Source organism: Ranitomeya imitator, chromosome 6 (assembly GCF_032444005.1).
Source record: "Ranitomeya imitator isolate aRanImi1 chromosome 6, aRanImi1.pri, whole genome shotgun sequence".
Lineage (NCBI taxonomy): Eukaryota > Metazoa > Chordata > Amphibia > Anura > Dendrobatidae > Ranitomeya > Ranitomeya imitator.
In genome coordinates this window covers 119,731,893-119,860,436 of record NC_091287.1, presented here as the reverse complement: position 1 = coordinate 119,860,436, position 128,544 = coordinate 119,731,893, and the positions used below count along the sequence as shown (strand labels likewise).

The 128,544-nt window shown below is 43.2% G+C and overlaps 1 protein-coding gene across 1 annotated transcript; it reads right to left on the bottom strand.

Annotated features, from left to right (window-relative positions):
* Positions 1–10,210: 10,210 nt before the first annotated feature.
* Positions 10,211–84,055, bottom strand: CMTM7 (CKLF like MARVEL transmembrane domain containing 7). Its single transcript, XM_069730027.1, has 5 exons — positions 83,794–84,055; positions 40,104–40,277; positions 24,473–24,571; positions 13,627–13,708; positions 10,211–12,404 (listed from the first exon to the last, which is right to left on the bottom strand). Exons 1-5 carry the CDS (start codon positions 83,920–83,922, stop codon positions 12,391–12,393), a joined length of 498 nt encoding a protein of 165 aa, XP_069586128.1. The 5' UTR covers positions 83,923–84,055; the 3' UTR covers positions 10,211–12,390.
* Positions 84,056–128,544: the final 44,489 nt, after the last annotated feature.

Sequence of the window (128,544 nt, the reverse complement as noted above, 5' to 3'; positions counted from 1 at the left end):
CTGTCTATTCGTAGTACCAGAAATAAACGTTTCAGTCCTGAGGACCTTCATCAGTTACTACAAAAATCAATGATATAATATAAAAAATATGATACAGTGCAGTAAATAATATAATACGGATGCAGACAGCACACATGCCGTCACTCTCACTGACCAGCGGTGGACACTGCGTCATCCGTATAGCGCTCTCCATCACCAACATTGCTGCTAGAGCCTCGGCTCTCCATATACACTTTGTTTGGAGCGACCAGGTCACGATGTGTACATATGTAACACCGTATGTTTTCTACAGTCCGGATCTCCCCGTATCCGACCAGATGGAGTTACAACTCTGAATACAGAGATATTAGCGCCCACTTTCTGCTCCATTCACCACTGTTACTTATACTACACCATATGCCACCGACTTGCTATTACGTTTCAGATAACTTCTTTGGACTTCCCGCAGTTCATCACCCACCATCTTACGTTAGTACAGTACGATAACAAACTTCTTACCCCACTTCAATTAGATGTCTTGTGGCTCTATCTGCATATATGAAATATAACATTGTATGCCTATATGACCATTTCTCAATTTGTATATACTTTATTTGTTCTTATTTCTGTCATTAGGCTTGCATTATTGTGCTTGCATCTGTATTATATCATTGATTTTTGTAGTAACTGATGAAGGTCCTCAGGACCGAAACATTTATTTCTGGTACTACAAATAAAAAGAAGTACATCACATTATCCTAAGTTGAGTGATATGCGCTATATACACAGATGCGGCTCTATAAGAACCTTGCCGGTGGCACCGTGGTTTAAGATATGGCACAGATGGCTGTACCTCATCCCTATATATTGATAGTGAAATAATCGTGCACATCTTACTATCCAGTCACCTTAAACATGCAGTAAACTAAGCTTTTGCTGTCAAACATGTTCACATGTCCTAGTGTTCATAGAATAGCAGTATTTTCTTGTCCCTTGTTCAGATTTTTATTAAAATTATAAATATATCAAGAAAATGTATTGTCCATATTTTTTTCACTCTGATACATTCATTAATTATACTTGGATGCCTCTGAATCTTTTCCTTCTGCACCATTGCCTTACCCAGTGTTCTGGTCCAAAGATAACTGGATGCAATATTCAAGATGAGGCATTGAAGTAGCTTATGAAGGTGATGGTATATAACAAAATGGCTTATCTACTGTACCTAACCAGTGTCAGGTCCTGAAGGTTAGCAGACTTCTCTAGCGTAATTCTCCACCCCACCACCACCCATGAAGAAATGTTTATAATGGTTTCTTGTGTTCTTCGTTTTAGGACCTCCTGGTGATCTCCGTTCAGTACATTTGAACCTCAAGGTCACAGTTGTAAAATCCATATTTATGGTCATGTGATTAAGGACATGGTCTTATGTCCTGTTAACATATTTATACACAATAAGAACATTGCACAACTATAAAATAACCGTAAGTGTAGTTTTTTTTATTTACTCCCATTGGGTGTATAAAATTCAGCCCCTCACCATGCAGTTTGCCTTACATCGGCAAGCACAATGCCATGCGTCAGATGGTGTGGTGTAAGGCTTCTTTCACACTAGCGTCGGAATCTCCCCGTCGCAATGCGTCGGGGAGAGATTCCGACGCTAGCGTTTAACGCATTGCACAATGGAGGCAGCGGATGCATTTCTCCGGCGCATCCGCTACCCCGTTGTAAGGTGCGGGGAGGTGGGGGCGGAGTTCCTGCCGCGCATGCGCGGTCGGAAAAAGCGGTCCGTCAGGAGCAAAAAATGTTACATGTAGCATTTTTTGCTCCCGACGGTCTGCCAAAGCACGACGCATCCGTTGCTCGACGGATGCGATGTGTGGCAATCCGTCGCAAATGTGTCGTCAATGCAAGTCTATGGGGAAAAAACGCATCCTGCAAGCACTTTTGCAGGATGCATTTTTTCTGCAAAACGACGCATTGTGACGGATTGCAGAAAACGCTAGTGTGAAAGTAGCCTAAGACACGCAGCGACTGAGTTCTGGAATAATGGAAGAGTGTTCTGTGGTGTGTACGTCTTTATCTGTCAGTCTGATGGATGAGTCTGGGTTTGATGGATGCCAGGAGGCCATTAGTTTCCTGACTATTTTCCATCTGGGAAGTTTGGTTGAGGAGATGATAATGCTATGTGATTCTTTTTCAGGGGTTGGCTTAGGACCCTGAATTCCAGTGAAGGGAAATCTTATATCTTTGACTAAGAACTTGCAGGCGGGTAGTTGCTAACTACCTGCCTGTTCTGCCCAGGCCGATTCTTGCTGGCTCAGATTGAGTCCTGACAGCCATTCTGTGGCTTCCGGTGTCATCAGGTGCAAGGTCTTCTCTCCGTGCTGTCGACAGGGTGTAACTGCTGATGTCACCCTGATAGGCAGTTTGTATGTTCTCCCCTGTGTTTGCGTGGGTTTCCTCCGGGTACTCCAGTTTCCTCCCACATTCCAAAGACATACTGATAGGGAATTTAGATTGTGAGCCCCAACGGGGACAGTGATGATTGAAAATCACAGATGTGATTGTCCTCAATATTCGTGAGCTCTGTATAACCCACCCCTTCGCTGATTGGCAGCTTTCTGTGTACACTGTGCATAGGCAGCAAGCCAACAATCAGTGGTGTAGGCGGAGTTATACAAAGCTCCACATTCGGAGATCTGCAGCAGATGAGTGATTTTTTTTTTTTTAAATTGCAGCAGGCATCCCAAAAAGTAACACATCCCTGGAATCAGGGTCTTGACCCTACATCATGTGGTTCTAAGATGGGTTAGCAAAAACCTGGTGACAGATTCCCTTTAAAATCTAAATCTATCACATCAGTAGCAACATCAGGTTTAGATCTTTCCTCCTCATAAAGGTTAATCATGTTAGTAAGACAAAATATTTTTCATCCATTCCCACAGATTTTATTGGAACATTTCTTAGTACTTTTCCACCCCATCCCTTATTATAATTCTATACATTCAGCAGGAGTCAGGCATACGGATTTCTTGTGTGTCTCATGTTGCCAATACATTTGTAAGTGTCAAAGAACATTAAATTAGATGTATTTTATTGAAAGTGTGAAATGAGAATTAGAAATTCTTCGGCTGCAAGGAGCAGCTTTATCCAGAGGAGGGTTGTTTTTCTTGCTTATTCTACTCCCTATAATGATGGCTGGCATGCGATAAAGAATATGTGCAGATCAAACAAAGGCGCCTCTGTGCCAGCAATTCAAAGGACTCGCTATTAGGTGTCTTACAGTCAGAGAATCCGAACAGCCAGCAGGGAGGAAAAAAATACATTTCAAGTAAAAGAAAGTAGTGGTAAAAAAGGCTATACATAGTATAATGGGAGTTAAAGGCGCCCCACAAGTTTATAAAATTCAGCCACACAGAGTAGCACTTGACATAGGACACCACTCTATGGCTCAGTTCACACTTTCCCGTAATTCTATTATTTTTTTACTATATCAAAAAATATAAAGTTTCCATTAAAGGTCCAATTGGATGTTTGTGCACTACTACAAATAATAAAAAAAAAATAAACCGGATTAGCCCCATTGTTAATTTTTAATAAAAGCCTATGTATTCCATTATCATGCAAGGATTAATCAAAAATGTAACCTGTATGGAAAATTCTACATTAGTAAAATAATGTTGGCTTGTCTGTCTTTCATATGATCGACACTAGCCAAAGGGCCATAACATGCATGTACTATTACCAGAACTTCGAACCAAGGGGGAATCACTGGGACTATGGAGAGTCATTCCTCACACCTCGGCCTGGTGAGCCTGAGCTTCAAAGCTTGGGCAGATAGTCCTTTGTGGTCAGGCTGGTTATTTCCCACTTACTAAAGGGAGGAGGTTTGAAGAAACAAGGTATGGACAGCACACAAATCAGTGATTAGCAATGTATCCTTGCAGCGCTGGGGTCCTGGGTTCAAATCTCTCAAACATCTGCAATGAGTTTGTATGTTCTCCCCATATCTGTGTGGGTTTTCTCCAAGTTCTCCGGTTTCCTCCCACACTCCAAAGACATGATGATAGACTTTAGATTGAGAGCCCTAACGGTGACAATGATTATAATGTCTTTAAAGCGCTGCGAAATTAATAACGCTATATAAGCGAGCATAATAAAATGTAATCTGCAATGTGCTCACCTCATTAGCCTACGGTCCAGTCTCAGACCTGTGATTTCCAGAATACAATATAGGGCGTCCTGGAAACAAGCTCAGGACCAGGCCTATAAAATATGGGCTAAACCATGGACAGGTTTTCCCATGTAGGAGTCAGTCTGAGCTGGATGTGATCCATAATCCCTTTTTCCTCCCTTCAAGGAAATAGAAGAATACCTGAACAGCGACATCTGTGGATTTATTTCTCCATTTTTATTTTATAACAGTTGTGTTTATTTATGTGTCACTACATTTTTCTCAATTTCTACCTATTTTTGTCAGCACGGTATTTTTATATTAAAGCTTAAAACTTCAATAAGTTTGGTCCTTGTATGGTCTAAAGCAAGGGTGGGAAACCTTTTTTCTGCCATGAGCCATTTGTAATATTTAGACCATCACTCGGGGATCGTACAAAAGTATCAACTTGAAATTTATCCAGCTACAGTATATTTGGTCTAACATTTAATTAACTCATCCATAATGTGACGGCTGGAACCGCTTCTCTTTGGTGCGACTGTGATGTTAGGTGGTGTCCATAATGTTGCTACTCGCAACTGCTTTTCCAGACTTGCGTCGGTCTGGAGCACAGTCAACTCTTTCTAATAAATTTTGAAAAGAACTTTCAGTAGTAAACACAGATTCATATTACTATATATATATGTCTCCTCACAGGGGGAAATTACTGTTCACTAGTGATGAGCAAGCGTATCTCGGGCGTGCTCGAAAAATATTTTGAACAAAAAACAGGCAGTCCCCACATGTGTTGCGGCTGTCTAAAAGCCGCAAATCATGTAGCCACGGAGACACAAACATATGCGAGCATGCCCGAGATACTTGGATAACAATGTCCGAGCATGCTTACTCATCACTACTGTTCGCAGTTATAGAACACAAGCAGTGGGGGTCAGTACACTACATAGGAGACACCGAAACTGATCAATACACATCGCATAGGAGACACTGAGGAACATACATCACAGGAGACGGTGCATTTACAACACAGGAGACACTAGGGGCATCTACATTGCAGGAGGGGCTGGGGACACATACATCAGAGGAGATGCTGGAGGCACATAAATCATATGAGACGCCAGTACACAGGAGATGCCGAGGCACATACATTACAGGAGGGGCAGGGGGCATAAACATCGCAGGAGCTGTCATGGCACATACATTACAGGAGGGGCTGGAGGCACAGACATGACAGGAAACGATGGGGGCACATCATCACATGAGACAGCGAGGCACATACATCACAGGAGGGGCTGGAGGCACATACATCCCAGGAGATGCTGGGGGGCATATATACATTACAGGAAGGACTGGGGGTATATACGGTAGTCATTGCCAAAAGTATTTGCACCCTTGAAAATGTATTCATTGTAAAAGTATTTATCCCTGAAAATTATTGCAGTTATACACGTTTCTTTCCTTTGTGTGTATTGGAACAACACAAAAAAATTGAAAAAAGTCAAATTAGGCATCATTTAACACAAAACCCCCCAAAATTGTTGACACCTTCCAAAATTGTGGGTAAACAACTTTGTTTCAAGCATGTGACGTTCGCTCAAACTCAACTGTTACAAGTAACAGGTGTCAGAATTATGAAAATCACACCCGAAACCAAAGAAAAAGAGAAGGTAACTCAGTCTTTGTAAAGTGTATCTGTGTGTGCCACACTAAACATTGAGAACAGAAAGAGGATAAGAGAACTGTCTGAGGACTTGAGAACAAAAATTGTTTAAAAATATCAGCAATCTCAAGGTCACAAGTCCATCTCCAGAGATCTTGATGTTCTTTTGTCCACAGTGCGCAACATAAGAAGTTTAACTACAGTGCCATGGGTTGTAATCTCCCTGGATGTGGATGGCAGAGCAAAATTGATGAAAGGTTGCAAAGCAGGATAGTCCATATGGTGGCTAAGCAGCCCCATTCAAGTTCCAAAAGAAATGCAAGCTGTTGTGCAGGTTCAGGGTGCATCAGTATCAGAGAAAATTATATGTCAACATTTTAATCAAATTAAACTGATAGGAGACCCAGGAGGACACCACTGCTGACAAAGACATAAAAAGTTAGACTGCTGTTTTACAAAATGTATGCAAGCCAAAATCATTCTGTGAGGGTATGTGCACACGTCAGGATTTCTTGCAGAAATTTTCCTGACAAAAACCGGACATTTCTGCCAGAAATCCGCATGCATTTTTACCGCGTTTTTGGTGCGTTTTTTGTGCTTTTTTCCCAAATGCATAGAATTGCGGGAAAAATGCAGAAAATTCTCAAAAATAATGAACATGCTCATTTTTTTACTGCAATGCGTTTTTTTCGCGGAAAAAAACGCATCCATGTGCACAAAACATGCAGAATGCATTCTAAATGATAGAATGCATAATGTATGCGTTTTTAATGAGTTTAGCGTGAAAAAAAGCGAAAAAACCTGCACGTGCGCACATAGCCTGAAGATAGAGCTTTTTGGTAAAGCACATCATTCTACTTTTCATTTTTCCATCAATGATGTGCCGCTATCCTCTCTATTTTTCCTGTTTGGCTGTGCTCACCAGCCTTGCGAGCACCCACCTGCTTTCTGATTTGGCTCTACCCATTTGGTGCTGCATGTGGATCCTGTTGAAGCTCCCAGACCTCCTTCACCTGCACATCATTCTACTGTTTACAGAAAACAGAATGAGGCCTACAAAGAAAAGAACACAGTACTTATAGTAAAATATGGTGGAGGTTCAAAAATGTATTGGGGTTGTTTTCCTGCCTCTGGTTCCCTTAACTGTATGCAAGGCATCATGAAATCTGAAGATTACCAAATGAATTTGGGTGGCAGTGTACTGCCTAGTGTCAGAAAGCTGGGTTTGCGTCCTAGGTCATGGGTCTTCCCACAAGACAATGACCCCAAACAAAAATAAACAAGCACCCAGAAATGGATGGAAACAAACACTGAACACTTGTGGAAAGATCTTAAAAGTTCTGCTGGGGGAAGGCACCCTTCATATATGAGAGACTTGGAGAAGTTTGCATTAGAGTGGTCCAAAATTCCAGTTGGGAGGTGCAAATAACCTTGTTGATGGTTATTGGCAGTTATTTATTCTAAAGGGTGTGCAGCCAAATATTTAAAAAATACACGTAGGTAGTTGATAAGAGGCAACTACGTGCTTGTGTTACCTGGTGTTGGTCACTGACCGATCCTTCCAGAGATTCTGCTACTCCCTGTCAGCAGAGCAATGGTTTCTCTTCCTGTTGATGGGGGGGACTACTGGTGTCATGGTGATTGACATCTGGCTTCCTCCAATTAGGCAGCGGAAAGACGGTTGTCAATCAGCATGACGCCAGTAGTCCCGCCCTGTCAACAGGAAGAGAAACAGCTGCTCTATTGACAGGGAGTTGCTGAATCTCTGGCAGGATCCGTCATTAACCCAGTTTTTTGTGTTGTTCCAATACACACAAAATAAATATGTGTCTAACAAAACATGTGCAATTGCAATAATTAATTTTCTTGAAGAAATACTTCATTTTATGGAATAATTTCAAGAGTTCCAACACCAAAACTGTATATAAAGGAGGCTGACACTTCTGCTATCCTCGGTGGGACTGGAGTGCAGAGCAAGGTGACTCCGCCCACAAAGTATGTCCTGATGCCGGGCAATCCTTTATCCCATGTGCCTCAGTAGTGAATGCTATATGCGTGTGTACACAATGTCAGGAGCAATTAACCCCTTCATGGCCTTGGGATTTTCCGTTTTTCCGTGTTCGTTTTTCGCTCCCCTCCTTCCCAGAGCCATAACTTTTTTTTATTTTTCCGTCAATATGGCCATGTGAGGGCTTATTTTTTGCGAAACAAGTTGTACTTTTGAATGACATCATTGGTTTTAGCATGTCGTGTATTAGAAAACGGGGAAAAAATTCCAAGTGCGGTGAAATTGCAAAAAAAAAAGTGCAATCCCACACTTGTTTTTTGTTTGGCTTTTTTGCTAGGTTCACTAAATGCTAAACCTGACCTGCCATTATGATTCTCCAGGTTATTACGAGTTCATAGAGACCAAACATGTCTAGGTTCTCTTTTATCTAAGTGGTGAAAAAAAATTCAAAACTTTGTGAAAAAAATAAAAATAAATTGTGCCATTTTCCGATACCCGTAGCGTCTCCATTTTTCATGATCTGGGGTCGGGTGAGGGCTTATTATTTGCGTGCCGAGCTGGGGTTTTTAATGATACCATTTTGGTGCAGATACGTTCTTTTGATTCACCCTTTCCTTACCCGCTGGCTGCATGCTGGCTGCAATATTGGATTGAAGTTCATTCTCTGTCCTCCATAGTACACGCCTGCGCAACGCAAGATTGCCTTGTGCAGGCATGTACTACAGAGGACAGAGAATGAACTTTAATCCAATATTGCAGCCAGCGGGTAAGGAAAGGGTGAATCAAACACCCGAAAACTCCGCGCCTATGGCTGAAGATTGTTCCCTCCAAATTCAGGTGATAGAGTCCCTTTAAAAGGGAATTTGTTGCAGGTTTTCGTGTAAAAAAAAAAACAGGTTTTTATGTAATCTGACAGCAGGATGAGGTAGAGATGCTCCTGCTCTTCTGCGAGCGTAATCTGTCAGTCTCCGAGCCTCTCACATGAGAGAATCACAGCACAGCTGCAGAAGAGGCGGAGAAAGTAATTTCTCCATCTCCGCTGCTGGCGTTTATTGCACAGCACTCGGATGATATTGTGTCACTCGCACCCATAGACTTATATGGGTACAGTGAGCCGTGTATCACCGAATCTTGGTGCTAATCGCAGCATGCTACGATTGTTCTCGCATGCCAATTCAGTATGAGAAAATCGCAGATGTGAGCTGCCCCATAGAGTGACACTGGGCCGTGTGCTATGGGATGTTTTATCACATAGCACTTGGCCATATTGTGCGGTAGTGTGACGCCGGCCTAATACTTCTCTCAACCTGGACCTCGCATCCACAGTACCTCAGGCTTACAGGAAAGTACCTCGGCTCTCTTGCCACCGCTGACAACTAAGGATCGTGTCTAGACATCTTTCTTCTGATCCCTAACGGACGTTGTCTGGCAGTTGGACACTTCTTGAACCACGCAGGGCACTATGTCCCATACGGCTGCACAGATTGCGCCGCAGTTCCGACAGCGACCACAGGGATGGCACTGTCTGGCCTCCATGATCTCCAGCACCATCCAACCCCTGGGGTGCAGGGCTGCTTCTCCTGGGCTCGGTAGTTCTCCTGCAGGGGCTGCTTCCCACCAGACTTCACAATAGCCCTTAAACTAATTACATGTGTGTGTAAAAATGGCTGAAGAGCTGGCTCTTCACATCATCAGAGTTCACAGACATTTGTGAGGCCTGACCTTGAAGGGAGCCACAAATAGACCTTAATTCCAGTGATGTATTGCTTAGGCCAGGGTCACACTTGCACGAGTCTCTCACATCAATACCCGGTACTGCCGCTGGCAAGTTTCTTGCATTGCACTCGCAAGTGTGACCCCGGCCTTAGTTTACTTGGTGCAGCAGTTGCGATCGTTTTCTCTGGGGCAGATCTAGCAGAGCTTGGAATGTTGAGCAGTGTGTAACCACTCACACCGCTGATTGCTTCTTTCTGCAATCGGTCAAAGCTACCACTTTTTTTTTTTTTCAGCATTGCGGCAGTAAAATAAAAACAAAAAACAACTGTTTACTGATTGGATTAATTAATTTTGTACTTTGATAGGTTAGACATTATTGATGCAGTGATGCCAAGCATATATATTTTTTAAGTATCTCTGGGGACAAAAGGTAGGTGATTTTATATATATTTAAACTTTTTAGTGTATTTGTTAGTTTTCTCAGGGAACTTGAACCTGCAATAGTCTGATCGCTTATGCTCTTTAAAGCAATACTGCATATATAGTTGTTTTATGTACTGTGTTTCTCCAAAAATAAGACCGGGTCTTTATTATTTTTTGCACTGAAAGATGGGTTAGGGCTTATCTTCAGTAGATGTCTTTTTTCCATGAATAACAATCCAAATTTATTCTTGAAGAAAAAAAAAACATTTATTCAAATATAATCATGTCATCCAATATACTGCACGTACACATGTATATAGACACAGATACACACACACACACGTAAATATTCACACATCGTATGTACCAGCCTGTCTCCTCTTCAGTTGGGACCATGATGTCACTAAAGGTCCTTAAACAGTTTTAACCTCAGAATAGAAATGCTGGTGGCCCCTATGAGTGGGGGCCCCGAGGAATTGCCCAGTTTAGCTCCCCCTTACGCCTAATACTGGTCCTCTTTAGTTTCTCTAAACTCCTGCTTTTAAAAGAAACTCCTGCTTTTAAAGGACCTTTGGTGAAATCATGGTTAACTCATCTTAGAAAATCTGGGAGACTTTAAGAGATTGGGGGGTGGGGTGGAACTGGGTTAATGACCAGTTTGCTCACCAGTGCTGACTGTAACTGGGGCTTATTTTTGGAGTAAGGCTTATATTTCAAGCGTATTCTAAAAATCATGTAAATCATCTTTTGTGGAAACACAGTAGTTCAAATCATGGCCTCCTTTGAAGCTCAGCCAGAGGCTATTACAGGCTAATTACAGCTGAAAGTAGCTTTGGATAAGTCTTTCCACTGGGATTTGTGCCCATTCCTCAAATAACAGGTTCCTCCACTCCTGCTTTAGGACAAGAGTACTGTCAGACCTGAATGTATCGGTAGCACGTATCGGTCTGCAGGACTGTGCTGCTCAACCCAAACTTTCGCACATATCCACCTTGAAGCGAATACAGAAAAGTTTAGGAAGAAGATTAGTTCCATCATCAGCGTATGTCATCCACTGACACAGTAATATTCAAACATAACCTTGATATATGAGGTGTGGTGGTAGCCGGCAATCTTTCGTCAATCATTCTCCGAGGGCCCTGCTACAGTTTTTCTTAAAGGAGTAGATTCTCATAGAAAGGACATATCCGATGCAATTCTTTTTAACAGATTTTCCAAAGCACCAAACACTGTGAAATGTGAAAACCGCAGCTTACATGCACAGCATAATTTTACAATTTTTTTTTTAATCCAGCTCCAAAGTTCAGGTCCCCATTTGTTTCGATGGGGTTCAGGGTCAGTTTCAAGTTCAGGTACCCAATCTTTGTACTAAAGGTTGGCCGGGTATCAGAACTCGAACTTCTATGGGTCCACTCATCTCTAGTCTGGAAAAATCTATACAAAGAGTCCTGGAAAATATTTCACAAACAAACATTTCTGACTTCACAGAATTTAAATAGTACATAGAAAACTATTTCACATTCAGAAAAAAAGTAGTTTTTACTTTTTTTTCCCAAAATGTTAGGCTTTATAAAATAATACAAAATACAAAAAAAAAAACATGATGCCATTATTGGAATATATTTACATGCAAGAATATCACTTTGCTTAAAATTCTCATGGCCCATAAAGAGCAGTTGTACATATTTTATCTGGGGAGGAAACAAAAGTCGCAGGAATGAAGTGACCATGTCTGAGCCATCGGACACACTGCAATGGTTCCATGTAACAGCATATTCTCCATTCAGTCTGTATCAGCTCGGTAATACTGCTGGATAACCCGCTACAGCTAGAACCATAATGGCAATGTATCTGCTTGCTGAACAATATGGCAGACTGGAATTTACACACAAAGACACCAGCAATTTAACTTATTATTGATCGCTACAAAATGTCTCAATTCACAATGTAATTCAGCTACAAAATCTGTTCTGTAAAGATCATTTGAGAGTATTTTCCCCATCCTGCGGTAAAACTACAACCCTCACCATGCTCTCATAGCTGGTATCAGGTGAAAGCCAAAGATTGGGGATCACTGCTACATAATAAGTATAGAAATATCACGGTTATAACATTGGTTTTCAATAAATAATTTTCATTCATTAAATTACCAATGATATCAGTATGATTGTATCAATCTCCTTTCTGGAGCGGCTTTAAAGCATAAAATGGCAGCAAACACCCAGCTCATCGTCCATTCCATTACTGCTACAATGCTACAAATTAGCTGCCAGAGAGAGGAGTGAATATTCCACAGCTGCGCATCCATTATGGCCAGACGTTCACTGCGGAAATGACTTCACCCCAGGTGGAAATGTGCTCAGACATAAGCACTTGGGCGGCATTCTTCCTTTCTCACATCAGCTCTGGAATCCTCTGCTGAGCAGGCAGTCATAATGTGGCCCCTAGAAAAAAAAAGCATGTCAGGCATTAATAGCTGTAAGACCAATAGATATGTACTACAACTAGACTAATATGCAATAAATATATATATATATATATATATATATATATATATATATATATATATATACACACACACACATTATATATATACACATATACACACACACATATATATTGCTCAGCTCAAACGCAAGGGACGTTCTTACACTCAGTACACGCAAAGATGAGGCCTCCCTTTCTTTGAGCTGGACATTACATTTATATATCTTTCCATTTCGTGGGTACCCATAGTTGGGAGCAGTTTCTGCTCGGCCCTTATTCACATTGACCACTTTGACACATGGTAAGGTTTTAATACTAGAGCTTAGGACTGTCCCGATTGAGTACACCTTGTCGCAGTGGGATGGCTTTTGCGCTTTTTTTTTTTGTCAAAAACTGACGTTTACCAATTACCCAATGTAATTTATATGCCTCATGGCTTTTTACTCACAGTAGGGTATACAGGTGCATCTCACAAAATTAGAATATCATCAAAAAGTTAATTTATTTAAGTTCTTCAATACAAAAAGTGAAACTCATTATATAGAGTCATTACAAACCGAGTGATCCATTTCAAGTGTTTATTTACGTCAATGTTGATTATTATGGCTTACAGCCAATGAAAACCCAAAAGTCATTATCTCAGTAAATTAGAATACTTTCTAACACCAGCTTGAAAAATGATTGTAAAATCCGAAATGTTGGCCTACTGAAATGTATGTTCAGTAAATGCACTCATTACTTGGTTGAGGCTCCTTTGGCATCGATTACTGCATCAATGCGGCGTGGCATGGAGGCGATCAGCCTGCGGCACTGCTGAGGTGTTATGGAAGCCCAGGTTGCTTTGATAGTAGCAATCAGGTCTGCATTGTTGGGTCTGGTGTCTCATCTTCCTCTTGACAATACCCCATAGATTCTCTATGGGGTTAAGGTCAGGTGACTGATGGCCAATCAAGCACAGGGATACTGTTATTTTTAAACCAGGTATTGGTATTTTTGTCAGTAGTGAGTGCATTTACTAAACATACCTTTCAGTAGGCCAACATTTCGGATGTTAAAGTCATTTTTTTTAAGCTGGTGTTATAAAGTATTCTAATTTATAAAGGATTCCCAGAACTATATAACAACATACTATAAGGACAGGTACCCCAATTTCTCCCACTAACACTAACATGAACTTACCACTGGATTGAGTAACAAATGACACTTTGTATGATAGCACCATTCCGACAATACAGAGGAATGAGGCGATGAATCCAAAGATCTGAAAGAGAAAAAGAATCACTATACAAATATATTACTTTTTACTCCCTTATTTAGCACCATTAATTCCAGCGCTTTACAGACATCAACGTCACTGTCCCCATTGGGGCTCACCATCTAAATTCCCTATCTGTATGTCTTTAGAGTCTGGGAGGAAACCCACGCAAACATGGGGAGAACATATAAACTCCTTGTAGATGTTATCCTTGGTGGGATTTGAGCCCAGGACCCCAGTGCTGCAAAGAAACAGTGCTACCCACTGAGCCATCGTGTATAAGCGGTATATACTTTATGGAGCGGTGGGGTGTTTATACTCTAAGTATTTTGGCCATCGCGTGCGCCGATCAGAGAACTTTGAACTCACAGACCGACACAAACTGTATGGGAAACAAACAATCAGTAATAGGACTGTTCAGCATCGATACATGTTGGTAGTAAATCCCATTTATATGGGGAGTTATGATGCAGATCAATCATTTATGGCCCACACAAACGATCCAATCAGCTGTTGAAGGAGCATTTTCCAACTACCAGGTTTTCAGCAATCTGCAGATACCCAACGCAGGACTAAATTAATCATCTCGGACTGTAGACTTGTCACATCCAACAGAAGGAATATAATCATCAAGTTCTATAAAAAGTTCCAATTTGTTACTCATGTTACTAAGTCAATGTACTAGTATGTAGGAAATTACAAAAGTCAGTGATGGGGAACGGCAACTGTAAATGCTGTTACTCTGTCAGTCTCTCCCACAGACAGGATGTGATTGCTTTTAGTATTCTGGTACAGGAAAATGTACACAGCAAGTATCGGTCATACAGTGGCTTGCGAAAGTATTCACCTTCTTGACATTTTTTGTGTTTTGCTACATCAACCTGGAATTTTTTTTTATAGGTTTGCATCAGCTCATATAAAGAACATGCCTACAACTGTGATCATTTGGTTTTCATTTTATTGCCACGCAAACAAATAGGACAAAATAACTGAAAACTTCAGTGTGTATAACTATTCACCCCCTAAAGTCAGTACTTTGTAGAGCCGCCTTTTGCGGCAATTACATCTGCAAGTCGCTTTGGAGAAGTCTCTAGGAGCTTTTCACTTTTATTTCAAGTTAGGTGATTTCCTCTGGTGAACAGCAATCTTCAAGTCCGACCACAGATTCTTAATTGGATTAAGGTCTGGGCTATGACTAGGCCATTCCAAAACATTTAAAGAAGTTGTCCACTACTATAAAGTTTTTTTTTTTTTCATAAATCTTGCTATTATGTGCCACTGAAAACATCTACTGTATTTATTTTAGCAATATTAGCTGTTATCATGCTGTAGCAGCACATCTTCTGTGCTGGATTCAGCTCTCATGAGGTTAATCGACAACTTCCTTATTGTGCCCTAATACTACAAGTTCCATGATGCTTTGCACTGCCACTAAGCCCGAACCTAGCACACCCACTCCAAAAACACACCCAAACCCCTCCCTTCTCTCTCTTCAAAAAGATTTGTGGTGTCATTTCTGTCCAACTCCTCTTTTACATTTGTCCAACCCACACTCCATTACACATAGATAGATAGATAGATAGATAGATAGATAGATAGATAGATAGATAGATAGATAGATAGATAGATAGATAGATAGATATGGGATAGATAATAGATAGATAGATGTGGGATAGATAGATAGATAGATAGATAGATAGATAGATAGATAGATAGATAGATAGATAGATATTAGATAAATAGATAGATATGAGATAGATATGAGATAGATAGAAATATAGATAGATAGATAGATAGATAGATATGGGATAGATAGATAGATAGATATGGGATAGATAGATAGATAGATAGATAGTGGATAGATAGATAGATATTAGATAAATAGATAGATAGATATGAGATAGATAGAAATATAGATAGATAGATAGAGATAGATAGATATGGGATAGAAAGATAGATCGATAGATAGATAGATAGATAGTAGATAGATAGATAGATATGGGATAGATAGATAGATAGTAGATAGATAGATAGATAGATAATAGATATGGGATAGATAGATAGATAGTAGATAGATAGATAGATAGATAATAGATATGGGATAGATAGATAGATAGATAGATAGATAGATAGATATGGGATAGATAGATACATACAGATATATCTATATATCTATTTCCATAGATATGTCCATATCCATGTTTCTAAACCCCTTCACCCCTGGAGCTTTTTTCGTTTATCGCTCCCCTTCTTTCCAGAGCCATAATGTTTCCGTCAATATGGCCATGTGAGGACTTATCTTTTGCGGGACAAGCTCTACTTTTGAACGGTATCATTGGTTTTACCATGTCGTGTAACAGAAAATGTGAAAAAAATTCAAAGTATGATGAAATTGCAAAAAAAGTGCAATCCCACACTTGTTTGCTTGCCTTTTTGCTAGATTCACTAAATGCTAAGGCTGTGTGCACACGTTGCAGATTTGATTGCAGATCCGCAGCGTTTTTTGCCGTACGGAATTGCATTAAATCCACAGTGTAGTGCACAACCAATGCAAGTCTATGGGAGCCGCAGACTTGTTGTGCACATGCTGCGGAAAAGGCCGCACCGAAACGCAGTTTTTTTTTTCTCCGCAGCATGTCACTTCTTTTGTGCCGAACTGCAGCGTTTCTGCACACTTACACCGGGATCACACTACAGCGAGATACGGCCGTGTCTCACAGGTTAAAACCAAACTCTGGCACTGGCACTCTGGAGCGGAGCATGCGGCCGCATAGCAATACACGGAGCCGCACGCTCCGCTCCAGAGTACCGGTGCCAGAGCTTGTATTTAACCTGCGAGACTCGGCCATATCTCGCTGTAGTGTGACTCCGGCCTTAGACTTTCATTGAGATGTAACAAATATCTGCAGTTTTGCTGCGGATGTGGGCCCGAGAAACGCTGCAGTTCAGGAGGGAGGAAGTGTGTGGGCGGTGACCAGGGCCGGACTGGCCATCGGGCACTTCTGGCAAATGTCAGAAGGGCCGGTGCCAGTAGTGGGCCGCTGCACTCTTTCCCCCCTACTCCCGCCAGTGCCACCGCCGCATTCAACTATACCGGCGTCTGTGACGCCAGTATAGTTCAATGCAATGATGGAGGAGAGAGCGTCCGCTGACACTCCCTCTCCCATCATTCCCCGCTCTGCCTCTGACACTGCAGGTGCGCGATGACGTCATATCATCACACACCTGCTGTGTCCCGGGCAGACTGCCGACGAGACAGGAGACAGGAGCAGCGCGGGCAAGAGGAAAGGTGAGGAGAGTGTGGAGCCATTATCGGGGGGATGAGATGTGGGTTGTGCTGTATATACCACTGTGTGGGCTGTGCTGTGTATGTACCACTGTGTGGGCTGTGCTGTGTATATACCACTGTGTGGGCTGTGCTGTGTATATACCACTGTGTGGGCTGTGCTGTGTATATACCACTGTGTGGGCTGTGCTGTGTATACTACTCTGTGGGCTGTGCTGTAAATACTACTACGTGTGTTGTGCTGTATATACTACGACCAGGGCTGTGCTGTATACTACTACACGGGCTGTGCTGTATACTACTACGCGGGCTGTGCTATATTATGTGGGCTGTGCTATATACTATGCAAGTTGTGCTATATTATATGCGGGCTTTGATATATACTATGGGAGGTATATTATATTCTATGGGGGAGGCCGTGTTATATACTATGTGGCTGTGTTATATACTATTGCGGGAGTATATTCTATTCTATGGGGGAGGCTGTCTTATATACTATGGGGGGTATATTATATTCTATGGGGGAGGCTGTCTGATATACTATGGGGGGCTGCATTATATTCTATGGGGGCTACATTATACTCTGGGGTGGCTGCATTATACTCAGCAAATTCAGATGTAAGGCTACTTTCACACTTGCGTCGGTACGGGGCCGTCGCAAACCTTCGGCCAGACGTACCGACGGACGTTATGCTAACTTTAGCACAACGTGGGCAGCGGATGCAGTTTTACAACGCATCCGCTGCCCATTGTGATGAGCGTGGAGGAGGGGGTGGAGTTCCAGCCACGCATGCGCGGTCGGAAATGGCAGACACGTCGCACAAAAAAAGTTACATTGAACTTTTTTTTGTGCGTTGTGTCCGCCAAAACACAACGGATACGTTGCTAATACAAGTCTATGGGTACAAAACGCATCCTGCGAGCACATTTGCAGGATCCGTTTTTTTTCGCCGGATCTTTTTTTCCCTGCCGGATCTTTTTTTTTCCGCCGGATCCGTTTTTTACCACCTGATGGTTTTTTTCCGCCAGATCCGTTTTTTTCTCATAGAGTTGTATTAGCGCCGGAGTGCATCTGATGGCCACACGTTTCATCCGTTTTTTGCTAGATCAGTCGCTGTGCATTTTTTCAACGTACCGAAAAACCGTTCCTCTGTATGTGTTTTCCGTCCGGTGGAAACAGCTTTTTTGACGGATCCTGCAAAAACGGAATAAACGTGTGGCCACCAGGCGCAATCCGGCGCGAATACAACTCTATGAGAAAAAACAGATCTGGCGGAAAAAAAAACATCCGGTGGAATAAAATGGATCCGGTGGAAAAAAACGGATCCGGTTGAAAAAAACGGATCTGGCGGAAAAAACGCTCCGGTGCAAATAAACGGATCCTGCAAATGTGCTCGCAGGATGCGTTTTACCCATATACTTGTATTAGCGACGGATCGTGACGGATGGCCAGACATCGCCTCCCTCGTGCTACGGATCCGTCGTGTTTTGGCGGACCGTCGGCACAAAAAAACGTTCAATTGAAAAAAATTTTGGCCGGCTCGCCCGCCATTTTCTACCGCGTATTTGCGGCAGAAACTCCGCCCCCTTCTCCCCGCACTTCAGAATGGGCAGCGGATGCGTTGAAAAACTGCATCCGCTGCCCACGTCGTGCACAAATTTCACAACGTGCGTCGGTACGTCGGCCCGACGCATAGCGATGGACCCGTACTGACGCAAGAGTGAAAGAGGCCTTAATGAGCGATGAATTTAAAAAGAAAAAAAAAAAAGCGGAAAAAAACCGACGTGGGCTCCCACGCAATTTTCTGCGCCAGAGGGGGAAAGCCGACGGCCGGGGCCAATATCTGTAGCCTGCTATGAATATCAGCCCGCAGCTGTCTGTGTAGCCTTTTCTGGCTATTAAAAGAGGGGGACCCCCCCCCCCCCCAAAAAAAAAAAAAATGACGTGGGGTCCCCCTATATTTTATAGCCAGAAAGGCTACGCAGACAGCTGCAGGCTGATATTCATAGTCTAGAGAGGGGCCATGGATATTGCCCCCCCCCCCCCCCCGGCTACAAATACCAGGTAGCAGCCGCCCCAGAAATGTAAGATGCGCCAATTCTGACACTTAGCCCCTCTCTTCCCACTCCAGAGTAGCGGTGGGATATGGGGTAATAAGGGGTTAATGTCACCTTGCTATTGTAAGGTGACATTAAGCCGGGTTAATAACGGAGAGGCGTCAATAAGACGCCTATCCATTACTAATCCAATAGTAAGAAAGGGTTAATAAAACACACATTTGGAAAAAAGTATTTTAATATTCTTCATTTAACCATACTTACCATACTTCAGCGCCTGCAAAAAAAAGTAAAATAATAAACCGTATACTACCTTTCCGCCGTAGTCCAATTAATAACGAGTGTCCCACGACAATCTCCCCTATAGAACAGTGACATCGGGTGATGTCACTGCTCTATAGGACCCTCAGTGACACACTGACAGGAGACAATGGCGCCTGCAGTGCATCACTGAGGTTACTCTAGTTCACTGGTCTCACTTTATGGCAATTGCTGCGTGGGAAAATGTCTCACCCAGCAATGCCAATAGTGAGACTAGGGACTATTTTCTCACAGGGGCGTAGGAATACCTTGTGAGGAATACATGATGGAAGGATACCTTCCATCATTGTGTTCCTGGAGCCCCTGGAGAGTGGTCGCATCAACTGATGCTCCTGCTCTCCACGGGAGATCGTCGTGGGACACTCGTTTTAATTGGATTTCTGCGGACAGGGAGTATATTGTTTGTTTATTATTTTAATATTTTTTACAGGTGACAATGGCTTCGGGGAACAAAGTGACAAGTGATGGTGAGTATGTACTCTATGTTATATGTACTGTATGTCTGTAGTATGTATGTATGTACTGTATGTCGCATGTCGTTGCATGGTGCATGTCGTCGCATGGTGCATGTCGCATGTCGCCGCATGGTGCATGTAGCATGGTGCATGTCGTCGCATGGTGCATGTCATCGCATGGTGCATGTCGTCGCATGGTGCATGTCGTCACATGTAGCATGTCGTCGCATGGTGCATGCAGCATGTCGCCGCATGGTGCATGTCACATGGTGCATGTCGCATGGTGCATGTCGTCGCATGCAGCATGTCGTCGCATGGTGCATGTTGCATGTCGTCGCATGGTGCATGTCGTCGCATGGTGCATGTCGTCGCATGTTGTCGCATGGTGCATGCAGCATGTCGCCGCATGGTGCATGTCGCCGCATGGTGCATGTCGCCGCATGGTGCATGTCGTGGCATGTAGCATGTCGCATGTCGCCGCATGGTGCATGTCGCCGCATGGTGCAAGTCGTCGCATGCAGCATGTTGTCGCATGGTGCATGTCGTCGCATGGTGCATGCAGCATGTCGCCGCGTGGTGCACGTCACATGGTGCATGTTGTCGCATGGTGCATGCATGTTGTCGCATGGTGCATGCATGTCGCCGCATGGTGCATGCATGTCGTCGCATGGTGCATGTCGTCGCATGGTGTGTGTTGTATGTATGTACTGTGTATGTTTTTTTTTTTTACATTCAACACATTAGCCGGATGATGGGACTACTACTGTCCCATCATTGGCTAATGTGTCACTTACTGTCAGTGTAGCAGGCAGAGCCCGGCACACACACACACAGCGCCGGCACACACACACACATATGCCGGCGGGCAGACTTCCGCACACGCCGGCGGGCAGGCACCCGCACAAGCCGGCGGGCAGAGCCCCGCACACGCCGGCGGGCAGACTTCCGCACACGCCGGCGGGCAGAGCCCCGCACAGGCCGGCGGGCAGAGCCCCGCACACGCCGGCGGGCAGAGCCCCGCACACGCCGGCGGGCAGAGCCCCGCACAGGCCGGCGGGCAGAGCCCCGCACAGGCCGGCGGGCAGAGCCCCGCACAGGCCGGCGGGCAGGCACCCGCACACGCCGGCGGGCAGACACCGGCGCCGGTCCACAAAAACACCGGTGCCGGCGGGCAGATCCCCGGCGACCGCAGGCAGCCCCCAGCCCCGCCCACAGCCCAGTCACTCTTGCTGAGTGACTGCTGACTGTGGGGCTGGTCACGCCTGCTGCTGACGTCACGTCAATTTCTAGAGTCTGGAAATTGACGTGACGTCGGCGGAAATGAGCGGCGGCTGCAGTCTGGGGGTCACGTGACCCGGACTCAGCAGGCAAAATAGCGCCGCTCACAGGCGAAAACGACAACGCAAGGTAATTTCCCAATTCATTAGGGGCCCCGAGGGGATACATTGGGGGGTTAATTGAAAGTAGTGGACAACCCCTTTAAGGTACCGTCACACTCAGCAACGAGAACGACAACGATCTGTAACGTTGCAGCTTCCTGGATAGCGATCTCGTTGTGTTTGACACGCAGCAGCGATCTGGATCCCGCTGTTATATCGCTGGTCGTAGCTAGAAGTCCAGAACTTTATTTGGTCGTTAGATCGGCGTGTATCATCATGTTTGACATCAAAAGCAACGACGCCAGCAACGTTTTTAGATGGAGCGAGAACGATAAGTGAGTTGCTGTTACGTCACTGGATCACTCCTGCATCGTTCTGGAGTTGCTGTGTTTGACGTCTCTACAGCGACCTAACAGCGACGCTCCAGAGATCTATTTTAGGTCGGATCGTTGTCTATATCGCTGCAGCGTCATTTAGTGTAATGGTACCTTTACACGTTTCCCCTTAAACCACTTGAGTGTTGCTTTAGCAGAATGTTTTGGGTCATTGTCTTGTTGGAAGGTGAACCTCCAACCCAGTCTCAAATCACTGACAGACAAACGGGGTTTCCTCAAGAATATCCCTGTGTTTTGCACCATCAATCATCCCCTCGACTCGGACCATTTTCCTTGAACATGCTACTGAAAAGCACGGCGTTCATGGGGTGATGAGCTGTGTTCATTTGGTGCCAGACATAGTGTTTACCTTGGCGACCCAAAATTTAAATTTTGTTCTAATCTGACCACAGCACCTTCCTCCATACATTTGGGGAGTCTTCCCCACGTGTCTTTTGGCAAACTCAAAATGAGCCTTACAATTTTTGAGTGTAAAGGCATTTTTTTGCCCACTCTTGGATAAAGGCCACCTATGCAGAGTAAGGCGTATTGTGGTTGTATAGACTGATACTCCAGTCCCTGCTTGGGAACTCTGCAGCTCCGTCAGAGGTATTTTTTGTTTCTGTGCTGCCTGTCCTTGCCCAGGCTGAGAGTTTTGGTGGATGGCCCTCTCTTGGCACCCTCTCTGAGGGAGGCTGCATTGTATTCTATGAGGGTGGCTGCATTATACTATATGGGGGCTGCATTATACTGTATCAACGACAATGGGGAATGCATTATACTATATGAAGAACTATGGGGTGTGCATTGTACTATATGGAGGACTATGGGGCACATTATACTATATGAAAGACTATGGTGCACGTTATACTATATGGAGGACTATGGGGCATATACTATATGGAAGACTATGTGGTGTGCAATATACTATATGGAGGACTATGGAGCACATTATACAATATGGAGGACTATGGGGTGCATTATATTATGTGGAGGACTATGGCGTGCATTATACTATGTGTAGGCCTATGGGGTGCTGTTGTGAATTCTGTGGCAGAGCTCCCTCCTGTGGTCACAAGTGGTACTTCGGCTGATTCTCTCTGTGAGCTTCCGTTGGTGGAGGAAAGTGGTACTGCGGCTTCTGAGTTTCCTTCCTCAGGTGATGTGGTGAAGTCGTTAGGTGCTGCTCTATTTAACTCCACCTAGTGCTTTGATCCTGGCCTCCAGTCTATGTTCTAGTATTGGACCTGTTTCCTCCTGGATCGTTCCTGTGGCCTGCTGCTCTGCATAGCTAAGTTCCGCTTTGCTATTTTGTTTGCTGTTTTTTCTGTCCAGCTTGTCTATTTGTTTTTTCCTGCTGGCTGGAAGCTCTGGGACGCAGAGCGTGTACCTCCGTGCCGTTAGTTCGGTACGGAGGGTCTTTTTGCCCCATTTGCGTGGTTTTTGTAGGGTTTTGTGTTGACTGCAAAGTTACCTTTCCTATCCTCGCTCTGTTCAGAAAGTCGGGCCTCACTTTGCTAAATCTATTTCATCTCTACGTTTGTCTTTTCATCTTAACTCACAGTCATTATATGTGGGGGCTGTCTTTTCCTTTGGGGTATTTCTCTGAGGCAAGGTAGGCTTATTTTCTATCTTCAGGTTAGCTAGTTTCTCAGGCTGTGCCGAGTTGCATAGGGAGCGTTAGGCGCAATCCATGGCTGCCTCTAGTGTTGTTGGAGAGGATTAGGGATTGCGGTCAGCAGAGTTTCCACATCTCAGAGCTCGTTCTATGTTTTTGGGTTATTGTCAGGTCACTGTACGTGTGTTCTGACCTCTATGTCCATTGTGGTACTGAATTACCTTTCACAACAGGGTGCATTATACTATGTGGAGGACTATGGGATGCATTATATAATGTGAAGGACTATGGGGTGCATTATACTATGTGGAGGACTATGGGATGCATTATATAATGTGGAGGACTATGGGATGCATTATATAATGTTAAGGACTATGGGGTACATAATACTATGTGGTTGACTATGGGGAGTGCATTATACTAAACAAGCAAAATGCTGCCTATTCATTGAGTGATTGGATTGTTTATGCCAGAACAAAAATCATTGGTCTGAGCAGCACATCGCCTCGTGAAAACGGCAGATGTACTGCTGATAACAGGATACTGTATGGGGACAGATTGATCTACAATTGATTGTTCTGCCCCATCATTGTTTCTCAGCTGGTGAAAAAAAAAGCATTGAATGACTTCATTATTGTCGAACATGTTTGTTTTGTGGCCTGATCTCGGTGCATGTAAATGCAACAGAAATGTTTGTGTGTATGTGTGTGATGGCGCAATATGTTAGCATTTGGGGCCCCATTTTACATTTTTGCCAGGTGCTCCACTTTGTCTAAAACCGGCCCTGTTCCTTGCTCTTCGCGGTCTTGTCTACTTAGTGGTATCTCTTGCTTAATGGTGTTGCAGGGTCTCTCGCCTTTCAGAAAAGGTGTGTATATACTGACAGACCATGACACTTAGGTCACAAGGTTAGTTGGTTGCACGAGTAAATTTTAGGGGACTTCATACAAACAGGGGTGAACACACATACACATGACAATTTTACATTTATTTGACCCCATAAATTTAATTTATGCCTATATGTTTCTCACTTTATGAAGTTAAACTATTTAGTGCTTGTGAATCACACACAAATCGGATTACAAAAATATTTAAACACAGGTTGTAATGTAACAAAATAAGTAAAAATCCAAAGGGGTGTATACTTTCACAAGCCACTGTACTCTATGTAGTCAATAGTTTGATATCATTTTTTTAAATCTCTCCATACACTATATTTGAGGTTGATCTTCATAGGCAAATACTGTGCAGAAACAAGTAATTCAATGTATTATCTTACCGAACCCGCTACTAATCCACCAATGCCGTAACTTTTCACAGCAGCCACAATGGAGCCAACGAGGAGTAAGAAGGTACATATGGCGTAATGTAACAATTCCTATAATGAAAGCAAATACAACAAGTGAATTGATGATAATTTATAGATTTCCTTTACAATATTACAACTCTTAAAAAATACCCATGTTGTTGACATTATTAATAAAAAGAAACAATGCACACGTTGCGGATTTGGCTTCGGATCCGCCGCGGATTTGACGCTGTGGATTCACAGCAGTTTTCCATGCGTTGTACAGTACCATGTAAACCTATGGAAAACCAAATCCGTAGTGCACATGCTGCAGAAAATTCCATAATTCGAATCCACAGGTGTAAAAACGCAGATGAAATCCGCACAAAATCCGGGTGTTTTACCTGCGGATTTTTCAGAATCTGGGAGGAAAAATCCGCAATGGAATCCGCAACGTGTGCACATACCCTAAATGGTAATTTGAAGTAAAATGTGTATAGATGTGCCCATGTAACGATTATTCACCTGACATGGCTATATAAAGAGAATCCATTACCAGATTTTGCTGCCCCTTCTGAGATCAACAAAAAGTTGGGCAGAAAACCTGGCTCCAGGGCTTCTTACTGTAGTTTTGATAGAACACTTAGGCCATGTTCACACAGTGCGTTTTTTACCGCGGAAACGCAGCGGTTTTGCCGCTGTGGTTCCGCGGCTGTTTTCCATGCAGGGTACAGTACACTGTACCCTATGGAAAACCGGACCCACTGTGCACATGGTCCTGAATTGAAAAAAAAAAACCGCACTGATTAGCTGCGGTAAAAAAGAAGTACCATGTCACTTCTTTTTGTAAAACAGCAGCGGTTCTGCACCCATAGACCTCCATTGTGAGGTGAAAGCCGCAGTAAAACCCGCAGATGAAAAAAATATCTGCGGGTTTTACTGCGGTTTGTGGTGCAGAACCGCTGCAGTGTGGCTGCCCCCCCGTGTCCCAATCCCACCCCCCCATGCTCCGATGCCACCCCCCCGTGCTCCGACGCCCCCCCCCGTGCCCCCATCTCCCCCCATCTCCTCCCCTTATACTTACCCGGTCCCGTTGTCCGTCCGGCCGTCTTCTCCCTGGGCGCCGCCATCTTGCAAAATGGCGGGCGCATGCGCAGTGCGCCCGCCGAATCTGCCGGCTGGCAGATTCGTTCCAAAGTGCATTTTGATCACTGAGATATAACCTATCTCAGTGATCAAAATAAAAAAAATAGTAAATGACCCCCCCCTTTGTCACCCCCATAGGTAGGGACAATAAAAAAATAAAGAATTTTTTTTTTATTTTTTTCCACTAAGGTTAGAATAGGGTTAGGGTTAGGGTTAGGGGTAGGGTTAGGGGTAGGGTTAGGGGTAGGGTTAGGGTATTTTCAGCCATTTTAACCCTAAAAAATTCCTAGAAAACACACAGACTCTGGCTAGAAAACTGCATCAAAAAACGCATCAAAAAAGGACCAAAAAAGGACCAAAAAAAGGACCTGCGTTTTCTGCCAAGAGCTGCAGTTTTTTAAAAAACAGTCCTGAAAAAAAAAGGATGGAAATCAGGAACGTGTGAACATACCCTTATAGTAATGGGCGAAAGTGTTCAAACCATTGAAAAATTGTTACATAATGTATTTCTCACAGAAAATTATTGCAGTAACACATGTTTTGTTATACACAGGTTTTGTGTATAGGAACCACATAAAAAAAGAGAAACAAAGGCAACTTGGACATCATTTTGCACAAAACCCCTAAAATAGGTCGGACAAAACTGTTGGCACCCTCAACTTAATATTTGGTTGCACACCCTTTAGAATAAATATCGGCAATCAATCGCTTCCTATAACCATCAACAAGCTTCTTACACCTCTCAACTGGAATTTTGGACCACTCTTCTTTTGCAAACTGATCCAGTTGTCTCCTATTTGATGGGTGCCTTCTAGTGATGAGAGAATAGCATTGGTGCTCGGGTGATCTCCGAGTATTTGTTAGTGCTCGGAGATTTAGTTTTCTTCGCCTCAGCTGCATGATTTACAGCTGCTGGACAGCCTGAATACATGTGGGAGTTCCCTAACAAACAGGCATTCCTCACATGTACAAAATTATACAAAAAGTTGTCCTTACGTAACACAAAATGGCACTTCAACTTAACTAAAACCACTTAATGCCTACTTGTAATTAAACAACCGCTCCAAGTTACAAAATACACAGGATTATTCAAAATAATTGTCTGAAGTGAATGATCAATATATAACCTAAAAAGGGTTTCACGGTAATGCAATGACAAAGCCAGTAGAGGTGATAGGGTATTATAATGATTTATATAGTAACAGTGCAAATGGCATCCCCTAATTATTATACCCAAAATCACCTTATAACCAGACACAATCAATTTATCCAGATTCTATGTGATCCAAAATAAACATACATATTACCTGAGCTATGGAGCCATAATAATGACCAGTGATGGCAGAGAGTGTGGATGATCCAGCAATTTCCCACCTCGCCCTGATGTGCGTTTCGCTCCCAAGCTTCTTCCGGGGGGTGTCAGATTGGGGTAGGGAGGTCCCTTTTGTGATGAGCAATAACCAATGATAATCCCGGGATTGACCGTGCCTCCTCTGTTGCCCAATGCAAGAACGCTTCGGCGCCTGCGGCCAGGCTCACCCTCTACATGGTATAATTCCTCACATGTATTCAGCCAGTCTAGCAGCCGTAACTAAATCTCCGAGCATATCCAAATACTTGGAGATCACCTGAGCATGCTCGGGGAGACCCGAGCAACGAATATACTCGCTCATTACTAGTGTTTTCTCCTGACAACAATCTAAAAATCTCTCCACAGGTGTTAAATGGGATTTAGATCTGAACACATTGCTGGCCACTTCAGAACTCTGCTGCATTTTCATCCATTTCTGGGTGTTTCTTGAAGTATGTTTGGGGTCATTGTCCTGCTGGCAGACCCATGACCTAGGACGATGTAATGTCCACACGGTGTAAGGAATTTAAGAGAGAGTAGGCTTTAACTGTATTTTATTCTTCTCTTTTCCTCCAGCACACACCATAACAACAGCATAAGATTTCCTCCTCAGGCCAGAACTGAAACTGAAACTAAACTCAACTCCCGCCCTCGCTTTCTTAAAGAGACAGATCTAATTCTTATACATTACATCATCCCCTATATTATATATATATATATATATATATATATATATATATATATATATATATATATATATATATATATATGTATATATATACTCAAAAAAAGGTAAAGCAGCACAAAATAATTGAAAAAAAGTGGACTTTAATGCCTGAACGGCGGCACATCGAGTATGTTCCCGAGTAGAGAAGACTATTCTTATACATATGACCGTGTATGGAGCAGTTTAATTTTGTACATAATTTTTTTTCCCCATATATATTTTATATATTATATATTCTTTATTTTTTATGTTTTTCATATTCTGTACAGTAATTCCTGAGTAATGCAGAGTTCGGGGTTACTAGGATCGCTACTGTATTTTTTATATTGCCATTGCAATAGTTATGTGGTTCCGTCCTCCGTGTGGGCAAAGCCGCCCCTAGCTAACATGGCGCCATGGTCCTCGGAAGGCTCTGAGCAGCTGCAGGGCAGAGCATTGTGGGTCCCTGACTGTGATGTCACGGACATGTGCAGTAGGCACTTGGGAACGCCGTGATCATGGCTGCCATTACTGAGCTGTGTATGTAAGTGTACTTGGATTACAATATCGTTAGTAAGGACACCTGATTTGTTTTTAATAACAATTGGCCATTAAGCTATTTTTAATTATTTTCACACAGTATGTTATTCATAATACCCGTCAATAGCTGTGGTTTGATGGGCTGAGTAACTTGCACAATTGCACTGTTACACTGATGATGCACAATAACACTGTTTAATACTATTGACTTTATTATATTTAATGATTTTCTAATGAGATATGTATGTGTTGGATATAAAATGTGGTCTCACTCTTGTATTCATTGCTTGACAAAGGATAACACATCCGAAACGTTGCCACGCCATTCAGGCATTAAAGTCCACTTTTTTTCAATTATTTTGTGCTGCTTTTCCTTTTTTTGAGTTTATTACTTTTTGACCATTGGATTGCTGGTCGGGAGAGCTCTGCATGCCTTGTAAGGTAGTAATTTGATGCTGTTCCAATTTTTTCACTATATATATATATATATATATATATATATATATATATATATATATATATATATATATATATATATATATATATATATATATATATATATATATATATATATATATATATATGTGTATATATATATATATTTATTAACAACCTAAAACAAATATTGACAATGTAACAACACGAAAATGTCCAAGCAAAACCATATGTCTGTATTGTCTTATTCCCCTTTTTTTCTCTTTGCCACGACAGCACCCACTTGAGAGGGGATCCGCCCCTAGGAACAGGAAACCCTATGGAGAGAATAAAAGGGGCGGTCCCCCTCGCTCCCACAGTTGGTTTCCTGTTCCTACGGGAGACCTGGAGAGAAGAGGATGCCCAGCCTGGATGCCGCTTGCGCAGTTTACCTGTGTAGGGACGGCAAGGGCTCCAGAGCTGGAAGCAGCGTCGGGGGTTCTATGGTAGCTTCCCCCCTCTGCTGGCAGGTACCGTGAGGCCAGGATCGGGGAGTCGCCTGGCTCACGGAGGTACATCCAGCTGACCTGCAGGGCTGGACCGCTGGGGTAAGAGATCCTGTGACGCCATCTTCGGTGGTGTACAGGCAGCGTGTGGCCCAGTGTTTGTCCCCCGGAAGTATTACTACAACTTCCGGGGTGATGCAGGAGGAGGACGGCACCTGCGCGATCGCTGGATGTAGGCGCAGGCGCGCACAGCAGAGCCGCAACCCGGATGTACTGGTCACTTCCGGGTGAGGCAGGAAGAAGATGGCGGCCCCCATTACAAAAGGACGCCGGCGCTGATACCCGGCGTCCACCATGGCATCTCCCCAGGACACAGCGTTGCCTTCACCCGAAGTCACCGCTATTACACCTGGAAGCCGGACTAGCAGCAGCCGCAGATCATCTTCCAAGAGCGCCAGAGAAAAGAGATCGGACCGGTCGGCTCCTCCATCTGTGCCTCCGTCTCCTCCTCTTCAGCTGGTATTCTGACAACAGCTTCAGGGGTGAGTGTTTGTCTACCCTATTTAAGCTGATTATACTCCCCTCTTTTATCTAATTCCCTAGGTTAAAAGAACAGGGAAATCTATACATAAGCAATGTGCCTTATGCTCTCAGCCGCTCCCGGATACTTATTTAAAAAAGCTGTGCCAGTCATGCATCGAATCCACCTTACGTGAGGAGTCTTCAGTAAGGTTGGAAGATATACGTAGCATGATCAGAGAAGAATTACGAGCCTTTCGAAGCTCGGATGTGGAGGATAAGGATTTGGACGGTTCCCAAGAGGTTATATCCTCAGAGGGTGAGCAGGATACATGCTTTCCTACAGACAGTATTGACAATCTAGTCAAATCAGTACGTAACACCATGGGTATGGAAGATACTAAAACCCTTAAGACACCACAGGACGTGATGTTTGCTGGCTTGTCCGAGAGAAAGAGACCTTCTTTTCCTGTTATTCCAGCGATAAAGGATTTAGTCAGAAAGGAGTGGGAAAGCCAGGGGCAAAGAGGGTTGCCGTCTTCCTCAAAACGTCACTATCCCTTTAATGACGAGGATTTTTCCAAATGGTCGAAAGCCCCGAAAGTAGATGCGGCAGTGGCATCCACTTCTAGGAAATCTTTACTGCCCGTAGAAGATTCAGGATCTTTGCAAGACCCGCTTGACCGGAAAGCTGATTCCCTTTTAAAAAGAGCATGGAAATCCTGTACAGGAGCTTTCAGACCGGCTATTTCGGCCACATGCACTGCTAGGTCCATGCTGGTCTGGTTGAATGATCTAGAAGAAGGTTTGAAAGGTGGCCTTTCCCGCAATAAACTCATGTCCTCTATTCCGTTAATTAGAGGAGCTACTGGCTTTTTAGCTGATTCTTCAGCTGATTCCATCCGATTAGCAGCCAAAATCGGCAGGTCTGACCAACACGGCTCGCCTCGCCTTGTGGCTAAAAGGATGGAAAGGAGATCCCCAGACGAAGTCTAAGTTATGTGGGTTGCCATGCCAGGGTGAGTACCTATTTGGTACTCAGTTGGATGAGATTATCACCAAAGCGGGTGAGAGGAAGAAAAGGGTTCCCCAATAACACTTATCTTCCATCTTATAGGAGAGCGTTCCGAAAGCCCATGTTCAACAGAAGACGGGACTATAAAAACCAGGACCGTTGGGCTAATAAAGACTTTAAGCAAAAAGGAGCCTTTTTCGGAAAACGCCCTTTCAAACCTGAGGATAAACCCTGTTAGGACAGATCTACCCGTTGGTGGTAGATTGTCCTTCTTCTCTACGCAATGGCTGGCAATAACTTCTAATTCATGGGCAACTAGCCTTATAACTACGGGTCTAAAATTAAGATTTTCCCAAGTCCCACCGGACTCATTTTTTCTGACTTCCTTAGGGTCACAATCACAACAAGAGGCCTTGGAACAGGAAATAACTCTCCTGTCCAAAGGAGTATTGGTGGAAGTCCCTTTTCATCAAAAAAGAAGGGAGTTTTATTCCCCTTTAATTTTTATTTCAAAACCAGACGGATCATATAGAACAATAATTAACCTTAAGAGACTAAACGTCTTCTTAGAGAACCAAACTTTTAAAATGGAATCTATTCGGTCAACTATTAAGCTTCTGTTTCCCCATTGCTTCATGGCAGTCCTTGACCTTAAGGATGCATATTATCTTCCAATCTTCAGTGAGCATCAACAATATCAACGGGTGGCAGTTATGATCAAAGGTCAAATTCGGCATTATCAATACACAGCAATGCCCTTTGGACTATCAATAGCCCCTAGAGTTTTCACAAAACTAATCTCAGAGGTAATGTCATATTTGAGGTTAAAACACACCCTCATAATACAATATTTAGATGACCTATTGATAGTCGGGAATTCCCTTTCTCAATGTCATCAGCGTTTATCTGATTCAATTTCGTCCCTACAGGGGTTAGGGTGGTTGGTAAATTGGGAAAAATCTAGATTGTCCCCCACAACTAATCAAAAATTTTTAGGAATTATTCTAGACTCTACAAATCAAATGTGCTTTCTTCCCGAGTCGAAACAAATAGTAATCATAAACAAGGTACAATCGGTGATTAACAACCCCCTAATTTCCCTAAGAGAAGGTATGTCCCTTCTTGGTTCCTTCACATCTTGTATTCCAGCTGTTCCGTGGGCCCAATTCCATAGCAGGAAATTACAGTATACAATACTTCGTGAGGAAGAAAAATTACAGGGCCGATTAGATAGTCATATTTCTTTACCAACAGACGTGATACAATCTCTCACTTGGTGGTTAAATCCGGATCATTTTTCCAGTGGGGTTCCCTGGGTGGTTAAACCTTCAAAAACTATCTTCACTGATGCCAGTCCTAGTGGTTGGGGAGCACACTTAGGAGATCAAATAGTGCAAGGTCTGTGGTCTCTTAGAGAATCAGATGATTCTTCTAATAAAAAAGAGCTGAAGGCTATCTATAATGCCTTATCTAAATTTCTTCCGCAGCTACACGGAACGCATACAAGAATTCTTTCAGACAACATGACAGCAGTAGCATATATAAACCACCAAGGAGGAACAAGATCAAAAGCACTCATGTCTATAGCCAACGACATTCTAGCCATAGCAGAGGAGCACCTTCTATCCCTATCGGCGCTACATGTGAGAGGAATCGACAATTCGAGAGCAGATTTCCTCAGTCGCCACACTCTCCACCAAGGAGAATGGGTTCTAAGTCGTCGTATCTTTTGCATGATGGTAAAAAATGGGGCACTCCCGAGATAGATCTGTTTGCAACAAAACAGGCAAGTCAAAAAGTTCGCATCATTGTTCCGATCCGACAATCTAGATATCTTCGACGCCCTACAAGTGCCATGGGTATTCAAGAAGGCATATGCCTTTCCCCCGCTGATCCTACTTCCGACAGTAATCAGGAAGATAAGGGAGGACAGAGCAAACGTGATCTTAATCGCTCCCTTCTGGCCCAAGAGGCCATGGTTTTCCTGGCTGAGAGCCATGTCGATCTCAGACCCATGGATCCTCCCGGAGGATCGGGATCTTCTTTTCCAGGGCCCCTTCAACCACCCTCATGTGAAGGGTCTACGGTTAACAGCCTAGAACTTGAGGCAGCTGCTAAAGATGAGAGGGTTCTCAAACAAAGTGATTGACACTCTGCTGCTAAGAAGAAAAAAGTCCACTACCTCCATCTATGCAAGAGTGTGGAAAAAATTTCTAAACCTCTACCCAACGGCCCTGTCAAACGAAATTCATATTCCTATGATTCTAGAATTTCTTCAAAAAGTGCGCGATTTAGGCCTGGCGGTCAGTACCTTAAAAGTACACATTTCTGCGCTGGGGGCTTTATATGGTCACGATATTGCAGGTAATAAGTGGGTAGCCAGGTTTGTTGCAGCATGCCAGAGGTCAGAGACAGTTCGAATTCCCCATGTACCACCTTGGGATGTTAATTTAGTACTTGAAGCTCTAACAGACCACCCTTTTGAGCCACTACATTCAGCTCACATAAAACATGTCTCCCTCAAGACAGCTCTTTTTGTCGCCTTACTATCAGCGAGAAGAGTAAGTGACATACAGGCGCTATCGATAGATCCTCCCTTTATGTCAATATTCCCAGATAGAGTTGTCCTAAAGACAGACCCTTCATACTTACCCATAGTATGCACTAAATTTCACAGGTCACAAGAAATTTTCCTTCCCTCCTTCTATGATAACCCTACAAGTCAGGAAGAACAAAAATACCACACATTAGATGTGAGGAGAGCCATATTAGCCTATTTAGATAGGACTAGTGCCTGGAGGAAGAGCAGGGCTCTCTTTGTTTCCTTCCAGGGTCATAGGAAAGGAGCTGGAATCACGAAGGGTACTCTATCTCGGTGGATTAGTGATGCAATATGTCTGGCCTATTCATCCAAAGGGGAGAATCCGCCTGAGACCGTAAAGACACATTCCACCCGGGCGATTGCATCATCCTGGGCTGAAAGAGCGGAGGTTCCGATAGAACTGATAAGTAAGGCCGCAACCTGGTCTTCTCCTACTACCATCTATAATCACTATAGATTGGACTTATCTTCTTCATCTGACTTGTCCTTTGGTAGATCAGTTCTTAACACGGTAATCCCTCCCAAATGACTATCTCTGAAAGTCTCTCAAGTGGGTGCTGTCGTGGCGAAGAGAAAACACCGGATTATGTACCGGTAATGCTCTTTTACAGAGCCACGACAGCACCCCTTCACTTCCCACCGTTATAGGTTTATTTTGTTTAGGAGCACGGTTAAGGGTGTTCGGTTCTTGTAGTTAGCCATACTTAAGTTAACTAATATTAAATGATAATATTGAATGTCCTACTAAAATCTGGTGGGCGGTTCCTCGCAATCTCTGTAATCCAATTGTGGGAGCGAGGGGGACTGCCCCTTTTATTCTCTCCATAGGGTTTCCTGTTCCTAGGGGCGGATCCCCTCTCAAGTGGGTGCTGTCGTGGCTCTATAAAAGAGTATTACCGGTACGTAATCTGGTGTTTTTAAACTATATCTCTTCAATAAGTCTCGATGGAGCCCTTCTTTCCCGTGTAGGGTAATGTCTGGGTTCATTGGGGGTGTCCAGTGCTGACGGATCAGTCACCTCTTGTTGGTCCTCTCCACCGTCGGGTATCAAATCTTCCACTGGTGGGAGTTCATTACCATTATTCTGCGGTATGATTTTAAAATGTGAGGAATTTCGAGTGATGGAGTGTCCGTCTCGCTCAGCCGTGACCATACTGCCTTTTCTCTCAGTAACATTATATTTTGCAGGACTATATACAGCTGAGGTTTTGTTGGTTGATTTTTGACGCACAACAACCATATCACCTCCTTTGATGGCACATGGCTGTGCCCGTCGCCTTCTGTCTGCATAATGTTTCATGGCTTGCTTGTTAAAGAAATCCGTTGATCGCACTGAAGAGTCATTTGGTAAGGGATGACTGGTCACATCAGGGATCCGTGTACGAAGAGTTCTGCTGAACATTAGATGAGATGGCGCAGCATTAGTGGTGGAATGTGGCGTTTTGCGGTAATTGCGCAGGAATTTGTATAGTGACTGTTTCAGTGGGGTGTGCTCCAGGCTAGCTGCCTTGATTCGTTTCCCCATGGTGCGCATGAAACGTTCTACGATTCCATTAGCTTGCGGCCAGCAAGGTGTGATTTTTCTGTGGCTGAACCCCAAGTATTCAGAAAACTGTGCAAACACATGTCCATTGAATGGAGGTCCATTATCTGTTTTGACCACTCTTGGAATGCCATATGCAGAGAATATGTCGTCCAGTTCTGGTATGACACTATTAGCAGACGTTGAAGAGATGAATGAAATGACAGGGTATCTAGAATATTCATCAATTGTTACTAGAATGTATTGGCCATTTGGTAATGGTCCATATTTGTCGACTGCCACTTCCTCCCATACAGCAGTGGGTAACGGAGACATTTGTAATGGCTCTAGAGTTAATGATGGAGTAATTAATTGACAAGTGGAGCAATGTCCAATCTTCTCTTCCACCAATTTATCCATATTTGGGAACCACACTTTTTCTCTGAGTAACTTTTTTGTGCCAACAATTCCTAGATGACCTTCGTGTGCTATCTGTATGACGAGGTTGCGCAAGGCCTTAGGTACAACCAGTTTGGTACCACGAAGGATGAGTTGATCTTGAGTGACTGATAATTCCTCACGTACATTTGAAAATAGTTTTAACTCTTTCAGATCAATCCCATCTTCATGAAATTTTTCTTTTGAATTTCATGCCCCCTTCTATTTTGGATAATTTGTATTAAGGCACAGAGTGTCTTGTCACTTGTTGTCGTATTCACAAACTGATCAACAGAAAGTGCTTTTGGCACGGCGTGAGCTGCAACAAAGTGGATGTATTCTTCAATGGAGGAATGCACAGGTAAATCATCATTCGTGGGATGTCTTGAGAGATAATCAGCTGGATTGCTGTATTTTCCAGGTTTGTGAACAATTTTGTAATTATAGTCCTGTAGACGTAGACCCCATCGTTCAATCCGTGCAGGCATTTTAGCTCGGGGATTTCCAAAAATTGTAAGGAGAGCTTGATGATCAGTGACAATAGTGAAGGGAGCGCCATAGAGAAATAAGTGAAAGTGTTCACATCCCCAGACGACTGCCAAGCTTTCTTTTTCAGGTTGTGAATACTTTCTTTCAGTGCTTGTTAAGCTTTTACTTGCATAAGAAATGATGTGGGGACTTTGATTGTCATCCTTGTATTGTGCTAAAATTGCACCCAGTCCCACGGGACTAGCATCCACAATCAGTTCGGTTCGAAGAGCTGGATCAAAATAGGCCATGGTGGTTGTTGAGCAGAGTTCGTTTTTGATTGTTTCAAAAGAGGCCTGACAGTCTTGGGACCATTGGAAAACGCAATTTTGTTTCGTAAGTTCCCTTAATGGAGTGCTGATTGTCGAAAAATTTCGAATATATCTAGCACAGTAACTTGCCATTCCAAGAAAAGAGCGCACTTCACTGGCATCCTGTGGAATTGAAGCTGCTCTGATGGATTCCACTTTCTTGGGATCAGGTTGTACTCCTTCCGCCGAGAAAATGTGACCATAGAACTCCAATGAATTTTTATCAAATTCGCATTTTTCTTTGTTTAAAGTGAGTCCAGCAGAGAGCAGACATTCAAAGATAGCATATAGAGCACGATTATGTTCAGCTTGAGTTTTCCCAAAAACCAGTATGTTATCACTGTAATTAAAGGCATTTGGAATATGTTGAATGACGCTCCTTATCGTATCTTGAAAAATTTCTGCTGCTGAGCAGACCCCAAACGTCAATCTTTTGTATCTTCTGAGACCCACATGGGTGGAAAATGTTGTTAAGTATCTGGATTCTGGACTCAATTCTAATTGATGATAGCCCTTTTTGAGGTCGAGCTTTGAAAAAACAGTTGCTCCATTTAATAAATGAATAATGTCATCAATTGTGGGTGAGATGTGTCTTTCCCTTTGAATAGCAGTGTTGGGCAGGCGCATGTCAACACACAGTCTTACCTGCTCTGGAGTCTTTGGTTTTGGAACTACCACAAGTGGAGAGACCCACGGAGTGGGACCAGAAACAGTTTCAATGACATCATCATCCATGAGTAATTGGAGTTCCTTTTCTACCTTCTTTCTCAGGTGAAATGGAATATGCCTGTGAGCCTGGGCTACTGGACGAACACTGTCATCCACATGAAGATGCACTTGAGAGTCCTTTAATTTTCCTAATCCACTAAATAGGGAGGGAAAACTATTCACCATGGCTTGTACATCCAGGTCCGCAGGGTCGGTTATGGTATGAACAATCTGGATGAGTCCTAGCTTCAAGGCAGTGTGATAGCTGAGAAGACAGCCTCCTGATCCTTGTAATGTGTGAAAAGTGGTTTTCTGCCTATTTTCTTTATAGCTAAGTTCAGCATCAAATTGTCCCATTGTAACTAGAGGTGTTTTAGATCCATATGGGAAGATTTTAGTATGCACTTGCTGTAAGACTGGCTTTGTCTTCAACTGTTCATATGCATTGCTGTCTATGATATCCACCGAAGCTCCTGTATCTATTGTAAAGGTGATATCCGTGTTGCAGATGGTGAGTGTAACACATGGAGACTGCACTGAGCCAGTGACAGAAGTTGTGAACACATAGTTCTCAGCCACAGACACTTCTCCTATATCCTGATTTACCATTTTTATATTTGCAGGCTTTGTCATTGGCAGAGGAGACTTGTTGGGCGCTGATTTGCAGACAACTGCAAAATGGTTCCCTTTTCCACATTTACTGCAAGTTTGTCCTATAGCTGGACATTTGTTCATGTGGTGAGGGAAATCTTGTCCACATCTATAACATTTCTTCTGTTGCGGGGCCTGCTTGCCTTGTGCACTGTTATGTTTGAGATTATGCACATGTAAATTATCCCCACTCTCCATTGCAGTTGCCTGATGATCTGCTATCTCTATAGCACGGGCCATCTTGAGTAAATCATGCAGAGAGAGATCCTGCTGCAGAGCTTTACGCCTTATGGTATTAGACGAGCAGGTGACAATTACTTGAGTTAGGATTTCATCATCTACGTCAGTAAATGCACACCCATGTGCTAGTTCTTTTAGCCGGGTGACATAGGTGTCTATGGATTCTTCTGGAAGCTGCTTAGCAATCCTGAACTTGTATCTTTCATATCTGATGTTTTGTTTAGGGTTGAAGTAGTCAGTGAGAGCTTTGGAGCATTTGCTGTACGTGTCTGTCTCCGCTGCTGGTAATGTGCTATATATGTCATAGACTCCTGTGCCCGCACAATGCAGGAACACGGCTTTTTTTCTGTTCTCCTCTTTTATATCTATTGCTTCCAGGAAATTCTCAAATCGATTTAACCATTTTCTCCAGTCATGAGAGAGATTAGTGACATCAGTCATATCAAACTGTGGGAACACGTGCAAGTATTCAGCCATGTTGGAGTCTCTCAGTGGCGCTGGCGTGTGAAGCGGTAAAGCAGGGGTCAGTACTCACAGTAGCAGGTGATTCAATCCCATCCTTCGTCGCCAGTTGTAATGTCTACACGGTGTAAGGAATTTAAGAGAGAGTAAGCTTTAACTGTATTTTATTCTTCTCTTTTCCTCCAGCACACACCATAACAACAGCATAAGATTTCCTCCTCAGGCCAGAACTGAAACTGAAACTAAACTCAACTCCCGCCCTCGCTTTCTTAAAGAGACAGATCTAATTCTTATACATTACAGACGCAAACCCAGCTTTCTGACACTAGGCACTACAATGTGTGACCTAAAATCTTTTGGTAATCTTCAGATTTCATGATGTTTTGCACACAGTCAAGGCACCCAGTGCCAGAGGCAGCAAAACAATCTATCATATTGAACTACAGGTACTCCTTTCTTTGTAGGTCTCATTCCTTTTTCGTCACACAGTAGGATGATGTGCTTTACCAAAAACACACTATCTTGGTCTCATCTGTGCACAAGACACTTTCGCAGGAGGATTTTGGCTTAGGGTACCGTCACACAGTGCCATTTCGATCGCTACGACGGTACGATTCGTGACGTTCCAGCGATATCGTTACGATATCGCTGTGTCTGACACGCAGCAGCGATCAGGGATCCTGCTGAGAATCGTACGTCGTAGCAGATCGTTTGGAACTTTCTTTCGTCGCTGGATCTCCCGCTGTCATCGCTAGATCGGTGTGTGTGACACCGATCTAGCGATGCGTTCGCTTGTAACCAGGGTAAACATCGGGTTACTAAGTGCGGCCCTGCGCTTAGTAACCCGATGTTTACCCTGGTTACCCGGGGACCTCGGCATCGTTGGTCGCTGGAGAGCTGTCTGTGTGACAGCTCCCCAGCAACCACACTACGATTTACCTACGATCACGGCCAGGTCATATCGCTGGTCGTGATCGTAGGTAAATCGTATAGTGTGACGGTACCCTTACTCCCATACATTTTAGCAAACTGCATTCTAGCTTTTGTAGGTCTCTGTGCCAACAGTTGGGTCCTCCTGGGTCTCATGTCATAGTTTCATTTAATTAAAAAGTCGATGGATAGTTCGTGCTGACACTTATGCACCCTGACTTCAAAGAAAAAAGACAGCGCCACAATGGATGGTGAAAAAATAAAAACTCACATTTATCAAGGTCTGTTGACCGAAACGTCGCTACAGAAGGCAGAATAAATGTGAGTTTTAATTTTTTCACCATCCATTGTGAGGTCTGTTGACCGAAACGTCGCTACAGAAGGCAGAATAAATGTGAGTTTTTGTTTTTTCACCATCCATTGTGGCGCTGTCTTTTTTCTTTGAAGTCTTGGTACGTTGTCCGGGATGGGCTCCCCGGTCCTGGACGTGCGCCCTTGTGTCCACTGAGACCTTTATTTGCAAAGAAAAAAAAGGGTGCGGTTTTGACTTTTTTCTGTCTTGACACTGATGCACCCTGAGTCTGTAGGACAGCTTGAATTTCTTTGGAACTTGATTGAGGCTGCTTATCCACCATCCGAACTATACTGCGTTGCAATTTTTCATCAGTCTCTCTGCGTCGTGCACCTCCAGGGAAATTAACTACAGTGCCATGGGTTGTAAACTTCATGATTATTTTGCACACCATGGACAAAGGAACATCAAGATCTCTGGAGATGGACTTGTAACCTTGAGATTGTTCAACAATTTTGGTTCTCAATTCTTTAGACAGTTCTCTTCTCTTTCCGCTATCCATCATGCTTAGCGTGGCACACACAATGCAAAGACAGATCCAACGTCTCCCCTTTTATCTGGTTTCAGGTGTAATTAATGATGAATTTAAGCTATGTAAGTTTAGCTGATGAGCTCTGGTTGTCTATTCCCCACTAATGCTTTTTTAATAATGTATCAGAAGAGTATTAAAAATTTACCTACCGCTAGAGGCCATGATACACATGTAAGCATTCTGTAAATCCGGAATACATTCACCACATAAAGGATGATTATTAGTATCATGAAGCAAATTGTGACAACTTCAAAATAGCGGTAGGCACTGTAGTCTGTCCAGTCGGAGAACCGCACACAAAGAAAAGCGATAAGCAAGCTCAGCTGCAAGATAATAAAACATAAAAGAATTTTTTTAAAAATGCCCATATACTAGCTGGTCATATAAACAAGTCATATACAAAAACACAAAACTGGAGGCAATTTGTGTTTTTTTTTTGTTTTGTTTTTTCAGATTAAATTCAATTATGCTTCATATGCAGATCAATGCGTTTCCATGGTAATAAACTAAAAATAAAAGCAATGTAGGCTGATCGTGCAATTACAGAACACTCCATCGATTCATAAAAAAAAATATTAGTTCTAAAAATAACTTATTCAATTGGATAGTGAAAAACAAATGTTCCTGTGCTAAGATACAGGAACATGGTCTGATCATACCACAGCTCCTGGGCAAGGGGGGGGGGACGCAAAAGAGAATATACAGACAGGACAGCATAAGATCGCAGCTGATTGTTCCTGCGATGTAAAACATGTTTCTAAAACAGGCAGGGGAAGGTTTTGCGTGCTGTGCTTTCACTTTACGGCCGGCAGTCAGTCAGTGCGGGAAGCAGACGGCAAGGGATTGACACCGGAATGTAAGTATGTAGTGTTTTTTTTTTTTTTACGCTGGTAACCAGGGTAAACATCGGGTTACTAAGCGCGGCCCTGCGCTTAGTAACCCGATGTTTACCCTGGTTACCCGGGGACCTCGGCATCGTTGGTCGCTGGAGAGCTGTCTGTGTGACAGCTCTCCAGCGACCACACAACGACTTACCAACGATCACGGCCAGGTCGTATCGCTGGTTGTGATCGTTGGTAAATCGTATAGTGTAACGGTACCCTAAGACACAGCCATTACACAGTACACAGCAGGGGCACATTTATAAGATTATCTCGGCACAGGAACATTTTATTTAAACACATCCAATTTTAGAAATTATTATTCCAAGATCCATTAATTAAAATTTGCTTTGCTCTAAGGAAACCCCTTTAAAATTGAAAGATGAAATGAGATTCTAAATTGTCCAATATTAGGGGGGGGGAATCCTTTGACTCCACAAATGGCAATCAGACTTGTTCACTGAATCAACATTCCACCTCCGAAATCTAGTACAATAAATATTTTTCACGAAAGGTTTGCTACCATAGGAAAGTGCTAGAATTCTAGATAGAAAAGGGGAAATTCTATTTAAAATAGTTGCTTTATTTTCCAAACACTGAACCCAAAAATTTGGTTGTGAAGACATACATTGCTTATAGGGCTGCTAAGAAACAGCAATTTTCCATACAAACAACAGTCTCCTAGATTACCGTTAGCAGCATACAAATGATCATTGTGCTATTTCCAGAACTGTGCATGGCAAATGTTGGAGAACAGACATCAATACTGACGATACTGTGAAAAACTGGCCGTGTACAGACAGTGATGTATGGACTGGGCGTTTGTCTCCCCACCCAAACGCATTAGTATCATAGGCTAATATGAGGCTGAGTTCAGGTGGGAGGACATGAGGCCAGTACGTACACGGACCGTGTTGCATGGGGGATCTGAATTAAGCCTTAGCTTTATGTCACTTGGAAACCAATCAATGTTTTGTTGTAATGAGAAAAAGTATGACAATATAAATTAACCCCCTACTGGCCTACGATGAAAAGTTGGTGTGCGATAAGTCAACAACAGGTTTTATGACTTGAGAGTTGATTTTGTAACGCCATCTCACTATTGTTAGGCAGATTAAGACCAACCAAACCGAGCATATAGTAAAATAGTGTAACCGAAGACTCACCAAAAATACCCTATATACCAACATGCAAAAATATAGCGCACCAAAGTCTCATAAAATTACATAGTAAATTCATTACATAAATACCAAGCAATAAAAAACAGTCACCAAAATGGAGGACCACAGTAGCAAAACAGTAATATAACTTATAAATAATAGTATTTGCCTCTATACGTCTAGCATCTGTATCTTTAAATCGCCCATAATGTGAGCAGTAATGTAAAAGAGAGAATTACATCTTGTGATGAGAGAAGAAATAAAGCTTCTGTGTGACCCTACGCACTAATACACGTTTCACCTTCGCTTCGTTAGTTGAAACGCGCGTTGGGGCGTAGGGCCACAAAGCAGCTTTATTTCTTCCCTCATCACAAGATGTAATTGTTTTCTTTTTACATTAATGCTCACATTATGGGCGATTTAAAGAGACTGATGCTAGAAGTATAGGGAAGCATATACTATTATAAGTAATATTACTGTTTTGCTAATGTGGTCCTCCATTTTGGTGACTTTATTACTTGCTATGATATTTAATTAATTTAAAATATGCAATTTTATGAGACACAGGTGCACTATATTTTTGAATGTTGGTATATTGTTAGGTAGAGCAAGATATTCTTCTAACACTCACTTCCCCAAGCGGTAGCTCCTTGTAGATAGCAGTATATACAGGAGACCAATATAAACCACCTGATCGCATAACACAAGGATAGAAATGAGATAACGCTAAAAATATTCACTTGAAAGATTTTCAACACCGAGTTCTTATGACATTTCCATTTCCTTAAAAAACAAAGCCTATTACTACACAGTGAAAACTGCATCCTCTACAATAATGAGACAGCATGCACCGGTCACATGTTTCCTCCTACTGAAAGCTACATCCCACGCATGCATTATTCATTATTACTAGTTTCTGTTATATAAAGTAGAGTATGTACATAAAGAAGCCTTGCAATAAAGATTTTTTTTTCAAATAAATGTGTGTATTTAATGTAATATTGGTATATACTCGCCTACCCCGGGATCCAGAGCCGTTCTGCTCCTCTTCTCAGTGATGTCACCACTTTTCTGTTTCTCCAGGTCATACTGCGCTCTGAATGACCCAGAAGCGACTTTTACAATGTAAGCCTGCAGAGAGTTAGAACGCGACTCCATAGGATTACATTGCTAGGCCACATTCAGACGTACGTGTTGTATTTGTTTTTTTCACATGTACCATCGTACATATAATCTACTAGATGGTGGCCCGATTCTAACGCATCGGGAAATTCTAGAATATGTATAGTAGTATACAGCACAGCCCATGCAGTATATAACACAGCCACGTAGTATATTGCCCAGCCACGTAGTATATTGCCCAGCCCACGCAGTATATAACACAGCCCTCGCAGTATAAAACACAGCCCACGCAGTATATAATACAGGCTACGCAGTATATAACAGCCCATGCAGTATATAACACAGCCCATGCAGTATATAACACAGCCCACATAGTATATAGCACAGAGACGTAGTATATAGCACCACCCATGTAGTATACAACACAGCCACATAGTATATCGCACAGCCATGTAGTATATAGCACAGCCCACGTAGTATATAACACAGCCCACACAGTATGTAACACAGCCCACACAGTATGTAACACAGCCCACACAGTTTATAACACAGCCCACACAGTATATAACACAGCCCACACAGTATATAACACAGCCCACACAGTATATAACACAGCCCACACAGTATGTAACACAGCCCACACAGTATGTAACACAGCCCACACAGTATGTAACACAGCCCACACAGTATATAACACAGCCCACACAGTATATAACACAGCCCACACAGTATATAACACAGCCCACACAGTATATAACACAGCCCACACAGTATATAACACAGCCCACACAGTATATAACACAGCCCACACAGTATATAACACAGCCCACACAGTATATAACACAGCCCACACAGTATATAACACAGCCCACACAGTATATAACACAGCCCACACAGTATATAGCACAGCCCACACAGTATATAACACAGCCCACACAGTATATAACACAGCCCACATAGTATATAACACAGCCCACATAGTACATAACACAGCCCACATAGTACATAACACAGCCCACATAGTATATAACACAGCCCACATAGTACATAACACAGCCCACATAGTACATAACACAGCCCACATAGTACATAACACAGCCCACATAGTACATAACACAGCCCACATAGTATATAACACAGCCCACATAGTATATAGCACAGCTTTTTTTTTTTTACAGCAGAGTATTTTTGACCTCACTGTGCTCTTTGTGTCTTCAAGTTTTTTGGTGGTGTGAACAGGTTCTTACAGACTTGTTCAATGTGTAAGTATCCCATGTGTTTCTGGTTCTATAATTGTTCTCTTGTTTCTACAAGACTGGGGAGTCCATCACTCCTCTGTGGGTCATTTGCATTTAAGCTGTTCCATCCTGCATGTCCACATGATGTTCCTTCTCTGAACCCTGCTCATACAGGTACTATACAGATGATCAGGTTTTATATACATCAGATAGGGATTATATACATTAGATAGGACTGCTCTTTAAGGGTATACCTTGACGATTGGTGGAGCAGCTTAGTATACATTTTTTTTGCAAAAAAAGTATCAACTAAATACCCTGTTTTTTTCATCTTTTGATAAGCACTTGCTTATTACTGTGATTTTTTTACAGCAGAGTATTTTTTACCTCACTGTGCTCTTTGTGTCTACATAGTATATAGCACAGCCACATAGTATATAGCACAGCCCACGTAGTATATAGTAGACGTAGTATATAACAGCACACGCAGTATATAACACAGCCCACACAGTATATAACACAGCCCATGTAGTATATAACACAGGCCACGTAGTATATCACACAGACGTAGTATATAGCACCGCCCATGTAGTATACAACACAGCCATGTAGTATATTGCACAGCCACATAGTATATAGCACAGCCTACGGAGTATATAACACAGCCACGTAGTATATAACACAGCCACGTAGTATATTGCACAGCCCATGTAGTATATTGCACAGCCCATGTAGTATATAACACAGCCCATGTAGTATATAACACAGCCCATGTAGTATATAACACAGCCCATGTAGTATATAACACAGCCCATGTAGTATATAACAAAGCCCATGTAGTATATAACACAGCCACGTAGTATATTGCCCAGCCACATGGTATATAGCACAGCCCACGTAGTATATAGCAGAGACGTAGTATATAACACAACCCACGCAGTATATAACAGCCCATGCAGTATATAACACAGCCCACGCAGTTTATAATACAGGCCACGCAGTTTATAACAGGCCACGCAGTATATAGCACAGAGACGTAGTATATAGCACCCCCCATGTAGTATATAGCACAGCCCCCGCAGTATATAACACAGCCCACGCAGTATACAACACAGCCCACGCAGTATACAACACAGCCCACGCAGTATACAACACAGCCCACGCAGTATATAACACAGCCCACGCAGTATATAACACAGGCCACGCAGTATATAACACAGGCCACGCAGTATATAACACAGGCCACGTAGTATATAACACATGCCACGCAGTATATAACAGCCCACGCAGTATACAACACAGCCACATAGTATATAACACAGCCACATAGTATATAACAGCCCACGCAGTATATAACACAGGCCACGCAGTATATTGCACAGCCCACGTAGTATATAGCACAGCCCACGTAGTAAATAGCACAGCCCACATATTATATTGCACAGCCACGTAGTATATTGCACAGCCACGTAGTATATTGCACAGCTCACTTAACATCTAACACAGCCCACATAGTATATAACACAGCCCACGTAGTATATAGCAATGTGGGCACCATATCCCTGTTAAAAAAAGAATTAAAAAATAGTTATATACTCACCTTCCGGCGGCCCCCAGATCCAGCCCAGAAGTTAGCGATGCTCGTCGCGACGCTCCGTTCCCAGTAATGCATTGCGGCAATAACACGTGATGATGTAGCGGTCTCGCGAGACCGCTACGTCATCATCTCGCGAGACTGCTATGTCATCTCCGGTCATTGCCGCAATGGATTCTTGGGACCAGAGCGTTGCGAGGAGCGGGAAAGGCGCCGAAAGGTGAGAATATAATGATTTTTTATTTTTAACATTAGATCTTTTTACTATTGATGCTACATAGGCAGCATCAATAGTAAAAAGTTGGTCACACAGGGTTTATAGCAGCGTTAACAGACTGTGTTACACCGCGTTATGCCGCAGTGTAACGCAGCCCATTTAACGGACTGCTAAACCGCTATGGGGGCACTGACTGGAGGGGAGTAGGGAGGGGTGAATTCACGGCCGGACAAAAATGGGAGCACATTACTTTATGAGTTGTCCAAAACTTAGACACGGGTGACCCATCTTTAGGAGAGGTTATCAATGTCAGATGGTGGGGGTCCGGCACCCAGCCCCCTCATGGCGGCCAGTAGAAAATCAAAGCTCAGTACACTGTGTGAAAGTGATTCTTAGCTACTGAAGTGCATTACCCATTCACGTCAATGTCACCCCCAATCTGATACTAATGACCAACCAATGAACGAAGAATTTTTAGAAAACCCCTTTAAGAATGTTTTTTGAGCTCTGTGGTAAAAATGGAAACCTCACCCATTCATAAAGCAAACATCTAAATATGGGGAGGTTTCCATTAGGAAATGAGAACACAAGTATTACTGATAAGGGAATTGGCCAGGTCAGTAGTTTGTGGCCACCGGAATGAGAACCGCTTTCTAGCGGCCAGAATCCGGAGCGCAGTTTTGCATTTGCAGGTCTGGAGAAAATCAATTAGCTCATCTCTAATACATGTAAAATTTGGGGGAAAGCAAATATAAAGAATGTTTCACTTAAAAAGTCAGAAATGTATGTGTACCACGCTTTCATGAAAATTAGCAATCATATATTGTATCTACCGCCTAAGTAACAGACATTAGGTGAAACAAAAATATTTTGTGCTTGTCTAAACTCATCTCAAACATCATCAATCTTCACCATTAATTTGCATAAATTAAATCAGGTTTTAATAAGCAACCTGTAAAACAGACAGATTACTGTGAGGAGCAACCCAGTCACAAAATCTAGGGAAAAAACAAACAAATGAAAGGTGTGAAACTTGTGTATGAAGGATGCAACACTGAAGCTACAGGGTGCAGTACTGCAGAAACTAGGTGCAAAACAAGTGCAAATAGGGTCTTATCTGAGAGCAACAATTATGCAAATGTAGGATATGCTAACCTGATAATCTGATGCAGATCTATGGGTCTTCCTACCATGAAAGAGGATAAAAAGGTGCCAAATGCCGTTTATCCGCACTGATGGTAAGCAACGCAGACCCAAATGTCTAATGAAGGATTTCAGGTTCTTTATTTAGTCAACGCATTTCAAGGTCATTCCAGACTTCTTCCTCATGACAAAACCGTATATCATGTATATCATACATGGTTTGTGTCCTGAGGAAGAAGTCTGGAATGACCTTGAAATGCGTTGACTAAAGAACCTGAAATAAAACCCTTTATTACACTTTCATTTGGGTCTGCATTGCCTACAAGCAGCGCGGATAAACCACATTTGGCTCCTTTTTTTCCCCAAGGTGGAGTACCGCACAGATCACATATGAATTATGTCCCCGATCTAGGCATGCAGTGTCATAAATGTTGGTACTTGGTACATCTGGCCAGGTCTGCCAACAAGCTGAGCGCACGGGGTGGGGGCTAGAGATGTATGATAAACTATGACAACATGTAACAGTTTTTCTGGAATTACATTTTCTGATTTTTTATTGTTCCTCCAAATACCTGAAAATACCTGTTTTTTCCCCTAATTGACTGAGAACATTAATAAAACACTTTGTTTCAAATATTGGTCTTAAACATAATAGCCAGAGGTTTTAGAACAGGCCTTATGGTCTTCTGATACATTATTTATTAGATCTTTCTCAATACTCAGATCTTAGAAAATGAACGAGAAACCTACGATTAAACTCTGTTTTACTTATATATCTAGAGCAGATTTATATATGGAGAACATGTCTATAACTCCCTGGTAAAATGCCAAGTTCTAGTCATTTGAAAGAAATCATACAAAGAAGAATCATTTCAGAGCTTTTTCTGTCTTTGTCACCCATAATCTGTACAATTCAATTGAAAACTAAGCTTTTATATTTTATTATAGTTTTCTTTTGCCACTCAAAAATATTTATGGTAACTAAAGTAATGTGATTGCTTAAATATGCACAACCTCAAACTAACACTTTGAATTTATGACAGCATTCAATCTTTTTGGATAGGAGTCTAACAGCAGGGCCCACCTGGAATTAATCTTTGCCCACTCTTCCATGCAGTAGACCTACAAATCTGTCAGATAGCATAGCCATCTCCTGAGTACAACCTTCTTTAGGTCACCCACAGATTTTCAATTGGATTCAGCCCTGAGAAAGTTCAAAACTTTGATCTTCTAGAGAAGCTGTTCTTTTGTTGATTAAGAGGTATGCTTAAGTGTTCTCATCATGCTGAAAGGTGAAATTCCCTTAATCTTTAGCTTTCCAGCAGAGGCCTGAAGGTTTTGTTGCAAACTAGACTGATATTTCAAACTGTTCATAAATTCTCTCCACGTTGACTAAAGTCCCAGTTCCAGGTGCTGAAAAACCACCTCCTTCTCTGCCTCCACAATGCTTCACTGTGCATATGGTTTTGGTGATGTGCAGTGTTAGCTTTGCGCCAAATATAACTTTTGGAATTACAGTCAAAAGTTCAACCTTGAACTCATCAGACCATAAAATATTTTTCCACATGCCTTATTGAAGAGTTGATGTAGGTTTTGGCAAAGCAGTCAGCACCGGATGTTTATCTTTGTAAGAAAAGGATTCTGTCTTGCCACCCTACCCCATAGGCCATACATATGAAGAATATTGGAGATGGTAGTCTACTACATGTAAAAACAAATACACTGCAGTGTTCCTCCTTGCACAAAGGATGAGGCAGCAGACCTGCTGCTAGGTTGTTTCCCTCCTACGGCCCCCTCCACATCTCCTGGTGTACTGGCCTGTCTCCTGGTAGCACCTCCAGCCTCTGGACACTACACTGACACAGAAAACCTTGTCACAGCTCGCATTGATGTGCCATCCTGGATGAGCTGCACTACCTGAGCTACTTGTGTGGGTTATAGAGTCCGTCTCATGCTACCACGAGTGTGAAAGCACAACCAACATTCAAAAGTGACCAAATCATCAGCCAGAAAGCATTGGTACTGAGATGCGGTCTGTGGTCCCCACCTGCAGAACTACTCCTTTATTGAGTGTGTCTTGATAATTGCCAATAATTTCCATCTGTGAAATTGATTGTCAAACAGTGTTGCTTCCTAAGTGGACAGTTTGATTTCACAAAAGTTTGATTTACTTGGGAGTTATATTCTGTCTTTAATTGTTCCCTTTATTTTTTTGAGCAGTGTAATATAATATATACGGTATATATATATTTTTTTTTCTTCACACATTATGGTGTACAGCAGACAGCTGCTGGATTGTCTCCCGTAGGGAGATGTAGGTCTCATATCACAGGTCAGTAAAAAGATGTACGGTACTTGTGGTCAGTAAGGGATTAATTAGCAGTAATTAGCACCCAAACATGCATTCTGTGAATTTTATGCCATTTATAAAAATTCCAATCACTTGCATATTCTATTGTAAAGAATAACTCAAAATTGCTGTAAGAAGGAACACACTGAGTGGTCTAACAATCACTAGAATCTATGCAAATTACAGACTTTTTTTTATTACTACATACTGTTCTAAGATTTCAAATTGATTGTAAAAAGTTGTAGCTGCATTTCTCTTCCATGTTCCAAAAAAATAAAAACACACACACACACTGGAAAACTGCTTTTTCAGGTTTTGATCATTTTGTGGAAATCTTATTTCCATTAGTGTACGGTAACATGGAGACACCCACCATTTACAAAATGACTTGCAACTCCTGGGAAACTTAGGTTTTCCTTTCAGTCCTACGTAAAGGTACTGTCACACTAGACGATATCGCTAGCGATCCGTGACGTTGCAGCGTCCTCGCTAGCGATATCGTCCAGTGTGACAGGCAGCAGCGATCAGGCCCCTGCTGGGAGATCGCTGGTCGGGGAAGAAAGTCCAGAACTTTATTTCGTCGCTGGACTCCCCGTAGACATCGCTGAATCGGCGTGTGTGACACCGATTCAGCGATGTCTTCACTGGTAACCAGGGTAAACATCGGGTAACTAAGCGCAGGGCCGCGCTTAGTAACCCGATGTTTACCCTGGTTACCAGCGTAAAAAACCAAACAGTACATACTTACATTCAGCTGTCTGTCCCTTGCCGTCTGGTTCCTGCACTGACTGCTGGCCGTAAAGTGAAAGCAGAGCACAGCCACAGCGGTGAGTCACCGCTGTGTGACTCACCGCTGTGCTGTGCTTTCACTTTCACTTTACGGCCAGCAGTCAGTGCAGGAACCAGACGGCAAGGGACAGACAGCTGAATGTAAGTATGTACTGTTTGTTTTTTTACGCTGGTAACCAGGGTAAACATCGGGTTACTAAGCGCGGCCCTGCGCTTAGTTACCCGATGTTTACCCTGGTTACCGGGGACCTCGGGATCGTTGGTCGCTGGAGAGCTGTCTGTGTGACAGCTCTCCAGCGACCAAACAGCGACGCTGCAGCGATCCGGATCGTTGTCGGTATCGCTGCAGCGTCGCTAAGTGTGACGGTACCTTAAGACACAGTGGAATTTTTTCTGTGTGACTCTCCAGTCTTTTGCAATCACTGACCTTCCTCATCAGATAACACCAGGAAGGATTTGCACAAGAAGCACTCCGCTGGATAAGGCCTATTTCACACTTCCGTCTTTTCAGATCCGTCACAATCCGTCAATTTTTGAGAATGCAGGATCCTGCATTTTCCCATAGACTTGTACAAGGCTACTTACACACTTGCGTTGTGTGATGGACGTCGCAATGCGTCGTTTTGGAGAAAAAAAACGCATCCTGCAAAGTTGCCCGCAGGATGCGTTTTTTCTCCATAGACTTGCATTAGCGACGCATTGCGACGTATGGCCACACGTCGCATCCGTCGTGCGACGGATGCGTCGTGTTTTGGCGGACCGTCGGCATGAAAAAAGTTACATGTAATTTTTTTTGTACATCGTGTCCGCCATTTCCGACCGTGCATGCGTGGCTGGAACTCCGCCCCCTCCTCCCTGGACATTACAATGGGGCAGCGGATGCGTTGAAAAACTGCATCAGCTGCCCCGTATAGCGACGGCCCCATACCGACGCAAGTGTGAAAGAAGCCTTAGCGACGGATTGTGACGGATGGCCATCCGTTTCATCCGTCGTTCACTGGATCCATCAGAAAATAATGGTCCGTCGTGCAGAGAAAATGTTCAGAGGAACGTTTTTTCTGCATGTCTGAAAATCGTTCAGCGACGGGTCCGACTATAATGGAAGCCTATGGACGCAGGATCCGTCGCTGACCGTCGCACACAGGAATCCAGCGACGTATCACGTTTTTCCCCTCTGAGCATGCCCGGAAGGATTTTTAATTCCGGGAAAAAGTCAGTCTCTCTCTCATTTAATTCCCGGACATTTCTCCATTGACATTGTGGCAACAACACAAACGACGCATCAGTCATTACACTGGATGCGTCACACACGTTTTTCACTATTTTCGTGACGTCCGTCGATACGTCATTTTACTGCACAAAGACGCACAGCAGAAGACGGAAGTGTGAAAGAAGCCTTAGGGTGGCTCATGCATAATGGATACTTATGGCAATTTATACTTTCTTGTAACAGTAAGGGCTTATTCAGACGTCGGTTTTTCATGTACGAATGCCATCTGTGACTTTCATGGATTGCACTCTTACTTATGATGATAGTCTTTGAAGCTGTTCACATGTGATCACTTTATCTGCAAAATTATCTGTGCAAAATCCACGTCTGATATTGATCTGAATGTTGATTCAAACTCGGCCATGCAAGTTTATGGATCCATAAATAAAATAAAATAAAATGGGACAGCACTTGGATGCCATAATTTTCATTAACAGTTTGATAGGACACGGTGGAGAAACATTTTCATATACAACAAAACTGAGGAAAATCGAAGCAAACTCTGAATGTACTCGGATGACACTTGAGAAAATCACTGATCAAACTTGGTCCGTTAATTTTCATATGTGGAAAAAAAATGATGTCTAAATGAGGTCTTAGAGCTCGGTGACTTCTGAAGCACTGTTGTAGCATTCTTCTCTGCATTCGTTTTTATGGACTTTTTTTTTTAGGTCAGAAACGTGCGTACAAAATATCACAGCTATAACAATGACAACCAAATTTGTGAAAAACTACAGTGTGTGTAGGCGGAATGTGGAAAACTTCTGGCTGTTCCTTTTCTAACAGGTAGGCTATGTTCACATGTTGTGTTTTTGCTGCGTTTGTTAATGCAAATTTTAAGCTGCGTTTTACAGTACCATCAAAGGCTATGGGATTTCAGAAATCTCATGCGCACACATTGGTTTGTTTTTCCTGACCGATTTGGAAAACTGCTGCGTTTTTCTGCAAACTGCAGCATGTCACTTCTTCCAGCGTTTATTCACCAACGGAAAGCACAGAAAGCAAATACGCAGCAGAAGAATAGGAATCAGGTTTTGCTGCGTTTTCGGCACAAAAAACTAAGAAAACTGCATTATGTTTTTGATCAGCATGCACAAGAGAGAACAAAAATGCAGCGTAAAAAATGCAGCAAAAGCTACTTTTTGTAAGCCACTTGTTCTGCCAAGAACGCAGGTTTTGCCTGCAGAAAAAAACGGAAAGGAAATTCTCCAGTTGCGAGATAAAAAGATTCAACCTATATATCACTTTTGGGTGGAAATTCTTGACATTGTTCCCATAACTGTAGATCATAAGAGACTGTCTGATAAAAGGGACTTGTCCTAGATTTTAGAGCACCACACAATCACTGTCATTATACAGCCACTCGGGTCTTCTCCAGTAATTTACACAGCAAGTCATGTACTATCAAGTCTTAGGCTACGTTCACATTAGCGTTTCCCGACGCAGCGTCGGGAAACGCTGCGGCGACGCATGCGTCATGCGCCCCTATATTTAACATGGGGGGGCGCATGGACATGCGTTGTGCTGCGTTGTGCGACGCATGCGTTTTTTGCCGCAAGCGTCGGGCGCAGAAAACGCAACAAGTTGCATTTTTTCTGCGTCCAAATTTCGGCAAAAAAGGACGCATGCGTCGCAAAACGCAGCGTTTTTGCGTGCGTTTTTATTTGCGCTGTGCGTTGCGTCGCCGACGCAGCGGCGCACAACGCAAATGTGAACGTAGCCTTAGTAATGATGGTATAGTGGTGCCCTAAAAAGTAATTACATGTTTTCTGTGCCACCATCAATAGTAGAAGGATTTTCTACACAAAAATTTTAAAGTGGTTTTGACATCAGACTATGCTTTCGTTTCAACCCTTCACAGGGCTGCCAACATTTCTGGGGGCATTTAAGTCCTGACCTACATTGGGAACGTTCACTTTTAGACAAAACCTCACCTTCTTTTAATCCAGGAATCCTAGGAAATCCAGTACAGTGGACAAGTTGGCCTTCTGGAAGACGTTCTTTGGGGCCTTGAAGTTTTCCATGGAGGCAGCTGAGGTTGTAATTAGTGATGAGCGGGTGTATACGTTGCTCAGGTTTTCCCGAGCACGCTCGGGTGCTCTCCGAGTATTTGTAACTGCTCGGAGATTTATTTTTTGTTGACACAGGCGCATGATTTACGGCTGCTAGCCAGCCTGAGTACATGTGGGGGTTGCCTGGTTGCTAGGGAATCCCCACATGTACCGTATTCAAGCTGTCTATCAGATGTACATCTCCGGGCACTTACAAATACTTGGGAGACCACCTGAGCAACAAGTATACTCGCTCATCACTAGTTGTAATTGTTGCCAGTTGTATTTTTAAATGCCATCATTTTGAGGTATACATAATGTATTGAAAAACTTGTATTCGGTGATTTAATGGAGGAATGGTAAAAAACAGCAATTCCACAATTTTTTGGCTGCTGTTCCCTAACATGGAAAGCGCTTTATAAATAAAAGGCTATCCTTTACATGTTGAGTATTTGGTGAGGTTTTTACCTCCGTATTTGTAAGCCAAAATCATTTTACGTTTTTTTTTGTTTTGGTTTAAGTTTTTAAAATATTTTTTTTTAACATGATCTCAATTCCACATTAAAGGGATTGTCCAGGACTAACATAGTAATGACCTACCCTTTAGGATTTGTCTTCAGTATCATATCAGTGGGTGACCGGCTCCTGGCAACTAACAGCTGATATCTGGCCTGGTTAGATGGAGGTAATGTTCAGAACACCACAGCTCCATTCATTGGTCAATGGATGCTGCCAAGTACCGCAGTTGATATCCCAATTGAAAAAAAAAAAACAGGTGGTAAGTGGTGGTGCCAGATGTTGGACCACTGCCAATATCATTTTGATGATGTTTCCTATAGAGGGGTAATTAATAATAAAGTCCTGGACAACCTCTTTAAAAGGAAAACTGTCATATGAAAAACGCTATTAACCTGCAGACACAGGGTTAATATACAAGTTTATTGCATGCTGAATGTTATGAACTGGTGATTTAGAACCACAATGGACCTGGTGGTTAAGAGCACACAAAGTGACCTGATAGTTACTAACAACATAGGACGAGCTCTGAGACGTGGGAACTCTGCTGACCGCAATCCCTAATCCTATCACACCAGAGGTAGCCGTGGAGCGCTCCTGACCAGACCTAGGCGCCTCGGCACAGCCTGAGGAACTTGCTAGCCCTGAAGATAGAAAAATAAGCCTACCTTGCCTCAGAGAAATTCCCCAAAGGAAAAGGCAGCCCCCCACATATAATGACTGTGAGCAAAGATGAAAATACAAACACAGAGATGAAATAGATTTTAGCAAAGTGAGGCCCGACTTACTGAATAGACCGAGGATAGGAAAGATAGCTTTGCGGTCAGCACAAAAACCTACAAACAACCACGCAGAGGGGGCAAAAAGACCCTCCGCACCGACTAACGGTACGGAGGTGCTCCCTCTGCGTCCCAGAGCTTCCAGCAAGCAAGACAAACCAATATAGCAAGCTGGACAGAAAAAATAGCAAACAAAAGTAACACAAGCAGAACTTAGCTTATGCAGGGCAGACAGGCCACAAGAACGATCCAGGAGAGAGCAAGACCAATACTGGAACATTGACTGGAGGCCAGGAAGAAAGAACTAGGTGGAGTTAAATAGAGCAGCACCTAACGACTTAACCTCGTCACCTGAGGAAGGAAACTCAGAAGCCGCAGCCCCACTCACATCCACCAGAGGAAGCTCATAGACAGAAACAGCCGAAGTACCACTCATGACCACAGGAGGGAGCTTGACCACAGAATTCACAACAGCTGAAGCAGTGTGGCCACTACATTGTAAGCCAAGCTAACCGGAGGCAATGCACTTTATTCTTCCTGGCAGCCTTGGTCTTTTAGGCTATGTGCACACGATGCAGATTTGCTGCGGATCCACAGCGGATTTTTCCGCGCAGAAACGTTGCAGATCCGCACTGTGATGTACAGTACAATGTAAATCAATGGGATAAAAAAAACATAGCTGTGCACATGGTGCGGAAAAATCAGTGCGGAATTACTGTGGATTTCAAAGAAGTGCATGTCACTTCTTTTGTGCGGATCTGCAGCGTTTATGCACCCCTCCATGTTAAAAATCCGCAGTGGCAAAAACCCGCAGAAAATCCGCATAAAAACCGCACAAAATCCACATAAAAACTGCGGCTTCAGATTCTGCCAGGAGATGCGGATTTTGTGCAGAAAATTCTGCACCTCTTTTCTTGCGTGTGCACATAGACTTAGTCAGTGGTGCAGCAGCTGAAACCAAAACCCCGACACTGATTGACAGCCAGCTCAGCAGCGCATCAGTCCAAAGCTGGCTTTCAGTGCAGGTGTGTGGTTTCAGCTGCGGAACCTCATGTCATGAACCTACATGACAGGTTCTCTATCCTACTACAGGATTTACACATCAAACATTACATAACAGAAGCCAAATAGTTTTCTGTATTTGTCAGGCCCTGAGGTAATTCTTAACCCCTTCACGACATGCGCCGTAATAGTACTACACATGTCGTGATTCCCCTTTGATGTGGTCTCCGGAAGTGAGACCACATCAAAGTCGCGACATGTCAGCTGTTTTGTACAGCTGACATGTGCGCGCAATAGCGGCGGGAGAAATCACAATTCATCCGCCGCTATTAACCTGTTAAATGCCGCTGTCAAACGTTGACAGCGGCATTTAACTACCGCTTCCGGTGGCGCGGTCGCAAATGAGCACATCGCCGACCCCTGTCACATGATGGGGGTCGGCGATGCGTCAGGATGGTAACCATAGAGGTCGTTGAGACCTCTATGGTTACTGATCCCGGCTAGCTGTGAGCGCCACCTCGTGGTCGGCGCTCAGCAAGCCTGCAATTCAGCTACATAGCAGCCATCTGAAGATCGCTGCTATGTAGCTGAGCCGATCGAGTGGTGCCAGCTTCTAGCCTCCCATGGAGGCTATTGAAGCATGGCAAAAGTTAAAAAAAAAATGTTTTTAAAAATATGAAAAAAATTAAAATATAAAAGTTTAAATCACCCCCCTTTAGCCCCATCCAAAATAAAACAAAAAAAAATAAATCAAACCTAAACATATTTGGTCGCAACCAAAACTAAAAGTCAAAGTCCGCACTCACAGCAGGTTAAATCAGAGATACTGGGTGGAAACCGTAGAAGCGCAGCAGCGCGAAACGGCCGTCGTCTCGTGACACCCACGTTCTCCTGTGAGACCTTGCTATACATTTTATGCCACAATAAAGACTGAACATTTCTTCTGGATGGTGAGTGCTCCTTTCTACTTCTTCTTCGTTGTACTGAATTCTAAACATATTTGGTATTGCCGCGTTCAGAATCACCCAATCAATGAAAAAAAAAAATTACTCTGATCGCTAAACAGCGTAGCGAGGGAAAAAAAATCGAAACGCCAGAATTACTTTTTTTTGGTCGCCGCAACATTGCATTAAAATGCAATAACAGGCGATCAAAAGAAAGTATCTGCACAAATTAACATTAAAAACGTCAGCTCGGCACGCAAAAAAGAAGCCCTCAGCTGATCCCAGATCACGAAAAATGGAGATGCTATGGGTATCGGAAAATGGCGCATTTTTTATTTATTTACCGTATTTATTTTTTAGCAAAGTTTTGAATTTTTTTTCACCACTTAGATAAAAAAATACTCGTAATGACCTGGAGAATCATAATATCAGTCAGTTTTAGCATTTAGTGAACCTAGCAAAAAAGCCAAACAAAAAACAAGTGTGGGATTGCACTTTTTTTTGCAATTTCACCACACTTGGAATTTGTTTCCTGCTTTCTACAAGACATGGTGAAACCAATGGTGTTGTTCAAAAGTGCAACTCGTCCCGCAAAAAATAAGCCCTCACATGGCCATATTGACGGAAAAATAAAAAAGTTATGGCTCTGGGAAGGAAGGGAGCGAAAAACGAAAACGCAAAAAACGAAAAAGAGCCGTGGCGTGAAGGGGTTAAACCCTCAGCTACCTTGACAGATGATCAGCACTCTGCAATCTCTAAATAAATGAATGTCACAGTTGCTTTTGACTGCGGCATCTAAGTGTTAAACTGCAGTAACTGATGCAGTAGTGTCAGTTGCCCAGCCAAATGTAAAATCCAAGATTTTACTGCTGATCACCAAGACATACAGTACAGACCAAAAGTTTGGACACACCTTCTCATTTAAAGATTTTTCTGTATTTTCATGACTATGAAAATTGTACATTCACACTGAAGGCATCAAAACTATGAATTAACACATGTGGAATTATATACCATATTTTTTGGTGTATAAGACGACTGGGCGTATAAGACGACCCCCAACTTTTCCATATAAAATATGGAATTTGGGATATACCCGCCGTATAAGACGGGGGTCATCTTATACGGCGTGTGCGGTGCGTGTGGTTGCCAGGGTCTGGAGGAGAGGAGACTCTCCTTCAGGCCCTGGGATCCATATTCATGCAAAAAATAAAGAATAAAAATAAAAAATATGGATATACTCACCCCTCCGACGGACCCTGGCTCTCAGCGTTGCAAGCGTCTGCCTCCGTTCCTAAGAATGCAGTGAGTGAAGGACCTTCGATGACGTCGCGTGACCGCTGAGAGCCAGGGTCAGTCAGAGGGGTGAGTATATCCATATTTTTTTTTTTTATTCTTTATTTTTTGCATGAATATGGAGTGGTACTGTGCAGTGTATATACAGGACAGGAGGAGTGGTACTCTGCAGTCACAGTGTATATACGTCAGCAGACTCCAGACCCCCAGCACCTGCATATACGTCAGCAGACCCCAGGCCCCCAGCACCTGTATATACGTCAGCAGACCCCAGGCCCCCAGCACCTGTATATACGTCAGCAGACCCCAGGCCCCCAGCACCTGTATATACGTCAGCAGACCCCAGGCCCCCAGCACCTGTATATACGTCAGCAGACCCCAGGCCCCCAGCACCTGTATATACGTCAGCAGACCTCAGACCCCCAGCACCTGTATATGCTTCAGCAGACCCCAGACCCCCAGCACCTGTATATGCTTCAGTAGCTGCCCAGGCCTCGACCAATCAGCGACAGGCACAGTATCGACGTAGAAATCCCGCATCTCTGATTGGTCGAGGCCGCCCGGGTACAGTATCGATGTAGATTTCATAATGGTTGCCATGGTGACGATGATGTCATAAAGGTTGCCTCGACCAATCAGCGACGGGCACAGTCTGCCGCGAATTCTGGAATCATCATTGTCCATATACTACGGGGACATGCATATTCTAGAATACCCGACGCGTTAGAATCGGCCACAATATAGTGTATATGTGTATATATATATATATATATATATATATATATATATATATATATATATATATATATATATATATATATATATATATATATATATATACACATACACATATACATATACATATACACAGTATATACATATACAGGACAGGTGCTGGGGGCTGTCAGAATACAGCGATATCACATTGATTGCACTCACTCAGGCACGTGGGTAGGAGCTCCTCCGGAATCTGCTATGTTCAGCAGTGCAGCCAGGGGCCGGCCCTTTTAAATCTATGTGCCTGCCTGCCCTGACTGAGCCTGAGATGCATGTGCCAGGCGCAGATTTAAAGGGCCGGCGGCAGGAAAAATAGCTGGCAAGCGGCCAATGTATCACAGACAGCGTGAGTGGGCCCCCCGTCTCGCCAGGATACGCCGGGTGCTGATGCCGGCCCTGCACCAACCCCCCCCCACCCCCCACCCCAAGAAATTCATGAATAGCTGGTTTTTGGTCATTCTGCCTCACAAAAATCGGAATAAAAAGCGATCAAAAATGTCACGTGCCCGAAAATGGTACCAATAAAAACGTCAAATCGTCCCGCAAAAAACAAGACCTCACATGACTCTGTGGACCAAAATATGGAAAAATTATAGCTCTCAAATATCAAAACGTGGAGAAGCAAAAACTATTTAGTGTGTGACGCCTGCCAATCATAAAAATCCGCTAAAAACCCGCTATAAAAATAAATCAAACCCCCCCTTCATCACCCCCTTAGTTAGGGAAAAATAATAAAATATAAAAAAATGTATTTATTTCCATTTTCCCATTAGGGTTAGGGATGGGGCTACAGTTAGGGTTGGGGCTAAAGTTAGGGTTTGGATTACATTTACGGTTGGAATTAGGGTTGGGATTAAGGTTAGGGGTGTGGTTAGGGTTAGGGGTGTGCTGGAGATAGGGGTGTGGTTAGGGTTGGGATTAGGGGTGTGTTGGGGTTAGGGGTGTGTTGGGTTTAGGGGTGTGGTTGGGATTGGGGCTAGGGGCATGTTCGGGCTAGGGGTGTGGTTAGGGTTATGGTTTCAGTTAGAATTCAGGGGTCTCCACTGTTTACGCACATCAGGGGATCTCCAAAGGCAACATGGCGTCCAATCTCAATTCCAGCCAATTCTGCGTTGAAAAAGTAAAACAGTGCTCCTTCCCTTTCCGAGCTCTCCTGTGCGCCCAAACGGGGGTTGTCCCCAACGTATGGGGTATCAGCGTACTCAACAAATTGGACAACAACTTTTGGGGTCCAATTTCTCCTGTTACCCTTGGGAAAATACAAAACAGGGGGCTAAAATATAATTTTTGTGGAAAAAAAAAATGATTTTCTATTTTCACGGCTCTGCGTTATAAACTGTAGTGAAACACTTGGGGGTTCAAAGTTCTCACAACACATCAAGATATGTTCCTTGGGGGGTCTAGTTTCCACTGCATTCACTGCAATGGCTTTTGGATCTTGAGGTCGAACCATGAACAAGAGTACATTGGCGTTCAGTCTGGACGCCATCTGATCTACATCTGGAGTGCCCCAGTGAAGACAGATCTGATGGAAGACTTCCGGGAGAAGCTCCCACACACTTGAGGCGGGACCCTGATGGCTGAGGAAGTCTACCGCCCAGAGATCTACTTTTGGGATGTGTACTGCCGAGATCACTGAATGATAGATCTCGGCCCATCAGAGAATGTGAGGTACCTAGTCCATGCTGCCTGACCGAGGGTACCTGCTAGATGATTGACATATGGCACAGCTGTGGCATTATCCAATTGAATTCGGATGGGGTGACCCGCCAGAAGGCAGAGGACCTGCTGTAGGACTAGCCGTATCGATCAGATCCCCAGAACAAAGATCGGGAGAAGGCCGGCATCGATAGTCACTAATAATCATTAAACTGTAAGGAACTCCCCTGGATGAGGAAGAAGCTCAGAGACTGAAAGCCTGTTTGACCTACAGAAAACGAACGGAGCAAAGGAAACAGCTTCCATTGCTGTCACCTTTTTTTCCTCATGACCCTCCCAGCAAATCGAATGGAATGAGTGATCAAGTAAGTGAGTTCTGAGTTGAAGGGTCACGGCCTTGTCTCAAGGGAGAAATACCAACCCTCTGGAAGTGTCCAGGATCATCCTCAAAAAGGATATCTGCTGGGCTGGAAAAGAGGAAAAACCTGTCTAGATGAAGCTGCCAGCCCAGGAGAGAGAGGGTATAGCAATTGATATAGACGACTCAGCGTAGTCCTGGAAGAGCGGCTAGAAAGTCGATCGGATAGGGCAGGAGGACCATGCCACTAGGGTGCAAGAGGAACATGATGGCCGCCATGACCCTTGCGAACACTCAGGGTGCAGTAGCAAGGCCGAAGGACAAAGTCGTGACTTGAAAATGTTTGCGAATGGAAAAGTGAACGAATTTTTGAAGAGGGGAAAATAAGAATGTGAAGGTAAGCATCCCGAATGTTGGTGGATGCCAGAAAATCCACCCTTTTTCCGTTGAAGTAATGGCTGAGTGGAGGAACTCCATCCGAAGGAGGACCATGTCCAGCTTGGTAAAAGTTCGAGGTCCAGAATCAGTCTTATTTTTCGGTCACACTTTTTGGAACCAAGATCCCTTAGATCTAGACCATCCTGGACAAACTGGACAATTCTTCCACTGCTGGTTGGGTCTATAGGAAACATGCGATCCTAGGGAGTGATGTCAGAGGCTTTTTGAACGCAGAGTACGCTTCCATACTCTGAGCTATAATGCCCTTCTTTGTGTAATGGCATTTGCTGCTGACAGCGCCACGCAACTAGCTGCATCCGAGAGGCATGAACCAGCTAGTCTCCCGCTCAAGAAATTTTGATTGACCAGCTGTACTGTTTTCAGGAAAAGGTTACTGATGTGAATCAAAGTAGTTAAGGTCTCCGACCAGGAGACCACTGCTTGAGCAACCCATGCGGTGGCTAAGGAAGGGTAGAGCACTCAACCCGAGGCTGCAAGACAGACTGAACCTGAATTGCTATCTGACAGCCCGTTGTAATTTTAATTGATGATCCATTGGGCAGGAATACTGGTAGACAAGCCACAGGAGGCTCTACCCGGTTAATCTGCCAAGTGGCAGAATAAGCAGCTGCACCCAGAAGGTCAGGAAAAGCTGTTTCTTGCTACATCCGCTCTCTTTTGACAGTGCAGAGTTAAAATGATGAACCCTCGATCCACCACCCTCTTAACAGGGAAGTGGAGAGGGATCGTCTGCCTTCTTGCATCATCTGCTAAATAGTGGAGATGCAGAGGGGGGTGCTTGGACACCAAAAAAGGGTACCACTGTACATCCACAGAGTTCAGGTCACCGCGTGGACAGGGCTGGTTCCGGTGTTAGGCCTGGCTGCAGGAGAGTATACATGGAGGCGACACTCCATGTGCTCGTCTATTGATGGTGTGGGGAGATCGGTGCCCTTTAAAAGGACCCGTCGCCCCTAAGAATCAGACCAGGCATGGCATCCCATGTCATAGGGGGGTATACGTGGAGGGGACACCCCACGTGTTTGCATATTGGCTGAAAAAGGATACCTTGCTTGCAGAGGCTTTTGTTCAGTGGATCGCTTATCCGGACGCTCCCTGTTCGGGTGAATAACAAATGCTCTGTGGGGGAGTTTAGTCTCCTTATGAGGGACACTGCGTAATCTAGAGTAGAACCGTAGCCCTCATCAATCAACAGATTGGTTGATGATATAAATAGGCGAATCCATCCTTTTCTGAAGCTCTGGTGAGTCCAGATCCAAGGCAGTATCTGATCCATATCAGAGTCATGTTCTCAGGAAATCATTGGTGAGGGAGATCAGGAAATGAAGCTTCCATTTTCTAGACGCCTGTACGTTTCTAGAATACTTGCGGCCCCTGCTTGCCGACGGCTCCCATGTAGGAGAGGAACCATATATATCGGTCCTGCGAACACTCCGTGCCACAGAGTGTTCACGGAGGGCTTCAATCTCTTGATCAGAGAAGCCATGGGATGTGGCAGTGATGAAGTCCACCCAGGGGAACTATGGTACTCTGGTATAAGCTGGGATCGGCAGCGGAGGGTTCCTGAGTTCATTTAGGGTGACCAGCTTCGAACTGGTCATGTACCTTTAAGACAAGGGAATGCTAGTCAAATCCCTTTAAGACCAGGAAATGCTGGTCATGTGCCTTTTAGACCAGGGAATCTTGATCATGTGCCTTTAAAACTAGGGAATTCTGGTCATGTGCCTCTAAGACCAGGGAATACAGGTCACGTGCCTCCATTAAGACTGGGGAATAATACGGGTCATTCATGCAAGTACAGGAGGGAAGAGAGCAGTACTTCCTTACCCAGCTGCAGAGTCGTTGTGCCACTTTAATGCAAAAAACCATCGCCCCTGCCGGCCGTGTGGACCAAGATGGCCACCAGTAGATGCAGAGGTGATAAAGTCTCGCAGAGAATGAGAGGAGCCATTTTGGGGGCGGAGCCATATATATGATGTGGGCGGAGCCACGTGACTTCCATGAATAGGCCCTAAACGGGGCCTAAATTTCTGCAGCCGGCGGGAGCAATACCAGAGGTAGAATAGATGGGCAGTGGGCCAAGAAAAGCGAAAGCTCCCGTGCCAGACAGAAAACTCCAGAAAAGATGGGCGGAGCCGCCTTAGCGTGCCATAGTGCAGGCGCAACATCCGGGATGCGGCCTACACATTGGCCGAAGCCGGGGGCTAAATTTTTGAAGCCGGCCGGAGTGTTACCTTAGGGAGGTGGGCCACAGGGAAGCTGCGGCTGCCTGTCAGCATGTTAATATCCCACTGCAGGGGCCCATCATTGACTGGATCCACTCACAATTGGTGCGCATCCCGGCATGGGGGTTTCAATGTTTAGGCATATCAGGAGCTCTCCAAATACGATATAGCATCCAATCTCAATTCCAGTCAATTTTGTATTGAAAAGTCAAACGGCGCTCCTACCCTTCCCAGCTCTGCCATGCGCCCAAACAGTGGTTTACCCCCACATATGGGGTATCGGCGTACTCAGGACAAATTGTACAACAACTTTTGGGGCCCAATTTCTCCTGTTACCCTTGATAAAATAAAATAAATTGGAACTGAAGCAAATTTTTTGTGCAAAAAAGTTAAATGTTAATTTTTCTTTTTAAACATTCCAAAATTTCCTGTGAAACACCTGAAGGGTTAATAAACTTCTTGAATGTGGTTTTGAGCACCTTGAGGGGTGCAGTTTTTAGAATGGTGTCACACTTGGGTATTTTCTACCATATAGACTCCTCAAAATGACTTCAAATGAGATGTGGTCCCTAAAAAAAAATGGTATTGTAAAAATGAGAAATTGCTGGTCAACTTTTAACCCTTATAACTTCCTAACAAAAAAAAAAGTTTGGTTCCAAAAGTGTGCTGATGTAAAGTAGACATGTGGGAAATGTTACTTATTAAGTATTTTGTGTGACATATCTCTGTGATTTAACCTTCGTCCGGCTGACTAGGTACAATTGTAACTATTCCGTTTTAAAATTGCAATAAATTTTTTTCGAAAGGCCGTGGAGGGCTGAAATTTCGTGACATCTCTGCAGTTTTGGTCCAGAATATATTGGCCAAATATCACAGTGGAGGTATATATGAAGGTACAATTGTACCTCTGCAGCCTGTTAACGTTGTAAAATTATGCAACCTGACAAAAGGTTAAGGGCATAAAAATTCAAAGTTGGAAAATTGCAAAATTTTCACAATTTTCGCCACATTTCCGTTTTTTTCACAAATAAACGCAAGTAATATCAAAGAAATTTTACCACTATCACTGGTACAATATGTCACGAGAAAACAATGTCAGAATCATCAGGATCCGTTGAAGCGTTCTAGAGTTATAACCTCATAAAGGGACAGTGGTCAGAGTTGTAAAAATTGGCCCTGTCATAAACGTGCAAACCACCCTTGCGGGTAAAGGGGTTAAAGCACAACTCCAGTGGTGAAAAAAAAACAATGCTGGAGTGGTGCTTTAAACACTGTTGGGAACAGAGATGCATGGAAGACTAGTCGGAAAGGCGTGTCCCCTTGCTGCTTATCCACACCAGCCTCCATTGAGTGACAAGTCTCTCCTCCACCTGTGTATAGTTAGAGATTTGTGAGTCACTGGCTGGAGTTGGGGAGAAGCCACCGGGGACCCACCTGTCTGACGAGTTATCTGTGCAGTGTTTCAGAGTCAAACAAATTGTCTTTTCAGAGAGGACGAGGACTAGAACTCTAGTGCCACATATTGGAAGGAGCAATCCTAAAAGTCAATATTGACCCTCTAATGAGCCTTGCAATATGACTTCAGAGAAAAGCCAAAACCAAAATCTCAATTTGCAGAAATGGTGTTTCAGTGTACTGCCCTTCGTCAGTGTAAAGTGTGAGATCTGGTTTAGCAGGTTACAGATGTCTAACTTGGATCCAAGGGGTAACATTTCGCTCTGTCGTCACTATTAAAGTCTATTGGTCCCATCGGCGCTTGCGTCCGGGCCACGGTTTGAGAATGATTTCGGACGTATGCCCCGACAGACAAAGAACGCAATGTGAAAGCACCACAATGGAAAGATAAGAGCTGCAGATCAGATCAGTATACGACTGGACAGAAATGACGTGATCCTGCACAGGATAATATATTAGAAATATTAATGAACATAGGGCAGTATAGTAGTGACATTTTATATAAAAAAGACGGTATTACAGTAGCCATATTCATTATGGACAGTATTATATAGTAATTACCGTAGGTTTTTGTATGTCAAGTATGTACCATAGTAGTTTTATTTTAGAAAATACAAGGTGGTATTATAGTATCAATATATTATCCATAGTGGGTATGATCATGGATGCTATAGTCTTGTGTGAAGGGGGTATTGTATTAGTTTAAGTAGATTGGATTGTTAGTTATTAAAGAGGTTTTCCCATGAACAAAGTGAATTTTAAAGTTAATTTTAATAAATAGATCGTGGAATAATAAGAATTTCCACAACTGGATGCATTTAAATAAAGTGTTCCAAACAGTACCACAGCAGGGGCACATTTATAAGATTATCTCAGCACAGGAACATTTTATTTAAAACACACCCAAGATCTATAGATTAAAATGAACCTTATTCTTGAGAAAACCCCTTTAATGTTTTATTTTACATACGGTAATTAAAATTTGGCAACTGAAAAATGTATTTGTCTCTGGTTACATGCTTACATTTTTCTGTATTGTGCTGCTATGCTTATATGAATAAATGACAACCTAGCCGAATTCTTAGGGCAATATCACTGGACAATAATTGAACTGCAAAACACAACACAAATTTCGCGGGTGTTGCAGGAGTCTGTGCCGCTCAAGAAATGCCATTAATCTGGCAGTAGCAGACAGCAAAGGGCCATATTGGTTCCTTGCCTCCTCTATACATGCCGGTCTACCTACTACTGTATGGAGACAGGGGCAAATCATTACTAGACACACAACTGTATTTATCTCCCAAAGGAAAAAAGGATGGGGCATGGGGAAATCCAACATGCTCACCTTTCTTCCCCAGAGGGCTGCTCTACAATATATAGATAGAAATGTATAAATGTATCCAAAGGTTTCATTAGTAAGTCACACACAAGCTAGTGTTAGTACCTAGAAAACTAAATCAGTGGTCAGCAAACATGTTTACTCCTCTGCACAAAATAAGTGTTTTCCAGTCGTATGGCAGGAGGACTCCGCAAGGTAGAATGTGCTGGAATGAATGCCACAGACATTGCACAAAAAGGGCCATTTATTCTGCAATTTGATCCTTCCTCTGTGAAAAGAAACTTTACTGCTCAAATTGGTCAGGGAGAAAAGTAAAGCGCCAGCTACGAGTGCTCAGCCACAGAACCGTATACCAGCTCTTCTCAATGTAGCTAAGCACGTACCCCGTACACAAACTTGTTCCATCAAAGTACCCCATACACTTTGTGCACATATTGTGCCAATCCCCCACAGACCAGCGCTTTCCAAAGTCAGGGGGATCTCACGGGTGAAGTGCCTCTGATGTAGCTGAGGCAAAGGAGGGACAGATTTGGTAGAAGCGATTATATACTGCAAAAGGACACGTTCTCAAGGAGACTGTGTCCTCAGTCATTGCGATGTCCATTTGGTCAATGGGCACCACACGGATCCAATAATAGCTGGTGTGCCTGTGCGTATCAGGATGGCTTAAAGGGACTCTGTTCCCTCCAAATTCAGGTGACAATCTTCAGCCATGGAGGCGGGGTTTTTGATTCACCCTTTCCTTACCCGCTGGCTGCATGCTGGCTGCAATATTGGATTGAAGTTCATTCTCTGTCCTCCTTAGTACACGCCTGCACAAGGCAAGATTGCCTTGTGCAGGCGTGTACTACGGAGGACAGAGAATGAACTTCAATCTAATACTGCAGCCAGCGGGTAAGGAAAGGGTGAATCAAAAACCCAAAAACCCCGCCTCCATGGCTGAAGATTGTTCCCTCCAAATTCAGGTGACAGTGTCCCTTTAATCCCTTCAGCCCCGAGCCTGTTTTCACCTTCCTGACCAGTTCTGACCCCCCTAACTCTGGAACGCTTCAGCAGATCCCACGGAATCATTTTTGGCCGGGACATGTTGTATATCATGTTAGTGGTAAATTTTGGTAAATATTATTTTGCATTTATTAAAATATTGATGATTTTACAAAAAAGTTAAAATTTAGCAATTTTCAAAAGTTGGTTTAAGGGCATAATAATTCAGTGATACCACACAAAATGGATAATAAAGAACATACACCACATGTCTAGTTTGAATCAGCATCATTTTTTAAACTCTTGTTTTAGTTAGAAAGTACGGTAGATTTTTCCAACAAAATTCACAAATCCAATTTTTTTTATTATTATTATTTTTTTTTTAGGGACGACATCACATTTGAAGGGACTTTGAGGGGCCTTTATGACAGAAAATACCCCAAAGTGACACCATTTTAAAAACTGCGCCCTCAAAGTGCTCAAAACCACATTCAAGAACTCTTTAGGTGTTTCACAGAAATTACAGCAATATGGAAGGAATAAATGAAAATGTTACTTTTTCCCACAAAAATATTACGGACACAAAATTTTTCAGTTTCATCAGGGTAACAGGAAAAAAATGGACCAATCAATTTGTTGTGCAATTATTCCTACACAAATACCCGACATGTGGTGGAAAACTACTATTTGGGCTTGAAATGTAAGGAGCACCAACTGACTGATAGTAATATTCACTGGAATAGAGAACGGACGACATGTCACATTTGGAGAGCCCCTGATATGCCTAAATAGTGGAACCACCCACTAGTGACTTCATTTTGGAAACTACACGCCTCCAGGAACTTATCTAGAAGTGTGATGAGCATCTTGAACCACAGGTGCTTCACAGAATTTTATAAAGTCGAGCTGTGAAAAAATAAAACAAACACATAAATCTTGCCTTGTGCAGGCATGTACTACGGAGGACAGAGAATGAACTTCAATCCAATATTGCAGCCAGCATGCAGCCAGCGGGTAAGGAAAGGGTGAATCAAACACCCAAAACCCCGCCTCCATGGCTGAAGATTGTTCCCTCCAAATTCAGGTGACAGAGTCCCTTTAATGTCAGGCAGCAATAGATCAATATACAGAGCAATGAAATACACAGCAAGACAATGAGCAGATGCCAAGTCTGGCAGAGACCTGTGACTGACAGCTCAGCTAAGTAGCTGGGTAATCACCTGGAACGGGAAACACCTGTTAGAAGTTCAGAACCTCCCAGACTCCAATTGGATGGCTGAGCTGTCCATCAAAGCACCGACAAAGCAGCATGCCCTTGCACCCTATTGGATGGCTGAGCTGTCCATCAAAGCACCGACAAAGCAGCATGCCCTTGCACCCTATTGGACGGCTGAGCTGTTAGTAAAGACACACTGAGCGGAGGTGTCGTCACAAAATTCACATAAAAAGAGAAGTCTCTGCTTCACACTCAAAAGTAAGTTTAACAACGCTAGAAAGCACGTTTCGGTCATGTGACTTTATTCATTGCATATATAAAATGCAAATTATACCATGTCCGGTTACAAATATAACTCCATTTTGGCTGCTGTCTGATTGGTTCTCATTACTTGAATTAACTACCATTGTACTGCGATTTTCATTCCTGACAATGCTATCAGCTCTCTCAATCACTCATTTGGGATAACTACATTGTTCTAATCTTTCTTTAATATAATTTGCCTCGTTGTTCTAACAAATTTACAGGGTGGAATTCCTCTGATCTCTAAAATTCTCCCACTGGAATCTTTTTAATAATGTATTTGCGGTAGCATGATCTTACATGTAAAATGGAATTGGTTGCAGTGTTCTTCCTGCAGGGAGAAATAACTCCCTCCAAGAAATCCAGAATTAACGTAATATCTAAAAAAAAAAAATGGATTCATATTAGATTCATATCGTTGGAGTTTATATAGTCAAAAAATGTCAATGCCATTTCCCTAGGTCCACGTCACATTAGGAGAAGATCATCTATAAAATGACCATACCTCCTGATATGGGAGAAGAAAGGATTTGAATGGGAAAAAATAAAGTTTAAATTGATATGGATAGAGAAAAGCCTGCTGACATTGGCGCTCTGCGTTTTTGGATGAAAAACTGACCATTAAAAGCAAAATTGTTATGTTTCAAAAAGAGCTCAATCGGCATAAGTAACATTCCTGCACCTGTTAGGAATAATTAGTGTAATCAAGATGATGTCCGTTTAAAGTATCAATGGCTACATTATGTGGTCAAGATGGATATAATGCTACAGATCACGACATCCATATGCAGCTTTTAGGCCATAAAGTGCGATCTAAGGAATAAATTACCTGGTTGCATTAGGAATACTAAGCACGTTAACAAGAAATCAACGGTTGCAGTTTTTCTCCCAAAATCCATATTCCTGCAACTATCGGTCTGAATGGGGGGTGGGGTTCCTTGTGCATCTTAGGTAAAGAATGAGAAATAGGAGTCACAGGGTGTGTTACAAATAAATTCTCGAAAAGTTTCTGATCTATAGCTCCCAAAGTAAAACTGGAACATTTTATCTTGAAAAAGAGAAGTTGGATATTCAAGTTTGAAAACTACAGCGTAAAGTCAAATTAAGAAAAATGTATTTGGGGAATGTGCACACGTTGCGGATTTTGCTGCGGATCCGCAGCAGTTTTGACGCTGCGGATTCACAGCTGTTTTCCCTGAGTTTACAGTACCATGTAAACCTATGGAAAACAAAATCCGCAGTGCACATGCTGCGGAAAAAAACGAGCAAGAAACGTAGCGTTGTTTATTCCGCAGGATGTCAATTCTTTGTGTGGATTCCGCAGCGGTTTACACCTGCTCCATAATAGGAATCCGCAGGTGTAAAACCGCACAAAAACCACAAAAAAAGTGGTAAATCTGCGGTAATTCCGCAGGTAATCTGCAGTGCGGTTTACCTGCGGATTTACCAAAATCAGTCCGGAAAAATCCTCAGGACTTTCCACAACGTGTGCACGTAGCCTTAACATCTAATAAAGTTGCATCGACATCAAATTCAATGGTAGGAGAGAATGTAAGACTTCTAGAAAGGACAATCATTTGTGTTTCGGTCAGGATATTGCTAGAGAGATTAATTACTGTATCTTCATTGTTCTTTTCATACTTTGGGGATATCTTTTATGTTTCCTGCCTCCCCTGCTCCTGTGCCTCTTCCGTTTTTTGAAGAGTTAAACAAAACAACATCATCTTTGTGCTTGGAATAATTTGAAAACAGATCATTATTACGTTGTGATGTTCTTATTTGATTATCAAATGAGGAGTATGAAGTGTTGTCTGATGTAGATTAGTGTATTATTGTAAGACGTGTCTGCATCGGTGAAGCTGCCTCTCAGTGAAAAAAAAGTGCGCCTTTTACTCCCTTTATTCAATATTGAATTGAAGGCCCAGTTTCTACCACCAAATTGCTTGCTCCAGGTGTATACTTCACTACGTGTATAGTCCATATTCTCGCTTTCAAATTTATTTTCTATCTTTTAATTTTTCTTCCCTTAAATCTGAGTCATGTCACACAAAATAGTTACGGTAATAAATAACATTTCCCACATGGCTACTTTACGTAGCACAATTTTTTTTACAATTTTTGTTAAACAGTTATAAGGATTAAAAGTTGACCAGTGATTTCTCATTTTTGCATACAACAAGACTTACAAAGCCATTTTTTTTTCTTTTTAAGGGACCAGCTTACATTTGAAGTTATTTTGAGGGGTCTGTATGACAGAAAATAACCAAAAGTGACACCATTCTAAAAACCGACCCCCTCAAGGTGCTCAAAATCACATTCAAGAAGTTCATTAACCCTTCAGGTGCTTCACAGGAATTTATGGAATGTGGAAGGAAAAAAAATGTTTTTTCACAAAATGTTTCCTTTAGAACTAAATTGTATGTACTTTCGCAAGGGTAACAGGAGAAAATGGACTATACAGTTTGTTGTGCAATTTCTCCTGATTACACCGATACTCAATGTGTGGGGGGAAACTACTGTTTGGGCACATGGCAGCGCTTCGAAGGGAAGGAGCACCATTTGACTATTTGAATGCTAAATTTGAATAATTAGCGGATGCTATGTCACTTTTGGAGAGCCCCTAATGTGCCTAAACAGTGAAAATGTCCAAAAAGTTACACCATTTTAGAAACTAGACCCCTCAGGGAACTTATCTAGATGTGTATTGAGCACCTTAAACAATCAGGCGCTTCACAGAAGTTTATAAAGTTGAGTCGTGAAAATTAAAATCAAGTTTTCCCCACAAAAATGTTTTTTCTTAGCCCCAAATTTTGAAATTTTGCATTTTCACAATGGTATCAGGAGAAAATCAACCACAAAATTTGTTTAGCAATTTCTCTTGAGTGTACAGATACCCTATATGTGGCCCAAAACTACTTTTGAGGCACAGTGCAAAGCTCATAAGGGAAGGAGCGCCATATTACAGTGCAAATTTTGCTGCACTAATTTGAGTGCGCCATGTCACACTGGCAAAGCCCCTGAGGTGACAAAAGCAGAACGCCTCATAAGTGACCCCATTTTACAAACTATACCTCTCAATGAATTCATCTAGGAGAGCAGTGATCATATTGACACCACAGGTGTGTCACATAATTTTATACTATTGGGCAGTGAAGAAAAAATAATAGCAATGTGTGTTGGGCTCTCCTGCATGTGTTCTGCCTGTCACACAGCCGCGACACATGCAGCTGCGGCGCTGATCAGCCGGCGCGATCCATGTTGGACCAGATGACCCAGGAGGTCCCTTCTAACTCTACCATTCTATAGGTTCCCTCTGCAGCTTATTCGGTAAGCATTATAGCTTGCCGAATAAGCGGAGACCCGAAGAAATTAGCTCAACTCTACTTGTGAGAACTTTAAAATAGGAAGCTTGTACAAATGCAAAGGGGCCGCATTTGTACCTTTATTTTAACATACCAATCATGATGATAGGTTTTCTTTAACCCCTTAATCCCATATGACGTACTATCCTGTTGAGGTGACCTGGGACTTAATTCCCAGTGACGGAATAGTACGTCATAGTCGATCGGCCACGCTCCCGGGGGGATCGCGGACGAGTGTCAGCTGATTATTACAGCTGACACCTGGCACTATGTGCCAGGAGCGGTCACGGACCGCTTCTGGCACATTAACCCCCAGAACACTGAGATCAAACATGATCGCCGCATTCTGGCAGCATAGGGAAGCATCGTGCAGGGAGGGGGCTCCCTACGTGCTTCCCTGAGATCCTCGGAAAAACGCAATGTGATCGCGTTGTTCAGAGGGTCTCCTACCTCCTCCTCCCTGCAGGCCCCAGATCCAAAATGGCCGCGGGGCTCCTTCCGGGTCCTGCAGGGAGGTGGCTTGCAAGCGCCTGCTCTGAGCCAGCAAGCCTCCTGAAGGCCTGTCAGATCGCTGATCTGACAGTGCACTGCAATGTGTCAGATCGCTGATCTGACAGTGCACTGCAATGTGTCAGATCAGCGATCTGATAATATATAGCGATGTCCACCCCTGGGGCAATCTTATAAAGTAAAAAATATATATATTTACATGTGTAAAAATAAATAAAAAAATCCTAAATAAAGAAAAAATATATATATTGTTCCAATAAATACATTTCTTTATCTTAATAATAAAAAAAAATAAAAGTATACATATTTAATATCGCCACGTCCGTAACAACCCAACCTATAAAACTGTCCCACGAGTTAACCCCTTCAGTCAACACCGCAACAAAAAAAAAAGAGAGGCAAAAAAGACACTTTATTATCATACCACCAAACAAAAAGTGGAATAACACGCGATCAAAAAGACAGATATAAATAACCATGGTACCGCTGAAAACGTCATCTTGTCCCGCAAAAAAACGAGCCGCCATACAGCGTCAACAGCAAAAAAATAAAAAAGTTATAAAGAGATGCAAAAAAAACTATTTTTATATAAAAAATAATCGTATAAAAGTGCCAAAACATAAAAAAAGATATAAATGAGGTATCGCTGTAGTCGTACTGACCCGAAGAATAAAACTGCTTTATAATAATAATAATAATCTTTATTTTTATATAGCGCTAACATATTCCGCAGCGCTTTACAGTTTTGCACACATCATCATCACTGTCCCTGATGGGGCTCACAATCTAAATTCCCTATCAGTATGTCTTTGGAAAGTGGGAGGAAACCGGAGTACCCGGAGGAAACCCACGCAAACACGGGGAGAACATACAAACTCCTTACAGATGTTGTCCAACGTGGGATTAGAACCCAGGACTGCAGTGCTATCCACTGAGCCACCGTGCTGCACCCAAACGCGGAACGGTATAAACGCCCTACCCAAAAGAAATTCATGAATAGCTGGTTTTTGGTCATTCTGCCTCACAAAAATCGGAATACAAAGCAAGCAAAAAATGTCACGTGTGTTGTGAATTCTGTGGCAGAGCTCCCTCCTGTGGTCACAAGTGGTACTTCGGCTGATTCTCTCTATGAGCTTCCGTTGGTGGAGGAGAGTGGTACTGCGGCTTCTGAGTTTCCTTCCTCAGGTGATGTGGTGAAGTCGTTAGGTGCTGCTCTATTTAACTCCACCTAGTGCTTTGATCCTGGCCTCCAGTCAATGTTCTAGTATAGGACTTGCTTCCTCCTGGATCGTTCCTGTGGCCTGCTGCTCTGCATAGCTAAGTTCCGCTTTTGTTATTTTTGTTTGCTGTTTTTTTTCTGTCCAGCTTGCTTGTTTGATTTTTCTTGCTTGCTGGAAGCTCTGGGACGCAGAGGGTGTACCTCCGTGCCATTAGTCGGTACGGAGGGTCTTTTTGCCCCCTTTGCGTGGTTATTTGTAGGGTTTTGTGTTGACCGCAAAGTTACCTTTCCTATCCTCGCTCTGTTCAGAAAGTCGGGCCTCACTTTGCTAAATCTGTTTCATCTCTACGTTTGTCTTTTCATCTTATCTCACAGTCATTATATGTGGGGGCTGCCTTTTCCTTTGGGGTATTTCTCTGAGGCAAGGTAGGCTTATTTTCTTTCTTCAGGCTAGCTAGTTTCTCAGGCTGTGCCGAGTTGCATAGGGAGCATTAGGCGCAATCCACGGCTGCTTCTAGTGTGGTTGGAGAGGATTAGGGATTGCGGTCAGCAGAGTTCCCACGTCTCAGAGCTCGTTCTATGTTTTTGGGTTATTGTCAGGTCACTGTATGTGCTCTGACTTCTATGTCCATTGTGGTACTGAATTACCTCATCATAACACACGTGTCCGAAAATGGTAACAATAAAATTGTCAACTTATCCCGCAAAAAACAAGACCTCACATGACTCTGTGGACCAAAATATGGAAAAATTATAGCTCTCAAAATGTGCGGACGCAAAAACTATTTTTTGCAATAAAAAGCGTCTTTTAGTGTGTGGACAGCTGCCAATCATAAAAATCCACTAAAAAACCCGCTATAAAAGTTAATGAAACCCCCCTTCATCACCCCCTTAGTTAGGGAAAAATAATGAAATTTATTTTCATTATCCCATTAGGGTTAGGGTTGGAGCTAAAGTTATGGTTAGGTCTACTGTTAGGGTTGGGGCTAAAGTTAAGGTTTGAATTACATTTACGGTTGGGATTAGGGTTAGGGGTGTGTTGGAGTTAGGGGTGTGGTTAGGTTTGGGGTTAGGGGTGTGATTGGGACTAGGGTTAGGGGCGTGGTTGGGATTAGGGTTAGGGGCATGTTCGGGTTAGAGGTGTGGTTCAAATGTGGTGTGATCCCTAAAACAAAAATGGTGTTGTAAAAATGAGAAATTGCTGGTCAACTTTTAACCCTTATAACTCCCCAACAAAAAAAATTTTGGTTCCAAAATTGTGCTGATGTAAAGTAGACATGTGGGAAATGTTACTTATTAAGTATTTTGTGTGACATATCTCTGTGATTTAAGGGCATAAAAGTTCAAAGTTGGAAAACTACAAAATTTTCGCCAAATTTCAGTTTTCACAAATAAACGCAAGTAATATCACAGAAATTTTACCACTATCATGAAGTACAGTATGTCAAGAGAAAATAGTTTCGGAGTCATCAGGATCCGTTGAAGCGTTCCAGAGTTATAACCTCATAAAAGGGACAGTGGTCAGAATTGTAAAAATTGGCCCGGTCATTAACGTGCAAACCACCCTTGGGGGTTAAGGGGTTAAAGGGAATCTGTCACCCCAAAATTCGCCTATAAACTAAGGCCACCGGCATCAGGGGCTTATCTACAGCATTATGGAATGCTGTAGATAAGCCCCCGATGTAACCTGAAAGATAAGAAAAACAAGTTAGATTATACTCACCCAGGGGCGGTCCCGTGCGGTCCGATGGGCGTCACGGTCCGGGTCCAGCATCTCCCATCTTCATTTGATGACGTCTTCTTCTTTGCTTCCTGCCGCTGCCTCTCTGACCTTACCAGGCAACTGTGCACTGCAGAACTTTGCTCTGCCCTCAACAGGGCAGATAAAGTACGCCTGCGCCGGAGCCGCGGCAGCAGCAGATAAGAGGATGACATCGTATGAAGATGGGAGGCGCCGGACCGCAATGCCCATCAGACCGGACCGCACCAGGACCGCCCAGGATGAGTATAATCTAACTTGTTTTTCTTATCTTTCAGGTTACATCAGGAGCTTATCTACAACATTACAGAATGCTGTAGATAACCCCCTGATGCCGGTGGCCTTAACTTATAGGCGAATTTTGGGGAGACAGATTCCCTTTAATAATGTTGGCATATTGTTTGTCTGTAGTATAATTAATGGCTATTTTTGGCATAAGTAAGGCCACATGCACACAAGTATCTGTTGATTTTTTTACCTCGGTATTTGTAAGCCAAAACCAGGAGTGGGCGCTAAATACAGAAGTGGTGATGTGTTTCTATTAGGCTATGTGCACACGTTCAGGATTTTAGAGCAAAAAAACGCGATAAAATCACAAAAAAACGGATACATTAAGCATCCTATTATTAGAATGCAATCCGCAATTTTTGTGCACATGTCGCGTTTTTTTCCGCGTCGGAATCGCATTCCGGAAAAAAAACGCAGCATGTTCATTCTTTGTGCGGAATCGCGGGGATTACTTTCCGCATGTGGCTATGCCCTCCATGCAGGTAGTAAGCGCATGGGCGGACATACCTCCTGTTCAACCGCACAGGGCCCTAGAGCGGGCATACAAAGCAATTAATGTGAACGACAGCCGGCGGCAGTATTACCGCTAACAGGAGAAGCAGGGGGGCCCGCTCTGCTGCACGCATGTGATATGACAGTTTAAGGGTAAGTTCACACAGGACTTTTTTGCTGCGTATTTTTGCAGCGTTTTTTATGCTAATTTAGGTGCGTTTTTTTGTGCTTTTTTTTTTCTCTTTTTCCAGGCTAATGTCCTTGGATTTTCAGCAGCAAAAACGCAGCAAATAATGATACCTTAGTTTTTGCTACTTTTTTTCAACACCCATTCAAGTCAGTGGGTGAAAAAACGCAGCAAAAACGCTGAAAGAAGTGACATGCTCTATGTCAAAAAAACGCAGCAAAGCACAAAATACTGATCAAACAAAAAACCAATGTGTGTGCATGAGATTTCTTAAATCTCATAGGCTTTGCTGGTACTGTAAAAAGCAGCTGAAAATTAGCATTAAAAAAGGCAGCAAAAATATGCAGCAAAAACGCCCTGTGTGAACGTACCCAAACGGTCCCCCCTCCTCACCTGCTATGCATATATTATGCTGCTGTCCAGCCGGCTGTCACTGCTGCGGTCTGCGGTGAGGTGAAGGGTAGCAGACGCTGGACCAGGAAGAGAGGAGGGAGGGGGAGGGCCTCTCAGTCACAGTGGGTCACTGAAGCTTGTTCTGCTTGTGACTCACTGTTGCTGTGCACATGCAGTAGTTCGTGCACTCTTCCCAGAGCCTCAGTGATCCGCGGCACTGGGTCTTTACATTACACATGAAAATAGGGGGGTGAGGGGAGGAATGAATTAATCACTGGTCTAGGTAGGGGAAGGGCTGGCCCCCCTGGAATAAATGTATTAAAATGATCGCTCCACTATATAGGGGGTGGATGGGGCTAGAGATCTACAGAGTGCCTGGTACATGTTTAAGGTTATATGGAGTGCACAGTGACATTTGAGCATGGTTACCTCTCAGCCAATCACACACTGCCTTAGGCTGGTTTCACATTATGTTTCCGTAGTACTTTAGACGAACTGCGTTACACAGCGGCATAACGCGGTGTAACGCAGTCCGTTAACGCCATTAAGCCCTATGTCGGACTCATCGCTAGCGCACGCCCAAAATGGGGGTGCGCTAGCGATGTGCCGTCATTGAGTGACGGACCCTGGGACGCGGACTGCAGCGTTTCCGGGTCTGTCACTGCTAGCACAGATAGAGCATCTGCTAGCTCTATCTGCGCTAGCGCGATGGCATATCGGCACTTGCGTTAACAGCAGCCTGTTAACGCATGTGTTGAACGGGCTGCTGTTAACGCAATGTGAACCCGGCCTTACAAGCACGTCTGTGATTGGCTGACAGGATGATCTGCAAGTGTCTTCTGTGCAGATATGACATCAATTGCATGACTGCTTTGTGTTATATTCAGTTGTTAAGTATCGGACTTAAATTTATTATTTAGAGTTGATAGTTGTGTTCTAAACTGATAATAAATATTACAACCTATATGTTTACATAACTTTGTTGCGCTATGGAGGGGGGGCCCGGGAAGATTTCTTGCACAGGGGCCCTCTGCAGTCTGTTTCCGCCCCTGAGTAAGCGGATCATGTGCGGTTGGTACCCAGGGTGGAGGAAAGGAGATTGTCCTCCAGGTCCTGGGAACCATATAATTGTTTAAAAAAAAATCATGATATTCTCACCTTCCGGCGTCCCCTGCAGTCTTCCCACTCCTCACGATGCTCCCGTTCCCAATAATGCATTACGAAAATGACCCGTGATGACATAGCGGTCTCGTGTGATGCTACGTCATCTGAGGTCATTGCCGCAATGCATTATTGGGACCGGACCATCGTGAGGAGCGGGAAGACTGCAGGGGATGCCGGAAGGTGAGAATATCATTTTTTAGTTTTTTTTTATTATTTTTAACGTTCTATCTTTTTACTATTGATGCTGCATAGGCACCATCAATAGTAAAAAGTTGGTCACACTTGGCAAACACTGTTTGACAAGTGTGACCAACCTGTCAATCAGTTTTCCAAGCGATGCTACAGATCGCTCTGAAAACGCTAGCATTCTGCAAGCTAATTACGCTTCCAAAACGCTAGTGTTTAGCGGGAAAACGCATGCCAATTCCGCAATTCTCATTGACCTTGAGGAAGACGCCTTGAGCGTCGATACGCGTGGGTCTTGGTACCCACACAGCTGGACTGATCTGACCTGGTGGGCCTGTTGGCTTAGGATTGCCCTTAGGTGTGCTGACATTGGGACTGGGCAAGACATTACTATGGACCACTGAGGAGGACGAGTGTGGTGATTATAGTGCCTGGGGAATAGGCAGAGATTCATCTAGTGTACCACATTTCGCCTGTGGCCCATTAGGGATCATCTACTTGCCCAGTACACTGGAATAACTTTATCTTTATCTTTGATTAGTGCACACGGGCATTAGGTGTGTGATCGGTATCAATGGTACTTCATACTATATAGTCATTTAATATTTGTACTAGCTGTGTGGGTGGCATACATTTTTTGTCAACATTTATTGTGTTATTGTTATGGACCCAACATTGTGGTATACATGTTTTGTATATGTTGTCCTTTGAATAAAGACCGTTTTCTATTTACTTACATATTGTGGTGATCCCTAGTTTTATGCATACACTTGCTCTTGTGTGTTGCTACAATTCCGCAATTCTGCAACGTGTGCACTTAGCCTTATAATTTTCCTCTGATTGTTCCACTCCTGGTTTTGGCTTACAGATACTGAGGTAAAAAAAACTCACAAAATACTGAATGTGGCCTTATAGTAAATAGGTCAGAGTGTGACTTTTTTTTTTTTTTTTTTTTAAATATCCCCTCCCCCACTCCCAAAAAAAAGATCTTCCAAAGATTTTTTAAGCTATTTTAGGTGGTTCATTAACGAAAATTTCAAATAACTCTGTCTTCATACCCTTACTTATTGGTATCCATAAGGATATTTTAATTTTTTTATTAAGTCATGTTTAAAAAAAAAATATTCTTAATAATTCAGATAAAATGACCATGTTTTCTGTTAATAGGTCATCTTTATTCAGAAGCACGGTCATTTATAATTATGATTTTTACCACAGATATCTTTGCAGTGCAGGGTTTTTTTCTTGACATTTTATGTCCTCAACAGAAATATCTCCTACAACATCAATATTAAGAATCATCACCGTAACATAAAACAGGTGCATACTTTCACATGATGCCACAGAGGAAACTGTATTCTCAATATTGTATCTGAAGGCGGAACACTAGGCATAACTAGTAAAGGGTCTACAACACAACAGGGGTGGGAGATGGCACTTCTTCCATATACTAGGGACAAAACGACTAGAATAGACGATCATTTTTAAAGAGTTGAAAAAGAGAAGGGAAAAAAAGAGGAAGTGATGCACGAAACGGAATCATGTAATCATAGGGATAATGAACATCCCCTCTTGTCATAGAGCTAATTGTAGACTCTATAAAGGCATCTCACAGGAAACATTGAAGCTTGGCTTCATCATGAATTAATTGACGCCTCTCCATTATTAATGTGGCTTAATGTCACCTTACAATAGCAAGGTGGCATTAACCCCTTATTACCCCATATCCCACCGCTACTCTGGAGTGGGAGAGAGAGAGAGAGAGAGAGAGAGAGATTCATTTCTCTAATCAGCGTCACTGACAGGAAGAGGTGCAGCACAGAAGACCGTGTGACAGGCGGGGAGCGCCAGGATCGCTGGGACTAGGTAAGTATGTCATACTTACCTGTCCCCGTTCCAGTCGCCGGGCGCCGCTCCATCTTCCCGGCGTCTATCTCCGCTCTGACTGTGCAAGTCAGAGGGCGCGATGACGCATATAGTGTGCGCAGCGCCCTCTGCCTGATCAGTCAGTGTGGAGAGAGACACCGGGACTGGACGCCGGAACGAGACGCCGGGAGCTGCAATCAAGAGAGGTGAGTATGGCTTTTTTTTTTTTATTGCAGCAGCGGCACAGATTTATGTGGAGCATCTATGGGGCAGTATGAACGGTGCAGAGCACTATATGGGGCAGTATGAACGGTGCAGAGCACTATATGGGGCAGTATGAACGGTGCAGAGCACTATATGGGGCAGTATGAACGGTGCAGAGCACTATATGGGGCACAGCTATGGGACAAAAATGAACGGTACAGAGCATATATGGGGCACAGATATGGGGCAATATGAACGGTGCAGAGCATATAGGGCACAGATATGGGGCAATATGAACGGTGCAGAGCATATAGGGCACAGATATGGGGCAATACGAACGGTGCAGAGCATATAGGGCACAGATATGGGGCAATATGAACGGTGCAGAGCACTATATGGGGCACAGATATGGGGCAATATGAACGGTGCAGAGCACTATATGGCACAGCTATGGGGAAATAATGATCTATTTTTATTTTTGAAATTCACCGGTAAATGCTGCATTTCCACCCTAGGCTTATATTCGAGTCAATAAGTTTTCCCAGTTTTTTGTGGCAAAATTAGGGGGGTCGGCTTATACTCGGGTCGGCTTATACTCGAGTATATACGGTATATATGTTTTTATTATTTTTGAGCACATGGATCCCTTGTATATCCGTATGTCGGTTTTGCAAGCCTGCGAGAAAATCTCGCAGTACGGATGCCATACGGATTACATACGGAGGATGCCATGCGCAAAATATGCTGACACACCCTGCCTACGGAGGAGATACGGACCACTATTTTGGGGACTTTTCAGCGTATTACGGCCGTAAAATACGGACCGTATTGTCTTACGCCAAGCGTGACGCCGGCCTTACTTATGTCACTGTAAATCCTGCCGATCAGTCCTAATTAAAAGCTCACAGATGGATGATTATATATGCCATGTTTCCTATCTATGGAAAGCTAAAATCATAATAGGAAATGGGACATTAAAGGGAACCTGTCACCCCCAAAATCGAAGATGAGCTAAGCCCACCAGCATCATGGGCTTATCTACAGCATTCTGGAATGCTACAGAACAGATACAGAATGCTGTAGCTAAGCCCCCGATGCTGGTGAGCTTAGCTCATCTTCGATTGACAGGTTCCCTTTAACATCTCCCTCCTGAGACCTGCAGGGGCAAAGATATCATGAAAGTTGGAAATCTCTTAACTTTTGGGACCACGTCCATTGACCAGTCACACAGGGGTGTTTTTTTATCAAATAAAAGCAGATTTTGAACTTTTGCCAGTGTCAGTCCTGGGAGACACAGTTCGCTGTAGTTCTGTACAGTTTCCAAAAACAAACAAGTCCCCTTCATAAGAGTCAGCGCCATTCCTGCGACATTAGGTTTAGTACATTTCTTGTTATGCCTTTTCACTTTTTGTAATTGTATATATCGTATCGTTTTGTTCCATATATACAGTACAGACCAAAAGTTTGGACACACCTCATTTAAAGATTTTTCATGACTATGAAAATTGTACATTCACACTGAAGGCATCAAAACTATGAATTAACACATGTGGAATTATATACTTAACAAAAAAGTGTGAAACAACTGAAATTAGGTCTTCTATTCTAGGTTCTTCAAAATAGCCACCTTTTGCTTTGATGACTGCTTTGCACACTCTTGGCATGTTTATTCATAGTTTTGATGACTTCAGTGTGAATGTACAATTTTCATGAAAATACAGAAAAATCTTTAAATGAGAAGGTGTGTCCAAACTTTTGGTCTGTACTGTGTATATATATATTTATAAACACTGCCTAATTTTTGGAGTAAATATAGAAAATGTAATAGCTCTGTTCCTCTTGCTCTACAAACTGCATCCCCAAAGCCATACGCTACCTATTACGGGTTGCCCAAGCGGCCTGTATAAACGACTGGCGGAGGCAGTTAGCTCCTTTTCTTATTGTGGAGATGGCAGTGAGTATGTAATATATATATATATATATATTTTTTTTTTTTTTTCCAGGAATCGGAGGTGTATATACCATACGCGCACTGTTAGTTCCCCAACAACTGACCTAATAGTGAAGTCAGACGGAATATCCATGTGAACAGAGACGTAAATAACTAAACAAGGTCCAACTGCTTAGAGAGCGCACTTCCGTGCCCCCATAACACTAGCATTAACCCCCATAATAATGCCCTGATAACAGTATGCCAATATCAGCCACACAAGCCTCCACAGCATGTGCCAACCACCTATGCCCTCATGGCAATACAACAATCACTACCAAAGTGCCAACCCCTGAGGTGGTTCATTAACGAAAATTTCAAATAACTCTGTCTTCATACCCTTACTTATTGGTATCCATAAGGATATTTTAATTTTTTTATTAAGTCATGTTTAAAAAAAAAATATTCTTAATAATTCAGATAAAATGACCATGTTTTCTGTTAATAGGTCATCTTTATTCAGGTGCCAGCAGGGGGGCTCTCCGGCACAGAATAAGGTGCCAGCAGGGGGGCTCTCCGGCACAGAATAAGGTGCCAGCAGGGGGGCTCTCCGGCACAGAATAAGGTGCCAGCAGGGGGGGGGGGGCTCTCCGACACAGAATAAGGTGCCAGCAGGGGGGGCTCTCCGGCACAGAATAAGGTGCCAGCAGGGGGGGGGGGCTCTCCGACACAGAATAAGGTGCCAGCAGGGGGGCTCTCCGGCACAGAATAAGGTGCCAGCAGGGGGGGGGGGGCTCTCCGACACAGAATAAGGTGCCAGCAGGGGGGGCTCTCCGGCACAGAATAAGGTGCCAGCAGGGGGGGGGGGCTCTCCGACACAGAATAAGGTGCCAGCAGGGGGGCTCTCCGGCACAGAATAAGGTGCCAGCAGGGGGGGCTCTCCGGCACAGAATAAGGTGCCAGCAGGGGGGCTCTCCGGCACAGAATAAGGTGCCAGCAGGGGGGCTCTCCGGCTCCCAAACTTTGGATGAAGTTACAAATGTTTATGCTGAGAACTACAGACATCCTCCATTGCATACTTGTGCCAGAGTCCGAGTGGCCGGACCATGGTGGCGAGAGCCCCACACACACCGCTGGCCACACAGCGCTTACCGCTTGGCACAACTTGAGGGTGGCGCCGCTGGAGCGGGGGTAGCCTCGGTCTATCAGCCCCGGGCTGGAGGGCTGCACGTTACTGCTGCTGGCCGTGGTCCGGATCACCGTCACATTGTGCTGGGACATCGTGCTGTCGCTCCTCCGGCCTCTACAGGGTGCAGACCGGACAGTGGGGGGCGGGAGAGACGGGGCAGCGGGGAAGACGACGGGATGCTGCAGCCACTTGTGGAGGGGCCGGCGTACACCACCGCTGCTCCGCCCGAGGGCAGCCCCCTTCCTGTGCGCGAGGCCGCGAAAAGTACCGAGAGGAGCTGCGGGAGAGGACGCTACTAAACAAGGCGCTGACTGAGCGTCTGAGGGCAGGTCCTGCACATGGAGGACACCGGGGAACACAACAAAGTGTCTGCGTGTACAGTACACACATCACTATAAAGTGTCAACATGTATATACACATAAGCCCTACAGTATCTACATCTATATATACACATCAAGTCTACAGTGTCTACATATATATGTACATATCAGCCCTACAGTATCTACATCTATATACACACATCAAGTCTACAGTGTCTACATATATATGTACATATCAGCCCTACAGTATCTACATCTATATACACACATCAAGCCTACAGTGCCTACATATATATATGTACATATCAGCCCTACAGTATCTACATCTATATACACACATCAAGTCTACAGTGTCTACATATATATGTACATATCAGCCCTACAGTATCTACATCTATATATACACATCAAGTCTACAGTGTCTACATATATATGTACATATCAGCCCTACAGTATCTACATATACACACATACATAAACCCTATAGTATCTACATATACAAACACATAAACCCTACAGAATCTACATATACACACACCTAACCCTCCGTAAGGGGCAATATGTTTCATAACGAGTTTAGGGGCATTGCACCTCTCCGGCACAGGCTAGAAAATTGGTTATATTTTCCTTTTTTAAATATTTCAATGCTCTAAAAGTGATCAGTTACCTTAATAGGAATGTAATAAATGAGAGTACACATAATCAGGTGGAAAAAAATGTTTAATAACCAGAAAAGTAATATGTTTCTATGTCTTGAGCATCCTCCTCACTCTCTCCATCTTGATCTGTATCAGACACATCTGGACATTCTTCCACATCATCTTCTGAATCAATGTCACTTTCTTCCCCTAAATCTTCTAGCTGTAAGGGGTCTGTCTCATCATCAAGCAGTATATTTTGCACTTGCTCAACATGAAGGGCATTGGACAAGTCAAATATTCTCCTCGCCGTTACAGAAGAAAAGCAGAAGCAAGAGAGAGAATATGTGTTAGGGCGCAATGTGCCTGAGAAGCACACTCTTATTTCTAACAAAACCTTCTATGACAAATCCACAAATTTAGCACTAGCTATTCATAAAACAAGCTAAAAAAAAAATTGGGATGAATAAAACAGCAAATTCTAATCGTCAAAGGTGTGACGCATTCAGGGGCAATGAGCCTGAGAAGCCAAAACACTGATATCTGATCTCCTGCAGCACAAGAGGCTTCTCAGGTTTCACACAGCCTTTAACCCCTTTCTGACATTAGACGTACTATCCCGTCGAGATGGGGTGGGCCCGTATGACCACCGACGGGATAGTACGTCATGCGATCGGCAGCACTCACGGGGGGAGCGCGGCCGGGTGTCAGCTGCTTATCGCAGCTGACATCCGGCACTATGTGCCAGGAGCGGTCACGGATCGCCCCCGGCACATTAACCCCCCGCACACCGTGATCAAACATGATCGCGGTGTGCAGGGAAGCATCGCGCAGTGAGGGGGCTCCCTGCGGGCTTCCCTGAGACCCCCGCAGAAACGCGATGTGATCGCATTGTTGCGAGGGTCTCCTTACCTCCCTCCCTGTAGCAGGCCCGAATCCAAGATGGCCACGGCATCCGGGTCCTGCAGGGAGGGAGGTTGCTTACCAAGTGCCTGCTCACAGCAGGCGCTTGGTAAGCCTGCACTGCTGTAAGGGTACCGTCACACTATAACATTTCGATCGCTACGACGGTACGATTCGTGACGTTCCAGCGATATCGTTACGATATCGCTGTGTCTGACACGCAGCAGCGATCAGGGATCCTGCTGAGAATCGTACGTCGTAGCAGATCGTTTAGAACTTTCTTTCATCGCTGGATCTCCCGCTGTCATCGCTAGATCGGTGTGTGTGACACCGATCTAGCGATCTAGCGATGCGATCCAGCGATGCGTTCGCTTGTAACCAGGGTAAACATCGGGTAACTAAGCGCAGGACCGCGCTTAGTTACCCGATGTTTACCCTGGTTACAAGCGTTAAACTAAAAAAAAACAAACAGCACATACTTACATTCTGGTGTCCGTCAGGTCCCTTGCCGTCTGCTTCCCGCACTGTGACTGCCGGCCGTAAAGTGAAAGCAGAGCACAGCGGCTGTGCTTTCACTTTCACTTTACGGCCGGCAGTCACTGAGTGCGGGAACCAGACGGCAAGGGACCTGACGGACACCAGAATGTAAGTATGTGCTGTTTGTTTTTTTTTAGTTTAACGCTTGTAACCAGGGTAAACATCGGGTAACTAAGCGCGGTCCTGCGCTTAGTTACCCGATGTTTACCCTGGTTACCCAGGGACCTCGGCATCATTGGTCGCTGGAGAGCTGTCTGTGTGACAGCTCCCCAGCGACCACACTACGATTTACCTACGATCACGGCCAGGTCATATCGCTGGTCGTGATCGTAGCTAAATCGTATAGTGTGACGGTACCCTAAGTCAGATCGGTGATCTGACAGAGTGCTGTGCAAACTTTCAGATCACCGATCTGTGATGTCCCCACCTGGGACAAAGTAAAAAAGTCACACAAAAAAATTTCCAAATGTGTAAAAAAAAAAAAAAAAAAAAAAAATTCCTAAATAATGAAAAAAAAATATTATTCCCATAAATACATTTCTTTATCTAAATAAAAAAAAAAACAATAAATGTACACATATTTAGCATCACCGCGTCCATAACGACCCGACCTATAAAACTGGCCCACTAGTTAACCCCTTCAGTAAACACCGTAAGAAAAAAAAAACGAGGCAAAAAACAACGCTTTACAAAAAGTGGAATAACACGCCATCAAAAAGACGGATATAAATAACCATGGTACCGCTGAAAACGTCATCTTGTCCTGCATAAAACACGCTGCCATACAGCATCATCAGTGAAAAAATAAAGTTATAATCCTGAGAATAAAGCGATGCAAAAATAATTATTTTTTCTATAAAATAGTTTGTATCATATAAAAGCGCCAAAACATAAAAAAATGATATAAATGAGGTATCGCTGTAATCGTACTGACATGAAGAATAAAACTGCTTTATCCATTTTACCAAACGCGGAACGGTATAAACGCCTACCCCAAAAGAAATTCATGAATAGCTGGTTTTTCGTCATTCTGCCTCACAAAAATCGGAATAAAAAGCGATCAAAAATTGTAACGTGCCCGAAAATGTTACCAATAAAAACGTCAACTTGTCCCGCAAAAAACAAGACCTCACATGACACTGTGGACCAAAATATGGAAAAATTATAGCTGTCAAAATGTGGTAACGCAAAAACTATTTTTTGCAATAAAAAGCGTCTTTCAGTGTGTGACGGCTGTCAATCATAAAAATCTGCTAAAAAACCCGCTATAAAAGTAAATCAAACCCCCCTTCATCACCCCCTTAGTTAGGGAAAAATTAAAAAAATGTATTTATTTCCATTTTCCCATTAGGGTTAGGGCTGAGGTTAGGGTTAGGGCTAGGGTTGGGTTAGGGTTGGGTTTAGGGCTAGGGTTAGGGTTGGGGCTAGGGTTAAGGCTACAGTTAGGGTTGGGGCTAAAGTTACGGTTAGGGTTTAGATTATACTAGCTGAAGAGCCCGGCGTTGCCTGGGCATAGTAAATATCTTTGGTTAGTTATAGCACCTCACTTCTCTTATTTTCCCATCACGCCTCTCATTTTCCCCCTCACATCTCTCATTTTCTCCCTCACTCCTCTCATTCCCCCCTAACACTTGTCATTTCAACCTCACATCTGTCATTTTCTGATCACTCCACTATTTTTCCTCACTCCTCTCATTTTGCACTCACACCTTTTCATTTTCACCTCACACCTCTCATTTTCACCTCATTACCTCAGTATATACATGTTTGTCATCTCCCTTATATATAGTATACATCTGTATGTCATCTCCTGTATATAGTATATACCTGTATGTCATCTCCCCTGTATATAGTATATACCTGCTGTGTGTCATCTCCCCTATATGTAGTATATACCTGAATGTCATCTCCTTCTATATATAGTATATACCTGTGTGTCATCTCCCCTGTATATAGTATATATCTGTGTGTCATCTCCTCCTGTATATAGTATATACCTGCATGTCATCTTCTATATATAGCATATACCTGTATGTCATCTCCTCCTGTATATAGTATATACCTGTATGTCATCTCCTCCTGTATATATATGTACCTGTATGTCATCTCCTCCTCTATATAGTATATACCTGTGTGTCATCTCTCCTGTATATAGTATATATCTGTGTTTCATCTCCCCTGTATATAGTATATACCTGTGTGTCATCTCCTCCTGTATTAGACCTCGTTCACACGTTATTTGCTCAGTATTTTTACCTCAGTATTTGTAAGCTAAATTGGCAGCCTGATAAATCCCCAGCCAACCGGAAGCCCTCCCCCTGGCAGTATATATTAGCTCACACATACACATAATAGACAGGTCATGTGACTGACAGCTGCCGTATTTCCTATATGGTACATTTGTTGTAGTTTGTCTGCTTATTAATCAGATTTTTATTTTTGAAGGATAATACCAGACTTGTGTGTGTTTTAGGGCGAGTTTCGTTTGTCAAGTTGTGTGTGTTGAGTTGCGTGTGGCGACATGCATGTAGCGACTTTTGTGAGATGAGTTTTGTGTGGCAACATGCGTGTAGCAACTTTTTGTGTGTCGAGTTGCATGTGACAGGTTAGTGTAGCAAGTTGTGTGCAGCAAGTTTTGCGCATGGCGAGTTTTGCGCGTGGCGAGTTTTATGTGTGGTGCCTTTTGAGTATGTACAAGTTTTGTGTGAGGCAACTTTTGCATGTGTTGCAACTTTTGTGCATGTGGCATTTTTTCCGCGTGTGCAAGTTTTGCGTGTGGCGAGTTTTCCATGAGGTGAGTTTTGCACTTGTGGCGAGTTTTGCAAGAGCCTAGTTTTTGCATGTGGCGAGTTCTGCGCGTGGCGAGTTTTGAGTGGCGACTTTTGTGTTTCAACTTTTATGTGGCGAGGTTGGTGTATTTGTGGTGAAATGTGTGCTGAGGGTAATATGTGTTCAAGCACATGGTAGTGTGTGGCGCATTTTGTGTGTGTTCATATCCCCGTGTGTGGTGAGTATCCCATGTCGGGGCCCCACCTTAGCAACTGTACGGTATATACTCTTTGGCGCCATCGCTCTCATTCTTTAAGTCCCCCTTGTTCACATCTAGCAGCTGTCAATTTGCCTCCTACACTTTTCCTTTCATTTTTTCCCATTATGCAGATAGGGGCAAAATTGTTTGGTGAATTGGAAAGCGCGGGGTTAAAATTTCACCTCACAACATAGCCTATGACGCTCTCGGGGTCCAGACGTGTGACTGTGCAAAATTTTGTGGCTGTAGCTGCGACGCCTCCAACACTTTTCCTTTCACTTTTTTCCCATTATGTAGATAGGGGCAAAATTGTTTGGTGAATTGGAATGCGCGGGGTTAAAATTTCGCCTTACAACATAGCCTATGACGCTCTCAGGGTCCAGACGTGTGACTGTGCAAAATTTTGTGGCTGTAGCTTCGACGCCTCCAACACTTTTCCTTTCACTTTTTTCCCCATTATGTAGATAGGGGCAAAATTGTTTGGTGAATTGGAACGCGCGGGGTTAAAATTTCACTTTACAACATAGCCTATGACGCTCTCGGGGTCCAGACGTGTGACTGTGCAAAATTTTGTGGCTGTAGCTGCGACGGTGCAGATGCCAATCCCGGACATACACACATACACACATTCAGCTTTATATATTAGATTTACGGTTGGGAATAGGGTTGGGATTAGGGTTAGGGGTGTGTCAGGGTTAGATGTGTGGTTAGGGTTACTGTTGGGATTAGGGTTAGGGGTGTGTTTGGATTAGGGTTTCAGTTATAATTGGGGGGTTTCCACTGTTTAGGCACATCAGGGGCTCTCCAAACGCGACATGGCGTCCAATCTCAATTCCAGTCAATTCTGCGTTGAAAAAGTAAAACAGTGCTCCTTCCCTTCCGAGCTCTCCCATGCACCCAAACCGTGGTTCCCCTCCACATATGGGGTATCAGCGTACTCAGGACAAATTGGACAACAACTTTTGGGGTCGAATTTCTCCTGTTACCCTCGGGAAAATACAAAACTGGGGGCTAAAAAATAATTTTTTGGGGAAAGTTTTTTTTTTATTTTCACGGCTCTGCGTTATAAACTGTAGTGAAACACTTGGGGGTTCAAAGCTCTCACAACACATCTAGATGAGTTCCTTAGGGGGTCTACTTTCCAAAATGGTGTCACTTGTGGGGGGTTTCCACTGTTTAGGTACATTAGGGGCTCTGCAAACGCAATATGACGCCTGCACACCATTCCATCTAAGTCTGCATTCCAAATGGTGCTCCTTCCCCTCTGAGCCCTCCCATGCGTCCAAACGGTGATTCCCCCCCACATATGGGGTATCAGCGCACTCAGGACAAATTGGACCACAACTTTTGGGGTCCAATTTCTCCTGTTACCCTCGGGAAAATACAAAACTGGGGGCTAAAAAATAATTTATGTGGGAAAAAAAATTTTGTTTTATTTTTAAGGCTCTGCATTATAAACTTCTGTGAAGCCCTTGGTGGGTCAAAGCGCTCACCACACCTCTAGATAAGCTCCTTAGGGGGTCTACTTTCCAAAATGGTGTCACTTGTGGGGGGTTTCAATGTTTAGGCACATCAGTGGCTCTCCAAACGCAACATGGTGTCCCATCTCGATTCCAGTCAATTTTGCATTGAAAAGTCAAATGGCACTCCTTCGCTTCTGAGCTCTGTCATGCGCCCAAACAGTGGTTTACCCCCACATATGGGGTATCGGTGTACTCAGGACAAATTGTACAACAACTTTTGGGGTCCATTTTCTCCTGTTAACCTTGGTAAAATAAAACAAATTGGAGCTGAAGTAAATTTTTTGTGAAAAAAAGTTAAGTGTTCATTTTTATTTAAATATTCCAAAAATTCCTGTGAAGCACCAGAAGGGTTAATAAACTTCTTGAATATGGTTTTGAGCACCTTGAGGGGTGCAGTTTTTAGAATGGTATCACACTTGGGTATTTTCTATCATATAGATCCCTCAAAATGACTTCAAATGAGATGTGGTCCCTAAAAAAAATGTTGTTGTAAAAATGAGAAATTGCTGGTCAACTTTTAACCCTTATAACTCCCTAACAAAAAAAAATTTTGGTTCCAAAATTATGCTGATGTAAAGTAGACATGTGGGAAATGTTACTTATTAAGTATTTTGTGTGAAATATCTCTGTGATTTAATTGCACAAAAAATCAAAGTTGGAAAATTGCGAAATTTTCAAAATTTTAGCCAAATTTCCGTTTTTTTTCACAAATAAATGCAAGTTATATCGAATAAATTTTACCACTATCATGAAATACAATATGTCACGAGAAAATCTCTGGGATCCGTTGAAGCGTTCCAGAGTTATAATCTCATAAAGGGACAGTGGTCAGAATTGTAAAAATTGGCCCGGTCATTAACGTGCAAACCACCCTTGGGGGTAAAGGGGTTAAGGTGTTTCCCCTCCATCCTGTAGAATGTAAGCCCGCAAGGGCAGGGTCCTCTCCCCTCTATACCAGTCTGCCATTGTTAGTTTGTTTACTGTATGTGATATCTGTAACTTGTATGTAACCCCTCCTCATGTACATCCCCATGGAATCAATGGCGCTATATAAATAAATAATAATAATAATAGATACACTAAAGGTGGAATCAGACTGGTTGCTATGGGCAATTGCTAAAGTTTTGTAAATAGTTTTGTAAATGAGGTTTTCCTATGGTAACAGTGTAATGCTGTAAAAAGGGGGAAGTGTTGTCATAGGGCCTAGAATTTAATTACGTTTGAGGTAAATTATTATCAAGTCCTTTATTTTTTTCAGACGCAGTAAATGCTTTTTACTTTTGGGAACTTTTCCTTAATCGCCCGGCTACTCCTGCCTTGATGGTAACCAATGTGATGTGCCATATTATTACTATTTGTTGTTAATATTAATTAATACCTGTGGAGATTTCACTCATAGTCATATGTGACATCATCAAATACAGGTGACATCATCAAATACAGGAGGTCATTGTTACCTCACAGCATGATGTCACAATGACTGTGGTTCTATACAAACGGGTTTTCTGGGGGCAGAATCTTATTCCAGAAGATGAAGACGACGAGAGCGGAGGATTCAGGAATTCAGGATCGAGGACACAGACTGTCATTTCAAGAGATGAAGACGAGGAGAGCAGAGGATCCAGGATCAAGGACGCAGACTCTCATTTCAATCTTCTGGATTGAGGATACAGGTAAATAAGAAACCTTTCAGGGATTTAAGTTAATAATAATAATAATAATCTTTATTTTTATATAGCGCTAACATATTCCGCAGCGCTTTACAGTTTTGCACACATTATCATCACTGTCCCCAATGGGACTCACAATCTACATTCCCAATCAGTATGTCTTTGGAATCCCTGACCGCTGCCACCAATTTGTCACGATTCACACCGTGACCGTCACCCCTACGTCGCGGATCGGGGTGACTTTGGGCCAACAGACGGCTATCACATGTGCAGGGGGGGCTTATCTTAGTTATCCCTCCACTGCTAACAATGTGATGAAAAAAAACACACACAAGGCTATTGACCTCTTAGTTTACAGCAGGGGCTTATCTTAGGTATCCCACTGCTTTTCAATATACCACGAACTGCAGGGATTTATGTATATCCCGCTTACAGTTCCACTCAACTCTTGCAGCTCTCTGGCGCCCCCCTTACTTTCAGGTCAGATTTGGTACTGCACCTGGGGTAATTAGTCGCCAGACAGGCTGCCTGCTATGTACTGGCTATTGGGCACGCTGCAGCGACGCGATAAACTACTCCCACTCAGGCAGGAACAATAATTATCAACGCCGCAGTCGCTACAACATCACCCCAAAAGCCTGCACGGTATCGCTGCCACCAGCTTCGATTAAATGGGTCCGAAGCTAACCCAAAACAGTAGCGTATTTCCCTTCAGGAGACTTAGGGTACGGTTTAGAACAGGAGAACGAACTAGTATTAAATAATATATCCCATCAAAAGTTTCAGGCAGTGTTTTATCAAAATATTTTACAAAGATGTTAGTTAGGATGATGTTAGAATTTAGTGAACTTAGCGCCAACATGGACCCTCCAAGTCTACAGATTGTGGCTGTAAGGTTCTAGATTTCTTCAGTCCTTGCTGGTACAATCTCTAGACTTGGGTGATGAAGGTTCTATGTGAGGTCACACAGCAGCATGTTGGACACAGAGTTCTATGCAGCAAACATGGGTACATCAGAGAGATCAGCACAAAGATGGCACCCCAGATGGAGACACCACTGTCGCTACTATGGTCAGTGACACTTGAAGTTGTATCTGTGGCTGGCACAGATTGTTGGTGGTTCGGTCACTTTAATTTAAGATTATTGGGGCAAAAATTGTACCATTATTCACCCACATGGGACAGAGGTTGGTGTACATACATTGGGGGAAAATATATTTATTTGTTTACTTTCTTTTTATTTATTTATTTTACCATTTTATTTTCCTATTTTATTTTTTTTACTTATATATAACTGTATTTGCAACTTTTTTTTTTTTAAACAAATTTATTACACCATTTTAAGTGTTTACGTCAAAACTTAAAAATGGAGAGAAAAGGGGGCTTGTTTATCTGGCATAAAGTACAATATATTTATGACGCTTTCTACAGGTTTTATACGGATTCCCCTCATATTATTTTTTTTTCTTACCAGGGAGAGAATCTGGATCCTGGAAGGAAGACTGAAGAATCTAAAGAGAGCCACACGATTGTTTAGTTTTAATCATTTAATATGTCTGTACATTATATATGTTGTCTTATGATGTCATTATATGCTGATTGTATGGATCTAATCCTGGAATCAGTGCATCATGACATCATATTGTTTAGGTGTCTGCTATATAACCAAACTGTATAAGGAGTAGAACATACATATATATGTATACGTGTGTATATATATATATATATATATATATGTGTGTATTTATATATATTGTATATATATATATATATATATATATATTTATATTTATATTTACATGCTTTAGCACTATAGAGTGCAACTTTATTTGTTTGCCAACTGTATAAGGGTCCTGATATGATGCAACAGTCCTATGTCTGTATACTAAGGGGTAGTGTTCTGTGGGGGCTAGTGGTCTGTGTGGGGGGTAGTGTTCTGTGTGGGGGGGTATTCTGTTTTTTTTTTACAGGGAAGGAAAACATAGCCAAGCTATGAGCTTCAGGGTCTGGTCTGACGAGGAAAGGTGAGGCGACTTACCAGGACAAAGAAGATCTGCTATCCAGAAACAAGTCACCATATTGAATATCGTTGTATATATATATATCAGTTAGTTAGTTGTAGTATGGCCTTGGTCCAGGGTTCTTGAACTGATCGCCTTTTCTCGGGGTCATGAAGGAATTTTTCCCTGTAACACACATTGGCTGAACGTGTTCAGGTTTTTTGCCTTCTTCTGGATCACTGGCTTTAGGTAGAGGTAAAGATTGTATTTAATAAAATATGTTTAAAATAAATGATCGGTCTCCTTATGTCTTTATTTTATACAACACTCAGGTAGTTATATATGAGACTTCTCATTTTTATCATCCATGACTGCCATAATATAATAATAATAATAATAATTTTTATTTATATAGCGCCAACATATTCCGCAGCGCTTTACAAATTATAGAGGGGACTTGTACAGACAATAGACATTACAGCATAACAGAAATACAGTTCAAAACAGATACCAGGAGGAGTGAGGGCCCTGCTCGCAAGCTTACAAACTATGGGGAAAAGGGGAGACACGAGAGGTGGATGGTAACAATTGCTTTAGTTATTCGGACCGGCCATAGTGTAAGGCTCAGGTGTTCATGTAAAGCTGCATGAACCAGTTACCTGCCTAAGTATGTAGCAGTACAGACACAGAGGGCTAATACTGCATAAAGTGTATGAGAACATGATGCGAGGAACCTTTTTTTTTTTTTTTTTTTTTTTTTATTATAAATAGGCCACACAGGGATCGTTAGGTTAATGCATTGAGGCGGTAGGCCAGTCTGAACAAATGAGTTTTTAGGGCACGCTTAAAACTGTGGGGATTGGGGATTAATCGTATTAACCTAGGTAGTGCATTCCAAAGAATCGGCGCAGCACGTGTAAAGTCTTGGAGACGGGAGTGGGAGGTTCTGATTATTGAGGATGCTAACCTGAGGTCATTAGCGGAGCGGAGGGCACGGGTAGGGTGGTAGACTGATACCAGGGAGGAGATGTAGGGTGGTGCTGAGCCATGGAGTGCTTTGTGGATGAGGGTAGTAGTTTTGTACTGGATTCTGGAGTGGATGGGTAGCCAGTGTAATGACTGGCACAGGGTAGAGGCATCGGTGTAACGGTTGGTGAGGAATATGATCCTGGCTGCAGCATTCAGGACAGATTGGAGCGGGGAGAGTTTTGCAAGAGGGAGACCGATTAGTAGAGAGTTACAATAGTCCAGACGAGAATGAATAAGTGAAACAGTCAGAGTTTTTGCAGAGTCGAAAGTAAGAAAAGGGCGAATTCTAGAAATGTTTTTGAGATGCAGGTAAGAAGAGCGAGCCAGTGATCGGATGTAGGGGGTGAATGAAAGGTCAGAATCAAGGATGACCCCAAGGCAGCGGGCATGTTGCTTTGGAGTAATGGTGGAACCGCATACGGAGATGGCAATGTCAGGCAAAGGTAGGTTAGTAGAGGGAGAGAACACGAGGAGTTCAGTTTTTGACAGGTTTAGTTTCAGATAGAGGGAGGACATGATGTTAGAGACAGCGGTAAGACAATCACTGGTGTTTTCTAAAAAGGTCGGTGTGATATCGGGAGCAGAAGTGTATAATTGGGTGTCGTCAGCATAGAGATGATACTGGAAACCAAATCTACTGATTGTTTGTCCAATAGGGGCAGTATACAACGAGAAGAGTAGGGGGCCTAGGACTGATCCTTGAGGAACCCCAACAGTAAGGGGAAGGTGAGAGGAGGCAAACAGAAATATGAGGGCAGTAATTATGTATCTGCTATTGTAATGTCTGTATTTGAGCTTCCTAATACCACTACTAATGGCACTACAAAGTGCACATAGTACATCACCCAGCTTTGCACATAGATTTCCCTCTGCTCCTAGCTTCCACACGGTATGCTTTTCAGCTAACCCCAGCTCTACCCTAGTGTTATTTATGACCTTGTTTACTCAGGCCTGATTGTATGCATCTGGTGCACTCTTAATTCTCTGACCAAGATGAGCAGAGACCACTCCTCTCTGCTTCACACCTGAACGCACTTAGTTTTCCATATATTGCATAGCAAAAGTCTGCAATGACTTTAGTCTGCAGTGTGATCCCTTAGAAGTGTGGATTACAGTAGAATTAAATCCTAAATTGAACCTGAAGGGAACTGAAGGTAACTGGCCAGTCACTATTAACATTGTTTCTGTCTGTTTTTACTTTCACCACTATAATCCTTCACTTTCTGCTAACTCCCCCAATCCCCACACCAAGTAAGGAACTGTTCATCTCCTCTTCAATCCTCCCCATCCACCTCACCTCCTCCTCAGAACTGATCCTTAACATAAAATCTTCTGTCTCCAAGCACAGACAGCCCCCTCATGCCCTCTCCTGCTCCCACCTGCTAACACTTTCTCTGCTCCTTCTCACTGCTGGTGATATCTCTCCAAATCCTGGTCCTCCTCACCACATGCCCACAATCATTTCTACCTCCCATCCACGCTCTATCACAAACTTCCGTAACCTCTCTAACCTTATACCCATTCGCCCAGCCCCCGCCTCCCCAGTCCCACTAAGAGGAGCTCTGTGGAACGCTCGCTCTGTCTGCAACAAGCTTTCCTACATCCATGATCTTTTTGTTACTACCAAACTTTCCTTCCTTGCCATCACCGAAACCTTGCTCACCCCTTCTGACACAGCCTCCCCTGCTGCACTCTCTTATAGTGGCTTCCACCTTTCCCACACATCCTGCCCCAGCAGCAAACATGGCGGAGGAGTTGGTTTTCTCCTGTCAGATAACTGCTCCTTCACCCCAATCCCACTGCCACCCTCTGTTACCCTCCCTTCCTTTGAGGTGCACTCTGTGCGCATCTACTCCCCTTCCAACTTCCAACTGGCTGTCATTTACCGCCCCCCAGGGCCAGCCACCACCTTCTTTGACCACTTCACCACCTGGCTACTTCATTTCCTTTCTGCGGACATCCCCACTATCATCATGGGCGACTTCAACATACCCATTGACACTTCCCTCTCAGCTGCCACTAAACTTCTAACTCTCACTTCCTCCTTCGGCCTCACTCAATGGTCTTCTGCAGCCACTCACAAAGACAGTCACACACTGGACCTCATCTTCACCCGCCTCTGCTCTCTATCTAACCTCTCTAACTCACCTCTTCCACTCTCTGACCACAACCTTCTCACATTCTCATCTCTCTCCACTCCATGTCTACAATCCCCACCCCACAAACTTTCACACCCTTGCAGAAATCTTAAACATCTTGACCTACATTCATTCTCTGAATCCCTCCTCCCTCTCACAGACATAAGTTCCCTACACAATGCAGATGATGCTGCTGCTCTATATAACACCACAATAGCTGTAGCTTTGGAATCTGCTGCCCCACTTACACATACCAAAGCTTGCAAAATCAACAGACAGCCCTGGCACACCAGCCTGACCAAAGAACTGAGGCGAGCTTCCAGGGCTGCTGAGCGCAGATGTAAAATATCCCACTCTAACGAGCACTTCATCGCATTCAAACAGTCCCTCACTACTTTCAAGACCACACTCACCACAGCTAAACAAACCTACTTCTCATCTCTCATATCCTCTCTGTCTCACAACCCTAAACAGTTATTCAATACCTTCAATTCTCTCCTCCGTCCCCCAGCACCTCCTACCTCCTCACTTATCTCCGCTGAAGACTTTGCCTCATTTTTCAAGCAGAAGATTGATAGCATTAGAGACAGTTTTGGTCAACAACCCCCAGAGCCCTTCCTCCCGACTTCCCAGCCCTCCACCTCCAAAACCAACTTCTCCACCATTACAGAAGATCAACTCTCCACTCTACTCTCAAGATCGCATCTCACCACCTGTGCACTTGACCCGCTCCCATCCCACCTCATCCTAAACCTCACCACAGTCTTCATCCCAACCCTAACCCATCTCTTCAACCTATCACTAACAACTGGTCTTTTCCCCTCAAGCTTTAAACATGCCTCCATCACACCTATCCTCAAAAAGCCTTCTCTTGACCCATCCTCTGTATCTAGCTATCGCCCTATATCACTTCTCCCCTATGCCTCCAAACTACTGGAACAACACGTTTACCTTGAACAGGCACTGTGAAGCCTGCAGTGCTCTGAGACAGATCGGTGATCTGACAGAGTGCTGTGCAAACTGTCAGATCACTGATTTGTGATGTCCCCCCCCCGGGACAAAGTAAAAAAGTAAAAAAAAAAATTTCCAAATGTGTAAAAAAAAAAAAAAAATATTCCTAAATAATGAAAAAAATATATATATATGATTCCCATAAATACATTTCTTTATCTAAATAAAAAACAAACAAACAATAAAAGTACACATATTTAGTATCGCCACGTCCGTAACGACCCCACCTATAAAACTCGCCCACTAGTTAACCCCTTCAGTAAACACCGTAAGAAAAAAAAAAACGAGGCAAAAAACGCTTTATTAACATAGCACCGAACAAAACGTGGAATAACACGCGATCAAAAAGACAGATATAAATAACCATGGTACTGCTGAAAACGTCATCTTGTCCCGCAAAAAACGAGCCACCATAAAACATCATCAGCAAAAAAATAAAAAAGTTATAGTCCTGAGAATAAAGCGATGCAAAAATAATTATTTTTTCTATAAAATAGTTTTTATCGTATAAAAGCGCCAAAACATAAAAAATGATATAAATGAGGTGTCGCTGTAATCTATTGACCCGAAGAATAAAACTGCTTTATCAATTTTACCAAACGCGGAACGGTATAAACGCCTCCCCCAAAAGAAATTCATGAATAGCTGGTTTTTGGTCATTCTGCCTCACAAAAATCGGAATAAAAAGTGATCAAAAAATGTCACGTGCCCGAAAATGTTACCAATAAAAACGTCAACTCGTCCCGCAAAAAAACAAGACCTCACATGACTCTGTGAACCAAAATATGGAAAAATTATAGCTCTCAAAATGTGGTAACGCAAAAAATATTTTTTGCAATAAAAAGCGTCTTTCAGTGTGTGACGGCTGCCAATCATAACAATCCGCTAAAAAAACCCGATATAAAAGTAAATCAAACCTCCCTTCATCACCCCTTTAGTTAGGGAAAAATTAAAAAAATGTATTTATTTCCATTTTCCCATTAGGTCTAGGGTTAGGGCTAGGGTTAGGGCTAGGGTTAGGGCTAGGGTTAGGGTTAGGGTTGGGGCTACAGTTAGGGTTGGGGCTAAAGTTAGGGTTGGGGCTAAAGTTAGGGTTAGGGTTGGGGCTAAAGTTACGGTTAGGGTTTAGATTACATTTACATTTGGGAATAGGGTTGGGATTAGGGTTAGGGGTGTGTCAGGGTTAGAGGTGTGGTTAGGGTTACTGTTGGGATTAGGGTTAGGGGTGTGTTTGGATTAGGGTTTCAGTTATAATTGGGGGCTTTCCACTGTTTAGGCACATCAGGGGCTCTCCAAACGCGACATGACGTCCGATCTCAATTCCAGCCAATTCTGCGTTGAAAAAGTAAAACAGTGCTCCTTCCCTTCCAAGCTCTCCCGTGTGCCCAAACAGGGGTTTACCCCAACATATGGGGTATCAGCGTACTCAGGACAAATAGGACAACAACTTTTGGGGTCCAATTTCTCCTGTTACCCTCGAGAAAATACAAAACTGGGGGCTAAAAAATAATTTTTGTGGGAAAAAAATTTTGTTTTATTTTTACGGCTCTGCATTATAAACTTCTGTGAAGCCCTTGGTGGATCAAAGTGCTCACCACACATCAAGATAAGTTCCTTAGGGGATCCACTTTCCAAAATGGTGTCACTTGTGGGGGGTTTCTACTGTTTATGTACATTAGGGGCTCTGCAAACGCAACGTGAAGCCTGCAGACCATTCCATCTAAGTCTGCATTCTAAATGGCGCTCCTTCCCTTCCGAGCCCTCCCATGCGCCCAAACGGTGGTTCCCCCCACATATAGGGTATCAGCGTACTCAGGACAAATTGGACAACAACTTTTGGGGTCCAATTTCTCCTGTTACCCTCGGGAAAATACAAAACTGGGGGCTAAAAAATAATTTTTGTGGGAAAATTTTTTATTTTTATGGCTCTGCATTATAAACTTCTGTGAAGCACTTGGGTCAAAGTGCTCACCACACATCCAGATAAGTTTCTTAGGGGGTCTACTTTCCAAAATGTGTCACTTGTGGGGGGTTTCAATGTTTAGGCACATCAGTGGCTCTACAAATGCAACATGGCGTCCCATCTCAAATCCTGTCAATTTTGCATTGATAAGTCAAACGGCGCTCCTTCCCTTCCGAGCTCTCCCATGCACCCAAACAGTGGTTTACCCCCACATAAGGGGTATCAGCGTACTCAGGAGAAATTGTACAACAACTTTTGGGGTCCAATTTCTTCTCTTACCCTTGGGAAAATAAAAGATTGGGGGCGAAAATATAATTTTTGTGAAAAAATATGATTTTTTATTTTTACGATTCTGCATTATAAACTTCTGTGAAGCACTTGGTGGGTCAAAGTGCTCACCACACCTCTAGATAAGTTCCTTAGGGGGTCTACTTTCCAAAATGTTGTCACTTGTGGGGGGTTTCAATGTTTAGGCACATCAGTGGCTCTCCAAACACAACATGGCGTCCCATCTCAATTCCTGTCAATTTTGCATTGAAAACATTGAAAAATCAAATTGCCATCCTTCGCTTCCGAGCTCTGTCATGCGCCTAAACAGTGGTTTACCCCCACATATGGGGTATCGCTGTACTCAGAACAAATTGTACAACAACTTTTGGGGTCCATTTTCTCCTGTTACCCTTGGTAAAATAAAACAAATTGGAGCTGAAGTAAATTTTTTGTGAAAAAAAGTTACCGTATATACTCGAGTATAAGCCGACACGAGTATAAGCCGACCCCCCTAATTTTGCCACAAAAAACTGGGAAAACTTATTGACTCGAGTATAAGCCTAGGGTAGGAAATGCAGCAGCTACTGGTAAATTTCAAAAATAAAAATAGATGCTCCATACCGTTCATTATTGCCCCATAGATGCTCCATATACAACTGTGCTATATAGAATGCTCTATACCGTTCATTATGACCCCATAGATGCTCATAGAAAGCTGTGCCCCATATATCTATTGCTCTGCACCGTTCATTATGGCCCAATAGATGCTCCTTATAAAGCTGTGCCCCATATATATTGCTCTGCATTGTTGATTATGGCCCCATAGATGCTCCTTATAAAGCTGTGCCCCATATATTTATTGCTCTGCACCGTTGATTATGGCCCCATAGATGCTCCTTATAAAGCTGTGCCATATATGCTCTGCACCGTTGATTATGGCCCCATAGATGCTCCTTATAAAGCTGTGCCCCATATATTTATTGCTCTGCACCGTTGATTATGGCCCCATAGATGCTCCTTATAAAGCTGTGCCATATATGCTCTGCACCTTTGATTATGGCCCCATAGATGCTCCTTATAAAGCTGTGCCCCATATATATTGCTCTGCACCGTTGATTATGGCCCCATAGATGCTCCTTATAAAGCTGTGCCATATATAATGCTGCTGGTGCTGCAATAAAAAAAAAAAATCACATACTCACCTCTCTTCACTCAGGATGCCAGCGCTTTCAATAATTACCTGCTCCTCGTGCGGCTCCGTCTCCAGCACTGACGCTCAGCAGAGGGCGCGCACTGACTACGTCACCGCGCCCTCTAACCTGAGCGTCACTGCTAGAGGACGCTGGAGACGGAGCCGCACCGGAGCGAGGAGCAGCAGGTAAATATAGCGCAGAGCTGCGCTCCCCTTAACTGCTCCGGAGCGGTCCCTGCTTCCCCGACGCTGCAGCTTCTTCCTGTAATTGAGCGGTCACAGTTACCGATCATTTACAGCAATGAATATGCGGCTCCTCCCCTATGGGAGGTGGAGCCGCCTATTCATTTCTGAAATGAGCGGTGCCATGTGACCGCTCAGTACAGGAAGAATTGGCAGCGCCGGGGAAGCCAGGGACTGCAGGGACCGCGCTGGGAGCAGGTAAGTATAATTACACAGCCCCCGCTCCCCCTCACCTGCCGACCCCCGGGTATATGACTCGAGTATAAGCCGAGAGGGGGACTTTCAGCCCCAAAAAATGGGCTGAAAATCTCGGCTTATACTCGAGTATATACGGTAAATGTTAATTTTTATTTAAACATTCCAAAAATTCCTGTGAAACACTTGAAGGGTTAATAAACTTCTTGAATGTGGTTTTGAGCACCTTGAGGGGTGCAGTTTTTAGAATGGTGTCACACTTGGGTATTTTCTATCATATAGACCCCTCAAAATGACTTCAAATGAGATGTGGTCCCTAAAAAAAAAATGGTGTTGTAAAAATGAGAAATTGCTGGTCAACTTTTAACCCTTATAACTCCCTAACAAAAAAAATTTGGTTCCAAAATTGTGCTGATGTAAAGTAGACATGTGGGAAATGTTACTTATTAAGTATTTTGTGTGACATATCTCTGTGATTTAATTGCATAAAAATTCAAAGTTGGAAAATTGCGAAATTTTCAAAATTTTCGCCAAATTTCCATTTTTTTCACAAATAAACGCAGGTACTATCAAAGAAATGTTACCACTATCATGAAGTACAATATGTCACGAGAAAACAATGTCAGAATCACTGGGATCCGTTGAAGCGTTCCAGAGTTATAATCTCATAAAGGGACAGTGGTCAGAATTGTAAAAATTGGCCCGGTCATTAACGTGCAAACCGCCCTTGGGGGTAAAGGGGTTAAGGTGTTTCCCCTCCATCCTGTAGAATGTAAGCCTGCAAGGGCAGGGTCCTCTCCCCTCTGTATCAGGCTGCCACTGTTAGTTTGCTTACTGTAAGTGATATCTGTAACTTGTATGTAACCCCTCCTCATGTACATCCCCATAGAATCAATGGCGCTATATAAATAAATAATAATAATAATAGATACACTAAAGGTGGAATCAGACTGGTTGCTATGGGCAATTGCTAAAGTTTTGTAACTAGTTTTGTAAATGAGGTTTTCCTATGGTAACAGTGTAATGCTGTAAAAAGGGGGAAGTGTTGTCATAGGGCCTAGAATTTAATTACGTTTGAGGTAAATTATTATCAAGTCCTTTATTTTTTTTCAGACGCAGTAAATGCTTTTTACTTTTGGGAACTTTTCCTTAATCGCCCGGCTACTCCTGCCTTGATGGTAACCAATGTGATGTGCCATATTATTACTATTTGTTGTTAATATTAATTAATACCTGTGGAGATTTCACTCATAGTCATATGTGACATCATCAAATACAGGAGGTCATTGTTACCTCACAGCATGATGTCACAATGACTGTAGCTCTATACAAACGGGTGTTCTGGGGGCAGAATCTTATTCCAGAAGATAAAGACGACGAGAGCGGAGGATTCAGGATCGAGGACACAGACTGTCATTTCAAGAGATGAAGACGAGGAGAGCAGAGGATCCAGGATCAAGGACGCAGACTCTCATTTCATTCCTCTGGATTGAGGATACAGGTAAATAAGACACCTTTCAGGGATTTAAGTTAGTGAACTTAGCGCCAACATGGACCCTCCAAGTCTACAGATTGTGCCTGTAAGGTTCTAGATTTCTTCAGTCCTTGCTGGTACAATCTCTAGACTTGGGTGATGAAGGTTCTATGTGAGGTCACACAGCGGCATGTTGGACAGAGTTCTATGCAGCAAACATGGGTACATCAGAGAGATCAGCACAAAGATGGCACCTCGGATGGAGACACCACTGTCGCTACTATGGTCAGTGACACTTGAAGTTGTATCTGTGGCTGGCACAGATTGTTGGTGGTGGTTCTGTCACTTTAATTTAAGATTATTGGGGCAAAAAATGTACCATTATTCCCCCACATGGGACAGAGGTTGATGTACATACATTGGGGGAAAATATATTTATTTGTTTACTTTACTTTCTTTCTTTTTATTTATTTATTTATTTTACTATTTTATTTTCCTATTTTATTTTATTTTTTTACTTATATATAACTGCATTTGCAACTTTTTAAAAACAAAAACAAATTTATTACACCATTTTAAGTGTTTACGTCAAAACTTAAAAATGGAGAGAAAAGGGGGCTTGTTTATCTGGCATAAAGTACAATATATTTATGACGCTTTCTACAGGTTTTATACGGATTCCCCTCATATTATTTTTTTTTCTTACCAGGGAGAGAATCTGGATCCTGGAAGGAAGACTGAAGAATCTAAAGAGAGCCACACGATTGTTTAGTTTTAATCATTTAATATGTCTGTACATTATATATGTTGTCTTATGATGTCATTATATGCTGATTGTATGGATCTAATCCTGGAATCAGTGCATCATGACATCATATTGTTTAGGTGTCTGCTATATAACCAAACTGTATAAGGAGTAGAACATACATATATATGTATATGTATATATATATATATATATATATATATATATATATATATATATATATATATATATATATATATGTGTATTTATATATATTGTGTATATATATATATATATATTTATATTTACATGCTTTAGCACTATAGAGTGCAACTTTATTTGTTTGCCAACTGTATAAGGGTCCTGATATGATGCAACAGTCCTATGTCTGTATACTAAGGGGTAGTGTTCTGTGGGGGGGTAGTGGTCTGTGTGGGGGGTAGTGTTCTGTGTGGGGGGGGTATTCTGTTTTTTTTTTACAGGGAAGGAAAACATAGCCAAGCTATGAGCTTCAGGGTCTGGTCTGACGAGGAAAGGTGAGGCGACTTACCAGGACAAAGAAGATCTGCTATCCAGAAACAAGTCACCATATTGAATATCGTTGTATATATATATATCAGTTAGTTAGTTGTAGTATGGCCTTGGTCCAGGGTTCTCGAACTGATCGCCTTTTCTCGGGGTCATGAAGGAATTTTTCCCTGTAACACACATTGGCTGAACGTGTTCAGGTTTTTTGCCTTCTTCTGGATCACTGGCTTTAGGTAGAGGTAAAGATTGTATTTAATAAAATATGTTTAAAATAAATGATCGGTCTCCTTATGTCTTTATTTTATACAACACTCAGGTAGTTATATATGAGACTTCTCATTTTTATCATCCATGACTGCCATAATATGAAGGCAAACAGAAATATGAGGGCAGTAATTATGTATCTGCTATTGTAATGTCTGTATTTGAGCTTCCTATTACCACTACTAATGGCACTACAAAGTGCACATAGTACATCACCCAGCTTTGCACATAGATTTCCCTCTGCTCCTAGCTTCCACACGGTATGCTTTTCAGCTAACCCCAGCTCTACCCTAGTGTTATTTATGACCTTGTTTACTCAGGCCTGATTGTATGCATCTGGTGCACTCTTAATTCTCTGACCAAGATGAGCAGAGACCACTCCTCTCTGCTTCACACCTGAACGCACTTAGTTTTCCATATATTGCATAGCAAAAGTCTGCAATGACTTTAGTCTGCAGTGTGATCCCTTAGAAGTGTGGATTACAGTAGAATTAAATCCTGAATTGAACCTGAAGGGAACTGAAGGTAACTGGCCAGTCACTATTAACATTGTTTCTGTCTGTTTTTACTTTCACCACTATAATCCTTCACTTTCTGCTAACTCCCCCAATCCCCACACCAAGTAAGGAACTGTTCATCTCCTCTTCAATCCTCCCCATCCACCTCACCTCCTCCTCAGAACTGATCCTTAACATAAAATCTTCTGTCTCCAAGCACAGACAGCCCCCTCATGCCCTCTCCTGCTCCCACCTGCTAACACTTTCTCTGCTCCTTCTCACTGCTGGTGATATCTCTCCAAATCCTGGTCCTCCTCACCACATGCCCACAATCATTTCTACCTCCCATCCACGCTCTATCACAAACTTCCGTAACCTCTCTAACCTTATACCCATTCGCCCAGCCCCCGCCTCCCCAGTCCCACTAAGAGGAGCTCTGTGGAACGCTCGCTCTGTCTGCAACAAGCTTTCCTACATCCATGATCTTTTTGTTACTACCAAACTTTCCTTCCTTGCCATCACCGAAACCTTGCTCACCCCTTCTGACACAGCCTCCCCTGCTGCACTCTCTTATGGTGGCTTCCACCTTTCCCACACATCCTGCCCCAGCAGCAAACATGGCGGAGGAGTTGGTTTTCTCCTGTCAGATAACTGCTCCTTCACCCCAATCCCACTGCCACCCTCTGTTACCCTCCCTTCCTTTGAGGTGCACTCTGTGCGCATCTACTCCCCTTCCAACTTCCAACTGGCTGTCATTTACCGCCCCCCAGGGCCAGCCACCACCTTCTTTGACCACTTCACCACCTGGCTACTTCATTTCCTTTCTGCGGACATCCCCACTATCATCATGGGCGACTTCAACATACCCATTGACACTTCCCTCTCAGCTGCCACTAAACTTCTAACTCTCACTTCCTCCTTCGGCCTCACTCAATGGTCTTCTGCAGCCACTCACAAAGACAGTCACACACTGGACCTCATCTTCACCCGCCTCTGCTCTCTATCTAACCTCTCTAACTCACCTCTTCCACTCTCTGACCACAACCTTCTCACATTCTCATCTCTCTCCACTCCATGTCTACAATCCCCACCCCACAAACTTTCACACCCTTGCAGAAATCTTAAACATCTTGACCTACATTCATTCTCTGAATCCCTCCTCCCTCTCACAGACATAAGTTCCCTACACAATGCAGATGATGCTGCTGCTCTATATAACACCACAATAGCTGTAGCTTTGGAATCTGCTGCCCCACTTACACATACCAAAGCTTGCAAAATCAACAGACAGCCCTGGCACACCAGCCTGACCAAAGAACTGAGGCGAGCTTCCAGGGCTGCTGAGCGCAGATGTAAAATATCCCACTCTAACGAGCACTTCATCGCATTCAAACAGTCCCTCACTACTTTCAAGACCACACTCACCACAGCTAAACAAACCTACTTCTCATCTCTCATATCCTCTCTGTCTCACAACCCTAAACAGTTATTCAATACCTTCAATTCTCTCCTCCTTCCCCCAGCACCTCCTACCTCCTCACTTATCTCCGCTGAAGACTTTGCCTCATTTTTCAAGCAGAAGATTGATAGCATTAGAGACAGTTTTGGTCAACAACCCCCAGAGCCCTTCCTCCCGACTTCCCAGCCCTCCACCTCCAAAACCAACTTCTCCACCATTACAGAAGATCAACTCTCCACTCTACTCTCAAGATCGCATCTCACCACCTGTGCACTTGACCCGCTCCCATCCCACCTCATCCTAAACCTCACCACAGTCTTCATCCCAACCCTAACCCATCTCTTCAACCTATCACTAACAACTGGTCTTTTCCCCTCAAGCTTTAAACATGCCTCCATCACACCTATCCTCAAAAAGCCTTCTCTTGACCCATCCTCTGTATCTAGCTATCGCCCTATATCACTTCTCCCCTATGCCTCCAAACTACTGGAACAACACGTTTACCTTGAACAGGCACTGTGAAGCCTGCAGTGCTCTGAGACAGATCGGTGATCTGACAGAGTGCTGTGCAAACTGTCAGATCACTGATCTGTGATGTCCCCCCCCCGGGACAAAGTAAAAAAGTAAAAAAAAAAATTTCCAAATGTGTAAAAAAAAAAAAAAAATATTCCTAAATAATGAAAAAAATATATATATATGATTCCCATAAATACATTTCTTTATCTAAATAAAAAACAAACAAACAATAAAAGTACACATATTTAGTATCGCCACGTCCGTAACGACCCCACCTATAAAACTCGCCCACTAGTTAACCCCTTCAGTAAACACCGTAAGAAAAAAAAAAAACGAGGCAAAAAACGCTTTATTAACATAGCGCCGAACAAAACGTGGAATAACACGCGATCAAAAAGACAGATATAAATAACCATGGTACTGCTGAAAACGTCATCTTGTCCCGCAAAAAACGAGCCACCATAAAACATCATCAGCAAAAAAATAAAAAAGTTATAGTCCTGAGAATAAAGCGATGCAAAAATAATTATTTTTTCTATAAAATAGTTTTTATCGTATAAAAGCGCCAAAACATAAAAAATGATATAAATGAGGTGTCGCTGTAATCTATTGACCCGAAGAATAAAACTGCTTTATCAATTTTACCAAACGCGGAACGGTATAAACGCCTCCCCCAAAAGAAATTCATGAATAGCTGGTTTTTGGTCATTCTGCCTCACAAAAATCGGAATAAAAAGTGATCAAAAAATGTCACGTGCCCGAAAATGTTACCAATAAAAACGTCAACTCGTCCAGCAAAAAAACAAGACCTCACATGACTCTGTGAACCAAAATATGGAAAAATTATAGCTCTCAAAATGTGGTAACGCAAAAAATATTTTTTGCAATAAAAAGCGTCTTTCAGTGTGTGACGGCTGCCAATCATAACAATCCGCTAAAAAAACCCGATATAAAAGTAAATCAAACCTCCCTTCATCACCCCTTTAGTTAGGGAAAAATTAAAAAAATGTATTTATTTCCATTTTCCCATTAGGTCTAGGGTAAGGGCTAGGGTTAGGGCTAGGGTTAGGGCTAGGGTTAGGGTTAGGGTTGGGGCTACAGTTAGGGTTGGGGCTAAAGTTAGGGTTGGGGCTAAAGTTAGGGTTAGGGTTGGGGCTAAAGTTACGGTTAGGGTTTAGATTACATTTACATTTGGGAATAGGGTTGGGATTAGGGTTAGGGGTGTGTCAGGGTTAGAGGTGTGGTTAGGGTTACTGTTGGGATTAGGGTTAGGGGTGTGTTTGGATTAGAGTTTCAGTTATAATTGGGGGCTTTCCACTGTTTAGGCACATCAGGGGCTCTCCAAACGCGACATGACGTCCGATCTCAATTCCAGCCAATTCTGCGTTGAAAAAGTAAAACAGTGCTCCTTCCCTTCCAAGCTCTCCCGTGTGCCCAAACAGGGGTTTACCCCAACATATGGGGTATCAGCGTACTCAGGACAAATAGGACAACAACTTTTGGGGTCCAATTTCTCCTGTTACCCTCGAGAAAATACAAAACTGGGGGCTAAAAAATAATTTTTGTGGGAAAAAAATTTTGTTTTATTTTTACGGCTCTGCATTATAAACTTCTGTGAAGCCCTTGGTGGGTCAAAGTGCTCACCACACATCAAGATAAGTTCCTTAGGGGATCCACTTTCCAAAATGGTGTCACTTGTGGGGGGTTTCTACTGTTTATGTACATTAGGGGCTCTGCAAACGCAACGTGAAGCCTGCAGACCATTCCATCTAAGTCTGCATTCTAAATGGCGCTCCTTCCCTTCCGAGCCCTCCCATGCGCCCAAACGGTGGTTCCCCCCACATATAGGGTATCAGCGTACTCAGGACAAATTGGACAACAACTTTTGGGGTCCAATTTCTCCTGTTACCCTCGGGAAAATACAAAACTGGGGGCTAAAAAATAATTTTTGTGGGAAAATTTTTTATTTTTATGGCTCTGCATTATAAACTTCTGTGAAGCACTTGGGTCAAAGTGCTCACCACACATCCAGATAAGTTTCTTAGGGGGTCTACTTTCCAAAATGTGTCACTTGTGGGGGGTTTCAATGTTTAGGCACATCAGTGGCTCTACAAATGCAACATGGCGTCCCATCTCAAATCCTGTCAATTTTGCATTGATAAGTCAAACGGCGCTCCTTCCCTTCCGAGCTCTCCCATGCACCCAAACAGTGGTTTACCCCCACATAAGGGGTATCAGCGTACTCAGGAGAAATTGTACAACAACTTTTGGGGTCCAATTTCTTCTCTTACCCTTGGGAAAATAAAAGATTGGGGGCGAAAATATAATTTTTGTGAAAAAATATGATTTTTTATTTTTACGGTTCTGCATTATAAACTTCTGTGAAGCACTTGGTGGGTCAAAGTGCTCACCACACCTCTAGATAAGTTCCTTAGGGGGTCTACTTTCCAAAATGTTGTCACTTGTGGGGGGTTTCAATGTTTAGGCACATCAGTGGCTCTCCAAACACAACATGGCGTCCCATCTCAATTCCTGTCAATTTTGCATTGAAAAGTCAAATTGCCATCCTTCGCTTCCGAGCTCTGTCATGCGCCTAAACAGTGGTTTACCCCCACATATGGGGTATCGCTGTACTCAGAACAAATTGTACAACAACTTTTGGGGTCCATTTTCTCCTGTTACCCTTGGTAAAATAAAACAAATTGGAGCTGAAGTAAATTTTTTGTGAAAAAAAGTTACCGTATATACTCGAGTATAAGCCGACCCGAGTATAAGCCGACCCCCCTAATTTTGCCACAAAAAACTGGGAAAACTTATTGACTCGAGTATAAGCCTAGGGTAGGAAATGCAGCAGCTACTGGTAAATTTCAAAAATAAAAATAGATGCTCCATACCGTTCATTATTGCCCCATAGATGCTCCATATACAACTGTGCTATATAGAATGCTCTATACCGTTCATTATGACCCCATAGATGCTCCATAGAAAGCTGTGCCCCATATATCTATTGCTCTGCACCGTTCATTATGGCCCCATAGATGCTCCTTATAAAGCTGTGCCATATAGAATGCTCTGCAGTGTTCATTATGGCCCAATAGATGCTCCTTATAAAGCTGTGCCCCATATATATTGCTCTGCATTGTTGATTATGGCCCCATAGATGCTCCTTATAAAGCTGTGCCCCATATATTTATTGCTCTGCACCGTTGATTATGGCCCAATAGATGCTCCTTATAAAGCTGTGCCCCATATATATTGCTCTGCATTGTTGATTATGGCCCCATAGATGCTCCTTATAAAGCTGTGCCCCATATATTTATTGCTCTGCACCGTTGATTATGGCCCCATAGATGCTCCTTATAAAGCTGTGCCATATATGCTCTGCACCGTTGATTATGGCCCCATAGATGCTCCTTATAAAGCTGTGCCCCATATATTTATTGCTCTGCACCGTTGATTATGGCCCCATAGATGCTCCTTATAAAGCTGTGCCATATATGCTCTGCACCTTTGATTATGGCCCCATAGATGCTCCTTATATAGCTGTGCCCCATATATATTGCTCTGCACCGTTGATTATGGCCCCATAGATGCTCCTTATAAAGCTGTGCCATATATAATGCTGCTGGTGCTGCAATAAAAAAAAAAAATCACATACTCACCTCTCTTCACTCAGGATGCCAGCGCTTTCAATAATTACCTGCTCCTCGTGCGGCTCCGTCTCCAGCACTGACGCTCAGCAGAGGGCGCGCACTGACTACGTCACCGCGCCCTCTAACCTGAGCGTCACTGCTAGAGGACGCTGGAGACGGAGCCGCACCGGAGCGAGGAGCAGCAGGTAAATATAGCGCAGAGCTGCGCTCCCCTTAACTGCTCCGGAGCGGTCCCTGCTTCCCCGACGCTGCAGCTTCTTCCTGTAATTGAGCGGTCACAGTTACCGATCATTTACAGCAATGAATATGCGGCTCCTCCCCTATGGGAGGTGGAGCCGCCTATTCATTTCTGAAATGAGCGGTGCCATGTGACCGCTCAGTACAGGAAGAATTGGCAGCGCCGGGGAAGCCAGGGACTGCAGGGACCGCGCTGGGAGCAGGTAAGTATAATTACACAGCCCCCGCTCCCCCTCACCTGCCGACCCCCGGGTATATGACTCGAGTATAAGCCGAGAGGGGGACTTTCAGCCCAAAAAAATGGGCTGAAAATCTCGGCTTATACTCGAGTATATACGGTAAATGTTAATTTTTATTTAAACATTCCAAAAATTCCTGTGAAACACCTGAAGGGTTAATAAACTTCTTGAATGTGGTTTTGAGCACCTTGAGGGGTGTAGTTTTTAGAATGGTGTCACACTTGGGTATTTTCTATCATATAGACCCCTCAAAATGACTTCAAATGTGATGTGGTCCCTAAAAAAAAAATGGTGTTGTAAAAATGAGAAATTGCTGGTCAACTTTTAACCCTTATAACTCCCTAACAAAAAAAAATTTGGTTCCAAAATTGTGCTGATGTAAAGTAGACATGTGGGAAATGTTACTTATTAAGTATTTTGTGTGACATATCTCTGTGATTTAATTGCATAAAAATTCAAAGTTGGAAAATTGCGAAATTTTCAAAATTTTCGCCAAATTTCCATTTTTTTCACAAATAAACGCAGGTAATATCAAAGAAATTTTACCACTATCATGAAGTACAATATCTCACGAGAAAACAGTGTCAGAATCACTGGGATCCGTTGAAGCGTTCCAGAGTTATAACCTCATAAAAGGACAGTGGTCAGAATTGTAAAAATTGGCCCGGTCATTAACGTGCAAACCACCCTTGGGGGTAAAGGGGTTAAGATGTTTCCCCTCCATCCTGTAGAATGTAAGCCTGCAAGGGCAGGGTCCTCTCCCCTCTGTACCAGTCTGTCATTGTTAGTTTGCTTACTGTAAGTGATATCTGTAACTTGTATGTAACCCCTCCTCATGTACATCCCCATGGAATCAATGGCGCTATATAAATAAATAATAATAATAATAGATACACTAAAGGTGGAATCAGACTGGTTGCTATGGGCAATTGCTAAAGTTTTGTAAATAGTTTTGTAAATGAGGATCTCCTATGGTAACAGTGTAATGCTGTAAAAAGGGGGAAGTGTTGTCATAGGGCCTAGAATTTAATTACGTTTGAGGTAAATTATTATCAAGTCCTTTATTTTTTTTCAGACGCAGTAAATACTTTTAACTTTTGGGAACTTTTCCTTAATCGCCCGGCTACTCCTGCCTTGATGGTAACCAATGTGGTGTGCCATATTATTACTATTTGTTGTTAATATTAATTAATACCTGTGGAGATTTCACTCATAGTCATATGTGACATCATCAAATACAGGAGGTCATTGTTACCTCACAGCATGATGTCACAATGACTGTGGGTCTATACAAACGGGTGTTCTGGGGGCAGAATCTTATTCCAGAAGATGAAGACGACGAGAGCGGAGGATTCAGGATCGAGGACACAGACTGTCATTTCAAGAGATGAAGACGAGGAGAGCGGAGGATCCAGGATCAAGGACACAGACTCTCATTTCATTCCTCTGGATTGAGGATACAGGTAAATAAGAAACCTTTCAGGGATTTAAGTTAGTGAACTTAGCGCCAACATGGACCCTCCAAGTCTACAGATTGTGCCTGTAAGGTTCTAGATTTCTTCAGTCCTTGCTGGTACAATCTCTAGACTTGGGTGATGAAGGTTCTATATGAGGTCACACAGCGGCATGTTGGACAGAGTTCTATGCAGCAAACATGGGTACATCAGAGAGATCAGCACATAGATGGCACCTCGGATGGAGACACCACTGTCGCTACTATGGTCAGTGACACTTGAAGTTGTATCTGTGGCTGGCACAGATTGTTGGTGGTGGTTCTGTCACTTTAATTTAAGATTATTGGGGCAAAAAATGTACCATTATTCCCCCACATGGGACAGAGGTTGATGTACATACATTGGGGGAAAATATATTTATTTGTTTACTTTACTTTCTTTCTTTTTATTTATTTATTTATTTTACCATTTTATTTTCCTATTTTATTTTATTTTTTTACTTATATATAACTGCATTTGCAACTTTTTAAAAAAAAAAACAAATTTATTACACCATTTTAAGTGTTTACGTCAAAACTTAAAAATGGAGAGAAAAGGGGGCTTGTTTATCTGGCATAAAGTACAATATATTTATGACGCTTTCTACAGGTTTTATACGGATTCCCCTCATATTATTTTTTTTTCTTACCAGGGAGAGAATCTGGATCCTGGAAGGAAGACTGAAGAATCTAAAGAGAGCCACACGATTGTTTAGTTTAATCATTTAATATGTCTGTACATTATATATGTTGTCTTATGATGTCATTATATGCTGATTGTATGGATCTAATCCTGGAATCAGTGCATCATGACATCATATTGTTTAGGTGTCTGCTATATAACCAAACTGTATAAGGAGTAGAACATACATATATATGTATATGTGTATATATATATACAGTATATATATATACAGTGGGGCAAAAAAGTATTTAGTCAGTCAGCAATAGTGCAAGTTCCACCACTTAAAAAGATGAGAGGCGTCTGTAATTTACATCATAGGTAGACCTCAACTATGGGAGACAAACTGAGAAAAAAAAATCCAGAAAATCACATTGTCTGTTTTTTTAACATTTTATTTGCTTTTTATGGTGGAAAATAAGTATTTGGTCAGAAACAAAATTTCATCTCAATACTTTGTAATATATCCTTTGTTGGCAATGACAGAGGTCAAACGTTTTCTGTAAGTCTTCACAAGGTTGCCACACACTGTTGTTGGTATGTTGGCCCATTCCTCCATGCAGATCTCCTCTAGAGCAGTGATGTTTTTGGCTTTTCGCTTGGCAACACGGACTTTCAACTCCCTCCAAAGGTTTTCTATAGGGTTGAGATCTGGAGACTGGCTAGGCCACTCCAGGACCTTGAAATGCTTCTTACGAAGCCACTCCTTCGTTGCCCTGGCGGTGTGCTTTGGATCATTGTCATGTTGAAAGACCCAGCCACGTTTCATCTTCAATGCCCTTGCTGATGGAAGGAGGTTTGCACTCAAAATCTCACGATACATGGCCCCATTCATTCTTTTATGTACCCGGATCAGTCGTCCTGGCCCCTTTGCAGAGAAACAGCCCCAAAGCATGATGTTTTCACCACCCTGCTTTACAGTAGGTATGGTGTTTGATGGATGCAACTCAGTATTCTTTTTCCTCCAAACACGACAAGTTGTGTTTCTACCAAACAGTTCCAGTTTGGTTTCATCAGACCATAGGACATTCTCCCAAAACTCCTCTGGATCATCCAAATGCTCTCTAGCAAACTTCAGACGGGCCCGGACATGTACTGGCTTAAGCAGTGGGACACGTCTGGCACTGCAGGATCTGAGTCCATGGTGGCATAGTGTGTTACTTATGGTAGGCCTTGTTACATTGGTCCCAGCTCTCTGCAGTTCATTCACTAGGTCCCCCCGCGTGGTTCTGGGATTTTTGCTCACCGTTCTTGTGATCATTCTGACCCCACGGGGTGGGATTTTGCGTGGAGCCCCAGATCGAGGGAGATTATCAGTGGTCTTGTATGTCTTCCATTTTCTAATTATTGCTCCCACTGTTGATTTCTTCACTCCAAGCTGGTTGGCTATTGCAGATTCAGTCTTCCCAGCCTGGTGCAGGGCTACAATTTTGTTTCTGGTGTCCTTTGACAGCTCTTTGGTCTTCACCATAGTGGAGTTTGGAGTCAGACTGTTTGAGGGTGTGCACAGGTATCTTTTTATACTGATAACAAGTTTAAACAGGTGCCATTACTACAGGTAATGAGTGGAGGAAAGAGGAGACTCTTAAAGAAGAAGTTACAGGTCTGTGAGAGCCAGAAATCTTGATTGTTTGTTTCTGACTAAATACTTATTTTCCACCATAATATGCAAAAAAAATGATAAAAAAACAGACAATGTGATTTTCTGGATTTTTTTTTCTCAGTTTGTCTCCCATAGTTGAGGTCTACCTATGATGTAAATTACAGACGCCTCTCATCTTTTTAAGTGGTAGAACTTGCACTATTGCTGACTGACTAAATACTTTTTTGCCCCACTGTATATATATATACACGTGTATATATATATATATACTGTATATATATATACTGTATATATATATATATTTATATTTACATGCTTTAGCACTATAGAGTGCAACTTTATTTGTTTGCCAACTGTATAAGGGTCCTGATATGATACAACAGTCCTATGTCTGTATACTAAGGGGTAGTGTTCTGTGGGGGGGTAGTGGTCTGTGTGGGGGGTAGTGTTCTGTGTGGGGGGGTATTCTGTTTTTTTTTTTACAGGGAAGAAAAACATAGCCAAGCTATGAGCTTCAGGGTCTGGTCTGACGAGGAAAGGTGAGGCGACTTACCAGGACAAAGAAGATCTGCTATCCAGAAACAAGTCACCATATTGAATATCGTTGTATATATATCAGTTAGTTAGTTGTAGTATGGCCTTGGTCCAGGGTTCACGAACTGATCGCCTTTTCTCAGGGTCATGAAGTAATTTTTCCCTGTAACACACATTGGCTGAACGTGTTCAGGTTTTTTGCCTTCTTCTGGATCACTGGCTTTAGGTAGAGGTAAAGATTGTATTTAATAAAATATGTTTAAAATAAATGATCGGTCTCCTTATGTCTTTATTTTATACAACACTCAGGTAGTTATGTATGAGAGTTCTCATTTTTATGATCCATGACTGCCATAATATGAAGGCAAACAGAAATATGAGGGCAGTAATTATGTATCTGCTATTGTAATGTCTGTATTTGAGCTTCCTATTACCACTACTAATGGCACTACTAAGTGCACATAGTACATCACCCAGCTTTGCACATAGATTTCCCTCTGCTCCTAGCTTCCACACGGTATGCTTTTCAGCTAACCCCAGCTCTACCCTAGTGTTATTTATGACCTTGTTTACTCAGGCCTGATTGTATGCATCTGGTGCACTCTTAATTCTCTGACCAAGATGAGCAGAGACCACTCCTCTCTGCTTCACACCTGAACGCACTTAGTTTTCCATATATTGCATAGCAAAAGTCTGCAATGACTTTAGTCTGCAGTGTGATCCCTTAGAAGTGTGGATTACAGTAGAATTAAATCCTGAATTGAACCTGAAGGGAACTGAAGGTAACTGGCCAGTCACTATTAACATTGTTTCTGTCTGTTTTCACTTTCACCACTATAATCCTTCACTTTCTGCTAACTCCCCCAATCCCCACACCAAGTAAGGAACTGTTCATCTCCTCTTCAATCCTCCCCATCCACCTCACCTCCTCCTCAGAACTGATCCTTAACATAAAATCTTCTGTCTCCAAGTGTTAGGTTGAACAATTTAATAAAATGTTCACTTAAGTTGCCTACTCCTGGCCTAATGGATATTGATCAGGTGCGCACCAAAGAAATAAACATATAACAACACACAGTCATATGTAAACTCTCCATGATCAATCTATGGCCCAGCTGCAAGGGAAAAGAGACTTTATTCAGTCAGAACACATGGTTACATATCCCCTGTAAGGGGGCTCGGTTAGCTCTAAAATGGGAGTGATCGGATGCATTCCATTGGTTAGTGGGTTGGGCAATGAGCAAGTCCATGGGTGGATCCATGAGGTCATCAGGGTGGGTTGGTCCATGAGGTCATCAAGGTGGGCGTCACTGTGGGTGGATCCATGAGGTCATCAGGGTGGGCGTCATCTTGGATACCAGCCAGGCAGCCACATGGCTCTCTGATACAGGAAATGGCAGCCATCTTTAGTGTCTTACTTTCATCTAAAAAACTTATGTAAGATCAAACAATACACGTTATGGGTCATTTCTCTCAATCTCTTATGGCTTGGGGTTAATTAAGTATTTGATCTTATGGCTCTCCTCAACAGTCCCCCCTAAATACTTTATTAACCCTTTTTTTATCTTGATCCCACCGTGGTTCCCTAACCCACCAGTGTTAAGTGTCACTATGACATCAGAGGCTTCATGACAATACAGATGCTATAGACACCAGAGAATGTGTGACCAATCATGGATATATCAGGAGGTATCTCGGAGCGCGCTACCAGCGTCCTCGGGACTTTTCTACCTGCTGGATCTATTACTCTCCAATCTCCATGGTTACATAAAATACATATGTCACTCACCCTGATGTAACACATCCTATATCTGACCGTCTCGCCCGGGAGGGGGGAATTGGAGTTTTCACCAGTTTGAGACAAGTTTTCCCTTGTGGAAAACCTCCCTTTGTAGCTGGACTTTGACAAGCAGGTCAGATCCTACTCTGTCCCTAACTGTCTAACAAGTTTATAATGTGAGAGATGGATTAAATGGCGCTATAACAATTAATAATAATAATAATAATATGAATCCAGAAGACGCTCAGCAATCCTGACTGAAGTAGGAGTAGTCAGGAGCACTTGGTAGGAACCCTCAAATCTCGACTCCAGGGATGTCTTTCTGATGAACTTCTTTACCAGCATGTAGTCACCAGGTTGGAAATCATGGGTACCTTCACTGGAATCTGGATCTGGAATGGATGATAAAACTTGTACATGTGTTACTGACAGTTCTTTTAGTAAGGACAATTACATAATTTACAAGAGTATCACTTCCTAAAGCTAGTTGTTGTGGAAAATATTGACCCAACCTTGGAGGCTCCCCCAAAAAGAATCTCGTGTGGTGTGAGTTTGGTGGGACCCCTTGGGAGTGTTTCTGACTGAGTATAAGGCAATGGGCAAAATGTCTGTCCAAGTCTGACCTCCTAACTGGCTTTCAGTATTTTATTTTTCAAGGTGCCATTCAGTGTTTCTACTTTCGCACTGCTCTGTGGGTGATATGGAGTAAGTAAACCCAAATCAGCTCCCACCAATGTCCATAGTTCCTTAGTCAGTGCTGCAGTGAACGCAGGTCCTTGGTCACTCTCAATTACCTCTGGGATCCCATATCTGCATACTACTTCAGTCATCAGTCTCTTAACAGCCACTCTGGCAGTCATGTTTATTACTGGATAGGCTTCGGGCCATCCTAAGAACATGTCAGTCACTACCAGTACATACTCGTACTTCCCTACTTTTGGCATTTGATTGTGATCAATCTGAATCCTCCGAAAGGGATAGAGTGGTTTAGCCAATGTTTCTGAGTAACTTTCTGGGGCGGTGCTGGATTGCATGTTGCACACACAAGGCAGGAATTGCAGTATTTTTGGGTGACAGTAGAGATCCCAAGTGCCATGTAAGTCTTCCAAATCAGGTCAATCATCTGATTGCGGCCTCTGGGCGATACCGTGTGCCCATTCTGTCTCCGAGGAATACAGATTACGGGGTAGACAGAACTTTTTGTTCACCCTCCAGACTCGATCTTCATCCTTTTTTAGCTCCTCCTTCTTGTCATGGCTTCTTTTCATCATCCAAAGTCTTGATGTAGATGGATAATCCTCATAAGAGAGCCTTTAGTCCCTTCTTCAGTGTTTTGTGACACGTACACCGCTGCTTTCTCTTTCCCAAATGGATCAGCAGCATAGGTTTTTACTGTTTTGTCAGCAAAGAAGTTCCTCCTTGCTTCTGGAGAATCCAATCTTCCGTGAGCTTTGATCTTGATCACTGCAACCTCCGAACGTAGATCAAGAGCGGCCACAAGTTAGTTAGGTATCCTCTGGCTGCCCAGATACTGCCGAAGTCATGAGCCACTCCGAAAGCATATCTTGAATCCGTGTAGAGGTTGACCACCTTCTCCGTTGCTTCCTGACAAGCCAACGTCAAAGCTTTAAGTTCCGCTTCTTGTGCAGACATGTGCGGTGGTAGTGATCCAGCTGAGATGACCTGGTCATGTGTAACCACGGCATATCCCGTATGGAACCTTCCCGTTTCATCTGCAAATCTGGAACCATCAGTGAGGAACGTCAGGTCAGCATGTGGGAATGGGTCTTCAGACACGTTTTTCTTGGAGGCTACTTCTTTCTGCATTTGTTCAAGACAGTCATGATCCTCCTTTGAGTGTGTAGAGGCATCTTCTCCGAGAGCATGAGCATCATCATCCACATCCCCCCTGGAAAGAGGAAGCAGCATGGACAGTTTGAAGATGCTGCAGCGGACAAGAGTGACATTATCCGGAACCAACAGCGAATATTGTAGTCTCATATGACGCTGCACCAACAGATGTTTAGGGTTGCAGGAATAGCAATTATGTCGTGTGGAGCCATTAAGAGAACTGGATGTCCTCAGATGATATCAGAATTTGGGATTCCAAAAGCTGGTGCAGACTGTATGGCCTGTTTAAGAGCGTAGAAAGCTTCCACGGATTTGGTACATAGTGGAAACGCTGATGTCTTGAGGTCTTCGTACAATGGCTGCATCAGCTTTGAGGCATCTGGAATCCTTTGGCGACAATAAGTGATAGGTCAGCCAGCTCATCCGAGGCCCATGTCTTGGGTTCTTGGCAGAACTCAACACCAGAGTCCCATGTCTTGTCACTGGCAAGTGAGTCATCATTGAACACGATATCCATAACAGGCCAATATGCATCGACTGCTTTAAGATTTGCCAGGGAAATTAGATCTTGCCACGTAGCTGGGTAAGTACTTTGGATTTGAAGCATGCTTCTGTAGAAAGGCATCGGCTGTTTTTCTGGATCTGGAGCTTGGTACAACAGAGTAGCAGCTTGCTGGGGTGTAAACTTGACGTAGAGGGTGGGCTCCTCAGACATGAGCATTGGCACTGTTGGTGGTGACACCTGAGGCGGGAGTAGAGATGGCACCGGAATTGTCAAGGTCTCAATTTGCTCACTAATATTCGCATACTCTAAAATGCGAGTTATTGCTGCATGAAGTTGTTGAGCACTAACGTCTGGATGAATAGGGTCAAAAGTAGGGGTCACAGCGTGTATGATCATTCTACATGGAAGATTGCCAGCTTTAGTCACCACTATGTCCCCAACAGCTATCTGACCATGTGACTCAACAATGATTTGACTGTCAGCTTGAATAGTCGCCCCTCCTGCTTACACTATAGCTCTAGCTACACCTCCATTATGCTCTAACCGAGAATTGGCAGCTTTAACAATAGCGTCTGTTTCCATTGTCGTTATGTCACCCTTTCCCACCACTAACAAGGGTCCCTCAGGAAGTTCTTTTTGAAAACAGGTTGTCAACATTCCCTCCCCTTTGTGCTTCCTGTGCTATTGACATCCCCCTCCCAGATTGAGCCCCCCCCTTGATACAGTTGCCACCGTCCCATACAGGTGTGCACTTGGCTGCAAGAGAGCCTGTGAGGTACCGGGTATAGGGTTAGGTAGACTGTGTGAGAGTGCTATTGTAGTGGAAGCGTTGGGAGGAGAGGCCATTGCTTGGAGCATCTTGTGTGGGTTGTTGTGAACAGGTAATTCAGAACCACAATGGACATTGAAGTTCAGAGCACACAAAGTGACCTGACAATTACCAAAAACATAGGACGAGCTCTGAGACGTGGGAACTCCGCTGACCGCAATCCCCAATCCTATCACACAACACCAGAGGTAGCCGTGGATTGCGCCTAATGCTCCCTATGCAACTCGGCACAGCCTGAGAAACTAACCAGCCCTGAAGATAGAAAAATAAGCCTACCTTGCCTCAGAGAAACTCCCCAAAGGAAAAGGCAGCCCCCCACATATAATGACTGTGAGTAAAGATGAAAACACAAACACAGAGATGAAATAGATTTAGCAAAGTGAGGCCCGACTTACTGAATAGACCGAGGATAGGAAAGATAGCTTTGCGGTCAACACAAAAACCTACAAACAACCACGCAGAGGGGCAAAAAGACCCTCCGCACCGACTAACGGTACGGAGGTGCTCCCTCTGCGTCTGAGCTTCCAGCAAGCAAGAAAAACCAACAAAGCAAGCTGGACAGAAAAAATAGCAAACAATAATAACACAAGCAAAACTTAGCTTACGCAGGACAGACTGGCCACAGGAACGATCCAGGAGGAAGCAAGACCAATACTAGAGCATTGACTGGAGGCCAGGATAAAAGCACTAGGTGGAGTTAAATAGAGCAGCACCTAACGACTTAACCTCATCACCTGAGGAAGGAAACTCAGAAGCTGCAGTACCACTCTCATCCACCAAAGGAAGCTCATAGACAGAACCAGCCGAAGTACCACTCACGACCACAGGAGGGAGCTTGGCCACAGAATTCACAACAGTGGGTGTGCGGCTAAATTGGCAGTGGAAGTGACAGTAGAAAGGGTTGGTGCCGAGGACGATCCAGGTGGGAGCATTGCTAGATAGGGGAAAGGTTCGGTGCCCCATTGGAAACCACTGAGACAGGATACATGGGTAAAGCTTGTTCACTTCCCAAAGGAAAATAGTATTGGCCGTTAGTGGTCATTACTGGGTAACAAGGATTTGGTGATGTGGTGTATAGCCTTAGTCTAAGATGTTCACCACCAGGAGCAGCACATTTGCCATCCAGAAAATGGCTACCGTCAGAATTACATGTTATCCACAAAATGGCCACCATTAGAATTAACACATTTGCCATCCACAGAATGGCCGCCGCCAGCATGAACACATTTGCCATCCATAAAATGGCTGCTACCAGCATTAACAAATTTACCATCCACAAAATGGATGCTACCAGCATTAACAAATTTACCATCCACAAAATGGATGCTACCAGCATTAGCAAATTTACCATCCATAAAATGGCTGCTACCAGCATTAACAAATTTACCATTTACAAAATGGCTACTACCAGCATTAACAAATTTACCATCTACAAAATGGCTACTACCAGCATTAACAAATTTACCATCCATAAAATGGATGCTACCAGCATTAGCAAATTTACCATCCATAAAATGGCTGCTACCAGGGTTAGCACATGGCTCTGGGCCACCATTATAAGGTGGTGGCCGCTCACGGGATATATTTTTGTAATACACATAATTCAAAACTCTGCCCTTTTTATTCCTTTCCTCTTCTACCCAATTTTCTCTATACAGACTTTCAGAGACTCTCTCCCATGCCCTAGCAGTAGACAAAAATCCATTATCTTTTAGGATACCCTTTCTTTCTTTCAAGACAATCTTCCACTCCAGGGGCTGTAACCTCCCCCCTTCTGGCATTCCACACAACTTCATAAGCTTTTTACATTGTTTAACATGACTCTTCCCTTCACGAGTCGTTACTAATGTGCACGGGTCTAACTTGCCATCTGAATTTGGCTTAGTGCCAATACGGCAGAACTGCATTAATTTCTCCATCTTTCTATAGATATCTATATCCCTATCAAGATAACAAGCACCAAACAAACAATAAGACGGGGGAGATGACTCAACCCTGAGATTCTAAAGGGAACTGAGTCTGCAGTACTCAGTTCCTATTCTTTCTTGTCACGTGGTCCCTGTCTGACTTCCGTATTCTGTACTTTACAAACCAATTATTCCCTACTTAGTCAAATTGCTCCCTAACTTACCAGTCCCCGTGCAGAGTCAACTCACTCGATGCCACGGGGCAAAAAAAAACTATAAATTTATTTATTTGGCTCGAACTGAGTCATCTCACTCCAAGTTTTAATGAGCCGCTACACAATTTATTAGGCGCCGAACTGAGTCATCTCACTCCAAGTTTTACCGGGCCCCCCTAGGCCGAGTCAATCACTCAAGGTCCTAGTCTCTCTTATACAGAACTGAAAATCTTATCACAGGCGACAACCATGTACTGTACCACAGACAAAAATATATATATTTTTTTTTCTTACACTTGCTTGCTTTTCTTTTCTAAAAACTTGCTTTTCCTGTTCTAACACTTGCTTTTCCTTCACTAAAAAAAAACAACTTGCTTTTCCTGTTCTAACTACCAGTCATCTCCCCTCCTCACAACACATAACAGGCAGTAGGCAACTAAAACATGTGACGGTTCTTGCAATTAAATGACCAGCAGCGGAGAGACCCTTCTGCCGTCTTACAGATACCACGAAGACCGGACACGGTCAGGCAATCTGCACAGGATACCCCGAAGGACACAGGTAAAGACTACAGATTATAAAAATCAGCAGACTTACCGTGTTCTGATAAGGAGGTGATCAGTCTCCACGTTCGGGGTATTCAGCGCGTTCTGCCATTCCAGTCGCCGGTCCTCAGGGTTCAGGGCTCTTCCTCTGCTGGCCCCAGGTTGGGCAGCCAAATTGTTAGGTTGAACAATTTAATAAAATGTTCACTTAAGTTGCCTACTCCTGGCCTAATGGATATTGATCAGGTGCGCACCAAAGAAATAAACATATAACAACACACAGTCATATGTAAACTCTCCATGATCAATCTATGGCCCAGCTGCAAGGGAAAAGAGACTTTATTCAGTCAGAACACATGGTTACATATGACACAGACAGCCCCCTCATGCCCTCTCCTGCTCCCACCTGCTAACACTTTCTCTACTCCTTCTCACTGCTGGTGATATCTCTCCAAATCCTGGTCCTCCTCACCACATGCCCACAATCATTTCTACCTCCCATCCACGCTCTATCACAAACTTCCGTAACCTCTCTATCCTTATACCCATTCGCCCAGCCCCCGCCTCCCCAGTCCCACTAAGAGGAGCTCTGTGGAACGCTCGCTCTGTCTGCAACAAGCTTTCCTACATCCATGATCTTTTTGTTACTACCAAACTTTCCTTCCTTGCCATCACCGAAACCTGGCTCACCCCTTCTGACACAGCCTCCCCTGCTGCACTCTCTTATGGTGGCTTCCACCTTTCCCACACACCCCGCCCCAGCAGCAAACATGGCGGAGGAGTTGGTTTTCTCCTGTCAGATAACTGCTCCTTCACCCCAATCCCACTGCCACCCTCTGTTACCCTCCCTTCCTTTGAGGTGCACTCTGTGCGCATCTACTCCCCTTCCAACTTCCAACTGGCTGTCATTTACCGCCCCCCAGGGCCAGCCACCACCTTCTTTGACCACTTCACCACCTGGCTACTTCATTTCCTTTCTGCGGACATCCCCACTATCATCATGGGCGACTTCAACATACCCATTGACACTTCCCTCTCAGCTGCCACTAAACTTCTAACTCTCACTTCCTCCTTCGGCCTCACTCAATGGTCTTCTGCAGCCACTCACAAAGACAGTCACACACTGGACCTCATCTTCACCCGCCTCTGCTCTCTATCTAACCTCTCTAACTCACCTCTTCCACTCTCTGACCACAACCTTCTCACATTCTCATCTCTCTCCACTCCATATCTACAATCCCCACCCCACAAACTTTCACACCCTCGCAGAAATCTTAAACATCTTGACCTACATTCATTCTCTGAATCCCTCCTCTGTTGTGAGTTCTGTTTTTGGGCTCCCTCTGGTGGTTACTGATGGTACTGGGTGATTTGTGTTCTGCTGTCTCTGGTGTCCACCTGTTCTATTAGGATTTGGGAGTTTCCTATTTAACCGGGCTTTCTTGTCATTTCCCCGCCGGCTATCAAGGTTATCAGAGTGTTTTGTTACCTCAGCTTCTGGCTTCAGTAATCTTCAGGACAAGCTAAGTTTTTGATTTTCTTGTTCCACGTTTTGCTTTATTTTTGTCTTGTCCAGCTTGCATATAATTGTTTCTTTGCTGCTGGTTGCTATAGTGGGCTGTAATTGCTCCTCATGTTCCATGAGTTGGAACATGAGTTCAAGTAATTGCAGGATGGTTTTTTGCTGACCGCGCAGTTTACTTTTGTATCCTCTGCTATCTAGTTTTAGCGGGCCTCATTTTGCTGAATCTGTTTTCATACTGTGTATGTGCCTTCCTCTCATTTCACCGTCATTATATGTGGGGGGCTGCTATTTCTGTGGGGGATTTCTCTGGAGGCAAGAGAGGTCTGTGTTTCTTCTATTAGGGGAAGTTAGATCTTCGGCTGGTGCGAGACGTCTAGGATCAACGTAGGCACGTTCCCCGGCTATTGTTATTTGTGTGTTCAGGTTTAGGGTCGCGGTCAGCTCAGGTTCCATCACCCTAGAGCTCGTTGGTGCTTGTCCTTTTGTGATTCCCTGCCATTGGAATCATGACAGTATAGCCGGACAAAATGTTTGGGCTGAAGTAGGAGGAAAAGTAGTCTGAGGAAGTTTTTTTTTTCTCTCCTCTGAGGTTGCTGCCTAGCCTTAATTGCAGCCTGGCTGATTTTTTTTTTTTTTTCCTCCTCTTAATCCTTGAATGGCTCTGACCTTAGCTGTTTATCATGGACGTCCAGAGTTTAGCTTCCAGCTTGAATAATCTTGCTGCTAAGGTTCAAAATATACAAGATTTTGTTGTACATGCTCCTATGTCTGAACCTAGAATTCCTATCCCAGAGTTTTTTTCTGGAGATAGATCTAGTTTTCTGAACTTTAGGAACAATTGCAAGCTGTTCCTTTCTTTGAAATCTCGCTCTTCTGGAGACCCTGCTCAGCAGGTTAAGATTATTATATCTTTCCTGCGGGGTGACCCTCAAAATTGGGCATTTGCATTGGCACCAGGGGATCCTGCGTTGCTTAATGTGGATGCGTTTTTTCTGGCATTGGGTTTGCTCTATGAGGAACCTAACCAGGAGATTCAGGCTGAAAAAGCTTTATTAGCTCTCTCTCAGGGGCAAGATGAAGCAGAAATATATTGTCAAAAATTTCGGAAATGGTCAGTGCTTACTCAGTGGACTGAGTGCGCCCTGGCTGCAAAGTTCAGAGATGGCCTTTCTGAGGCCATTAAAGATGTTATGGTGGGGTTCCCTGCGCCTACGGGTCTGAATGAGTCTATGACTATGGCTATTCAGATTGATCGGCGTTTACGGGAGCGCAAACCTGTGCACCATTTGGCGGTGTCTTCTGAACAGGCACTTGAGACAATGCAATGTGATAGAGTTCAGTCTAGAAGTGAACGGCAAAACTATAGGCGGAAAAATGGGTTGTGCTTTTATTGTGGTGATTCAGCTCATGTTATATCAGCATGCTCTAAACGCACAAAAAAGGTTGATAAGTCTGTTGCCATTAGTACGTTACAGTCTAAGTTCATTCTGTCTGTGACTCTGATTTGCTCATTATCATCCATTTCCGTCGATGCCTATGTAGATTCAGGCGCTGCCCTGAGTCTTATGGATTGGTCATTTGCCAAGCGATGTGGGTTTAGTCTTGAGCCTCTGGAAGTCCCTATTCCTTTGAAGGGAATTGACTCTACACCTTTAGCTATGAATAAACCTCAGTACTGGACACAAGTGACCATGCGTATGACTCCCGTTCATCAGGAGGTGATTCGCTTCCTGGTACTGTATAATTTACATGATGTCTTAGTGCTTGGTCTGCCATGGTTACAAACTCATAATCCAGTCCTTGACTGGAAAACAATGTCTGTGTTAAGCTGGGGATGTCAGGGGGTTCATGATGATGCACCTCCGATTTCTATCGCTTCATCTACTCCTTCTGAGGTTCCTGTATTTTTGTCTGATTATCGGGATGTTTTTGAGGAGCCTAAGCTCAATTCGCTTCCTCCTCACAGGGATTGCGATTGTGCTATAGATTTAATTCCTGGTAGTAAATTTCCTAAAGGTCGTTTGTTCAATCTGTCAGTGCCAGAGCATACTGCTATGCGGGATTATGTTAAGGAGTCCTTGGAAAAGGGACATATCCGTCCATCTTCGTCCCCTTTGGGAGCAGGTTTTTTTTTCGTGGCCAAAAAAGATGGGTCCTTGAGGCCTTGTATAGATTATCGTCTTTTGAATAAGATTACCGTAAAATATCAGTATCCTTTGCCTTTGTTGACTGATTTGTTTGCTCGCATTAAGGGGGCTAAATGGTTCACTAAGATTGATCTTCGGGGTGCGTATAATCTTATACGAATAAAGCAAGGTGATGAGTGGAAAACCGCATTTAATACGCCTGAGGGCCATTTTGAGTATTTGGTAATGCCTTTCGGACTTTCTAATGCTCCTTCAGTCTTCCAGTCCTTTATGCACGATATTTTCCGTGAATATCTGGATATCTGGATAAATTTATGATTGTGTATTTGGATGATATTTTGGTTTTTTCTGATGACTGGGAGTCTCATGTTCAGCAGGTCAGGAAGGTGTTTCAGGTCCTGCGGGCCAATTCTTTGTTTGTAAAAGATTCAAAGTGTCTCTTTGGAGTCCAGAAGATTTCTTTTTTGGGGTATATTTTTTCCCCTTCTACTATTGAGATGGATCCCGTCAAGGTTCGGGCTATTTGTGACTGGACGCAGCCTGCATCTCTTAAGAGTCTGCAGAAGTTCTTGGGCTTTGATGGAACATGAGTTCAAGTAATTGCAGGATGGTTTTTGAAGGGTTTTTTGCTGACCGCGCAGTTTACTTTTGTATCCTCTGCTATCTAGTTTTAGCGGGCCTCATTTTGCTGAATCTGTTTTCATACTGTGTATGTGCCTTCCTCTCATTTCACCGTCATTATATGTGGGGAGCTGCTATTTCTGTGGGGGATTACTCTGGAGGCAAGAGAGGTCTGTGTTTCTTCTAATAGGGGAAGTTAGATCTT

What these genes read in the sequence shown, in the direction of transcription:
- CMTM7 (XM_069730027.1), bottom strand. Translation starts at nt 83,922, where the DNA reads ATGTCCCAGCACAATGTGACGGTGATCCGGACCACGGCCAGCAGCAGT. An exon ending in CCCTCAAGTTGTGCCAAGCG is followed by an intron (nt 40,278 to 83,793) that starts GTAAGCGCTGTG and finishes ATTATCTTGCAG; the next exon opens with CTGAGCTTGCTTATCGCTTT. An exon ending in GTGGATTAGTAGCGGGTTCG is followed by an intron (nt 13,709 to 24,472) that starts GTAAGATAATAC and finishes TTTCTCTTTCAG; the next exon opens with ATCTTTGGATTCATCGCCTC.